This window comes from Staurois parvus, unplaced genomic scaffold (assembly GCF_062004578.1).
Source record: "Staurois parvus isolate SC_StPar_1 unplaced genomic scaffold, SC_StPar_1.0 ptg001050l, whole genome shotgun sequence".
Lineage (NCBI taxonomy): Eukaryota > Metazoa > Chordata > Amphibia > Anura > Ranidae > Staurois > Staurois parvus.
This window is the reverse complement of record NW_028318846.1, coordinates 1-144,179: the sequence shown is the minus strand read 5'-3', so window position 1 is coordinate 144,179 and position 144,179 is coordinate 1. Positions and strand designations below refer to the sequence as shown.

Below are 144,179 nucleotides of genomic sequence, written 5' to 3'. Positions count from 1 at the left end.
TAGCTTTAACGTTCGCTCTGCTGACCTTCTTGGTGCCTGAGGGACTAAGTCAAATCACCAGATATATTAATATGATATTAAAAAATTTATAGTGACATGCAGACGTCGCCTCCCTTTCTTCCCCCCTCAGGGGGCAGTGTGGAGCTAAAACACAGCTGCCCATAGTTGTACATCTTGCTGGAATTTAGATCAAATTATACCAGTAATATATTTGTGTCCAGACTTGATGTGTACTCTAGATAAGAACTAAAGGTGGTTAGCCTCTTTATTCTAAAATTAAATTATTATCCATACCACGTGTTGTTATGCTCTCAGTATCAAGTCATTATTATAGATTGAAGTAGTGATTTATTCTTTGCTGCTGCCTTGATGATCTGTCTTGCATTTAAAAGAAATATGCGCTGAAAAAAAAATTACAGCTCTAAATTGCTGCTTTCTGCTTATTATTTGTATGAGTTTTGTGTCAAAGAGACTTGCCAAAAAATATGATAAGATAATTTCCTTTGCATTTTTTTATACATTTTTTTTGGGGAAAATGCATCAGTCTTTTTTTATTTAATTGTCCACCGATCAGTCTTATTCTCTAGATTTATACTGTAAACCTTTAATAAACTACAGGTTCCCCCCCCATCCTAACCCCGACGTCCACCCCACCTGTAAGCAAGCTGTTATTTATAAGCGTTATTTATAAGCGTTATTTATGCATGTTTCTCAGATTTGGACCCTGTTCAGCTCTCTCTTTCTGCTCCAGATGGATTTACTGTCGAAGACTTTATTCCTCTAATTTCTATGTTATTAAATGTTGTCTTCCCTTTGTGCCCAGATGGTTCTGCTTACCATTCCTTGTAGAAGGAAACAGGCGGGTCCACTGGTCAAAGCCATTTGTTTTATTAATTGTTACATCTATGTATCTTATTGTTTCCAGTTACAGAATGCATTGATGAAGAAAGCGTGTGAACTCGGAGCCAATTAAAGGGCAATCCACGTGATGAAAGAAATGCAGAGAGTGGCTAATACTCAGCAGAAAGTATTTCTACATTTTTTGCATTGTTTTTCATTTTTGGTGTTAAATTGTCATAAATAAATGTTTAAAACAGGGTGCCTTTTTTCTAAGCACACCACTAGCTATGACCAAAGATTAATGGAATATAATGTATTCATCCTTAAAGCAAACCTGTGCTTAGTCTATGCAATTGGTAAACTTTAAAGAGACCCTGTCCCCAGACCAATTATTTCAACCAAAAATGTACCATAATTCAGCGGTTCAACCTAATTGAGACCAGAGCCCCGTAAATTCTTCCAAAACCTTCCATGCCCCAACAGTAAAAAAAAAATGCTGGAAGGTTCTGGATGGGTGTAACTGTGGGGAGATGGGGGTTCTAGAGGGGGACTATGCAGCAGATTTGGTGGTCCTGTAGGGATGAGGTTTCTAAAGGGAGCTGGGGGTAATTGTGGAGGATGGGGTTACTGTAGGAGGGTGTGGGTGTCTCTAGGAGGTTGGGGGTTTCCAGAGACACAGTGGTAGACTGGAGCACTATGCAGGCACTGGGGGAACTGTGGAGGATCTGTAGCAAGCTAGGGGGAACGGTGGGGACTGAGATTTCCCAGGGGACCTGGGGACAGTGTGTTAAGGGGCTTGGAGAACTGCTATGGGAGGTTGGGTGGCATTATGGTTGCTGGGAGGCACTGTGGAAATTTTTGGAATCTTCAGCTGGCTAATGCCTGGAACGAGGATGGCCCAGTATTGGGCCACAGACTGGTGTATAGACATCCAAAAACCCTGAGACTCATTTGGGTGCTGCCATCTTGAATGTAATGTCAGCAACCCTAGCAGACTCAGAGCTGTCACTCAAGTGGCACTCTATAGTAGCCATTCCCAATCAAAGTTTTTCCAGAGATTGCTAGGGGTTCCAGGAGCTGTGGATGATTGACTTCTTATCTGATGTTGCCCGCATAGTCCTGGGGCCAACACCACTTGGCAGAGCCAGTGACATGATGTCGATGATCTTTTTATCTATCTGTAAGGGTGGCATTCTAAACATGTCTGTATGAAGGCCATCTTCTTACTGACCACCACAACAGAGTCAATTTCTAAACATGGCTGTATGAAGACAACCTTCTTATTGACCGCCACAATAGAGTTGATTTCCCAATGAGCCCAGAATAAGGTTTTTTTTAGCAGGTTCCTTGAGGCTGGAAAACTATTTTAAGGGTTCCTCTGGGGTAAAAAGATTGAGAAAGGCTGCTCTATAGCATTCCTCTTCACTCTCTTTTGGTAGCTACATGAAAGGTTATGTAGTAAGGTGAGGGCTGGAGGAACTGGTCAAGCACAGGCAATAATTAAACACTTCCATAAAGTAAGGGGGCTGTGATATACAAGGAGGGAGGGGGCTGCACTACGGAATTTAAATTTCTAGCAAGAGATATTGCAAGTGAATAAAAAATAAGTTAAAAAAAAATATTACCAAAAAATAGACACAGGGTCTCTTTAATGTGCTTATCTCAATATACCTTTCCATTACTCCACCACTGCTACATTCAGTCACTGGGAGCAAGGGAAAGGAAATCCCGTGTAAGCTCTCATTTACTTTAGTAGGAGCTTACAGAGGGTTCAGCATTCTCTCTACACACCCATGTGACAGCACTGGGCCAATCACCAATGTTAAAGGACAGGCAGTGAATCATGCTCTCCTAAAAGTACTGGGTATTTCCTCACTACCTGTGCCTTTACAGAGCTGAAGGGGAGCAAAAGAAAGGTGAGTATATGCAGCTGGAAAGAGGGCTTCAAAACAAACTTGCTGCTTTCATGGCATTCAGACAGGAAGAAAGGAGTCTTAGTCACCACACATGGAAAGGACTTTCTTCTGTAAGTGCAGGTAAAATGTCAAACAAACTTGCAACCATTTTAATTAATTGCTTAAAAAATGGTTGAATGTTTTTTTCCCCATGCACAATATGTATGTAGCACTCTTCTAGTTAGCCAGGGGGAGCTAGGTAAGTTTTGAGTTAGAGGCTGAATTAGAGGCAGCCTGGGATAAGTCAGCCTGGGTATGAATCAGTCAGGTCATTTGTAGGTCAGGGCTGCAGGTTCTGCAGATCAGTTCCCTGATACCTCCCCCTGCTCTAGAAACTTGAGAAGTTTCTATAAGGCAATGGGTGGGGGTGAGGAGGGGCTGATCTGCATATTTAGGGGATCCTGGCCAATCCCCAAGCAAGAGGCTTGGCATTAGGTCAGGATAACCCTTAAATATGAGAACAGCCTGATCAGCAGGAGTGAGTAGTGTCAGGCTGGAGTGTGGAGCCTGGGAGGGGGCCCAGGAAAGGGGCCTATCTGCAGACAGGACCTGGATGGGAAGCTCTCTCAGTCTCAACCATCTCCTGAGAGAGGACAGCCTGAGAAGTAGGGAAGGAGCTAGTCCAGCGTGAGGCCAGAACTCAGAAGCTTTCAGGAGAGGACTGAGTGAGTAATTGTACACTCCCTGGGCCAGATAAGGGGAGAAGGCAGTCAGGTGGCCAACTCAACTAGCTCCTCATCTGGAACTGCTGGGCTTAAGTGGCAGTTTCTAGATCCCCTTGCTCAGAGATTCCCTCAGGCAGCTGGGTGAAGAAGATAATTCATCTGGGGTCTGAGGTGGTACACCAGGAGGGCTGGAGAGCTCTCCAAGAAGACAATCTTTGTCTGTGGACTTGTACATAGTTGCTTAGGAGTTGCCCTCAAGTTGCAGTTTCCTTGGGCATCCCATACACCCCTCAACCCTTTCCAAGTTCAATACCCCTTAATAAAACCAAAACAAAAAAAAAAACAAGCTCAAGGACTGTTCACTGTCTCAAGTGTGCAAGGTCTGAAGAAAATGCGCGGTGCTGTGCAGGACTATAGGGGGACCCAAAAACTCAGCGACTCCTAAGGGGGTAGTACTACATATAAATAACTACACATATTTATAAATATTAGAAATGTATGTTACCTGGGTCTGGAAAGAACAATTTTCCTTGCTGGAGCAATTTGGAGCAACTTTTATGAAGTATTTTTCCCCTCTACCTGATCACCTGAGACTTCTGAGAATGAAAGGTCTTCTATTGTTGACCTATTTATGTACTTGTTTATTGTCTTTTTTCAACCTAGCCAACTATGTCACTCTGCTAAAAGAAAGCCCAGCACTGCCTGCGATCTTGTTGCATGTGCACTGACTAAGGTAGGTTGCTAGGATGTAAGGCACATTTAGTTCTTTTTGGCTGCTCTGTAATCAGTGGAACAGTTGTTGATTGCTCTGGGTTGTTCTGTGTTTCACAGGCTGCAGGTTTGATTGGTTCCTCTGTATTCTAAAAGGATTCTGATGAAGCGCCACCTTGGAAGGAGCCTTTTGGTAATTTTGGGTCCTCTGTTCTACACCTTGACTTCAAGAAAAACCTCAGTCCCTCTTACACCCGGTTTAATAAAATCACTGTGAGTGCAAGTGACAACACCAGTGTAAAATACCTTTCGCCTGGCTGTAGGATATTGCCAATAAAAACATACAACCACTTGTTTAGTGGTAAACACGTTTAATTAATTAACCACTTCAAGTCCGGACACTTTCACCCCCTTCCTGTCCAGGCCAATTTTCAGCTTTCAGCGCTATCACACTTTGAATGACAATTGCGCGGTCATGCAACACTGTACCCATATGAATTTTTTAGCATTTTTTTTGAGACAGATAAAAAACTTTATTTTAGTGGTATTTATTCACCACTGAGATTTTTATTTTTTGCTATATAAATGAAAAAGTTACACGTTTTTAAACTTTTTTTTCCTATATTAATGAAAAAGTTACAAGTTTTTACAGTTTTTACACTGATTGCTTTTACACCCATAAAGGCTGTAAAAGCAATCATTTCTCTTTCTCTCTGTCTGCATTCTTGCAGCCATTGAGAACTACTGTGTGGGTTGTGATTGGTCACAGGTTGTCACATGGTACAAGGCTGTCGTGAATAGCCTTGTACCATGTGACCTTTCACAGATTTCACACGTAGTAAGAAATGGTGTCAGAAGTGACATCTTGCTTACTACTATTCATGTGATCACTGATTGGCCAATCGGTGATCACATAATCGGGACCTCACACAGAGGTCCCGTACAGCGATTGGTGTTCCGCTGTGTCAGGAGGACACAGCAGGCACCGGATTGCGGTGCCATGCACTCCCAGGGAGCATGGCACAGGCAGGGAAGCGGGGAGGATGTTTATAAATGGCCACCCGCCCCTGCACTGCTCCTGTCCGGCCGTTTATATACATGGGCCGGACGGGAAGTGGTTAAAGTTATACCAAAGGCTTACATTTTTTTTACTAAAAAAACAAACGTTATACTTACCTGCTGTGTCCAGTGATTTTGCACAGAGCAGCCCCGATCTACGGCTATTTTGTTGAAATTATTCCTCCAGGTTTGATTAGTACAATTTCTATCCCATTTTCATCCTCCTTGCAATCAAAAAGATTTTATGATTTCCATTTCTTTGCAACTTCAAAAAAAAAAAAAAATAGAATTGAAGGTTGGATCTCTCTATCAAAATGCCACTTGTGTGACTAATTTTAGATCTCTCAGCTGTGGCTACGAAACACGCCCGATTGCAGGACTTCTCCAGGACTTCCCCCATCCTCTGGAACTCCCTACCCCAATCCATCAGACTGTCACCTACCCTCCTCACCTTCAGGCGCACCCTGAAAACCCTCCTCTTCAGGGAAGCCTACCCCAACCTCACCTAACACCCGACCTCACCTAACAACTAAGCTCCTCCACTCCTCCCACCACTCCATCCCCCACAGCCATCTCTTCCTGTACCACCTTCCCCTCCCTCCTAGATTGTAAGCTCGAAAGAGCAGGGCCCTCGAACCCCTCGTGTATTGTATTGTTACTGTCTCGTCTCATGTTCTGTCCCCCTTGCTACTGTACAGCGCTGAGCATACCCTTTGGCGCTATATAAATACTGTATAATAATAATAATAATAATGTTGTCTGATCTCACCAAAAAACTACTGGAGGGTCATATGGCCACTCTCTCCTGCTGATGTGGCTGAAAAAGAAGCTAATAAAGCATGCTTGGCACTATATTAGCTTCAATAGAGAGCAGATGAGGACCTGTCAGACCAAAATAGTATCACACAAGGGACCAAAAGTTTAGTGAATAAAGTGTAAAAAAAAAAAAAAGTCACAGCCAAGCACATAACTCTCCTAAAACATTCTGAGCCACCAAATACAAATGGAAAAAACCCCCAAGGGCATCTATGTGTTAAAATTTGATTAGGTTACACCTTACACATCCCTGTGCATTCCAGATCACGAGCAATAATTCTAGATCCATTATTCATGCTTAACTCTAAACTGATGACTTTTAGGTATTGCCTATGGAAAATGTAGGGTACAGAAATATGTCCCTGTTTCATGGGCGCACACAATTTTAAGGCTTGACATGTTTGGTATGTATTTACTGGGAGCAACCTCATCTTTTCTATTTTACCAAAATGTTTGACATTTTGCACTTGATAAAGCGTTTTTATAATATCGTGAGATATATTAATATTGGAGCTACTATCGTTTCATTCTCCAGCATTTCTTCTTTCAGAAAAATATATTATATTTTGGGGGGTTAAGTCATCTTTAGGCCTAAATATATTTTTTTTAACATGTGTGCAAAAAAAACATAAAAACAGTTCTGGCAGTAAAAGGGTTTAAGGTGGGCTTGTTTTTCCTAATTCCATCTTCAGCTACAGCACACTTCCAGAATTTCTATTAACCAATAATCACCTTTGTTTTATGGATTAAATTGGGGTAGAAGTAAACTGGTATTTGTCGTCGATCTGGTATATTCTGCAGACATTATTGATAAGATCTTCACAATTAAGCTTTCTAAACACTTCCAGATCTGGTCTGGCAAAAATTCTGCCATGGAGCGAAACAGGACTGCTAACAGATTGGCACTGTGCTCCTTATTTCAAGGTGGCTTAAGGCACAACATTTAGTAGGGCACAGATGTGTCTCATCTGTAATGTTTGTAACATAACCGGTACTAGGGTGTTTACTGAACAACTGTGGGCAATAATCTAGAAATCACTTATAAATCCTTTTGAAAGCCATGAAATTGGTTTTCTATTAGGCCAGTGTGATTACTTTACATCTGTCTTTATTAAAGCCCATGTCCCGCTTGGTCGAAAAATTAAGTAAGTAAAGAACTCCCTAGCAGCTCTTAGAAATAAAATAAAATAAAATAAAATGGTATACCTGCCTGATATCTGGTGCTGTCCTTCGTCATTCAACCCACTTCCTGCGAGTCTGGGGAATTAAGGCTCCACCGCCCCTTGGCCAACAGGAAAATACTGCATCATTTAGGTCCCACCTGCTGCCAGAGGAAAAAAAGAGACTAAAGAGGACCTGTGATGACACCGAACCAAAGACACCAATGAGGCACCCTCCTTGGGGGCTAGGGGGAGCTAGATAATTATTATTTCAGTTAAAGGCTAGATAGCAGCCTGTGCAATAGTCAGAGGGTCAAATTTGGGTCGGGGCTGAGAGGCTCTGCAGATCAGCTCTCTGAAACCTCTCCGTGATCTAGAGACTTGGAGACATTTCTAGAATTCAGTGGGCGGAGGTAAGGAGGAGTTGTTCTGCACTCTTATGGGATCCTGACGAATTCCCAAGCAGGAAGCTTGGCATGGGGATAGGACAGCCTGTAAAAGTGACCTGAGTCTGCTGAGTATCAGAGAGTTTGAGTGGGAGATGGAGTGAGCAGGTTGGTGCGTGGAGCCTGGGAGAGGATCCACGAGAGGGCCCTACCTACACGTGGAGGAGCTGGAAGGAAGGATCTCTCAGTCGCATTGTCCCCTGAGATAGGGCAGACTTGGAAGCAGCCACCAACCACAAGCTTGCAGGAGAGACTGAGTGAGTAACCCTACACCCCTTGTGCCATATAAGGGGAAAGGGCATTTGGGTGGGAAACCTGAATAGCCCCCATCTGGGACTGCTTTCATCTAAAGTGGCAGCTTCTGGGAACACTTGGCCAGGGATTCCCTCAGATAACTGGGTGAAGAGATTTCATCTGGGGTTTGAAGTTGTACACAAGGAGAGGCTGAATAGCTTTCCAAGAAGAGAAAACCTTTTTTTTAAGCACTTCTACATAGTGCCAGAAAGTTGTCCTCAGTTTTCCAGTTTCTTGGGCATCCCATGTGTCCCTCATCCCCATCCAAGTTTTCATCCCATAATAAAATTTTAAAAAATACAAGTTCAAGGACTGTTTACTTTCTCTGGAGTGTGAGGCTGGAAGGAAATGCATGTTGCCTGGCTGTGCAGGACTATAGGGGGACCCGAATATTCAGCAACTCCTCAGGGGGTAGTGCTACACCTGAAAAAAGGGCAAGCAGGGCTAGGACTAAGTGGGGCAGGAGGGACAGCTGCCCTGGGCACAGTATCTTTATTTGTTGGGAAGGGGGTACTACAAGACAGCAGCCCACAGAGTATGTTCATCCAAGCTGAGAGCCTACCCTTACCACTTCCATCCCATACTGATCCACCCTGTTGCCTTTGGGCCAACCTACCTGACCAAAGGAGTCCAAGCAGAGTAGCAATGATGTTTCTGGTGTGTGGCATCGCTGGCATACTAAGGGGTGTGTGGTCTGCATAGGGAACTGGAACTCTGGGGGTAGCTGCTGGCCAGTCACCCCAACAAATTATTTTTTTGCACCTTGCAACTATCAGGCAGGCAGAAGTGTGCTGTAGTGCTACTATAATACATCCTAGCTGCAGAAGACAATCCACCCTCATAGGGGGAGGACACAGTGTGGCATCTTCTCCTTGAATGACCTTGTTTTAGGATTAGGGTAAGTAGAAAGTGTTTTTGGGGTGCAGAAGTGCTCCAGTGGGGGAATTGGCAAACGGATCCCAGCCTTTTACTTATAGGGTAAAGGCATTCGTTAAAAGGACAAGTATGCGGCATAGGTGGGGGGGGCAGTAAGGGATTGAAAGAGCACGGATAAAAAGTAGGGTAGAGGGGAAGGGAGCCTCCCCCCAGGCCCAATAAAAATAGATTTGGTTCACAGTGTCAGGTAATCTCTATGGAAAATTGATGGAAAGAAATCTATGCATAGGGACCAAACACGTTCATATTTATGTAGTGTCATTTTGTCATCACTAAGTTTTTTTTTAAAGAACAGGTGAGCGAAACTGGTAAAAAAAAAACCAAACAACTGTCAAAGGAAGAGTGTGAGAGTTCTTCAGGAACGTGTTGTCACTCTTTTCGCAGCTGGGAAGATCTGTGTAAGTAATTTAAATTGATTTGGGGTGTTTGGGGCTTTTCATTCAGCAGGACTAGAAACTGGTCCTTTCCCCAGAGGGGAGCCCATAACCAGCTTGATCTGATGATACATTTTATACAGTGCCTTGAATAAGTATTCATACCCCTTGAAATTTTCCACATTTTGTCATGTTACAACCAAACAATTAGGTATTTTATTGGGATTTTATGTGAAAGACCAACACAAAGTGGCACTTAAATTGTGAAATGATAAATTGTTTTCAAAATTTTTTACAAATAAATATCTGAAAAGTGTGGCGTGAATTTGTATTCAGCCCCCGAGTCAAAAAATACCAGGAAAATACATTTACATTTTTGGTTGTAACATGACAAAATGTGGAAAATTTCAAGGGGTATGAATACTTTTTTGAGGCACTGTAGTATCACACAAGGGACCAAAAGTTTGGTTGTAACATGACAAAATGTGGAAAGCACTGTAGCTGTAGCGCTACCCCCACAGGGGCTGCAAATATTAAGTGGTTCTTCTCTCTCAAACAGAGCATAAACTACCGGTCACCCAAGCAACAGTCCTCTCACCCTGCTCCAATAAACAGGCATTTCTTTTTGTGATATATTGCTGGTAAACATGAGAACAGGACTGGGATTAGAGCATTTGATACTCCAAAACTCTCCCCAATGGTTGGTGAACAAAGGACAGTCCTTCTAGTAGTAGGAGTAGTAGTAGGTAATAGTGAAAAGTTCAAGGCCTTATAGCTGAAGACCATGGGGCAAGTCTTTAGGCATTGTGTTACCCTGCACCAATGAGTAACTATTAGTACTCAGTGTACACAGTCTCACGGATCAATTTAGGGTCACTACTCACAGGTCCCCAGGACAGCTGCCTCCTTCCAGCTTCCTTTGTATCCCAAACCAGTGAGTGAGGTGGCTCCTCTCAGAACAGGATCCTTATGTTGTGTGGTTCTGCAATCAGGTCTGAGGAAAGTCCATTTAAGTCTTTATTCCTGGCCCTTCCAAGGCCCCCTAGAGCAGCTGTTCAGTTCATAGGCTGCTTGGCAGCATCAGCCCCTGCACCTCTGGAACCCTTCTGGGGAGAAGGAAACCTTCTGTCCAGTGGCTCAGACTATTTAACCACACTAATCAGTGATTACATGAATAGTAGTAAGCAAGATGTCGCTTCCTGACATCATTGCTTACTACTTGTGAAATCTGTGAATAATCACAGAGGTCACATGGTACAAGGCTATGTGACCAATCATAGGTTATACAGTATTTCTCAATGTATACATATAAAATGCAGCGCTGTAAAATGATCAAATCATGCAAATCAACACAATAATAGTCCTGAAAAGGTGCTCATTAATTCCCAGTGTCAATGGAAAGAATGCAAACTAACCAGAAGCGCATCATCCATTTTATATGTATATGTTTTACTGAGGATTTTTATATGCGTATATCCTGGAAGTTCAGCTGCTGTTTCTTTGAGAGCGCTCACTGTGTGTCTTTTACCTATACAGTATTTCTCAATGGCTGCAGGAATGCAGCCAGAGAGGAGAAATTATTGCTTTTACGGCCTTTATGGGTGTAAAAGCAATCAGTGTAAAAAAAAATAAAAATCTTCGTCACCTCCCCACAAGCAGTACAGTGTCACTATAGTGACACTGTACTGCTAGGGTGACAGTATGTTAAAAAAAAACCCACATAATAATATAAAAAAATTAAATTAAAATGTAAAAAATATTTTTGAAAAATTATACTTTTTGGTTATAAACTAATTTGGATTATTTATTTGTTTAACTAAAAAGATAGATGAATACATTTAGGCCAAGATTTATGAAGAAAGATTATATATTTGCAAACTTTTATAGGAAAAACACCTTTTTAAAATTTTTTTTACTTTTTCATTTATATAGCAAAAAAATAAAAATCCCAGTGGTGAATAAATACCACCAAAATAAAGTTTTATCTGTCTCAAAAAAATGCTTAAAATCCATATGGGTACAGTGTTGCATGACCGCGCAATTGTCATTCAAAGTGTGATAGCACTGAAAGCTGAAAATTGGCCTGGACTGGAAGGGGATAAAAGTGTCCGGACTTGAAGTGGTTAAGCTGATTGCAGTCACCTGTATACATGAAACAAAAAAAAAAAGGACTAATTGTCCCCGCTCTGCTAGTTTCAGTAGAATGATTAAATAATAGCATTCCTTTTTCCCGCTGATGATAGAGTTAGCACATTAGAACAGGAAATCTGCAAGAGGTTAAGGCCGCTAATCTCCATTCCAGTCTGTCGAGGCGGCCGCACACCTGTTCGCAGGTCGCTCCAGCACAGTGGTGCCGATAATGAAGAGGCGCTGGTGTGTGCACTTAGAAGAGAATTTGCCTCTTGGTTAAGCACCGAGCATAACGCGCCACGCCGCTTAGCTCCCGATCGAGCTCCATACACACACAAAGGACGCGCTGGGACTAATTTCACGAGAAAACAGATCTGCATTAATGAGCGTTAATTGGGTGAAACATGTTTGCAAATTATTTCATTAGCTTAGAAACTTCACCTCCCCAGACTGCTTTGCAGCTTGCTGAACGAGCCCGGCTAACCCTGAAAAAAACGTCCCCAATGAAGAAGAAACAGAAGAGGTGATGTCTGAATGTCCAATGATAAGCACATAGTTTTAAATGGACTTTATATAAGTGACAGAGTCCGGCTGATGCTTTTTATGCAGTTACAGCAGCTGATCTGCTTTCCTTTGGAATAAGGTTTAAGCCATCTGAATAAAAACTGACCTTTGTAAGCACAAGTAGTTTTATACGGTTTATCACAGCCCTCAGATTTCCTGGACAGCTTGGCCTGAACTGAAATATTTGGGAACATATAAATAAAAGGTATTACATTTTTTTTTTAAATTAATTTAAAAAGGAATAAAAAAAATTAATATACTGAACACTAAGGGGTCTATTTATTTTAAAAAAAAAATTGCATAGCTATTCGTCCAGTGAATTTACATGTACATGTGTGTGCTACTAGAATAGTGTAGTGTATTGTAGGTATTGAGTATGACTCATGGCACAGGCGTCCCTAGGGTTGGTGTCACCAGGTGCGATAACACTTGGTGACACCCCCTCTGACAATCCCCGCAGAATGGATCGGACTCTGATCCATTATGCTCAATCCGCAGATCCAATCCATCCTGCGGGGATCGTCGGCTTCCTTTACAACTTACCTTCCTTTACTTACTTTTCATGGAGCGGGTGTGGTGTCACCCCGTATAGGTTGCATACCGACGATCCCCGCAGGATCGTCGGCGTGCAACCTATATGGGGTGACACTGGACCCACTCCAAGAAAAGGTAAGTTGTAAAGAAAGCCGACGATCCCCGCAGGATGGATTGGATCCATCCTGCGGGGATCGTCGGCTTGCTTTACAACTTACCTTTTCTTGTAGCGGGTCTGGTGTCACCCCGTATAGGTCGCATCCCGACGATCCCTGCAGGATCGTCGGCGTGCAACCTATATGGGGTGACACTGGACCCGCTCCAAGAAAAGGTAAGTTGTAAAGAAAGCCGACGATCCCCGCAGGATGGATTGGATCCATCCTGCGGGGATCGCCGGCTTGCTTTACAACTTACCTTTTTGTGGAGCGGGTCCGGTGTTACCCTGTGAGGTCGGTGTCACCCCTGTGGACCGCACCCCCTGCACCTGCCTCGGGACGCCACTGACTCATGGTATTTGTGTGAGTCTGTGATTGAAATTAGGTTATTGCAGGTCAGCTGGATGACTCAACAGGTTGTGGCTCTATCGCCTCCTCCTGACTCTGGAGGACCATAGAACCTTCCAGAAGTCGGTAAGCAGGAAGGGGTGGAGACCTGATCTGCATGTTCATGAGAGTCTGAGCAATCCCAGGTTTGGAGGCCTTAGTAGAATGGTGGACTGGCCCATTAATATGGGAGAGTCAGCCTTACAGAAAAGTAGGGTGGAAGATGAAGTGTTGAGGAGACTGTCGGTGCCTGGGAGGGGCCTCTAGGTCTAGGGGGGGTTCTGGCGGGCTCTGGAGGATACATTGAGCATTGCGGCGTGATTGGGATCAAGACCTAGAGCAGCAGGGAGCAAAGAGGACAGCGTGAGTACAGCAGCACTCTCGGGGATCTACAAGAGAAAAGACTGCCAGACATAGCAAGCTTCTAAGGACAGCGCTAGGCTCAATCCTTGTCCCAGGAGATCTTCTGAGAAGCCAGGAGGGCCGGTAGTGTTTGCAGGCTGTGGAGCTCGGAGCAGCTCTACAGGGAGAGAGAAGGCATCTCTGCATGTAGCTAAAAGAAGTAAAGCTGATTTTTTTAAGGGACTGCTAGTCACACACACAGTAAAAAAAAAAAAAAAAAAAAAAAGTGAGCAGACTTGATGGCCCACTTGTTCTTTTTCTGCTGTTACTTTTCTCCATTTCTATGTTTGTCTATTGAAAAAGTTAATAATTTTTAGCAGAACAGTTCTTTGATTGAACTTTAAAGAATGCAAAGGATTAAACACAAAATGTCTTTTGTTACCAAAGGCTACACAGCGGCACCTATTCTATTTACACCCTAGAGCATTGGAAGCACACAATGCCAATATTCTCAAAAAAAAAAAGTATTTTCAGAATCCTAAAAAATACAGATCACTGACAGGTATCAGCAGAGAAATATCAAGGTGAGAGACAGAGAAGAGCTAATGAAACACTCCAGACTTGGCCATAAAAATAACGGATGGTTAAGGTGACAGCGTTGTCCATTGAAACTTCTAGTGCAATAGTTAAACCCCAGAGCTGTCTGCATGATTCTAAAGGTTTAAAGGGCAACTCTGCCCAGAAATATTTGTTGGCGTGAGTAGAGTAGTGCAAAGTAGACATGTGCGGAATGAAAAAGTTTGCTTAGTTTCTGATCGATTATTTAAGTTACTATTTTTTTTTTTGTTGCATTCGTAATGAAATTCATTTTGTTTCATTTATTCGTTTTCGACCGGATACAAATTTTTCCAATGGAATTCAAAGTATTCAAATACAATTAGAATCGAACTGAAAATATCAATTTGATCCAAATTCATTGTGAGTAGCTAGTTCTATTCTATTTGAAATTCGAATTTCGGGAGATAGTTCTATTCTTTCTATTTTATGTTATTCCAAACTAGTCTTTTTTTTCTATTCTTTTCTATTCCTTTATTTTCTATTCTATTTTAATCTATTCTTTTATATTCTATTTAATTCTATTTGATTCTTTTTGAAATTAGAACTTTGGAAGACGTCTATATTTCATTTTATTCTATTCTTTTTTTTTCTATTCTATTTTATTCTATTCTTTTATTTTCTATTCTAGTCTGTTCTGTTTTACTGTATTCTATTCTAGTCTTTTCAGAATTTGAATTTCAAAAGATGTCTATATTCCACTTTATTCTATTTTATTCTAGTCTATTTTTTTTCTCTTCTATTCTTTTATTTTCTATTCTAGTCTTCCATTTTACTGTATTCTTTTCTATTCGTTTTGAAATTTGAATTTCGGAAGATGTCTATGTTCCATTTTATTCTATTCAATTCTTGTCTAATCTATTAAAATTTTTTTATTCTCTTCTAATATTTTATTTTCTATTCTATTATTTTATTTTCTATTCTTTTATTTTCTGTTCTATTCTGTTTGATTCTATTCTTTTATTTTGTATTATTTTCATAGTTAGTCAGGCTGAAAAAAGACAAAAGTCCATCCAGTTGAACCAATAAAAAAAAAAAAAAGTAATAATCCTATACCCACAGTTGATCCAGAGGAAGGCAAAAATACTCAGCAAAGCACGATCCAATTTGTCCTGCAGGGGAAAAAATTCCTTCCTGATCCCCCGAGAGGCAATCGGATATTCCCTGGATCAACTTTACCTATAAATGTTAGTATCCAGTTATATTCTGTGTATCTAAGAAACAATCCAGGACTTTTTTAAAGCAATCCACTGAGCTGGCCAGAACCAACTCTTAGATTCAAATTTTGGAAAACAGCTATATTCTATTTAATTCTATTCTGTTCTATTCTCTTCTATTCTTTTCTATCCTACTTTTTCTATTCTATTCCTTTATTTTCTATTCTATTCTTTTCTATTCTGTTTAGTTCTATGCTATTCTTTTCGAAACTCAAAAGATGTCTATATTTCAAACACTATTACACATAGTCTTTGAAGGAAATCAGCAATAGTCAGCAATATGTTTATATTTCAAATTTGTTTTCAAATTCAAACTCATTTTCTAATTCGGTCTCGAATGCGGTTCTAATTCAATTCAAATTTTGGACAAAATGTAGTTTTGTTACTTTGGATTTGTCTAAATTTGTTACTAAACTTCGGATACAGCCAAATCCCTGAATAATGAAAATTTCAGCCGAATTTCAATTCAGAACTAAATGAACATCTAGTGAAAAGTAGGATTCATCTTCAGATCTTCATTGTGGTCTGGAATCTTCATTCATAGCTGTGAAAGATCATGATGGGCTTTTCAGCCAAGCTATTATTGGTGCCGGCTAGTGCAAGCTCTCCATGTATTGCTATGGAGAGTCCACGAGGAGGTACAGGGAACAGCTTTATATGTTAAGGTTCGTCAATGGAGATTCCATGGCTATGCGCTTTATTTTACCCATGGTTTTGGGATTGGATGTCCAACTCTGCCCAGAACGTATTTTGCTGGTGCTGCAGTAGTGCAAATACGGTTCATGTCCAGATCTTCATTGCTGTCTGCTATCTCCAGTTATAGCTGTGACAGTTCCAGCCTTGCTTCTTAGCCAAGCTATCATTGATGCCGGATAGTTCAGGTTCTCCATATATAGCTAGGAAGAGTCCACGAAGAGGTACAGGGAACATTGAGGGGAATTTATCAAAACTGGAGCAGCTGTGCATAGCAACCAATGAGCTTCCATCATTCATTTTCAAAGCGTAAAGTGTTACTAAACCCACAGTAAAATCAGTCTGTATAGTCAGTAAAGCATGCTTGTTATACTCACTGTGGAACCTAAGGGGTTAATACTCTGCATTGTGTAAAAAAGCAGCTTGATCCTGTCTTCTCTGATCCTACCCTTCTTTCAGTGTCCCCCTCTTATCGACTTATAAGACATATATGGAGTCACTCTGCACACACTCAGTTTGGTGTGCATTGCTAGAGAGGTTTTTTTTGTTTTGTTTTTTCTTTGGGAGAGTGCATGTGATTAGCATAGGGCCAATCAGCTCTGTCCAAACAGAGGGTCAGAGGTCTTGCATCTTCCTAGAGCAGAATGAAAACTCCCCCTACAAGCTTTAACATGTGTTTGGCTGGACACTGATAGAAGTCACAAGACTGCTATATGCTGCTGATGAGAAAAGGTATTTAGCAGTTTCTATTTACTAAAATAATTGCACTTCCATGCTCTGTGTACTGTGGGAGACTAAATATAGTGAATGTAGGGTCCTGGAGACCAGATATAGTGAATGCAGGGTCCTGGAGACCAGATATAGTGAATGCAGGGTCCTGGGAGATCAGATATAGTGAATGCAGGCTCCTGGGAGACCAGATATAGTGAATGCAGGGTCCGGGGAGATCAGATATAGTGAATGCAGGCTCCTGGGAGACCAGATATAGTGAATGCAGGGTCCTGGGAGACCAGATATAGTGAATGCGGGGTCCTGGGAGACCAGATAAAGAGAATGCAGGGTCCTAGGAGACCAGATATATTGAATGCGGGGTCCAAAGAGACCAGATATAGTGAATGCATGGTCCTGGGAGATCAGATATAGTGAATGCAGGGTCCTGGGAGATCAGATATAGTGAATGCAGGCTCCTGGGAGACCAGATATAGTGAATGCAGGGTCCTGGGAAACCAGATATAGTGAATGCGGGGTCCGGGGAGGTCAGATATAGTGAATGCGGGATCCTGGGAGACCAGATATAGTGAATGCGGGGTCCTGGGAGACCAGATATAGTGAATGCAGGGTCCTGAGAGATCAGATATAAAGAATGAAGGGTCCTGGGAGACCAGAAATAGTGAATGCAGGACCCTGGGAGATCAGATATAGAGAATTCAGGGTCCTGGGAGACCTGATATAGAGAATGCAGAATCTGGGGAGACCAGATATAGTAAATCCAGGCTCCTGGGAGACCAGATATAGTGAATGCAGGGTCCGGGGAGATCAGATATAGTGAATGCAGGCTCCTGGGAGACCAGATATAGTGAATGCAGGGTCCTGGGAGACCAGATATAGTGAATGCGGGGTCCTGGGAGACCAGATAAAGAGAATGCAGGGTCCTAGGAGACCAGATATATTGAATGCTGGATCCTGGGAGACCAGATATAGTGAATGCAGGGTCCTGGGAGATCAGATAGAGTGAATGCAGGGTCCGGGGAGACCAGATATAGTGAATGCAGGGTTCTGGGAGATCAGATATAGTGAATGCAGGGTCATGGGAGACCAGATATAGTGAATGAGGGGTCCTGGGAGATCAGATATAGTGAATGCAGGGTTCTGGGAGATCAGATATAGTGAATGCGGGGTCTGGGAAGACCAGACATAGTGAATGCAGGGTCCGGGGAGACCAGATATAGTGAATGCAGGGTCCTGGGAGACCAGATATAGTGAATGCAGGGTCCTGGGAGACCAGATATAGTGAATGCAGGGTCCGGGGAGACCAGATATAGTGAATGCAGGGTTCTGGGAGATCAGATATAGTGAATGCAGGGTCATGGGAGACCAGATATAGTGAATGAGGGGTCCTGGGAGATCAGATATAGTGAATGCAGGGTCCTGGGAGATCAGATATAGTGAATGAAGGGTCCTGGGTTTAATAACACTTTAACTTAACACACTTAAAATAGCAGAAGATTGCTTGCCATGCACAGCTGCTCCAGATCCTGGATGTTCCAATTTTGATAAATTCCCTTCAATGTTCCCTGTAACCCTGTGGATTCTTCATAGCAATATATGTAGAATGTACACTAACTAGTGTCATTGGTAGCCTGGCTGAAAAGCCAATCCTGATCTTTCACAATTTTGACAAATCCTCTCCAGTGAGTTCAGTTAAAGTAGCTGGAAATCAAACTGCTAAAATTGAATTTAAGCTTTAACACATTAATGTAAAGTCTTTTTCAATTAAAAATAAAACTAAAAAATTTGTAACTTTCTTTAAAACTCTTTAGGACCGCCCACCGCACTTATACTGCAGCAAGGCGGCTCCACTGTGCCAGATACACGGACATGATTGTGTATTTACAGGTAGGGGGTGCTCTCCTGCTACTCTGTCTGTGCTGTCATTGGCTACAAAGAAGTATGGCCAAGACCTGCTGATCAGCTGAGCCAATGACAGAAGAAAGCCCTGTGTTAGTAAACCACACAGGGCTCTCTACGGACAGCAGCGATCAGTTTTTTTTTCTCCCTGCAAAGCAGGGAGTTAAAACAGTCTTGTTGCTAAGTAAAAGCAGCACATATTACACACAGTAAACGCTGTTAGGCAGATGTTTAACCATTTGATTGCCCCTAAATGTTCACCCCTTCCCAGCCAGTTTCATTAGTACAGTGACAGTGTATATTATTAGCACTGATCACTGTCACTTCACTGGTGATGTCAGTTAGTGTCAGATTGCCTGCTGCACTATCACAGTTCCACTATAAGTTGCTGATCATCATCATTACTAGTGTAAAAAAAAAAATAATAATAAAAATTCCAGTATCTGTATCATAGTTTTTAGACACCATAGCTTTCACACAAAATCAATATAAACTTTCTGGGTTTTTTTTTTTACCAAAGGCATGTAGCAGAATACATTTTGGCCTAAATTTATGATGGAATTTGATTTTTTTTTTATTGGATAGGTTTTAAAACAGAAAGTTAAATTTTTTCCTAATTTTCTGTCTTTTTTTTGTTTATAGAATTAAAAAATAAAAAACCCAGTGGTGACCCTAGCCCTAACCCAAATACCACCATTGAGAAAGGTCTATTTGTGTAAAAAAAATTATATAAATGTCCTTTGGTTACAACGCTGCATGGCCGTGAAATTACCAATTAAAATAGCGCATTGCTAAATAGCAAAAAGAGGCCTGGTTGTGAAGGGGGTAAAACCTTCCAGAGCTGAAGTGGTTAAAATAATACCCGGTGACCCTTTTAGAAAGGACTCTGCTCATGTACTTTCTGTTATGGGGTTACAACACTCCCTCTCACGGTCTACCAATTGTTCTCCCACGTTGTTGCCTGCCCTGTAACATGGGCTTCCAGTGGAAACTGCAAACTCTAATTGCAAAGGTACATTCCACAACTGTCACCATTAGGAAGCAGGTCCTGAGCAACTGTGTGCAACCAACACTGGGGTGCAGTTTATTAGGAAATTGCTACAAAAAAAGCCACAATGCATAATAAAAAGTTCTAATTCTAAAATTAAAAAACGAGAATTGTTTATAATACACATTCATTCAATTAGGGTTGGATCTACTTTAAACCTGTTGTGAGAAAAATATACTATATGGCCAAAAGGTTGTGGACCCCTACCCATCACCTATATGAGCTATGTGCCTGTTACCTTCTCTCCTTTAAGGCTATAGCATCCTCCACTCCTCTGGGAAGGTTTTCCTCAATATTTTGGAGTGCGTCTGTGGGAATGTGTGCCCTTTCAGACAAAAGAGCATATGTGAGGTCAGATATTAATGTTGGATGAGAAGAACTGGCTCACAATCGGTATTCCAATTCATACCAAAGGGGTTCAGTAGGGTTGAGGTCAGGGCTCTGTGCAGGACTCTCAAGTTCCTCCATACCAAACTCATAAAACCATGTGTTTATGGAGTTGTTTTTTGTGCATTGGAGCATGGTCAGACTGCAACAGAAAATTACCTTCCCCAAACACTTGTCACAGAGTTGGAAGCCTACAGTTTTCCATAATGTCTTTGTATGCTGTAGTATTAACAGGACTCTTCACCGGAATCACTCAATAATTTGGAGGAGTGTCCACATGTCATTGGCCTTATCGCGGATGTAGGTGGCAATTGCTATTGTTAGCTTCCTGGCTCTCATAGAGATGCTTTCAGGCTTTATCAGTATATCCAGATGTAGCACTCTCCTAGGTTTAGGAAGGGCTGCTAGGTAAATTTAGTTGGACTTCACTGTAATTGGTGGAGTAGGGGTTGATTGGTTAGGGCTGCTCAGGTTTTCACTGGCTGCTTTGCTACTTCACCCTGTATTCTAGAGATGGGAGAGAGAGCAGAGGCTGTTGTCTGAATGTTTATGGAGCTTCAGCCATTCCCTGGAGAAGTGTTCCCAGAAGGTGGGGAGGAGTCCATAAATATTCTGAAGCCTGGAGGGGCAGGAGAGTCTGCAGCATGCTGGTGTAGACTAACATTCCATGGTGCAGCCCAATGAAGGAGACTCCTGTTGATGGGCTTTGCCCTCATGGGCAGTAGCAAGGAAGGATAGCCAAGTGAAGACATTAAGGTCCCAGCAAGGCTTAGCTGAAAGGCCTAAATGAAGAACATCCCAAGAACCCAAGGGATCAGAAGAGAGCTCACAGAAGGAGATCAGGAAAGGAAGCTATGGGAGAGAGCCCAAGTTGTCCAGAGGCTAAGTGAATCGTCATCTCTCTCACGGAAAAAGAGCCGGGCTGTTATCGGCAGGAGGCAATTGATGATCTTGTGGGTACACAATCCCCAGTGCTGCAATAATGAATGTGTTGTGCGTCATTATCTGGAAAGAGGATATGTTTCATTCTGATGAAATACATTTTTTGTGTGAATAACACCTACTTCCTATCAATGCCTACAGAGGAGACAAAGAAAGACAACTATATCCAAATCTTTCACATCTTAATACTTTTCCTCCTTCGGATCTAAAACAATTCTGCCATTCCTTCTACCAAGGAGGAAACACATACCAGCAATCACATGAGAATTTAAAGAGGCCATTAATAATATACAGTCATGGCCAAAAATATTGGCACCACTGCATTTCTGTCAGATAATGCACCACTTCACGCAGAATATTGTTGCAATTACAAATGTTTTGGCATTCTCAAGTTTATTTCTTTTGTTTGTATTGGTATAACAGAAAAAAGTGGAGAAACAAAAACCCAAATCTGACCCATTCCACGCAAAACCCCAAAAATGGACTAGACAAAATTATTGGCACCTTCTCAAAATTGTAAGAAATAATTGCATTCCAAGTTTGTAATGCTCCTGCAATTTGTAAATACACTCACCTGTATCATTTAAAGGTGCTGACAATATAGAAATCACACTGGCAACCAGTTAAAATGGTGAAAAATTTACTCAACCTTTCTGTTGTGTGTCTGTGTGCCATATGAAGCACTGCGAAGAGAAAAAGCAGCAAAGAATTGTCTGAGAATTTGGGAACAAAATTTGTGGAAAAGCATGGACAATCTCAAGGTTACAAGTCCATCTCCAGAGATCTTAATGTTTCTGTGTTCACTGTGCGCAGCATTGTCAAGAAGTTTATAGCCCATAGCGCTGTAGCTAATCTCCCTGAACATGACTGAAAGAGAAACACTGATCAAAGATTGCAACAAAGGATTGTTGGAATGGAGGATAAAGAACCTCAATCAACTTCCAGACAAATTCAAGCTGACCTTCAGTCACAGGGTACAACTGTGTCAGCTCGCACTATACATCTCCATCTGAATGCAAAGGGACCCTATGATAGGAGACCCAGGAAGACCCCACTGCTGACACAGAAACCTAAAAAAAAGCCAGATTGGAATTTGCCAAAACGTACCCGAGGAAGGCAAAATCATTTTGGTAGAATGTATTGTGGACAGACGAAACAAAAATACAGCTTTATGGTAAAGCCCATCATTCTACTGTTTTCAGAAATGCAAGAAATCCTTTAAAGAAACAAATACAGTCCCTACAGTCACACATGGTGGAGGTTCACTGATGTGTTGGGGTTGTTTGCCACTTCAGGCACTGGATGTCTTGACCGTGTGCATGGCATTATGAATTCTGAAGACTACCAAACAATTTTGGGGTGCAATGTAGGGCCTGGTGTCAGAAAGCTGGGTCTTCATCAGAGGTCATGGGTCTTACAGCAGGACAAGGACCCAAAGCACACATAAAAAAGCACCCAGAAATGGTTTCAGACAAAGCACTGGAGAGTACTGAACTGACCAGCAATGGGCCCAGATCTTACTCCCATAGAGCACCTGTGGAGAGATCTCAAAATCTCAAGATCCTTCCAATCTGAGAGACCTGGAGCAGTTGGTGAAAGAAGAGTGGTACAAAATTCCAGTAGAGAGGTGGAAGAAACTCATTGATGGTTACAGGAAGTTTCAGTTTTGCCTTCAGAACAGCCCTAATTCTTCATGACGTAGATTCAACAAGGTGTTGACATGATAGCATTACATAGTTGCAGATTTGTCTGCTGCACATTAATGATGCGAATCTCCCATTCCACCACATCCCAAAGATTGGATTGAGATCTGGTGACTCTGGAGGCCATTGGAGTACAGTGAACTCATTTTCATGTTCAAGAAACCAGTTTGAGATGATTTGAGCTTTGTGACATGGTGCATTATCCTGCTGGAAGGAGCCATCAGAAGACGGGTACTCTGTAGGTATAAAGGGATGGACATGGTCAGCAATAATACTCAGGTAGGCCATGCTGTTTAAACGATGCCCAGCTGGTACTAAGGAGCCCATAGTGTGCCAAGAAAAAAATCATCCACACCATTACACCACCACCAGCCTAAACCGTTGATACAAGGCATGATGGACCCATGCTTACATGCGGTCTATGCCAAATTCTGATCCTACCATCTGAATGTCGCAGCTGAAATCGAGACTTATTAAACCAGGCAACGTTTTTCTAATCTTCTCTTGTCCAATTTTGGTGATCCTGTGTGAATTGTAGCTTATGTTTCCTATTCTTAGCTGACAGGAGTGGCACCCGGGGTGGTATTCTGCTGGTCTAGCCCATCTGCTTCAAGGTTACATACATAATTACATACATAGTTGGTAAGGTTCTATAAAGACACCAGTCCATCCAGTTCAACCTGTGAGTGTGCATGCACATGTGTGCGTTTAAATTTATATCACTTCCCATATCCTTGCATATTGCATTCACTAGAATGCCTTTTTACTTTTTGAAACTTTTTTCTTTTGAAACTACTTCCCACAGGCACCACTGCTTGCGGAAGGGAGATCCACATGCTTACTGCTCTAACAATAAAGAATCTGCTGCACAGTTAAAGGTTAAACCGCTTCTCCTCCAATTCCATGTAGTGGCCACGTGTCTTCTTAAGCTCCCTGAAGCTGAATAGTTTTATTCCTATTTTGGGATCACCATTGAGGTACTTGTATATCGTTATCATATTTCCTCTCAAGTGTCTCTTCTCCAGGGAGAATAAGTTTAATATTTATAGTCCTTCCTCATAACTGAGGTCTTCCAGCCCCCTTATTAGCTTTGTTGCCCTTCTCTGGACACTCTCCAGCTCCAACACATCCTTCCTAAGGATTGGTGACCAGAAATGGACGGCATACTCCAGACATGGGAGAACCAGAGTTTTGTAAAGTGGTAGAATTATAGTTCAATCTCTTGAGAAAATCCCCCTTTTTATGCATGCCAATATTCTGCTGGCTTTGCTTGCTGCAGCTTGGCATTGCATGCCATTGCTGAGCCTGTGATCTACAAAGACCCCCAGATCCCTTTCCATCCTTGAATCCCCCAATGGCTCTCCTCCTAGTGAGTAATTTGCATTCACATTTTTGGCCACCAAATGTATTACTTTACATTTTTCAATATTAAACCTTATTTGCCATGTAGTTGCCCACACCGTGATTTTATTGGGGGCTGCTTGTAAGGCTTCTACATCCTGCTGTGAAGTTATTGTCCTACTTAGCTCTGTATCATCAGCAAACACTGAGAATAAGCTATTTATACTGACCTCTATATCATTTATGAATAAATTAAACAGAATAGGTCTCAGGACAGAGCCCTGGGGTACCCCACTTACCACTCTGAGTACTCACTATATATAACCACCTTTTGTATGCGCCCCTGTAACCAGTTTTCTATCCAGGTGCATGTACTCTGGTCTAAGGCAACAGACCTCAATCTGTATATTAAGCATTTATGTGGAGCTGTATCAAATGCTTTTGCAAAATCCAGATACACCACATCCACAGGCCTTCCGTTATCAAGATTACAGCTCACTTCTTCATAAAAACTTAGCAGTTCAGTTTGGCAGGAACAGTCTTTCATAAATCCAGGTTATTACTAATGCTACTATTATCATGTGCAAACTCTTGGATATAGCCTGTTATAACCCCCTTCAATAGTTTACATACTATTGATGTTAGACTGACTGGCCTGTAAATTCCAAGACTATATATTTACCCTTTTTTAAATATTGGTATCACATTTGCTTTTTTCCAGTCAGCTGGTACCATTCCAGTCCTTAAAGTGTCCTAAACAAATTAGGAATAACAGCCTGGTAATAACCTGGCTAAGTTCTCTAAGGACTCTTGGATGCAAGCCATCCAGTTCTGTTGATTTACTTATGTTAAGATTCGACGTGTTGTGCATTTAGAGATAAGATATTGCATATCTTGGTTGTAATGAGTGGTTATTTGAATTACTGTTGCCTTTCTTTCATATTGAACCAGTCTGCCCATTCTCTTCTGGCCTCCGACATCAATAAGGCATTTTCGTTTACACAACTGCTGGATATTTTCTCTGTTACCATTCTCTGTAAACCCTAGAGATGGTTGTGCGTGAAAAACCCAGTAGATCAGCCATTTTTTAAATACTCAGACCGGCCCGTCTGCCACCAATAACCATGCATGTTCATAGTCACTTAAATCCCCTTTTTTCCCCCTCCATTCCGATGCTCGGTTTGAACTTGAGCAAGTTATCTTCACCACATCTAGGATGTCTAAATGCATTGAGTTGCTGCCAAATGATTGCAATTGAACAAGTGTACCTAATAAGGAGGCTGGTGAGCATATATTACACACACACAGTCACATGCATTGCTCAGGTGTGATTTTGGCCCATTCTTCCACACAGTCTTCAAATCTTGAAGGTTCCCTGGGCCTCTATGAACTCTGATCTTTAGTTCTTTCCATAGATTTTCTATTGGATTCAAGTCGGGTGATTGGCTGGTCATTCTAGCAGCTTTATTTTCTTTCTTTGAAACCAGTTGAGAGTTTCCTTGGCTTACTGTTTGGAATCAGTCTTGCTTATAGGTCTACCCTCATTTCATCTTCATCAGCCTGGTGGATGGCAGCAGATTTTTATCAAGAATGTCTTGGTACATTTTTCAATTCATCCTTCCTTCAATAACATGAAGTTTGCCAGTACCATATTCTGAAAAACAGCCCCAAACCATGATGTTCCCACCTCCAAACTTCACAGCTGGGATGGTTTTTTTGGGGTGATGTGCATTGCCATTTGACCTCCAAATATGGTGCGTATTATGGCATCCAAAGAGTTCAAGCTTGGTCTCATCTGACCAGACTATATTCTCCCAGTATTTCACAGGCTTGTCTAAATGCTATGCAGCAAACTTTAAACAAGCTTCAACATGCTTTTTCTTCAGCAATGGAGTCTTGCGCGGTGAGAGTGCATACAGGCCATGGAGGTTGAGTGCATAACATTGCTTTCTTTGAGACAATTGTACCTGATAATTCCAGGTCTTTCTGAAGTTCTCCACAAGTGGTCCTTGGCTCTTGGACAACTCTTCTGATAATTCTTATCACTTTTCTGTCCGAAATTTTACGAGGAGCACCTGGTCATGGCCTGTTTATGGTGAAATTATGTTCTTTTCACTTCCAGATTATGGCCACAACAGTGCTCATTGGACCATTCAGAGATTTAGAAATCCCTCTTTAACCAATGCCATCGGTATGTTTTGTAACTATAAGGTTGCAAAGGTCTTGAGAGAACTCTTTGTTTTTTGTATGACACCTTTTATAGGCCATCGGTTGAGACTGAACCAGCTGATATTAATTTGCACTGACAAGGGGAAGGATTGCTTTCCAATTACTGATAGATTTTAGCTGGCGTCTTGGCTTTCCATGCCTTTTTTGCATCTTCCTTTCTTCACGTGTTCATTATTTTTTCCTGTTCCAATTTATTACACATATCTTAATTTTTGAGCTTATTTATTTTTTCGTTTCTTTGTATTTATGGATTGCATGAGTTGTTACCGACATGTGGTGAACATTTCATATCAATAGCACCTTTAGAAATATATTTACTGAGAAAAATGGTGACGTGTTCAATACTTGTTTTACTTGCTGTATATACACAGTATATCAACCAATGAGAAATACAGTTTAGCATTTCAAAATCTAAAAGGATTAAAAAAAAAAATCTAAAATGATTTTATTTCTGTTCATATAATAAACACATATACATATACTGTATAATATACTGCTCAAAACAATTAAAGGAACACTGTTTAATCAGAGTATAGCATCAAGCCAATTAAACTCCTGGAATATTGATCTGGTCAGTTAAGCAGCAGAGGGGTTATTAATCATTTTCAGCTGCTTTGGTGTTGATGACATTAACAACAAGTGCACTAGATGGGCAACAATGAGACAACCCCCAAAATAGGAACGTTTTTATAGGTGAAGGCCACTGCCATTTTTTTCCCTACTCATCTTTTATGACTCTAATTTTGCATTTGGCTAGGGTCAGTGTCATTTCTGGTAACATGAGGTAATACCTGGACTCTACAGAGGTTGCACAGGCGGTCCAACACCTCCAGGATGGCACATCACTATGTGCCATTGCCAAAAGGTTTGCTGTTCCTACCAGCAGTCTCAAGAGCATGGAGGAGATTCCAAGAGACAGGCAGTTACTCTAGGAGAGATGTACAAGGCTGTATAAGGCCCTTAACCCATCAGCAGGACCGGTATCTTCTCCTTTGTGAAAGGAGGAACAGGGTGAGCACTGCCAGAGCCCTACAAAATGACCTCCAGGAGGCCACTGGTGTGAATGTATCTGACCAAACAATCAGAAACAGACTTCATGAGGGTGGCCTGAGGGCCCAAATTCCTCTAGTGGGCCCTGTGCACACTGCCCAGTTCGATTGGCATTTGCCATTGAACACCAGAATTGGCAGGCCCACCACTGGCGCCCTGTGCTTTTCGCAGATGAGAACAAATTCACCCTGAGGACATGACAGACATGAAAGGGTCTAAAGAAGCCGTGGAGTAAATTATGCTGACTGTAACATCGTTCAGCATGACCATTTTGGTGGTGGGTCAGTGATGGTCTGGGGAGGCATATCCATGTAGGGACGCACAGACCTCTACAGGCTAGACAATGGCACCCTGACTGCCATTAGGTATCGGGATGAAATCCTTGGGCCCATTGTCAGACCCTATGCTGGTGCAGTGGGTCTTGGGTTCCTCCTGGTGCACGACAATGCCCGGCCTCATGTGGTGAGAGTATGCAGGCAGTTCCTGGAGGATGAAGAAATTCGATACAATTGAATGGCCCCCATGCTCGCCTGACCTAAATCCGATAGAACACCTCTGGGATATCATGTTTCGGTCCATCTGATGCCACCAGGTTGCACCTCAGACTGTCCAGGAGCTCAGTGATGCCCTGGTCTAGATCTGTGAGAAAATACCCCAGGACAATATCCGTCGTCTCATTAGGAGCATGCCCCGACGTTGTCACGTGGGGGTATTACAAACTACTGAGTACCATTTTGAGTTGCTGCAATGAAATTTCAGCAAAAATGGACTAGCCTGATGCATCATTTTTTCACTTTGATTTTAGGGGGGTCTTTGAATTCAGTCCAATGTAGGTTGATAATTTTAATTTCCATCAAATGTAGGGGCATCCTTACGTTCCTAACACATTACCCAGTCCATATCAGTATAGATATCCAGCATTAGATTTTTCCCCATTGAGATCTGATGTGTTTTCAAAGCGTTTCTTTAATTTTTTTTGAGCAGTGTATGTGTGTGTGTATATGTATATATATATATATATATATATATATATATATATATATATATATATATATATACAGTTGCAAGAAAAAGTATGTGAACCACTTGGGATTACGTGGTGTTTTGCATGAATTGGGCATAAAATGTGCTCTGAACGTCATCTAAGTCACAACAATAGAAGAACACAGTCTGCTGAACATAATACTACACAAACATTAGATGTTGCCATGGTTTAATTGCACATAACATGTAAACATTCACAGTGCAGGGAGGAAAAAGTATGTGAGGCCCTAGCTTTATGACTTCTCCCAGAGCTAATTGGAGCCAGGAGTGAGCCAACCTTGACTCCAATCAGTGTGATGATATTGGATGTGCTGCTGGCAGCTGTCCTGCCCTTAAAAAACACACACCTGTTTTGGGTTTACTGGTTTCAAGAAGCACTGTCTGATGTGAACCATGCCTCGCAGAAAAGAGCTCTCAGAAGACCTACGATCAAGAATTGTTGACTTGCATGAAGCTGGAAAGGGTTACAAAATTATCTCCAAAAGCCTTGATGTTCATGTGTCCACGGTAAGACAGATTGTCTACAAATGGTGAAAGTTTAGCACTGTTGCTACTCTCCCTAGGCGTGGTCGTCCTGTAAAAATGACTGCAAGAGCACAGCGCAGAATGCTGCATGAGGTAAAGAAGAATCCCAGAGTGTCAGCTAAAGACCTACAGAAATCTCTGGCACATGCTAACATTTTTGTTGACACATCTACAATAAGGAAAACATTAAACAAGAATAGTGTACATGGAAGGACACCACGGAGGAAGCTTTTGCTGTCCAAAAAGAAAATTGCAGCACGTTTGAAGTTTGCAAAAGAGCACCTGGATGTTCCACAGCACTACTGGCAAAATATACTGTGGACAGATGAAACCAAGATTGAGTTGTTTCGGAAGAACACACAACACTATGTGTGGAGAAAAAAAAGGCCCAGCACACCAACATCAAAACCTCATCCCCACTGTAAAACATGGTGGAGGGAGCATCATGGTTTAGGCCTGCTTTGCTGCCTCAGGGCCTGGACGGATTGTTGTCATTGATGGTAAAATGAATTCCAGAGTTTCTCAAGACATTTTGCAGGAAAACGTATGACCATCTGTCCGCCAACTGAAGCTCCGCAGAGGATGGGTGATGCAACAGGACAATGACCCAAAGCATACAAGTAATTCAACAAAACAATGGCTGCAACAGCACAGAATACGCCTTCTGGAGTGGCCCAGTCAGAGTCCTGACCTCAACCCGATTGAAATGCTGTGGCATGACCTTAAGAGAGCGATTCACACCAGACATCCCAAGAATATTGCTACACTGAAACAGTTTTGTGAAGAGGAGTGGTCCAAAATTACTCCAGATCGTTGTGCAGGTCTGATCTGCAACTACAGGAAACGTTTGGTTGAGGTTATTGCTGCCAAAGGAGGGTCCACCAGTTATTAAGTCCAAAGGGTCACATACTTTTTCCTCCCTGCACTGTGAATGTTTACATGTTATGTGCAATTAAACCATGGCAACATCTAATGTTTGTGTAGTATTATGTTCAGCAGACTGTGTTCTTCTATTGTTGTGACTTAGATGACGTTCAGAGCACATTTTATGTCTAATTCATGCAAAACTCCACGTAATCCCAAGGGGTTCACATACTTTTTCTTGCAACTGTATATATATATATTTTTTTTTTTCCTCTTTACATGCATATCTCATAAATATAACAACCTCCCACTATCTCCAATATGTTGCATTGTGTGGACCTTATTGGCCATGAGCAATAACCAAAGTTATTTATTACCTCCTTTCTCTTGAAGAAACAGATTTAATATCTGGGAAAAACATTGGGAAGTGGTCTCCTCCCTTTGCAAGTTATCTGCTGGAAAGTTGAATGATAATCTAATATATATTCAGTAATAAATAATCTATATAAACTGACGAGGAGGTGTTTGAGACAAGCGGAGGATATTGTATTCATGAGATATGTGCAACGTATGTAAATAAAAAGAAACAAAAAAAAAAGGAGAGAGAGAGAATTATGGACTAGTTCACAATCCTTTGTACTAGGATCTTCTTTAAAATGTTTTATATAAACAGAAAAAAAAGTTTGTATTTTTATAAATGCTAAAATGTATTTCTTGTTGGTTTATATTTGATTATCGGTACCCTTAAAGTAGAACTAGTAGAAAACTTTGCCATTTTGGACATAGTAAGGAAGGGTTATAATTCTTGTCAATTTTTTTGCCATCTGTGTCCCATTGAGAAGTTAATAGAAAATCCCACCAAAGTCAGGGGATCCCTAGTGTCCCCATTGGAAGAATTCCCTGCTATTACTATTCAGGTGTGACAACCCACAATTTGGAATTTTCTTTTACTTTAATTTCAATGATGACTGTAAACAGGAGGAATAGAAAGGGTGAACCTCCTGGGGCCACAGACAACAATAAAAACCTGACGGGGGGGGGGTTCTTATACCTCTCTACTCTATCCAAAACTAAAGAATAAAAAAAGTTTGCCTTTAGTCATATGTGACTCATGGTATGTTCTTGGTAGATTGTAATTAGGGATGCAGTACCATGAGCATTTATTTATTATAGTTACTTCTATAGCACTGTCAATATACATGGAGCTTTACACACACACATATTTTTATATGTATATATATATATATATATATATATATATATATATATATATACATACACACACACGCACACTTTATTGCCAAAAGTATTGAGACGCCTGCCTTTACACGCACATGAAATGAGCACATAGTCTGTAGAGTTCAATATTAAGTTGGACCCGCCCTTTGCCGCTATAACAGCTTCAACTCTTCTGGGAACGCCGTCCACAAGGTTTAGGAGGGTGTCTATGGGAAGGTTTGACCATCCTTCCAGAAGCACATTTGTGAGGTCAGGCACTGATGTCGGACGAGAAGGTCTCGCTCGCAGTCTCCGCTCTAATTCATCCCGAAGGTGTTCTATGGGGTTGGAGTCATGACTCTGTGCAGGCCAGTCAAGTTCCTCCATCCCAAAATCGCTCATCCATGTCTTTATGGACCTTGCTTTGTGCACTGGTGCGCAGTCATGTTGGAACAGGAAGGGGCCATCCCCAAACTCTTCCCACAAAGTTGGGAGCATGAAATTGTCCAAAATGTCTTGGTATTCTGACACCGTAAGAGTTCCCTTCACTGGAACTAAGGGGCCAAGCCCAACCCCTGAAAAACAACCCCACGCCATAATCCCCCCTCCAACAAACTTTACACTTGGCACAATGCAGTCAGGCAAGAACTGTTCTCCTGGCAACTGCCAAACCCAGACATGTCCATTGGATTGCCTGACAGAGATGCATTATTGGTCACTCCAGAGAACACGTCTCCACTGCTCTAGAGTTCAGTGGCGGCATGCTTTACACCACGGCATTCGATGCTTTGCATTGCACTTGGTGATGTAAGGCTTGCATGCAGCTGCTCGGCCATGGAAACCCATTCCATGAAACTCTCTACGCACTGTTGTTGTGCTAATCTGAAGGCCACATGAAGTTTGGAGGTCTTTAGCTATTGAATCTTTTAGGTTTAGCATGGGATATTTAGTAGCCAGGAAATGTCACGGATGGACTTATTGCACAGGTGGCAACTTATCACTGGACCACGCTTGTATTCACCAAGCTACTGAGAGTGACCCATTCTTTCACAAATGTTTGTAGAAGCCAATTTAGATAGGAGCCAATTAACCTACGAGCATGTTGTGTGGGAGGAAACCAGAGTATCCGGAGGAAACCCACGGAGCCACAGGGAGAACATGCAAACTCCAGGCAGCTAGGGCCTCACATACTTTTTCCTCCCTGCACTGTGAATGTTTACATTTTATGTGCAATTAAACCATGGCAACATCTAATGTTTGTGTAGTATTATGTTCAGCAGACTGTGTTCTTCTATTGTTGTGACTTAGATGACGTTCAGAGCACATTTTATGTCCAATTCATGCAAAACTCCACGTAATCCCAAGGGGTTCACATACTTTTTCTTGCAACTGTAAAGTGCAGTCCCAGTAAAGTCTGCATACAGTGGCAAAGACATTAGTTGGATGGCCAGTCCCTATGTGCTCATTCTCTGCTAGCAGCATCAGTTCTATGGCAGCAATGCTCTCTCACAAGTCCTAGCGCTACAGCAGCTTTGGTTCTGCTCTGGTGTTAGCCTGCTCCTGAATTTGCCAGGAGCGACCCTGGTTTTCAGCATACTGGTTATTCACCCTTCAATCTCCGCACAGTCTGAGCAATGCCTTCCTGGTCATTGTAACAAGCTCAGTCTCCTTGATGCTAAAAACAGACACTGCAGGCAACAGGTCCGCACTCTGCACATAGGAGAGAGTTTTTTCCTTCTCTAAGCCCAGGAAACTCTCACTCAGAACTCTCACACAGCAGATCTGTGGGTAAGCAGATGTAAACAGACTCTTCTGGGAGAGTTCAATTACTCTCTATGCTGGCCCAGCTCCTCCACCCCTCCCTTTACATCCCTGCATAACCTTTTATGTAGCAACTGGGGGAGGAGCAGAGGGCAATATTATAGAGTGCCACTTCAATGACATTCCACTGGGGCTTCTGACATCACATCCAAGATGGCAGCAGCCAGCAGCAGTCTCCGGGCTTTTGGATGTCTAAACAAGACAGGCTTTGACAAGCAAAGAGTGTGCCCGTATAGGGACTAAAAACTGAATGAATCATCACAGTGACTAATTCAGATTGCTCAAGGTTTCAATCAAAGACAGCCATGAGACAGGCAGGAACCTAGCATGCTCTGGCAATCCTTTGTCGAAAATGTTGCACTCAATCCTCCAGATACAAGAAGTTAGAAATATTATTTAAATACTTTATTTAAATATTATTTGCAACACAAATATAATTTGCTATTAATATAAAAAAAATTAATGTAAAAATGTATAAACAATTAAAAGAAAATCAATCTGAAACCATTATACAGTGGGGATCGAAAGTTTGGGCACCCCAGCTAAACATTTGTATTAATGTGCATAAAGAAGCCAAGGAAAGATGGAAAAATCTCCAAAAGGCATCAAATTACAGATTAGAAATTCTTATAATATGTCAACAAAAGTTAGATTTTATTTCCATCATTTACACTTTCAAAATAACAGAAAACAAAAAAATGGCGTCTGCAAACAATTGGGCACCCTGCAGAATTTATAGCATGCACTGCCCCCTTTGCAAAGCTGAGACCTGCCAGTGTCATGGATTGTTCTCAATCATCGTCTGGGAAGACCAGGTGATGTCAATCTCAAAGGTTTTAAATGCCCAGACTCATCTGACCTTGCCCCAACAATCAGCACCATGGGTTCTTCTAAGCAGTTGTCTAGAAAACTGAAACTGAAAATAGTTGACGCTCACAAAGCTGGAGAAGGCTATAAGAAGATAGCAAAGCGTTTTCAGATGTCAATATCCTCTGTTCGGAATGCAATTAAGAAATGGCAGTCATCAGGAACAGTGGAAGTTAAAGCAACATCTGGAAGACCAAGAAAAATATCAGACAGAACAGCTCGCAGGATTGTGAGAAAAACAATTCAAAACCCACGTTTGACTGCACGATCCCTCCAGAAAGATCTGGCAGACACTGGAGTTGTGGTACACTATTCCACTATAAAGAGATACTTGTACAAATATGGTCTTCATGGAAGAGTCATCAGAAGAAAACCTCTTCTACGTCCTCACCACAAAAATCATCGTTTGAACTTTGCAATTGAACATATAGACAATTCTGACGCATTTTGGAAACAAGTTCTGTGGACCGATGAGGTTAAAATTGAACTTTTTGGCCGGAATGAGCAAAGGTACGTTTGGAGAAGAAGGGGCACAGAATTTAATGAAAAGAACCTCTGTCCAACTGTTAAGCATGGGGTTGGATCAATCATGCTTTGGGGTTGTGTTGCAGCCAGTGGCACAGAGAACATCTCACGAGTAGAAGGAAAAATGGATTCAATAAAATTTCAGCAAATTTTGGATGGTAACTTGATGCCATCTGTGAAAAAGCTGAAGTTAAAGAGAGGATGGCTTCTACAAATGGATAATGATCCTAAACACACCTGGAAATCCACGGGGGATTACATCAAGAGGCGTAAACTGAAGGTTTTGCCATGGCCTTCACAATCTCCTGACCTCAACATAATTGAAAATCTATGGATAGACCTTAAAAGAGCCGTGCGTGACAGACAGCCCAGAAATCTCAAAGAACTGGAAGACTTTTGTAAGGAAGAATGGGCAAAGATACCTCAAACAAGAATTGAAAGACTCTTGGCTGGCTACAAAAAGCGTTTACAAGCTGTGATACTTGCCAAAGGGGGCAGTACAAGATATTAACTCTGCAGGGTGCCCAAACTTTTGCAGACGCCATTTTTATGTTTTCTGTTATTTTGAAAGTGTAAATGATGGAAATAAAATCTAACTTTTGTTGACATATTATAAGAATGTCTAATCTGTCATTTGATGCCTTTTGGTGATTTTTCCATCTTTCCTTGGCTTCTTTATGTACATTAATACAAATTTTTAGCTGGGGTGCCCAAACTTTTGATCCCCACTGTAGTTCGTGGTTAGTTTATACTATTGATAGATCCACTTTATGGCGTTATGTCATACATGTCAGTAGCACCCAAACATCTCTTAGCTGTCTCCGTACAATCTTCCCATAACTGTTTAGAAATCATAGAAGAGAAGTAAAGACTGTACTGGTCTGTCAGGAATGGAGTCGGTGATTTAAAGCCTTCCTCCTTCTCATTCATCGCAATGCCCTCTCATAAAAAAAGGTTCAAACAACACATGTGAGGTACAACATCGCCGATTGCGCTGCAATCTTTCTTCCATTAAAAGCACAAATTTGCCAAACGCGGCATCCCAGCCAGAGCTGGAAGGATGGCTGTCATTTCCCATCAGGCGGCACCTCTGTAATATCCCGAGTCTGACAGCTGCCTGCACCTGTAACCGCCAGCAGCAGGTTTAAATCAGCCCTAACCGCCAGCACATGTGAGACAGCGAGGACAATTTTATACCATACGTGCTCTACTGGGGTTGGTTGTAAAGAGAAATGTTTGTTCTCCAGCATGACACCCCTCCCCCTTCCAAAAAAAAAAATCTCATAAAATACGTATTGTATAATGGGAGATCTGTGACTGCAAAAAGCAGGAAAAAGAAAAAAAAGAGATTATATGGAGAGGGAGACACACACACACTCACGCAGAGGGGAAGGGAGATAAAAAGAGAGAGAGAGAAAAAAAAGACAGGGGAGAGAGACACACACAGAGAGAGAAGGAGAAATACAAAGAGAAAGAAGAGAGAGAAAGCGAGAGAGAGAGAGAGAGAGAGAGAGAGAGAGAGAGAGAAAGAGAGAGAGAGAGAAAGAGAGAGAGAGAGAGAAAGAGAGAAAGCAAGAGAGAAAGCGGGAAAGAAAGAAAGAAAAGAAAGAGAGAGAAAGAGAGAGAGAAAGAGAGAGAGAGGGAGAGAGAGGGAGAGAGAGAGAGAGAGAGAGAGAGAGAAAGAAAGAGAGAAAGAGAGAGAAAGAAAGAGAGAGAAAGAAAGAGAGAGAAAGAAAGACATAGAAAGAGAGCGAGAGAGAGAGCGAGAGCGAGAGAGAGAGCGAGAGCGAGAGCGAGAGAGAGAGCGAGAGAAAGAGAGAAAGAAAGAAAGAAAGAAAGAGAGAAAGAAAGAAAGAAAGAAAGAAAGAAAGAAGGAGAAAGACAAAGAAAGACAGAAAGAAAGAGAGAAAGAAAGAGAAAGAAAGAAAGAGAAAAAGAAAGAGAAAAAGAAAGAAAGAAAGAAAGAAAGAAAGAAAGAAAGAAAGAAAGAAAGAAAGAAAGAAAGAAAGAAAGAAAGAAAGAAAGAAAGAAAGAAAGAAAGAAAGAAAGAGAAAGAGACAGACAGAAAGAGACAGACAGAAACAGAGAGAGAGAGAGAGAGCAAAAACACTATGATAACCACCCATAATCCGGTTTTGTCCCAGGAAATTTACTCGTTTCAAGGTATAGAACTACAAAATGACATCATTCGTAATTAGTAGCTGGAACATTCAGGGTCTGAATACTTAAGCCTTCAGATCCAAAGTAACCTATCCAGATTTTAACCAAAGACTACATGAGACCGACATGAAAATCCTCCTGGAAATATGGACCTGGGCACAGGATGAACCACTAGCACCTACTGGCTATAGGGAATTCTCTGCCCCTGTACAAAAGGATAGAAACATCAAACAGGGTCAGTGTTCAGGAGGAATACTAGTCTGGTATAAGGAGGAGCTACATGAACACATCAATGCAATAAAAAAAAAGGAGGGAGCCACAAGTGGCTAAGAATAAGCAACTCCATCCTTACCTCTCAGTCTGACATTACCTGTGTGCAGCATACATTGCCCCACCAGAGTCCCCATATTTTAGACCAGACATCTGTGAGGTTCTACAAAGTGAGGTAATCCACTTCCAATCCCTAGGACAAGTGCTCATCCTTGGAGACCTCAACGCTAGGACAGATGGCAACATGTACACACTAGGCCCTGCAAGTTACTGTCACAAATTGATGCAAATACAAAGAAACAGCTATGACAGCATAATCAACAAAAATGGAAGAAAATTGCTTAATCTTTGTCGCAGTCTGGGGCTCTACATCCTCAATGGCCACACCAAGGGAGACTCTCTGGGAAGATACACAATAAATTCCCATGTAGACAGCAGTATGGAGGACTATGCCATCACAGACACAAACCCTGCACTCATCAATGCTTTTGCAGTCACTTCACAAACACACATCAGACCACATAGCATATCCAAAATGCCACTGGACTTATCTCTCAGCAAATTGCCACCATCAATTAAATGGTTCAAAGATTCTACCACTTAGGTGTCCATTTATGACACAGAGAATAGCTGCAATTCAGAGGATCTCAGCTATTCTCTGGTCATTCACAGTTTATGTCACTCAGGAGATCAGCGGAGAACTGTTCAGCTCTTCACTGGAGATCTGTGTTCTCCCTCCAGATTCTCCAGCCCAGAGCTGGAGAATTGGAGGGACCACAAACTAAGCAGAGATAATTTACCTCTGCTTAGTAAACTGATCTTTTACTGTAATCTCACGAGATTATAGTAAAATCAGCAGTTTTCCACCGTTTGTAGACCATTCTCCAGCGTTTGGAGACCGTTCTCCCTTCGTTCAGAGAACTGCTTCATAAAAGGCATTCACAGGAGAACTGAGCAGCGATCATTTATTGCTGGTTCATAAACGGACACCTAAATACAGAGAGGTAAATGACAGACCTGACATCAAAAAACAGCTTGAAACATTCTAAAACAAAGCCTATGAGGTAAGCCCACAAGGTGTGAACAAGACAGCAAAGGACTTCCACAAAATATTACACACCATTACAGAAAAAGCCCAGCTGAAAAAAGTCAAACCACAAGAAACCATTCAGCAAACAATCCACTAAATGGTTTGACAAAGAATGCAAAGCATTGAGAAACACCTTGTGGACACTCTCTAATAACAAACACAAAGACCAACAGTGACCTAAGGATAGGCCAAGGCATCATACAGAAAAAATATAAACAAACTCTCAAAAAGAAAAAACAAAACTTCATCTCCAACAACCTGCAACAGTTAGAAGAGGCACTTCAAGAAAATTCTTTCTGGGAGATATGGAAAAATATTGGCAAGAGAGAGAGAGAGAGAGAGAGAGAGAGTGAGAGAGAGAGAGAGAGAGAGAGGGCGAGAGAAAGAGTGAGAGAGAGAGAAAGAGATAAAAAGAGCGAGAGAAAGAAAGAGAGAAAGAAAGAGAAAGAGAGAAAGAAAGAGAAAGAGAGAGAGAGAGAGAGAGAGAGAGAGAGAGAGAAAGAGAGAGAGAAAGAAAGAGAGAGAGAGAAAGAAAGAGAGAGAGAAAGAGAGAAAGAGAGAGAGAGAAAGTAAGATGCTTCTTTCTGGTTGTTTTTTTTCTCCTCCCCCTTTCAACATCATCTCTTCTAACATTCTGCTAAAACTTTGTGAAATAGTACTGCCTGGACCTTGAAGAAGGGGACACTCACCGAAAGCTTGTCCTCAAAATTGTATGTTAGTGCAAATAAAAAAAAGTATCACATCAGTACTCAATTGTTTATTCCTGATGAAATTGATGTAACATAACTCTGATCCCATACATTATACATTCTCCGAGGATCAGGGGCGGACTGACAACTCATGGGGCCCCCGGGCAATAGGGGATCATGGGGCCCCTGTGTCCTTGCCCAAATTCAAAAAAGCCTAGGAAAAAGGTACCAGGGGCATCTCATGGGGCCCCCTACTGACCCCGGGCAGTGCCCAAGTTTCCAAATGGTCAGTCCACCCCTGCTGAGGATACATTCATATACATAGCACATTTGAGCTGCAGCAGATGAAACTTTGCATGGCTGCTGGCTCTCAGTCCTTACTATTCACACTGACAATTAGGAACCAGAGTGTTTCCCAATCAGGTGGTCCCTATGTCAGCTCTGATCACATGCAGGCTGGAGGTGCCATTGATAAAAATGAAAGCCTTCAGCTTGCAGATAAACACTACCACCTTCAATGTTCAGCTGTGGTGCCATATATTATTACTGTAACTGTGCAATACAGTTTCACTATTAAAAATAATAATAAAACATTTTTTTAAATGTTTTTATTTAAAGTTTTTTGCATTTGTCATCCTGTAAATATTAGCACAGTGTTCGAACGTGAAACCTTATATGTCTGTATGATATGTATAAAAACTATTGAGGCATGCAAATCAATTGTAGAGATACTGTTATATTAACCATGCTGATTCTACTAAACTTGGCTTGGGTATCTAGGCATCAAAGACCTCTGATCATGAAAGGGTTACTCACGTAATCATACGTATTGATGAGCCAAACTCACCTGGATTCAGTTTTGGGGGGACTTGGCAAAATTGACTAAAGTTCAAAAGCTGAATCAGAAGCCCATTGAAGTCAACGGGAGCCGAAAAAGAATTAAAAAAAAAAAAAAAAAAAAAAGAACAGTCCTGGTCATGTTCTAGCCCAGGGGTCTCCAAACTTTCCAAACAAAGGGACAGTTTACTGTCCTTCAGTCTTTAGGGGGGCCAGACTCTGTCCAGTAGGAGTATAAAATGCTTCAGGTTTTATGGTCAGTGGGACTAAACATACGACATAATACCTTTGGTCAGTAGGATGAGGAATTGTACCCTGTCACTGATGTCAATGGGAGGAATAGTGTCCCATCATTGGTGTCAATGGGAGGAATAGTGCCCCATCATTGGTATCAGTGGGAGGAATAGTGCCCCATCATTGGTATCAGTGGGAGGAATAGTGCCCCATCATTGGTGTCAGTGGGAGGAATAGTGCCCCATCATTGGTATTAGTGGGAGGAATAGTGCCCCATCATTGGTATCAGTGGGAGGAATAGTGCCACATCATTGGTGTCAGTGGGAGGAATAGTGCCCCATCATTGGTATCAGTGGGAGGAATAGTGTCCCATCATTGGTATCAGTGGGAGGAATAGTGCCCCATCATTGGTGTCAGTGGGAGAAATAGTGCCCCATCATTGGTATCAGTGGGAGGAATAGTGCCCCATCATTTGTATTAGTGGGAGGAATAGTGCCCCATCATTGGTATCAGTGGGAGGAATAGTGCCCCATCATTGGTATTAGTGGGAGGAATAGTGCCCCATCATTGGTGTCAGTGGGAGAAATAGTGCCCCATCACTGGGGTCATTGGGAGGAATAGTTTTCCATCATTGGTGTCAGTGGAAGGAATAGTGCCCCGTCAATGGTGTTAGTGGAATGACTACTGCCCCATCACTAGTGTCAGTGGAAGGAATAGTGCCCCATCACTGGTGTCAATGGGAGGAATAGTACCTCATCATTGGGGTCTGTGGGAGGAATAGTACCCCATCATTGGGGTCAATGGGAGGAATAGTACCTCATCATTGAGGTCAATGGAAGGAATAGTGCCCCATCATTGGGGTCTGTGGGAGGAATAGTGCCCCATTGTTTACAAGGCTGGAAACTCACTTGGGGGGAAAATGTACCAAAGCAAACAAAGATTAATTTTATTTTTTGTGAACACAGCTAAACTGAATGCATCAGAACGCAGGGATGAATGTAAACGTGTGAATAATATTTAACCACTTGCACATGCAAGGCTTTACCCCTTAATGATCAGAGCTTTGTTTGCTATTCAGCACTGTGCTACTTTAACTGGCAATTGCGTGGTAATGCAACACTGTACCCAAATTACATTTTTTATCTTATTTCACACAAATAGAGCTCTCATTTGGTCATATTTGATCACCACTGAGGTTTTTTCTGTTATATAAATGAAAAAAGATTGAACATTTTGAAAAAAAAAAACATTTTCTATTTTCTGTTTTAAAACATATCCAACTAAAAAAAAATGTATTCAGAAATTTAGGCCAAAATGTATTCTGCTACATGTGATTGGTACAACAAAAATCCTGATAAGTGTATATTAATTGGCTTGTGTGAAAGGTATAGTGCCTATAAACTAGCGCTGCGCAAACTGCTGGCACTATATAAATCCTATATAATAATAATACTGGAATTTATGCAGCTATGACACTATAGTGATAATTGTGGTGATGAGAAACTTATAGTGGGACTATGATAGTGTGGCGGGCAATCTGGTGCAAGTAGACCATTGCTGGGACGTACACGGACATTGATAGTGACACTAATACAGTGATCAGTGATAACACTGTACATTGTAGTAGTGACGTTTGCTTTGAAGGGGTTAACATGTAGGGGCAATCAAGGGGTTAAATGTGTGCCTAACAAAGTGTAATGTGTGTCATATGTGCTGCTTTTACTCACAGATCTGGCTGTGTTTTCTCCATGTTTTGCAGGGGGCCTCTGATGTAAGAGGGGACTCTGATGGATACCCTGATGTAAAGAACAACATAGTTGAGGACTTTGATGTAAGAGGGAACTCTGAGGTACCCTAATGTAAAGAAAGACACTATTGGGGACTCAGATGTAAGAGGGGATTCTGATGGGTACCCGGATGTACAGGAAGACACTGATGGGGACTCTGATGTAAAGAAAGACACTGATGGGGGCTCTGTTGTTTGAGGGGACTCTGGTGGGTACCCTGATGTACAGAAAGACACTGATGGGGACTCTGATGTAATAGGGTACTCTGATGTAAAGAAAGACACTGATGGGGGCTATGTTGTTTGAGGGGACTCTGGTGGGTACCCTGATGTACAGAAATACACTGATGGGGACTCTGATGTAATAGGGTACTCTGATGTAAAGAAAGACACTGATGGGGGCTATGTTGTTTGAGGGGACTCTGATGGGTACCCTGAGGTAAAGACACTAATGGGGGCTCTGATGTAAGAGGGGACTCTGATGGGTACCCTGATGTACAGAAAGACTCTGGTGGGTAGCCTGATGTAAAGAAAGACACTAATGGGGACTCTGATGGGTACCCTGATGTACAGAAAGACACTGATGGGTACCCTGATGTAAAGAAAGACACTGATGGGGGCTCTGTTGTTTGAGGGGACTCTGGTGGGTATCCTGATGTACATAAAGACACTGATGGGGACTCTGATGTAAGAGGGGAGTCTGATGTAAAGAAAGACACTGATGGGGACTCTGTTGTTTGAGGGGACTCTGATGGGTATCCTGATGTAAAGAAAGACACAGATGGTGGCTCTGATGTAAGAGGGGACTCAGGTGGGTACCCTGATGTAAAGAAAGACACAGATGGGGGCTCTGATGTAAGAAGGGACTCTGATGGGTACCCTGATGTAAAGAAAGACACTAATGGGGACTCTGATGTAAGAGGGGACTCTGATGGGTACCCTGATGTACAGAAAGACACAGATGGGGGCTCTGATGTGAGAACGACACAGATTGGTACCATGATGTAAAGAAAGACACTGATGGGAATGCTGTTGTAAGAGGGGACTCTGATGGGTACCCTGATGTAAATAACACTGATGGGGACTCCGATGTTAGAGGGGACTCGGATTAGCTCAAGTCTTTTCTGTTGCTCCAAATCAGATCATGCTGAATAATAAAAAAAAAAAAAAAAAAGTGTAATGTATTCATTCATTTAAATTTGATTTGTTAAATTCTAAAATTATTATTTTCTTTGTCCCACCAAAATGTGTAAAAAGTGTCCCTCACACACAGGTTGGGCGATCCCTGGCTCTGGATGATCTGTGGGTATAGGATTGGGTTTATGAAGGTTTTCTATTTATTTATTGGACTTCTTTATATCGAGTTCATCCTTCGTATGTATGCAGAGGGGCCCCGTTATACAATTTCCACCAGAGCCCTGTGGATGCTCAGCAGATAGAATCAAGTAGTCGGATGTGACACAACGTGGCAGCCGTGGTCATGCATGTATAACTGGCGCGGGAAGCCTTGGTTTCAATTACACGTCGGGTAGAACAGGCCTGACATCTGCGTGGAGAAGGGCGGGGAGGTGTTTTGTGTCAAACATAAAGTCGGATTCTAAAATTTCATGTTAAGTGCACCGACTCTGCATAATGAACGGCGCTGTCATCTATCATTCTGACATTTACAAGTCACGGCTCAAAGGCTACTTTATTAGTTTTCTCCTCTCAATTTTTGATTTATGCTCATTACAGTATCGGCAATGCACTGGATGAGGGGATTACGTCTCTAATACAGGTGGATAAATAGTTTGCGTTAGAAAGCGGCCTTGCGAAATGGACTTAGAAACAGATTACGGCTGAGAGTGTGTGCTGCTTCCTGGCTGGAGGAGAATTGATCTATCATTCTGGACAGTGCTGCTTCTGTATGTATTAAGAATTCATTTCCACGAAAGTGTCGTAATGACGTCGTATCATACACTATATTGCCAAAAGTATTGGGACCCCGCTCCAAATCATTGGATTCAGGTGTTCCAATCACCTCCATAGCCACAGGTGTATAAAATCATCACCTAGACATGCAGACTGCTTCTAAAAACATTTGTGAAAGAATGGGTCGTTCTCAGGAGCTCAGTGACTCCAAGCGTGGTCCCGTGATAGGTTGTCACCTGTGCAATAAGTCCATCCGTGACATTTCCTGGCTACTAAATATTCCAGGCTCAACTGTTAGTGGGATTATAACAAAGTGGAAGCTACTGGGAACAACAGCAACTCAGCCACCAAGTGGTAGGCCACATAAAATGACAGAGCGGGGTCAGCGCATGCTGAAGTGCACAGTGCACAGAAGTCACCAACTGTCTGCAGAGTCAATAGCTAAAGACCTCCAAACTTGGTGTGGCCTTCAGATTAGCACAACAACAGTGTGTAGAGAGCTTCATGGAATGGGTTTCCATGGCCGAGCAGCTGCATCCAAGCCTTACATCACCAAGTGCAATGCAAAGCGTCAGATGCCGTGGTGTAAAGCATGCCGCCACTGGACTCTAGAGAACACGTCTCCACTGCTCTAGAGTGATGAATCACACTTCTCTGTCTTGCAATCCGATGGATGTGTTTGGGTTTGGTGGTTGCCAGAACGGTACTTGTCTAACAGCATTGTGCCAAGTGTAAAGTTTGGTGGAGGGGGGATTATGATGTGGGGTTGTTTTTCAGGGGTTGGGCTTGGCCCCCTAGTTCCAGTGAAGGGAACTCTTAAGGAGTCAGCATACCAAGACATTTTGGACAGTTTCATGCTCCCAAATTTGTGGGATGGCCCCTTACTGTTCCAACATGAATGGGCACCAGTGCACAAAGCAAGGTCCATAAAGACATGGAGTGAGTTTAGGGTGGAGGAACTTGACTGGCCTGCACAGAGTCCTGACCTCAACCCAAGGGAGAACTCTGATGTAATGGGGGGGGGGCTTATTATATGAAAGGGGACCTCTGATATGAAAGAGGGAACTCTCATGTCATAGGGGAGCATCTGATGTGAAAGACCTCTGATGTGAAAGTGGGGACCCTGATGTAATGGGGGGAGTATGATGTGAAAGGGGGAACTCTCATATCATGGGGAAACGTCTGATGTGAAAGGGGGGACTCTGATGTAATGGGGAGCTTCTGATGTGAAAGGGGGGACCCGGATGTAATAGAGGAATTCCTATGTGAAAGAGGAACTCTGATGTAATAAGGAAGATTTATATTTGAAAGGAACTCTGCTGTAATAGGGGAACATTTGATGTGAAGGGGGGGGTGGGGAGACTCTGATGTAATGGGGGCTTATGATGTGAAAGGGGGCACCCAGATTTAATAGAGGGATTCTGATGTGAAAGAGGAACGCTGATGTAATAAGGAAGATTTGTATTTGAACGGAACTCTGCTGTAATAGGGGAGCATTTGATGTGAAAGGAGGGGGGGGGGGGAAGACTCTGATGTAATGGGGGTTTATGATGTGACAGGGGAACTTCTGTTGTTAAAGAGGGACTCTAATGTAATAGGGAAGCTTCTAATGTGAAAGGGGGGAACTCTCATATCATAGGGGAACATCTGATGTGAAAGGGGGGGGGGGGACTCTGATGTAATAGAGAAGCTTGCACTGTGAAAGAGGAACTCTGATGTAATAGGGAAGACTTTGATGTGAAAGGGGAACTCCGATGTAATAGAGGACCTTTTGATGTCAAAGAGGGACTCTGATATAATAGGTGAGCTTTTGATGTGAAAGGGCGGGGGGGAGGGAATCTGATGCAATGGGGGCTTATGATGTGAAAAAGGGAGCTTCTGATGTGAAAGAGGGAACTTTCTTGTCATAGGGAAGCATCTAATGTGAAAGGGGGGGACTCTGATGTAATGGGGGGCTTATGAAGTGAAAGGGGACTTCTGATGTGAAAGAGGAAACTCATATCATAACCTGCATTAACGCACCAGAAAAAAGTAACTAACCCCAAAATATGGGATTGCTGCCCTCGCCATAAACCCTGGATCTTTAGACCTCGTCTGATGGTTTATAGTGCCACCTGCAGGAGTAGGACCCTAGGTACAAGCAAAAAGACAACCTAGGGGCAGCCCCTGCTGATGGTCATATCATTACAGAGTAATGGATGAGGCATCACCAATGAACTTGTTCTTTCTTTAATTTATCTCTTTTATATATTTTATTTTGTGTTTCTTTGGTGTATTAAAATATGTATATAATGTATATGGTTGTTGAGTCATTGTGGCGTAGCATGGGTGGGGCCACAGGGGTGCAAATTACTTGGGGGCACTAAATCATGCCCCATCAACCACCCAGTATTATTATACAGGATTTATATAGCGCCAACAGTTTGCTCAGCACTTTACAATATAACGGGAGACGATACAGCAACAATACAGTTCAATACAAGAGCGCCTTTAACCACACACAACATCAGACCCCGACCGCTCCAGCCCTGGCAGACTGATCACACCAAAACCCTCAAACGACAAAGTCGTGCCCTGGAGCGACTATGGCGCAAAACCAAATCCCAACAATCCTTCACCCGCTACAAATCTGCCTTCCGCACCTACACCTCCTCCCTCCATGCTGCCAAACAGGCCTACTTCTTGACCCTCATCAAGACCCTCTCCTCCAATCCTGGCCGACTCTTCTCTGCCTTCAACTCTCTACTCTCTCCACCCAGCACCTCACTCACTGCCCTTGAGATTGCCAATCACTTCAAAAACAAGATTGACACAATTCGCAAGGACATCGCCGCAACTCACACACCCTCTCAACCCGTCCCCTCTCACACAGCTACCCCCTAATCCCCCCTCCCCCTTGACATAACCCGCAGGGACTTTGTCGCTGCTCAAACTCTCTCCAACCCCCTTCACCCTCACTCAGCTACCCCCTCATCACCCCTCTCCCACGGCCCCACCACTGCTCTGACCTCCTCTTCCACCCCACCCTTCATTCCTCATACTGAAGCTCCCCCCACACTCCGCACCTTTGACCTTACTACCATCAAGGAACTCTCCAAGATCCTCTCTGATGCCCACCTCACCACCTGCCCCCTCGACCCTATCCCCTCACAACTCCTACGACCTTCCTCCTCCTCCATCCTACGCTCCCTCACCCACATCTTCAATCTCTCCCTCTCCTCAGGCACTTTCCCCTCCCCTCTGAAACATGCACACATCACCCCCATACTTAAAAAGCCCTCCCTGGACCCTAATGACCCGAACAACCTCAGACCCATCTCCCTGCTCCCATTTACATCTAAACTCCTCGAGCGCCTAGTCTACACCCGCCTATGCTCTCACCTCAACGACAACAACCTCCTCGATCCCCTACAGTCCGGCTTCCATCCCCTACACTCCACCGAAACTGCCTTACTCAAACTCTCCAACGACCTGCTAACCACCAAAGGTAATGGCCACTATTCAGTGCTCCTACTCCTTGACCTCTCTGCTGCCTTCGACACAGTCGACCACCCCCTCCTCCTCAAAAAATTACACTCCCTCGGCCTCAGAGATTCTGCTCTCTCCTGGCTCTCATCCTACCTGTCACAACGCTCCTTCAGCGTTACCTATAATGCTACCACCTCCCCCTCACTCCCCCTCTCTGTTGGGGTCCCTCAAGGCTCTGTCCTCGGGCCCCTTCTCTTCTCCATCTATACCTCCTCCCTTGGCCAACTCATACACTCTCACGGCTTCAACTACCACCTCTATGCCGACGACACACAAATCTATCTCTCAACCCCCCACCTCACCCCCTTGGTCTCTGCCCGAATCACACACCTACTGAGCGACATATCAGACTGGATGTCGCTCCACTTCCTTAAATTGAACCTCTCCAAAACCGAGTTTCTTGTCTTCCCCCCCAGCCCGGACACAACCCCCCATTGATTTCTCCGTCACATCCAACAACGCTACCATCAAACCCGCCCTGCAGGCCAGAGTACTTGGTGTCATTCTGGAGTCCAAACTATCCTTTCAACCCCAAGTCCAATCTTTAACAAACTCGTGCAGACTCCACCTCTGCAACATCGCCAAAATCCGCACGTTCCTAACCCCAGAAACCACTAAACAGCTCATCCACTCTCTCATCATATCACGACTTGACTACTGCAACTCCCTCCTCACTGGCCTGCCTCGCCGCTGGCTATCCCCACTTCAGTCGATCCTGAATACGGCTGCCAGACTCATTCACCTTTCCAACCGCTTTGTCTCCGCCACCCCCCTCTGCCAATCCCTCCACTGGCTTCCGATTGCGCAACGGATCAAATTCAAAATCCTAACGCTGACGTACAAAGCTGTCCACCATACTGCCCCGAACTACATCACTGACCTAATATCCAAGTACCGCCCAGCACGCACACTCCACTCCTCACAAGACCTCCTTCTCTCTAGTTCCCTGGTCTCCTCCTCCCATGCCCGCCTCCAGGACTTCTCCAGGCTGTCACCCATCCTCTGGAACTCCCTGCCCCAACCCATCAGATTATCACCTACTCTCCTCTCCTTTAGGCGCACCCTGAAAACCCATCTCTTCAGGGAAGCCTACCCCACCCCCTGCTAACTTGCCGACCTCCTCCACTCTTCCTACCACTCCATCCCCCACAGCTATCTCCTCCTGTACCACTATCCCCTCCCTCCTAGATTGTAAGCTCGAAAGAGCAGGGCCCTCGATCCCCTCATGTTTTGCATTGTATTGGTATTGTTCTGTCACAAGTTCTGTCCCCCTTTGTAATGTACAGCGCTGAGAGAACTATTGGCGCTTTATAAATACTGTATAATAATAATAATAATAATAATAAGAGGGTTAGGAGGGCCCTGCTCCTTGGAGCTTACAATCTAGGAGGGAGGGGCTAGTGGTACAAAAGGTAGTAGTAGTGGGGGATGGACTGGTTGGAAGAGTAGAAGATTCCATTATTAGCTGAGGGCAGGATAGGCTTCCCTGAAGAGATAGGTTTTCAGAGATCGTCTAAAAGTGAGCAGAGTAGGTGATAGTCTGATAAATTGGGGTAGAGAGTTCCTGAGGATGGCGAAAGCTCTGGAGAAGTCCTGGAGATGAGCATGGGAGGAGGAGACAAGGGAGCTAGAGAGCAGGAGGTCTTGCGAGGAGCGGAGAGTACGGTTTGGGTGATATTTGGAGACAAGATTGGAGATGTAATTTGGGGCAGAGTTATAAATGGCTTTATATGTTATTGTTAATGTTTTGAATTTTATCCGTTGGGCAACGGGAAGCCAGTGGAAGGATTGGCAGAGAGGGGTGGCAGATACAGAACGGTTAGTAAGGTGAATGAGTCTGGCAGCAGCATTCATGATAGACTGAAGAGGGGATAACCTGCGATGAGGTCGGCCAATGAGGAGGAAGTGGAGTGACATCCATGCCGATATGTCACTTGTCGATATGTCACAAGACTGAAGGGGTGAGGTGAGAGGTAGAAAGATTTGTGTCATCAGCATAGAGATGGTACTTAAAGCCGTGGGAGTTTATCAAGTGACCAAGGGAGGAGGTGTAGATGGAGAAGAGAAGGGGTCCAAGTACAGAACCTTGAGGGACCCCTACAGAAAGAGGGAGTGAAGAGGAGGAGGCAGCGTTATAGGTAACGCTGAAGGAGCGCTGCGATAGGTAGGAGGAGAACCAGGAGAGAGCAGAGTCTCTGAGGCCAAGAGAGTTCAGTTTTTTGAGGAGGAGGGGATGGTCAACCATATCAAAAGCTGCAGAGAGGTCAAGTAGTAAGAGTACGGAGTAGTGGCCATTGGTTTTAGCTGTTAGTAGATCATTAGTGAGTTTTAGTCGGGCAGTTTCAGTGGAGTGTAGTGAGCGAAAGCCAGACTGTAAAGGGTCAAGAAGGTTGTTGTCAGTGAGGTGGGAGCTCAGGCAATTGCAGACTAAGCGTTCTAAGAGTTTAGAGGTAAATGAAAGCAGGGAGATGGGTCTTAAGTTGTTCATGTTGGTGGGGTCCAGGGAGGGCTTTTTAAGTATGGGAGTGATGTGCGCATGCTTTAGAGGGGTGGGGAAGGCACCAGTAGAGAGGGAGAGATTGAAGATGTAAGGGAGCGTACGATGGAAGAAGAGGGTGACCGTAGTAGTTGTGAGGGGACAGGATCCAGGGGGCAGGTGGTGAGATGAGCTTCTGAGAAAACCTTAGTGACCTCTTTGGTAGTAGCAAGGTCAAAAGTGGAAGTGTTGAGGGAGGTTTAGTATAAGGTATGCTAAGTGGGATGGATGTCTGTGCAGTGGCGATGCCCCTATGAATTGCATCAATCTTGTTTTTGAAATGATTTGCAATCTCGTGAGCAGTGAGTGAGGTACTGGGTGGAGGTGGAGAAAGTAGAGAGTGAAAAGTAGAGAAGCGACGACGAGGACTGGATGACAAGGTATTAATATGAGTGACAAAGTAGGCTTGTTTGGCAGCATGAAGGGAGGAATTGTATGTTAAGAAAGCAGATTTATATAGGGTGAATGCTTGTTGGGATTTGGTTTTACGCCACAATCGCTCCAGCGCACAACTAAGATTTCTGGTGTCGTCAGTCTGCCAAGGTTGTAATGGTCGGGGCCTGATGCTTCGTGTTGTTAGAGGAGCAAGCGAGTCTAATGTGGATGAAAGCGAACTGTTGTAGACAGCAGTGACCAGGTCACGGCAGGACAGGGGAGAGATTTTGTCATAGAGTTGGTCAGTTGTAGAGTGGAAAAGAGCAGGGTTCAAGTTGTGAAGGTTTCTACTGGTAATTGTTTACTGCTTTGAGGGATAGGTGTATGAAGACGAGGAGACAGTGAAGGTGATGAGAGTGTGATCAGAGAGAGGAAAGGGGGTGTTTGTGAGGTTGTAGGGAGTGCAAAGATGAGAAAAAACAAGGTCTAATGTATTCCCATCAGAGTGAGTGGAGGACTGTGTCCATTGTGTTAAGGCAAAAGATGAGGTTAGGTTGAAGAGTTGGGATGTAGCCGGGTTGTTGACATTAGTAGGGATGTTAGAATGATAGTGGGTAGTTCAGAGGAGAGAGTAGGGTAGCCAGGCAGAGAAATCATCAAGAAAGTGGGACACCGGTCCAGAAGGCGGAGATCGCTGCAATCCTCAGAGAAATGGGAGAAAACAGCCGGATGCAGTGAGTCTCGAAAGAAGAGAAGGATAGAGAGGGAGGGTTAGGGAGGACTTTAAAGGTGCTCAGTGGGGATAGAAGCAAACCAACCTCCTTTCAGACCGCTGGGTCTGGGTGAGTGGGTCCAGAGAAGGCCTCCATAGGAAAGTGCTGCGGGAGAAGTAGAATCTGCTGCTTGAAGCCAGGTTTCTATCATTGCTAGTAGGTTAAGGGAGCGGGAGACAAAAAGGTCATGGACAGAGGTGAGCTTATTACAGACAGAGCGGGCATTCCAGAGCGCACATGAAAAAGAGGGTGGTTTTTGGGAGCACGGGGACCAATATGAAATTGAGGGGATTACGGCTATTCCCGGAAGAAAGAGGATACCTGGTGTGGGGTTGAGATACTGGAGGACCAGGGTTTGGGGAGATATCCCCAGAGGTTAGAAGAAGGGTGAGGAAACTAACATGGGAGTGGGATTTACACGAGCGCACATGCTTTCCAGGCCTGGTGTTTGGGTCAGCAGGAGAGTAAAGTATCAGCAGGAGGTGATGGGAGCAGTAGTAGGGAAATGGTAGCAGTGAGGGTGAGATGTACAAGTTTTGGGGTGGAGCAGAGGGATAAAGAAGTGAAATTTTGGGAACACAGGATAGTAATATGAAAAGGAGTAGTGGAGGGGACATATTAAAAGGTACACAGAGTGGGTCTCAGGCATGTAAGAGCTGTTTCCCAGGGTGTTTGCTTGCAGTCTGTCCAGCGTGCAGTAGAGTTTCTTGCTGTTGTTGTGTCTTCCTGCTGCTTGAGTTATCCTGCTTTAGTTAAACTGCTGTGTTCAACTGCTCCTTAGCACTCTATCACAAACAGCACCCCATCTGTGACTATGCCCCACCTAATTCCATTGCTCCATGGTCCAGTTCTGATGCCCATGTGCCCACTGTAGGTGGACATGGGTCAGCATGGGAACCCTTTCTATCGGAACAAGCATTCACTTTATCAGCAATTTGAGCTACAGTATCTCTTCTATTGGATCAGACTACACAGGCCAGCCTTCACTCTTCACCTTCATCATTGAGTCTTGGCTGCCCACGACCCTGCTGCTGATTCTCCGGTTTTACTCCCTTGGACCATTTTTTGTTGGTTCTGACCACTGCAGACCAGGAACATCACAAAAGGGCTGCACTTTAGGCGTTGCTCTGATCTGGTCATCTAGATATTAAAATTTGGCCCAAACCCCAGTTGGTGTCATTCAGGGCTCCTATTTGAGCTCCTTGATGAAAACTGTTAATATGGTCTGGTGAATTGATAGTTTTTTTTTTAATTTTTAAATCTGTGGGTTATATTTCTGGGATGTTGTACAACTGTATATTGACACATGAGGTATGAGCTAGGCTCTCACAGACACCCAGTACAGCTGTTTGCCTTTACCTCATGTACAGGCAGACGGCTGCTGAAGTGCAGGAAGAGTCAATGAACTACGAGAAGGCACATCAGCACTCATTAAGAACTACAAGCCATCTGTCACGTTAGCAGATGGGACTTGTAGTTCATTCATTCACGCTGTGAATGAAAGATATGGCTGAATGGGCGGAGCCCAGCTGTTTTTAAAAAAAACGACAGCAGGTGGGGGGGGAGGATCCCCCACCCGCTGTCACAGGGTGAAAAAGGGGAATTGGGGGGTGTGGGGGCCTGCTCCAAAGTAACATGTTAAATCCTAAATACAGGTTCACCTTTAACAGAAGGTGATCTAATCCTTAAGGCCCCGTTCACACTTTTTTGGAACATTTTTGTAGCACGTTTTTGGAACTGCACCATTCACACCATTTCAAAGGGCCTCCCTCTGCTCCAAAAAATGCACCGAAGAAGCTCATGTACTAAATTTTGTGTGTGTTTTGTCGTGCGGAAACCATGCCACGAGACGCACGATTGTTACCCATATTTGGGGGTGCCATTAATAACAGAACAAGCACGTTGTGCGTTTCTATCCATGTTTCCGCTACCCCCGGGACCTTAACATCACATGCTTTTAAAATGAAGGCATTGAAGAATTCAAGAACAGTTTTAGATAAAAATGAAATACTAGACCTATCAGTTGAACACTGTTGACTCTTAGAAAACGGTTGTCAGATACCGTTGGGGCGCTGCCTATGCTAGGCACGTTGTGAAGGTGTAGGGAACTGTATCCGTGCATTAGACCTGCTGGGATGTGCATGGAGATAGGTGCAGACAACTGGTCATTGATTTGAACAGGCTGCCTGCAAAGCTCTGGAAGGAACACCTGGGCATCCAACAAGGGTGAGACAACCCCTTTGCATGAGTGTACGGATTGGTACGCCTGTGTGAACGAGGCCATATGGGCAGTACAATGCATGTTTCACTGCATGTTACAAAAAATGTGAAGATCTGAATGAGCCTAAAATAAAGACACTTTTAAGGTTTAGAACGGTTTGTCAGTTCTCCTTCAAAAACTGCCATAGTACTTACTGCAGTACAACACTGTCCAAAAAAATGCAAATTTAGAGGGTGTAGTAACACGGTTTGTGCCAACGCTGATCATATACAAGTAGATCTTTGTAAGTTATCAACAAATTCTGGAAATGTGTAGGAATTGTTTGCATCAACCTTTAAAGTGGTTGTAAACCCTTCCATATATCCAGTGAAGTGGCTGGTTATATGTATCAAAAAACAAAATCCTCCTACATAAGTTGTACTTATTTACTTGGTCTTCTCCACAGCCGTTCAAAGTCCAGAATGTATAAAGCTTGTCCGAGTTGTCAGAAAAAAGGGGGTGGATATCTGAAAATACACACTGCAGTGAAGAGAGCTCTGACAGCTGATTGGAGGGAATGGACACACCCACCTTTGCATAGCTCACAGGAACAGATATGAGGCTGTCAATCAGCTGCAGGTCCCTCCCCTGTCACCATTTTTCTCTTGGTGTCAGGAAAGCTTGTCAGAAGTGATTCATGCTGAGGGCAGAGGAATGAGGCAGCAGACAGAAATGACACTTAGTGCTCTTAAGTGAGAAAAGTACGCACTGTAGTGGCATATACTTTGTTCATATTTCTTGTCTGAGGTTTGTAACCACTTTAAGGCTTAACTCAAGTACAAAATGTAATATATTGCAGTTTACAGTCCTCAGATGTAGTAGCTGGATTCGTTTTCTTTTTTGAGACTATGAAAATGTTTATCAAATACAGAAAATACCTGTTGATCCTGTCAGAAATGCAGTGCCCTTGTCACTTCCTGCGAGATAATCTAAAAGCAATAACAATCTTATCTTTCTTCTGTAAACTACTAATCTCCCTATCCCCCATGTAATGGAAATAAACGAGCCGATATATTTGAAGTCCAGCCTGGGACAAAGTATATTATGTGAAAGATTACCAGCTGAAAACAAGAGGAAAAAAAGAAAAAAAAAATGCAGCCATAACATCCAAGGACTGGAAAGCTGCAATACATTACATACAGTATATACACATAACATTTACCACTGACCTTTGCACCATTTCAGGTTATTTCATGGACTTAAACTGTTTGAATTTAAATAAAAAATGGAGGTGTTTCCAAACTTTCAAACAGTATTGTGTATTACATATATATATATATATATATATATATAAAAATAAATCTTTTACAAAACCTTGCAATGCAATTTCAATTTAGCGAAAGAAAAAAACAAAAAAAAAAATAAACCAGCATTTTTTTTTTAAATTAAATTATTTTTATTTTCTCATTACTATTTTTTTTGTTCATTTTATTTTTGTTACAAAATAGCATCTCTAGATTTTTTTTTTCCAAGACACAGAATAACCAGTAAGAAATAACTGTCTCTCGCTTCTATCTACACAGACATCACTGGATGGAGATATTCGACTTTGGTTACAGGAAGCTCAGACTCCGCGTGTAACTGAATCCAGCTACTCATTCTGCAGCCACATCAGATGCTCTCTTATCTAAAATCAGCCTTTAGGAATCAAAGACCAGGAGGGCGACCTGTTAGCAGCCTCTACAGTAGTCTTCTGGCCTCGATTCAAAAAATTAATCAAAGCCGTGGGTTTTAAAAGGTAGTTAAGGAATCGGGGAAAAAAGCAAAACTAAGAACACAAGTTGGTTTAGGTAAAGGAATTCTTAATAAACTTCAAAGAAATTCAAGTTTAAAGAAGTTGAAGGCATTACCAGTAATGACGGGGAGCAGTACACTGTAACCATGGATCCCAATAAAAGGCTCCTCCAATCTACAATGGCTCCTCCAGTCTACAATGGCTCCTCCAGTCTACAATGGCTCCTCTAAGGCTCCTCCAGTCTACAATGGCTCCTCCAGTCTACAATGGCTCCTCTAAGGCGCCTCCAGTCTACAATGGCTCCTCCAGTCTACAATGGCTGCTCATACAACATGATAGTCTGAACAGGTACATTGCAATTTCAAGATAAAACATTGTAAATTGTTCATAGTTTTATCAAGAAATGCAGACACTTATAAAGCTGGGAAAATATAATAAATCATACATTTGTAAAACAGAGTATTTGTAGACAACTAATGCAGACTGGGGTTGTTGAACGCTACCATTTGCATTTGAATGCAATGCTTCCTAAACACATGAGGGGCATTTATAAAGGGTTTGCTGTGCAATTTGAATTTGCTGGACGTTCGTCTATTTTTGTTTTACAGAATTCGGCTATAATTCCAGAGTATTCGCTATGAGTAATGCCATTGGCTGATGGGCTTGATTTTTAAAATTGTAATGGGGAAATCTTGTGTGCAATTGGAATCCCTCTGTAATGATTGATGTTGATAAGTGAATCCAGCTTGAATTGAAATGTAAAGGGAAAATCTTGTTTGTCCCTTTTATGTTGTTGTACACTGATGGGTGAATCCTCCTCAATAATATTAGGCCAATAGTGTGAACACTTGTAAAAAAGTATTGCCGAATGCCGTTAAATGCAAACAGAGGACTGTCCAGCTGTTGCAAATCACACAGTGGATCTTTTATAAATAGACCCCATAGGTTCAAATCAAAAATACAAGCTGTATTTGACCTGTAATGTCTGCAGTGTAAGTGCATCTCAATAGGACCTGCTGCGTCAAAAGAAATGCAAAGCAGATCAAAACACAGCCTAAGAATGGTTATCCATACTGCTCCATTGTGTTAAGTAGGAATCTTCTGACCTGAATTTGAATTGGGCTTAAAAACGCACATAAAAAACAAGAAATGTAACGTTGATCTACTCAAGGCCTATGGGCATAAAATACTGCTTTAGGTTACCACTACTTGACTTGAGGGTAAAGTTTTTACCTGATCGTTCCAAATTAAGTGGAGAAGACACTTTAGGGAATATTTAGAAAGCAGTGAAGGTGACTTTCAACAAACATTATTAGTGAAGAATCAATCACTGTTATTTAAAAGATGTAAAGCTAGTAGTAGTTGGTCACATTCAACTGGACTTGTTCTGTAATGTTGAGGACGTTCTGTAGCTCCTCCAAATCACTTCAGTTCTAATGAATGTCAGCAACATACTTCACCATGTTAATTCATACAGGTAGCACAGACACCTTAATGCAATCACCATGGAATGTATAGATGTCGATTCCATGGTGATTGAATTCAGGTGTCCTAAGGCATGGATATACTAAATGCTGGGTTGTTTTTATGACAAGCATTAGAACCGAACAAGTGGCTTGGAGAAGCTATGGAAAGTCTTCAACATTACAGAACAAGTCCGGTTGAATGTGACTACTACTACTAGATATACCATGAGCTGGATAAATGAGAACCTTTACAGACAGAACGCATGCAAAATTACAATGGTCCTAAAGGAAACCTTCTAAAAGTATTAGTAGTCTGGCTGCCATGTTGGCCCTCTTCCTTCAATAATTTGAGCCAGAGGTAAGCAGATGAGGACTTCTAGCTGTTCTCTGAATTTCTCAATCTGCATACTCATTCCAGGTCAAGGATTTAAAGAAAAGAAGGCAGAGGGACAAGAATACAACTAGACTTTGAACTATTTCACCAGGGGTCAGCAGTAGTGATGATCTTGGGCTAGGATCCAAAACCATGTGTGCATGCCCCGCAGGACAATGTCATTAGGCCGGGATATTCCCTACCACAAAGCCACACTTATGTGTGCGATTACAGTACAGGGAATGCCTCGGTTGCATATGATTGGCCCAGTGACAGCTTCCTGGTGGGCTTACACACATGGGTTCAGAATCTGATCAGAAGAAGCATGAGCTCAGCTCTGGTCAGTAATGGCAATCCACACAAATATGTCACCTGCAATGCGACCAAAGGTGAAATTTACAGCAATACAACCTTTAAAGTGTAGTTTCATTTTTGATAAAAAGATAAAACATAACACATGCCCCTTGTTATAAAATCTTAAAAAAATGACTGTTTAAATCTGCACTTAATGCCTTGATTTTAAAAACTGGTTACAATTTTGAATTTTAAAATCATCTTCTCACCAAGACTACTAGAACATAAATGGGGGGTCTTGTACATTTGGAAAATGGAATTCCTCTACAAACATGTGCTGCTCATGTAACTGGCTTGTTGCTTTTCTCAGTAATTTGCCTCCAATGATAATGCTGATATTGATCAGGTGACTAGAGCAGGAAGACACTCCCACTCAGCACTCAGGAAATGGGAAGTGACTGGAATCCATGTGTTCCTTCTAAACAGAAGCAGCAACAGGTGGGACTATGGAATTCATTTTGTTAAAATCCTACCAGTTTATATAACGGACCAGGGGAAGATTTTTTTTTTTCAGAAAGAGCAGAGCTACACTTTAAATACACCAAATTTTTCTGGCTGGACTGCAGTCTTCCAAGTACTAGTGAGGTTGTGGGAGGCCACGTAATGTATGTAATAATGAGACGCTGCTGTCAAATGGGTTGCGGGAGCTAGGTGGCCACTTAATGTTAATACATGGTGAGACCCCAACCAAAAAAAAAGGATTTCCTTTGTAGATGAATTAGATTTTTAGGTTACATCATCGAGATTCCTTTGAATGCCTCCATAGTAGGAAACAAGTGCTAACCTCCATGGCTAGCAGGAAGATCATATCAGAAACGTTGAAGATCCATTGAATGTTTCAACCCACCAAGAACTAAACCACGTAAACCAACTCTTCAATATAAGGCATGCCACTTGTGGCCTACAAGTTCTTTTTTAGCGCATCTATTCAGTTATAGCGGAGTCTGACGCAACCAGTAACCATAACCCGTCCATCTTTGACTTCACAGCTGTTGGTAGCAACCCCAAAACCCCCCCAGCCAGCTCTATCTAACAGCTGAAAAGGACAAGCTGGACATCTGAGATGTAGAATGTACACAGGATATCATTGTCACACTTTGTCACCAGTTTCCAACTCACTTGAGAAGGCAAAAAACCTGTTTCAGCAAAATATAACACAATCTCACAAAGCGGGCACAACAGTAGTGCGGCCATTTTTTGTCTGTCCATATTCACAAGAGAACAGCCTGTCGGTTCGGCTGGGTGACATCATAGGACACGAAGATGAATCGCCAGGCTGACATTTTAAAATGGCTCCCTCCACTTATGTGTGGTGCTCTTTAACAAAAAGAGCATACTAAAAAAAAAAAAAAAGAAAAGAAAAAAACAAAAACATTAAAAAACAACAAAAAAAAAGCAAAATAAAAGGGTTCGAGTGTAGAGATAACGGGCTAATGACACCTAGTAAGAACTCATTTTGTTGGTCCCACTGCTACTGTTACACCAGGAGCCCCCAAAACACTTTTCTCCCAAATGGAGAAGATACAGCTGTAATCTAGAGGCACACAGTATTGTGATATCGGGTTGCAGCGCCTGTACTGGCATAGTCAGAAATAAAGTACACACAAAGCATAGCCATCTCAGTGTCATCCAGACCTGTTAGGGGGTGGGGTGGGGGAGAAGGGTGGAATACTATCGATTGCAATTGAAATGTTAACACAGCCAAGACAAGGGGACATAGACGCCTTCCTCCCACATACTGTATCATGAGACAAAGTAAATGATGAACCGTTTTGGTTAAAATCAAGGCAAATTTCAGGTCTTAAAGACAGAACTGAATAGTTTTTGTTTCCTTTTTTATTCTGATTTTCAGAAGTTCTTCTTTCTTTTTAAAAAAAAAAAAAAAAAAAGGCGTTGACCTCCCTCTGGTCAGGAAAAGGTTTAGATGACAACAATTTTCAAGAGAGATCTGTATTTTTCTTCCTCTCGCTCCATTATATTTTTAATTCCCTCAAAGTACCTGTTGACGTTGTATTTTAACACTCCTCACTTGGATCCGCCGGGAGGGAAAAGAGACAGCTTAGTTCACTGTGATCACACGATCAGCAAAATACCATCTGCTCATTTTGAAACGTGTGAGGCCAAATATAAAAAAAACAAAACACAAAAAAAAAAATCGCAATGTTTGGAATTCAACCGCGTGACCATTCCAGGTCCAATATGTTTTGTTCCTTAAAAAAAAAAAAAAAAAACATAAGTAAAAAAAAAAAGGGGGTAATTTCAACACAATTCGGGAAGGCGGCCACCACAGCAGCTGTCTTTGGCAAGAAGTCAATTATTTCTTTATTGTCTTTGTCACCTTCTGCCCATCTCACTCTGTCTCATAAAGTGGATGTTGTTAGCGCTGTCCGAGAGTTCGGGATACTGCTCCACGGATATGACATAATAGCCATCGTAGCCCTGCACCCGCCCAGTGCTTAATAACTGCTGCTTTTCGCCCTCAGTCCACACTCGCAGGCCTTCTTCCCCATCTCGAAGTCTTTGTTGCTCTTTGAGCCAGGCTTGTGAAATGGCCCTTTGACGGGCCACTTCCAAAACATGGACTTTCTCCTCGTCCAAGGAGGTGCTATAGCGGGTATTGATACAAAGGGTGCCATACTGTAACTGTATATCTGTGTAGCGTTTGTTGGTCCTTGCTCCAAGAAGTGTATTGATTTGTGACACGGTTACGTTGACCCCGTTTTCCAAGGTTCTCCTTCCACCGCTGAGTCCCAATATGGACAGGTCGCTGTCAGAGGGACCCTGCTTGACAAAGTAATGAGTGTCGACCCCGTCGATGGTGAAATGTAAATTCTCCAGATACTGGGCATTGTTTAAGATGGCGGCAATTCGTCTCCCATCTTCATTGGCGACGCTGATGATGTCAGTGGTGACACGGCCATCTTTCATTGCAAACTTTACGCCCTTTCCAAAGATGGAACCAAATGTGGCAAATTTCTTACTCTCCTTCTCTGGACGACAGCCAGCGATGGGTGAATTGTAGACAGGATCGAACCTCTCCAAAGTGACAAACGCCTTCAGTTGCTTCTGGACTTCACACTGCACGCCCAAGATTGACTATAAGAAAAAGAACAATTTGATTAGAAAACTAAACTGAACCATATAAAGGATACCTAAAGTGATGCCAAAGACTCATTTTTTCCCCCCTAAAATAAGAAAAGAGGGTTATACTTACCTGTGTCCCCCACCTCCTTTTTAGGAGTTTCACGTCGATACTGCCTGCTCCTCCTCTTCTCTGAGCGCTCTCATAGCAAGACGTGCCCTGGTTCCTTCTCACTGGATTTGACTGATAGCAGCAGCCAATGGCTTAGTCAGTTTTTAAATTGATTTTAGTCAAGTGGAGCTTGCAAGTCTACCTATGGCTCAAACTTCAGTTAATTTAGCAAGAGTTGGATGGCATTGGATCCATTTATGGGCAGCTTAAGGAGCATAAAATATCTATTAGTTCTCAGCAGTTTAGTGCAAAGTTCCTCTAAACTGGCCCTTGGATGTCACTGATAACGCATGTTTTTCAAACCACATTACACATTCACTTATAAAACGATCAGAAGGCATTTATCTACTGGATGAACAAGCTTCAACTTGAAAGTTGTTAAAAAAATATATACATTTTTGATGGGGATCTAAGCTGAGAAACACTGTTGACACGTTTTGACATAGAAACCTCTAGTAGCGGCCACCATGTGCAAAGGATATAGTGAACAGCTAAAAGGACATGTTAATAATATCGCCAAAGGTAATTTATCAAACGGCACAGCAAAAAATAATGGATTTAAACCTGTACTGAAGAAATAAGCATCTACTGTTGGCCTCTCCTTTTGAAAATGCTGGTCACTGGCTATCATGCTGATCCAATGGCTTCAAAACTTTGAGTCTGTATGTTTTCTGAATGATATACTAATGAAAGTACCGAGACAGCCAAGCAACTGGAATTTTCAGAAGAAAGTTAGTAATGACAGCCCCATGTATCTCTCTGAAGAGGTTTCCTTTAAGAATAGATGATCCAGTATGCATTGTCTTTATTTTGAACAATGAGGAAAGTTAGAGAGTCCTGGTCAATAGTGCTTTCCTATGATCATGGACCAGTGAAATGTATTGTCCCCTTACACTATCCGGGCCTCATTCCAGGTTACAATCTCCTAATCGTAGTTGCAAATTGTACCTGTAAAGAAAATAGTTAGGGTTTATGCTCTCTTCCACCCGTGTTTTTCACCAGCAGTGACTAGACAAGGATGACTTTGCATCCCTTCCAACTAGATCCTGGAAATACAGAGCAGCTGAAATCTGGTGAGAACACACTCTTGCAATGGACTGTGTCGGAAGATTTCACCTGCCCTGCATTCTCCTGGAATTTTCCCAGAAGAAATATATACAAGAGTATAAAATATATGTATTAAAAGAGGTATAAACTCCAGAGAGAGAGAGATATCATATTACCCCGGTACAAATCATTAGTAATACCTTATCTGGAATATGCAGTTCAGTTTTGGGCACCAATTCACAAAAAGAACATTGGGGAACTGGAGAAAGTACAGAGAAGGGCAACCAAACTGATAAGAGGCATGGAGGAGATCAGCTATGAGGAATGATTAGAGGAACTGAATTTATTCTCTCTTGAGAAGAGGAGATTAAGGGGGATATGATCTCCATGTATAATACATAAGGGGGGATATGATCACCATGTATGATACATAAGGGGGGATATGATCTCCATGTATAATACATAAGGGGGGATATGATCTCCATGTATAATACATAAGGGGGGATATGATCAACATGTATAATACATAAGGGGGGATATGATCTCCATGTATAATACATAAGGGGGGATATGATCTCCATGTATAATACATAAGGGGGGATATGATCTCCATGTATAATACATAAGGGGGGATATGATCACCATGTATAATACATAAGGGGGGATATGATCTCCATGTATAATACATAAGGGGGATATGATCTCCATGTATAATACATAAGGGGGGATATGATCACCATGTATAATACATAAGGGGGGATATGATCACCATGTATAATACATAAGGGGGGATATGATCACCACGTATAATACATAAGGGGGGATATGATCACCATGTATGATACATAAGGGGGATATGATCAACATGTATAATACATAAGGGGGGATATGATCTCCATGTATAATACATAAGGGGGGATATGATCACCATGTATAATACATAAGGGGGGATATGATCTCCATGTATAATGCATAAGGGGGATATGATCACCATGTATAATACATAAGGGGGGATATGATCTCCATGTATAATACATAAGGGGGGATATGATCACCATGTATGATACATAAAGGGGGATATGATCTCCATGTATAATACATAAGGGGGGATATTATCTCCATGTATAATACATAAGGGGGATATTATCTCCATGTATAATACATAAGGGGGGATATGATCTCCATGTATAATACATAAGGGGGGATATGATCTCCATGTATAATACATAAGGGGGGATATTATCTCCATGTATAATACATAAGGGGGGATATGATCTCCATGTATAATACATAAGGGGGGATATTATCTCCTTGTATAATACATAAGGGGGGATATGATCACCATGTATAATACATAAGGGGGGATATGATCACCATGTATAATACATAAGGGGGGATATGATCACCATGTATAATACATAAGGGGGGGTATGATCTCCATGTATAATACATATGGGGGGGGATATGATCTCCATGTATAAATACATAAGGGGGGGGGGGTATGATCTCCATGTATAAATACATCACTGGTTCATATAGTGAACTCGGTGTAGAGCTATTCACCCTGAGGTCATCACAGAGGACAAGGGGGCACTCTTTACGTCTGGAGGAAAATAAATGTAATCTCCAAACACAGAAAGGTTTCTTCACAGTGAGAGCTGTGAAAATGTGGAATAGACTCCCTCAAGAGTTGGTTCTGGCCAGCTCAGTGGATTGCTTTAAAAAAGTCCTGGATTCTTTCTTAGATACACAGAATATAACTGGATACTAACATTTATAGGTAAAGTTGATCCAGGGAATATCCGATTGCCTCTCGGGGGATCAGGAAGGAATTTTTTCCTTGCAGGAGCAAATTGGATCGTGCTTTGCTGTTTTTTTTTTTGCCTTCCTCTGGATCAACTGTGGCTATAGAATTATAACTTTTTTTTTTTTTTTTAATGGTTGAACTGGATGGACTTTTGTCTTTTTTCAGCCAGATGAACTATATAACTATGAAAGATGGAGGTATGACAAGCATAAATTGATTTTTTAAGTTACATTTTATTCCTAACAAAGCTGGAACGAGGAAATTTAGTGGATTCTGCATTTCACTGCAAGGTCCACTTTAAAAGCAAGTGGTGAGCAATAGCACGAAATTCTGCAGAGTGTAGGACTTCACCTTTGTATTCTTAATCATCAATGACCCTTTAATCAGAGCAAAGAGCATACCCACAGCACCCAGGTTTTCAGCTGCCGGGAGACAGGCGGTGTCCAGCTAGTAACTATAGGCATCTGCACACTTTTCCTTGCCTTACTATTAGTTAAACTCTCGGATCACCATGAAAGGTTTTACCCTAAGGCTATCAGAGTAACTGGAAAGCAATGCTACACTGAATATCTGCAAATTTTAGGGACAACAGAATTATCTTTGGAACTCAGCTATCTCATGCAGAATTGAGCCTTTGAGTTATGCTGGCACATGCTAGTAGTTAGCAGCTGGGAAGATGGAACACTGATCAAAAACTTCAGGCGGAGGTCAGATGTGTTCTGAGACGCCTCAAAGTCATGCCGCACCAGAACCATAATGATTTAAAATAAAAAAAAGATTCAGACTAATAGGACTAATAGCTGGAGCTGTGCAGAACCCTGTTGGATTTTGCAATTTAAAGCAATGGGGAATACAGCAGAAGGAGAGAAACCTAGGAAGGTACCTTGAGAGATACACAGAGCAGGTAGATGAGGATTCACAGCATCTACTCTGTAAAGGAAATACCAATTTTGATTGGTTTGACCTCGTTAAATGGTGAAACATTGGCCACGACTGGCTTGCTCAGAAAAAAACAAGCAAATTCTCTTCTCAGTGCATAATGGGACAGTGCCACAAAAGCTACAATATTCCAGTCTCATTGCTCCACATGACAATCTACAGAGGACATTGTTTCTCTAACTTGCTCCGATGGAGCCAACAAGCCTGGAACAGCTACACTGAAGCTGGATAAACAGTTCTATATGTTGGCTTTGTTTGTGCCAGGAGGCAGCAGCTCTTGGTGTACCATTGACCACAAGGGTACACAGTGATGGTGGTCAACTTACGATGTGCAGGGGGCCTCAAAAGCATTTTCTAAATTACAAGGGGCTGAATATAATATTCAGTATTTGATATTCTACAAAAGAATGACACTGGAATCTCATTACGGGAGATTATCAAAGACTGCGGAGATGTGGCGGGGTTAGAGACATGTTTTAGGAGACTGAAGACACTGCCATAACAACCCCATCACAAATTATGGCTCCCACTAATTACTGCTGGGGGTCATGGTCTTCACAAGGGGCACAGATTGGGCATCAAGGGTTTAGAGGATGGTTTACCCCTAAATTAAACATATTGGTGATGGGAGTGTTGATATATCTCCACCCCAGTGGTCAACGTACAATGTATAGGGGGCCTCAAAAACATTCCCTATGGACTATGGAGATGTGATTGGTGTAGTTAGAGACTGGAGATATGTTGTAGGAGACAAGTGGAGACTGGAGACACTTGACTGCCATAACAACCCCTTCACAAATCATAGCTCCCACTAATAACTTCTGGGGTTCAAGGTCTACACAAGGGACACAGGTTGGGCATTAAGAGTTTCAAAGATTATTTACATGGTTCAAATTAAAAAAACAAATTGGTGATGGGAGTGTACTGATATGTCTCCCCCCCCCCAGTGGCCACTCTAGCTCCCCTGGAGGCTTCCTGGTGTGTATGTTATGCTTTTTTTTAATTTGCTATTATACCTGAAGTCTTCAGGTCAGTAACACAATACATGGTCCTCTTTGCCTCCTCCCTCGCACTGGGCAGTCTTCAATGATGCTGATGTAATGCTGTCACTTCTGCTCTCTGCATCATTACTGTGAATGCATGGCACCATTATGACTCCTCACCCAGGGGGACGACACCATGGTGCTCTGCACTCACAGCATGTTCTCAGTCTACAGGGCTGAATAATACTGGGCATCATTCAACCCAGTAGACAGAGGACATCTAAGGGTGGAAAAGCAGCACTGCAGAGAAAAGATGAGTACTGCAGCAAGAGCTGCTTTTTATTACTATATCTAGGGGACATTTTTAGGAAAAAACGACTGGAGTTAGGTTTTAATATAGAAGAAACATAGAAGAGTGACAACAGAAAAAAAAAAGACCAAGTGGTCCATCAAGTCTGCTCAGTTTTTTTTTCATTTAGCTTTTCAAAGAATTACGTTTGTTCTAAACTGTTAACTGACTCACTGAAAGTCCATTCCAAACATCAACTACTCTTTTGGTAAAAAGAAAAAAAAAATACTTTCTAAGGTCAGTAAGGATGCTTCTTTTCAAGTAAATGTGGAGTATGTTGATAAAACACCCATGCTGCATTTTTACTGTGAATAGTGAGGCAATTTTGTAATTCTCAAGATTTCTTTGCTCAGTTTTAAAGAACTAAGGTGCTATTTGTCTATCATTTTTTACATGAAAATCAGTTGAGTTGCATTAACGTCAAAAACTTGGTGCCAGCCATTATTTTCTAAGGTGATTTTTCTTTAAATTAATTTGAAGTTTAAATACTGTAAAACACTGTAGAAATGACAACTTGTCAAAAACTATTTAACCTGAAAAATGTGCACACGCAAAAAAAAAAAACAAAAAACACTTGACTTAACAAATAACAGTCAAATAACAGAAAAAAATCCATAAATGTTGATTTTAAATGAAGAGAAAAATACATTATAAACAGCAGCATAAACAAAAATTGAAAATCATTAAAATGTTGCAGTTTACCAATAAAAATGCATTTAAAAACAGACATCTATATGTCTATTTTTCTATCCAACTATCTCAAGGTCAAATATGGTCATAAAAAATATTACAAATTTAGCCCTGTATCTAATACCCCAGATGATCCATTGGAAGGATGTAAAAAATCTATTAAAGTCCTGGTGCCAACCTTGCTGCCCAAGAGTCAAATGTGGCCCTTTGGTGTTTGCAGTGTGGTCCTTTTACCCCAGCAGTCAGTATTGGGAGCCTCCATTTGGAAAGGGGATGTAATAGTTGTAATCTCTAGCAGTCTCCTGTAACATTCCTGCAGTCTCTGACTGTCTCTAGCAGCATCACTTCAATCCCCAACTACTCCTGCCCATATGGGATGCACAGGTGTTCCATCCCCATGTAGGCAGTCCCATTAATGTTTGCTCCCAAATTGACATCCGTGTGGGTGTGTGTTCACAAACACAGACAGCATGAGTTTGGGGACGCACCAGGAGCCCACATGGGTGTCAATTTAGGAGCAGCGGCTATGGGAGGACCACACAAGGGCCAGGGAGGACCACACAAGGGCCAGGGAGGACCACACAAGGGCCAGGGAGGACCACACAAGGGCCAGGGAGGACCTCACAAGGGCCAGGGAGGACCTCACAAGGGCCAGGGAGGACCTCACAAGGGCCTGGGAGGACCTCACAAGGGCCAGGGAGGACCTCACAAGGGCCAGGGAGGACCTCACAAGGGCCAGGGAGGACCTCACAAGGGCCAGGGAGGACCTCACAAGGGCCAGGGAGGACCTCACAAGGACCAGGGAGGACCTCACAAGGACCAGGGAGGACCTCACAAGGACCAGGGAGGACCTCACAAGGACAAGGGAGGACCTCACAAGGACAAGGGAGGACCTCACAAGGACAAGGGAGGACCTCACAAGGGAGGACCTCACAAGGACAAGGGAGGACCTCATAAGGACCAGGGAGCAGCGATTTGGAAAGAGAATGTAATAGTTATAATCTCTAGCAGTCTCTTGTAACATCTAATAGCATCACTTCAATCCCCAACTACTCCTGCCCATATGGGATGCACAGGTGTTCCATCCTCATGTAGGCAGTCCCATTCATGTTTGCTTCCAAATTGAGATCCGTGTGGGTGTGTGTTCACAAACACAGACAGCATGAGTTTGGGGACGCACCAGGAGCCTACATGGGTGTCAATTTAGGAGCAGCGGCTATGGGAGGACCTCGCAAGGGCCTGGGAGGACCTCGCAAGGGCCAGGGAGGACCTCGCAAGGGCCTGGGAGGACCTCGCAAGGGCCTGGGAGGACCACGCAAGGGCCTGGGAGGACCACGCAAGGGCCTGGGAGGACCTCGCAAGGGCCAGGGAGGACCTCGCAAGGGCCTGGGAGGACCACGCAAGGGCCTGGGAGGACCACGCAAGGGCCTGGGAGGACCACGCAAGGGCCTGGGAGGACCACGCAAGGGCCTGGGAGGACCTTAAAAGTAATGATAATCAAAAACAGCAGGTTGGAGGCAAAAGATTTTGTGCCTGATATCAGCTAGTTTGCCAAAAAGGCAAAAATCCTTCTTGACCCAAAATGTTTCTGATTGACGTTTTGAGGCCAACATACTGTATGAATTCAGAAACACATCCAATCTTTATTCTTATAAACGTACAAAAATAGGGTTTTTAATCCAATAAAAATTCCTAACTCCAAAGGACATCTAAGTGAACAAACAGGGCCATGCTTGTGCCGGTCTCTGTGGGAGGACTAGTCTCCGGGGACAGTGGGGACTTCTTCTGTTCTCCATCCACTGAAACCAGAGCCTTTAAAGTGATTGATCTGTCCAGTTTTCAATGCCAAAGCTGTCAAAGTGAAGTGTCAATTTTTCAAACAGATTGGAGGAGCCACTTTCACCGGTTTGAAGGTTTTTTTTTCCTGGAGAGGTCAGGGGCCAGGAATAGCTGGCTACAGTAAAAAGGTCCTTAGAGCCACAGGCTGTTTTTTTTTTTTTCAGGCTTTTTTCAAACCGGTGAGCACATTAAAGTGTTTGGGAAAACTTGCAGCTCAGTTTCGGCAGCTAAAAAAATATTAATATTAATCTCTTTTTAAGTAGCCGGACATTCACCTTTTTTTTTTTTGAAACGTAGCGCAGAGTGGAAACGCCGGAGTAAAGTGCGGCTTTGGAAATGAACCCTCGCTAGGTTTTGTCGGGGTTTTGACGCTCCCTTTGACTAATGGATGCCTTTAGCCATACATAATTGATTGCATAACAAATTAAGAAGTCATTTAGCTGTTACCACTTAAAAGTGTAAAATCCATTAGGAGTCGATATGGGCTCAGGGTGTGAATTCTCACAGAGAAAAGTGTTTTTAACTAGAGACCTCGGAGACCAATGTACTAGTACAGGACTGAAAATATATGCAGGGAGGCCGGGTCCCCTGTGTCATAGACTTACACCATACCCAGGCTGTTAAAGTGGACCTAGCATCAGATGGTGGTAAAACCTTGTGGTTGAGCCGTGATTGTATTGCCCTCAACCGCTACCCCCTTTAGCTGCAGAGGCAGTGGCAAAAAATGATACCCACTGTTGCTTTCGCCAGGCATAGCATCCGTCAAACGCCATCCAGTCATTATAATGGGGCTGCTCTGCAAGCATCCTGCAGACACGTGCAATGCACATGGTTGTGGTGCACTTGTCTGGATGTTAGCAAAGCAACGAAGCAACCCACATTACCTTGCTGTTATCCCATTCCTGCGTCTTCATCTGAGTGTTCAGTAGTTCGTATGACGGTTCCATGGCATCGATCTCCGGCCTGGGGTAACCAGGAATGACGTTGTGGAGCTGGAAGCCGAATGTCAGGAGCCAGCTGTTCACATCTAGGGGCCAAAAGAAGACAACAATGAGCATTGTGCAGTTTGGGTTCAGGTTTACTGAATCTGAACATCAGGTTATTGCTAGAATTCAAGTTAAAAATGCAGGCACCTGAGTTCCTGGGTCTACATCAGCTGTGCCCATCATAAAGAGATTCCACCATCCCTGCACATCCCAGGTCTGGACACTGGCTGTGCCCATTATGAGGGGTCCCCACCATCCCTGTGCTGAGTTCCCAGGTCTCTCCACCTGCTGTGCCCATTATGAGCGGTTCTCACCATCCATGTGCTGAGTTCCCGGGTCTCTACACTGGCTGCGCATATTATGAGGGGTTTCCACCATTCCTGTGCTTAGTTCCTGGGTCTGTACACCTGCTGTGCCCATTATGAGGGGTTCCCACCATTCCCTTGCTGAGTTCCTGGGTCTCTCCACCTACTATGCCTATTATGAGTGGTTCTCACCATCCATGTGCCGAGTTCCTGGGTCTCTACACAAGCTTTGCTCATTATGAGGGGTCCCCACCATCCCTTTGCTGAGTTCCTGGGTCTCCCCACCTACTATGTCCATTATGAGGGGTTCCCATCATCCCTGTGCTGAGTTCCCAGGTCTGCACACCTGCTGTGCCCATTATGAGTGATTCCCTCCATACCTGTGCTGAGTTCCCAGGTCTGCACACCTGCTGCACCCATTATGAGGGATTCCCACCATCCCTGTGCTAAGTTCCTGTATCTGCACACCTGCTGCACCCATTATGAGGGATTCCCACCATCCCTGTGCTAAGTTCCCGTATCTGTACACCTGCTGTGCCCATTATGAGGGGTTCCCACCAACCCTGTGCTGAGTTCCCAGGTCTGTACACCCGCTATACCCATTATAAAGGGTTCTCACCATCCCTGTGCTAAGTTCCCGGGTCTGTACACCTGCTGTTAGAACACACAAAAGGGGACAGGAACACTCAAAATGTCCATGTAGTCAGGAGTAGAGTCAAGATATATGGGATGGAGATCTCACCACTGCGAGGTAACCAAGACCACAGACAAGAGGCTGAATCACACCTCCAGGCTGCAATTAGAACCTTTTAAAATAACATCCTTAACCTCACCTCAAGCACTATTTTAAAGCCTGCTGAAATCAAATCTGACAATACCTGCCGATCATCTGCATAGAAGGAATCCTGATATCTAAAAATACAGTAGAAAAAAAGCTGGGTGAAGGCATGAATGTCTTAGGAGATCCATGTTGTGATGGGAGTCACTTTGGGTGGGGGGCCCATGGAACACAGCCCCCTTTAGAGTGGTGGGGAGACCCCTGTCTCAGCTCCCCATATCCCTCTTATGTGTAAGTCACCCTGTGCCTGTTAGGGGTACAGGGTGGAATGTCCTGCTATTGTGTAGACATGTTTAGGTGGGGAGTTGTTCATTGTTCACTGCCATGGGGCTGCATCCCATTGTTCTATTGCTTGTCTGGCTTGGGAGCAAACTATTATGGGATGTAAGTGTTTGTGTACTGGTTTGGTGGGGGTGTTTCCGGCAGCCCTTCCCCCTGATGGGACTGCCTACTAATGTGTTTTCTGTTACTGAGTATGTATTTCCCCGCCCTGTGTATATATCTTGTATCTATGTTAAAATAAAGCAGTCTATCTCCTGGAATCCTTCAAGTCTGGTGCTGTCTCCTCTTGTGTGGTCAGCGGTGGTGTCCGTGGATCTGTGTTCGGACAGGAAAGCGGGAGTCTAACAGAAATACCCTAGTGCAGTCTGGGGTCAGTTCTGTTACACATGTCAAGCAGTGATTGGCTTGTAAAGGACTGCACAGTGTAAAAGAAAATTTTTTTCATACAACAGACGTACCACATTAGCTCTGTGCATAGATTATTGAAGGCATCCCCCTGATCCTCAAACCTACACATGCTCCACAAGCTGACAGAAAAGTGGTTGTAGGAACCAGCAAACAGCCCGCATGTCTATTTCATAGAATGCCAGAAAACACCAAAGCCTCTTTTCTCCTCAACGCATTTCCTTTTTCGCTTGCTTTCAGACACTTCACAAAGCATGTGCTGTATATAAAAATATTTACGATGGCAGCACTGAATCATTCAGATAGGCAAACAGATTTTTTTAATTTTCTCTAAAGCAAAAAAAAACGTGCTATAAAGATTTGTCACCAATGCTGATTATTTGTAAGCATATTTAAATAATGACAGCGGCATAGGATAAAGAGTAATTAATCGGCCTTGTCAGCTTGTAGGAACGGCATCTGGACCATACAAGGATGGTTAAACGCCTGCACGGTCTGCACTCGTGTCCTCGTTCTTCATCCATTATTTGAGTAATGATTCCTAGTATAATAATCAATCACACTGTACTCTGGCTTTTAATAATGTCCTTGATGAAAAAAAACAGAGGTCGTGATCAAATGCCATGTTTAATTAACTGCCAGCTTGCTACTTGTACAAGTTACTCTTTAATGATGCTGCCGCAAGACGCCTTCATTAAGGGGCCGGCTGTGCTGGCAGCCGTCGCTGAGCCAGGTCGAGGATAAGCCACGTCTTAAAAGGACCAGTAATCCTTCACATTGCGCATGTGTATATATATTATATATAAATAAATATAAATATATATATATATATATAGCCTTTTTTCAGCGGGAACACAGTTCCGGCACTTCCAGCACTGACTGTAAGTAATGGCATGGGGTGTCCTGAAGGGTCTGTTGATGCTGGCTGCTGGGGGATCTATTATTGCTGAGTGGGATCTATTTTTGCATGGGGAGGTCTATTGTTCCTTGTGGGGGGAAGGGGGCTTATGTTGCTGGGGGGTCAATTGTTGCTGGAAGGGATCTACTGTTGAGGAAGGGGTCTATTGTTGCTGGCTGCTGGAGAGTCCATTGATGCTGGCTGCTGGGAGATCAATTGTTCCTGGGGTGGTATTTTTGTGGAGGAGGGTGTCTATTGCTGCTGGAGGGGATCTTTTTTACTGCTTTTCTTGTTATCAATAACAAATTCCATACAACTTACTTAGCACCACAAAATGATACTTGGTTCTATATTCTCTAAATGGGGCGGTACTGGGAGATGGGTAGGGGGTTGAACCTAGGGATGGTCCTCGGAGGTGGGCAGGAGGTGGAGACAAGAGGTGGCTTAGAAGGAGGGGGGGGGGGGGTTCCTTCACCTATTATCTGAGAAAAAAAGCTCTGCGTATGCGTGTGTATATCTATCTATCTAGATATGGGGAAACCTCTCCTGCTGGATATCTAGACTGATATGGATGGGTAATATGTTAGGAATGTAAGGATGCCCCATCATTTGATGGAAATGAAAATGATCAACCTACAGAGGGCTGAATTGAAAGACACCCCAAAAATCAAAGTGAAAAAATGAGGCAGCAGGCTAGTTTATTTTGCTGACAAAATGTCATTGCTGCAACTCAGAATGGTCCTCAGTAGTTTGTATGGCCCCCACGTGCTTGTATGCATGCCTGACAACATCAGGGGAGGCTCCTAATGAGACGACAGATGGTGTCCTGGGGGATTTCCTCCCAGATCTGAACCATTATATCACTGAGCACCTGGACAGTCTGAGGTGCAAACTGGAGTCAGATGGTTCGAAACATGACATCCCAGAGGTGTTCTATTGGATTTAGGTCAGGTGGGCATGGGGGCCATTCAATGGTATCAATTCCTCCATCCTCCAGGAACTGCCTGCATACTCTCGCCACATGAGGCCGGGTATTGTCGTGCACCAGGAGGAACCCAGGACCCACTGCACCAGTGTATGGTCTGACAATGGGTCCAAGGATTTCATCCCAATACCTAATGGCAGTCAGGGTGCCATTGTCCAGCCTGTAGAGGTCTGTGCGTCCCTCCATGGATATGCCTCCCCAGACCATCACTGACTCACCACCAAAACAGCCATGCTGAACAATGTTACAGGCAGCATAACATTCTCCATGGCTTCTCCAGACCCTTTCACGTCTGTCACACGTGCTCAGGGGGAACCTGCTCTCAGCTGTGAAAAGCACAGGGCGCCAGTGGTGGACCTGCCAATTCTGGTGTTCAATGGCAAACATGGTTCGAAACATGACATCCCAGAGGTGTTCTATTGGATTTAGGTCAGGTGGGCATGGGGGCCATTCAATGGTATCAATACCTGACAATGGGTCCAAGGATTTCATCCCAATACCTAATGGCAGTCAGGGTGCCATTGTCCAGCCTGTAGAGGTCTGTGCGTCCCTCCATGGATATGCCTCCCCAGACCATCACTGACTCACCACCAAAACAGCCATGCTGAACAATGTTACAGGCAGCATAACATTCTCCATGGCTTCTCCAGACCCTTTCATGTCTGTCACATGTGCTCAGGGGGAACCTGCTCTCAGCTGTGAAAAGCACAGGGCGCCAGTGGTGGACCTGCCAATTCTGGTGTTCAATGGCAAATGCCAATTGAGCTCTATGGTTCCAGGCAGTGACCACAGGGCCCACTAGAGGACGTCGGGCCTTCAGGCCACCCTCATGAAGTCTATTTCTGATGGTTTAGTCAGAGACATTCACACCAGTGGCCTGCTGGAGGTCATTTTGTAGGGCTCTGGCAGTGCTCATCCTGTTCCTCCTTGCACAAAGGAGCAGATACTGGTCCTGCTGATGGGTTAAGGACCTTCTACAGCCCTGTCCAGCTCTCCTAGAGTAACTTCCTGTCTCCTGGAATCTCCTCCATGCTCTTGAGACTGTGCTGGGAGACACAGCAAACCTTCTGGCATTGGCACATATTGATGTGCCATCCTGGAGGAGTGGGACTGCCTGTGCAACCTCTGTAGGGTCGAGGTATGGCCTCATGCTACCAGTAGTGACACTGACCCTAGCCAAATGAAAAACAGTCAGAAAAGAGGAGTAGGGTAAAAAATGTCAGTGGCCTCCACCTGTAAAACCATTCTGGTTTTGTGGGTTGTCTCATTGTTGTCCATCTATTGCACCTGTTCATTTCATTAACATCAAATCAGCTGAAACTGATTAACAACCCCCTCTGCTACTTAACTGACCAGATCAATATCCCAGGAGTTTCATTGACTTGATGCTAGACTCTGATTAAAAAAGTCTTCCTTTCATTTTTTGATCAGTGTATAAAAGAGCTCCTAATCTTATAGACAAATATCTATAGAATAGAACTGAAAACTGCACGGGAAATGATTTTGCAACATTATGGTATGGTGATTTATGGCATGTGTTTTCCTGTTTTTTAAATACAGAAAATGTGAATAAAGCCTAAAACAGCCAGTATTTTTTGTGGGGGGTTTTTTGGATAGAGTGCAGAGGAATTAGAACATCTGTCAGGTTTTTATTTCTGACTGTGCCCCCATAAGGGAGATTCCCCCTATCTATTTGTTCTGTTTACTGTAATCACAGAGAGTGAAAATGAAAGAAGATCCCAAATTTTGTGTGGTCACCAGAACAGTAGTAGAGGCAGGGCTATTGTCATCGAGAACGCCGGGGAACGCAGTTCTGCCACCTCTAGCACTGAATGTATGTAGTAGCAAGGGGTTTGTGGTGTGCTTGAGGGTCTATTGTTGCTGGCTGCTGGGGGATCTTTTGTTGCTTGGGGGGGGGCTCTGTTGTTGCTGGAGAGGTCTATTGTTGCTGGTGTGGGATCTGTTGTTGCTGATGTGTGAATTGTTGTTAGGATGGATCTACTGTTGAGGGCGGAGTCTATTGCAGGTAGCTACTTGTAGATCTATTGTTGCTGAGGGGGGTCCATTGTTGCTGGCTGCTGGGGGATCTTTTGTTGCTATGGGGAGGGGGCTCTGTTGTTGCTGGAGAGGTCTATTGTTGCTGGTGTGGGATCTGTTGTTGCTGAGGTGTCAATTGTTGCTGGGATGGATCTACTGTTGATGGAGGAATCTATTGCAGGTAGCTACTGGGAGATCTATTGTTGATGAGGGGGGTCTATTGTTGCTGGCTGCAGGGGATCTACTTTAATGCCCTTCTTATCAATAACAAATGCCATACAAATTACTTAGCACCACAAATTATACTTTGTAAAACGGGTATTAATGGGAGGTAGGTAGGGGGTGGAACCAAGGGACAGTTGTTAGAGGTGGGTAGGAGGCAAAGACAAGGGGTGACCTAGAAAAGGGGGGGGGGGGGGTGGAGTACCTGCACCTATTCTCTGCGGGGAAAAAAAGCCCTGAGGAGAAATCTTCCAATGAGGAGTGAGAACCAGAGATTCCCTCACTTTGGAGGAAATTCTCTCACTTCCTGTTCTGTATATGGGACAGGAAGTGAAGGGAGATCCCCACAGTGGGACATAGATGGCAAAATCCCCCCAAAACTGACAGAGGTTATAACATTCTCTTACTCTATCCAACAGGGAAAAAATGTAGTCTTATCGGTGGTTTTTGTTTCAGGTGTTTTACATGCAAACTGACACACAAATAATAATTTAAAAGACATATCCAAACTTTTGAAAAAACGTAAAACTTTTGTTAATGGTAATGTAGAGTGTTTTTGTATTTTTATATATGTTCAGGACTAAAAAATTTAATTTTTTTAACAAAATAAAAATAGTATAATTTTTTTTTTCCAGCCACAACGTGATTCTCTAGGCTCTTTTTTAGGTTTACCTCACTGTTCTTAGCTGCTCTGTTGTTTAAAGAGTTCAACAGCTCAAGCTGAACCATATACACTGCAGTCAGAGCAGTAACTTCTCCCCCTCCAAGCCTGTTTGGCTCAGACAGAGCAATCTGGAATTTCCATTAGAAAGAGTGAGAAGGCAAGCGGCTTCTGCCATGTTCCTTTCTATAAAATACCTATAATATTCTGTGACTACAGTATCATGAATTAAACAACAAAAATTTAACAAAAATGTACATAAATTATTAAAAAAAGTTCTAAAAGTTGATTTGTAAAACATAATTTTTGCAATGCAAAAAAAAAAAAAAATAATCTGGGTGAAGTGGTGAATTATCTGACAGAAATGCAGAGATGCTGATATTTTTGGCCGTGACTGTATGAAAGCTTTTGTTCCCAGACAAACTCCTCTGCCAAACTTTTTTTTTCTTTAATATATGTCTAGGGTATACACCTTCACCTTCCAGAGATTGAAGTCTTGCTTTTCCAAAAAAACTAATAAAAAAAGCTAATAAAAAAACTAATAAAAAAAAAAAAAAAAAAAAAACAACAATCACAATGGTTCATTAAGACTCTTTTACTACCAGGTCAAACCAGTAACATCTTACATAGAAACACATCAATTAGACCTTTGTCCCAGTTTCTGAATGTTCCTTGCAAACATAAATTGCGCACGATAAAGCCTGATAATTTTGGACCATCAAAACACAACGGTGAGCAATAGTGACATAACGCATACTGTCAACACAATGATTAGCAACCTTGACATAACACATGCTAGACTGCTGATAAATAAAACGCACAATGGAAAGACTATGGAGGACAATGGCCACATAAGTTTCATATGAGACGAGGTGAGCCATCAAGGGTTTGACATCTAACCCTACTGCTTGAACCTTTAAGAAAGAACATTGGTTTGGGTTTTACATTAGCCTTACCTGTCATGTAGCACTTGGTGTCTTGTGGTCGGCTTACTGGGTTGTTGTTTTTGAACATATAGAGGTTAAAAGGCATGATGTTTGTGGTGCTCAGCTGCTTCCAGATGTCATGGTCAGGACTTGTCCATCGGCCTGCTAACACGTCGTACTCACGGCGACCCATATGGATAAGTTTAGTGAGAGGGTCAAAGAGGCCTCCGTGGTAACCTACAATGAGCTGAAAGTTTGGGTTGGAGTCATGGTAAATTTCACCATAGGCAGTATATAAAATCTGCTTGATCATAAGCCCAGAGCCAGTGAAAACTGCCATAGGTGTCCCAATATTGTCACAGGCGATATAAAACTCATCCCCACTGCTTAACTCCATGGCAAAAAGATGGCCTTGAAGGTCATAATACAGGGAAGCAATTTCAGAACTTGAATGGTTGTAGAAGTGTGTGATTCTAGTAGGATTTGCCAGGTCGGCATAAAAAAACTGTAAGTGGTGACCATTGTTGGTTTTCCGTGAAACTCTCCTTCCAAGGCCATCATATCTATACCGCACACTCCAACCACTGACTTTATTATATGCTTTAACAAGAAGGCCAGCGGAGTTAAACTCGAAGATATCATTTCCCCTTTGCTTAAGAAAGCCATCTTCATCCATCCGATACTGGACATCACCCAATCTAGTTATCCGATCCCTCAGATCGTACCTGAGCGGCATGAGGCGAATGTTGTTTCCCGGATTTAGCAAGTGTAAATTTCCATTTAAGTCATAATTATACTTCCACTGCTGTTTGTCATTGATTGAAACGGTTTGCAACTGTCCATCATTATCATACTCGTAGGTGTACCGTGTGGAGTTGGCATAGGGTCCGACTTTTAACTCCTTTTTTACCACTCGGCCCATGTTGTCATACTGTAACATCATCCAAAACATCATGGACCGAAAGATCTCATACTGTAGTTCCCGCACTCGCCCATAGGTGTCAAACTGTTTAGTGTGCGTCATGACCGCTGTAGTTATGATCTGGTTGATGTTGTAGTAAATGACTCCAAATTTCCCAAATTGCTCAGTCTTGCCAGAGACATCATCATACCTGTACAAGTCAATTGGCAACGGTGTTTCATTGATAACAGCCTGCATGCTGGTGACTCGAAAGCTATTGTCATAATTGTAGTCGAACCTAGCATTCACCATGCCTTCTTCGGTAAAACGGAAAATCTGTCTGTCGATCAGAGGTCCGATCTGTCGGTAACGGATGGTGCATGTGAAACCATCGTTCTGCAAGTTGACAGTTTTTAGCATGCCAGCGGTTTCATCATATGTAAAAGCTATTTTGGTGGTGTCGTATAGAATCTCTGCAAGTTTTGATAGTTTGCCATATTTATATATTACGCGTCTTCCAGTACCCATGTACAATGTTTGTAGAAGATGTCCTTCTTCAGAAAAGTCTTGCAGTACAGAGGCGTTGCCCTCTGGAGGTCGATAGATGTTTCTGTAGTATCCAATAGAACGGACGGTCTCTAAGGTTTGTCTGGCCACGTTGGGCATCGTAACGGAAGAAAGGCGGTTGTTTTTATCAAACTCAAAGATGTACTGTCTCTGGCTGTGAAGAAGTAGCACCATCGACTATAGAAGAAAATAAAAAGTTTGATGAGTAATTCCGTACACTCAACACTACAGCAAACATACCATATTATTTGTAGCCTTCATAAGTAAATGGAGAGCTCAAACAGTTATCAGCAGATGTGTACTTGAATTTCCCAGGCCAATGTTTTTTCTACACCTCAGACTTGAGGCTTTTGTAGATACATTACAAAATTCTGCAAACACACGAATAATGTCTAAAGCCTTCCCCCTACCTGTTGTCTATCCTGAATAAAAGCATAAGAGCCTCTCCCCCCCATCATTGCAAAACAAAAGTGGCTACAACATGTTAGTCCGGTGTAGTACCATAATGGTCCTAAGTTACATCAAGCTTTGATGTGTTATGTGTATAACCTGCCTCGGAGATGTAGTTAAATATGCTATATGTAACTATGTTGAAAAGGCATGTACAATGATAATTTTAATATGTTGAGCCTAGTTTGGATGGCTGAAGCTTGCATAGATGAGCTCTGACCTTTGCTTGCCTACCTACAGATTCAATCATATTCATAAAGATTGAAAAATAAAAAAAGATGGAAGTTCAGTGTGCGTGAAATTTGACCATTGGAAAACTTCAGATAATATATAAATATGCATGCTTGGATTTCCTAGGTTTCAGTGCAGACGAGAGCCCATACAGACACCTCTTGCGCCTGTTTATCTCAAGGGAAACAGTGATTGGTCTAAAAAAAAGCAAAAACAAAAAAAAACAAAAAAAAAACCAATTTGTTGACCCATCTACTTCTACCCACACACACATACAGTGGGGCAAAAAAGTATTTAGTCAGCCACCAATTTTGCAAGTTCTCCCACTTAAAAAGATGAGAGAGGCCTGTAATTGGCATCATAGGTAGACCTCAACTATGAGAGACAAAATGAGAAAAAAAATCCAGACAATCACATTGGCCGATTTGGAAAGAATTTATTTGCAAATTATGGTGGAAAATAAGTATTTGGTCACCTACAAACAAGCAAGATTTCTGGCTCTCACAGACCTGTACCTTCTTCTTTAGGAGGCTCCTCTGTCCTGCACTCATTACCTGTATCAATGGCACCTGTTTGAACTTGTTATCAGTATAAAAGACACCTGTCCACAACCTCAAACAGTCACACTCCAAACTCCACTATGGTGAAGACCAAAGAGCTGTCGAAGGACACCAGAAACAAAATTGTAGACCTGCACCAGGCTGGGAAGACTGAATCTGCAATAGGCAAGCAGCTTGGTGTGAAGAAATCAATGTGGGAGCAATAATTAGAAAATGGAAGACATACAAGACCACTGATAATCTCCCTTGATCTGGGGCTCCACGCAAGATCTCACCCAGTGGGTAAAAATGATCACAAGAACGGTGAGCAAAAATCCCAGGACCACACGGGGGGACCTAGTGAATGACCTGCAGAGAGCTGGGACCAACGTAACTAAGGCTACCATCAGTAACACACTACGCCGCCAGGGACTCAGATCCTGCAGTGCCAGACGTGTCCCCCTGCTTAAGCCAGTACATGTCCGGGCCCATCTGAAGTTTTCTAGAGAGCATTTGGATGATCCAGAAGAGGATTGGGAGAATGTCATATGGTCAGATGAAACCAAAATAGAACTGTTTAGTAGAAACACAAGTCGTCGTGTTTGGAGGAGAGGGAATGCTGAGTTGCATCCAAAGAACACCATACCTACTGTGAAGCATGGGGGTAGCAACATCATGCTTTGGGGCTGTTTCTCCGCAAAGGGACCAGGACAACTGATCCATGTACAGGACAGAATGAATGGGGCCATGTATCGTGAGATTTTGAGTGCAAACCTCCTTCCATCAGCAAGGGCATTGAAGATGAAACGTGGCTGAGTCTTCCAACATGACAATGATCCCAAACATACCGCCCGGGCAATGAAGGAGTGGCTTCGTAAGAAGCATTTCAAGGTCCTGGAGTGGCCTAGCCAGTCTCCAGATCTCAACCCCATAGAAAACCTTTGGAGGGAGTTGAAAGTCCGTGTTGCCCAGCGACAGCCCCAAAACATCACTGCTCTAGAGGAGATCTGCATGGAGGAATGGGCCAACATACCAGCAACAGTGTGTGCCAACCTTGTGAAGACTTACAGGAAACGTTTGACCTCTGTCATTGCCAACAAAGGATATATAACAAAGTATTGAGATGAACTTTTGATATTGACCAAATACTTATTTTCCACCATAATTTGCAAATAAATTCTTTCCAAATCAGCCAATGTGATTGTCTGGATTTTTTTTTTTCATTTTGTCTCTCATAGTTGAGGTTAACCTATGATGCCAATTACAGTCCTCTCTCATCTTTTTAGGTGGGAGAACTTGCACAATTGGTGGCTGACTAAATACCCCACTGTAGATCCTCAGTTTGCTCAAGCAATGATCAACTCAAAAGGAGTTCCTTTTTGGTATTTCCAGGCCAATGGGAGATATATTTACTCTGTTTTGGGTCTTTACTAGTGCCTCCTCCCAGTTGAAGGAATGTGATTCGGCTAACACGAAGCCTTCCAAGAGACGTCACTATAAGATGCTTAAACAACCTCAACTGTTTGCTCTCAGTTCACAAGTTTCTAAGTATACATGAGTCCATGATTTTCCATCAGTGAATGTCTGAGATGTAATTCTCCCAGTCTGGTCATACTCCATCCTATCAGACATGGTTCCTCTCTGAATCCCTGATGAGATTTTTCTACAAGTTACCACAACACATCATCTAAAATGACCACCTTTGTGATAAACATGATTACTTCTGAACACTATGTAAATGTATTTTACATTAAACATTAATGAGAATATCAGAAGTGATCCAAACCTTTTCCAAGTATGTATAAGTCCATGATTTTCCATCAGCGAATGTCCGAGATGTAATTCTCCCAGTCTGGTCATACTCCATCCTTTCAGACATGGTTCCTCTCTGAATCCCTGCCACGTGTCCCCCAGGGGAGTAGGTCACATTTACTCCACTCAGCCCATTCGATGGAGACCAGAGGCTTGGCCTTCCTGCCTGATCATAAAGGATCCTCAGGGTGAACTTCCTGTGATCATCGTTAATTTTTTCTGTTCTTGTAACCCGGTCAAAATCCAGGGAAAGCAAATTCCTGTTGTGCACCTGTTGGAAATGAGAGCTGTAATTAGTTATGAGCACAAGACCGCTATTAGACAAGTGAATTACAGTGCTATCTCCACCAGAATTTCTTTTAGTTTTGGATTGAGCAAGGACAGGAAAAAAACTAAATCTCAGATGTTTTTGATTACTTTATTTAGCCACATTGGGAAAGCATCCTGTTCAGATGCGACACCAAGACAGGAAGTGAGGGGAAATCAGCAACAGAAGCGCACACGGGAATTAAAAACAAAACAAAAAAAAGACCAAAATGCATGTCGGTTTTTAACTGCATAGGAGGTTCTTCCCCCAACTCTTGTCCTGATAGCAACATTGTCATTCGGGCAGGGAGCAAAAGAAAAACTCTATTGGACTTCAGAATGCAAGAAAAACCTTAAAGTGCTACTAAACCCGGGACCCTGCGTTCACTATATCTGCTCTCCCAGGACCCGGCGTTCACTATATCTGCTCTCCCAGGACCCGGCGTTCACTATATCTGCTCTCCCAGGACCCGGCGTTCACTATATCTGCTCTCCCAGGACCCGGCGTTCACTATATCTGCTCTCCCAGGACCCGGCGTTCACTATATCTGCTCTCCCAGGACCCGGCGTTCACTATATCTGCTCTCCCAGGACCCGGCGTTCACTATATCTGCTCTCCCAGGACCCGGCGTTCACTATATCTGCTCTCCCAGGACCCGGCGTTCACTATATCTGCTCTCCCAGGACCCGGCGTTCACTATATCTGCTCTCCCAGGACCCGGCGTTCACTATATCTGCTCTCCCAGGACCCGGCGTTCACTATATCTGCTCTCCCAGGACCCGGCGTTCACTATATCTGCTCTCCCAGGACCCGGCGTTCACTATATCTGCTCTCCCAGGACCCGGCGTTCACTATATCTGCTCTCCCAGGACCCGGCGTTCACTATATCTGCTCTCCCAGGACCCGGCGTTCACTATATCTGCTCTCCCAGGACCCGGCGTTCACTATATCTGCTCTCCCAGGACCCGGCGTTCACTATATCTGCTCTCCCAGGACCCGGCGTTCACTATATCTGCTCTCCCAGGACCCGGCGTTCACTATATCTGCTCTCCCAGGACCCGGCGTTCACTATATCTGCTCTCCCAGGACCCGGCGTTCACTATATCTGCTCTCCCAGGACCCGGCGTTCACTATATCTGCTCTCCCAGGACCCTGCGTTCACTATATCTGCTCTCCCAGGACCCTGCGTTCACTATATCTGGTCTCCCACAGTGCACAGAACATGGAAGTACAATTATTCTAGTAAATATAAACTGCTAAATACCTTTTTTATCAGCAGTTTGAGCAGTCTTGTGACTTCTATCAGTGTCCAGCTGACTACGTTCAGGCTAGTAGTAGGAGTTTTCATTTCGCTCTAGGAGGATGCAGAACTCCTGACCTCTGGACAGCGCTGATTGGCCATGTGCTGATCACATGCACCCTCCCAAGAAAAAAAAAAAACCTCTCCAGCAATACACACCAAACTGAGCATGTGCAGAGTGACTCCACACGATATGTCTTATCAAGAGATAAGAGGGGGACACTGGAAAAAAGTGAGGATCAGAGAAGTCAGGATCAAACAGCCTTTTACACAATGCAGAGGATTAACCCCTTAGGTTCCATAGTTTGTATATGCAGTAAAGCATGCTTGTTATACTGACTGATTTTACTGTTGTGGGTTTAGTAACACTTTAAAGAGGTTCTAACCCTTCAACACATTGTCCAAATTAAAAAACAAAAAGGCTACTTTGACATTTCACGGGTGTGTTTTTTTATGCAGTTGTCGCTTTTCTGCAGTATGCATTTTTCATGCCGCACAATTATTTTATTTTTGAAGGTAAATAAGCAAATTGGATATTTTGAGCAATGAATTTGCTCAGTTTACAGCTTGCATAAATCTTAATATTCTCCCCCTGGAGTGCCAATAGCAAGGCTGTGTTTTTCACTGCTGTTCATTTACTGTTCACATTATTCCCTGCCCCTGAGGATCTTGCAATCTAATCTTCCTACCTCATTCATGAGCATCCTCTGGGAACACCAATCAACTTGTGTTTATTTATGTGCTTAGCCCATGCAAAGTAACTCAATTTTGCCTTTTAAAGCACCCTTCGCCTCCGCTCTCAATGCTCTACTGCAGGTAGCAAGGTCCTTAACTCACATTTGAGTTTCACATTTTTACAAATATAATGGCCAATTTAGACAGAATCCAACTAACCTACATGTTTTTGGAGTGTGGGAGGAAATCTGAGTACCCAGAGGAAACCCACACAGGCACATTTAGTGCCGTAGTTGGGATTCAAACCAATGACCCTAGTCCTGCTAGGCGGAAGTGCTAACCACTTAGCCACTGTGCTGCCCATAAAGACCATGTTTTTTGTACTGTAGGAGGAAACTGGAAAATCCAGAATGAACTCATGCAGGCACCGAGAATATACAAACCTCATGCAGATCACCCTGAAACCGTGATCCAAACCCTTGAATTAGGGCTAGAGAGCTAATTATATACATGTCATGCTGCTTGAGTACCCACTGAGATGGCCCAAGTAGATCAAAACAGCTCAATAAATAGCCAACTCTTTGGCCAGCTTGGAGGTGTCAATGGCTATTTACCAAACATATACAGTGCATTCTCATTGCAGCTCACAAAATGGCGGCCTTCTTTAACCACCCTTGCCCTGTTTATGGCTTTCTAATGTACCAATAACCGGCATTCCCATGAAGACTTCTTCAGCCTTCACAAGCGGCACCTCTGCTGCATGTAGATAATAGACTATCTATCATTTTGACATTTTGTTTTAAGATTTGTTTTAGTAATGAAGCATAAAAAAAAACACACACTTGATCTGCGAGTTTAGAAAGCAACAAAGAGGCTTCAGAAATTCAACATCACTGGCAGCTCGTTCCTAGGAGTGGAGCCATAATAGCATTACCTCACCTCGTTATTCACACCGCGGGGCGTGAGGAGGCGGGCCGGTTGCCAGAAGTGTCGATGAGATTAAACAGGCCCTCTGAATGGTTTTATGATCAATTATCATGTGTGCTATCACTCCTGGGACCAGCATTCACCTCATTATACGCTGAAGCCAAGCCGTTGCTGAATCAGCATATACAGAGAGAAAAGCTTTAAACATGCTCTCCTAGGTGTTTCTACCGATATGTTCTGACACACAATATTAAACACGGTAAAACCATTCACTTCATGCGTCTGCAATGGGATGGGTGCAAAGAAGATGTTCAAAAATTGTAGGTGGGCACCAAGGCTGGGCTGGAAGGTAATGTGCTTTTTATTTTTTTAATCATTGTTTTATACGATCAACACACGCTACTAAAGAAGCTTCCAAGGTCATAGAACTTTGGTGAAAATCTTCTATCCCATTTGACCACCTCAGATTCACATAAAGAGGTCTCAGTCATCTTTGTACTGAAATGTTCCACACAATCTTCTTTACAGCTGCTGCAAAGCCTAAGCGTTGTTACATGTACAGGGATGGTTATGGGTCTCCATGCACATGGGTACCTAGGGCTGTACAACATAAAATTTGGGTGTACTTCCCGGCCTGGGAGTCACATGTTGGGTAGGTGCAGAGTAGTGTGGTGGGCAGTAAGCAAACGTGAAATTCTGCGTCAAACTGGGCAAATCTGCCACAGAGGCCTTTCGGCAGTTTACACTGATGCGGCAATGGAGTCGTTCGAGTTGTTTTGAGTGGTACGCGAACTTCAAGAGTTGAAGAACATCACTGGAAGATGACGAGAGATCAGGAAGACCTTCAACAAGCTCAACTCCTGAAAATGCCCTCTTCCCGAAGATGAAGATCCAACTCAAAGGTGACAACATTGCAGAGATCCAGCGATTTGCCCAGTTTCACACAGAATTTCACGTTTGCTCTTTGTTCATGATGAAATAGCAGACATGGTAAGGCACGTTGTCAGAATAGCACCAGTTGCACAGCTCCCGATGTACCCAGAACAATGCCTTTTGGCACACTGACTTATGAAGGTCGGTGCTCCCTGTGACTGTGCATGCAGCCTTGTGCTGCCATCTGTTGGCGTGTTACAAAACAAAACTTTTTGATACTACCTCGTACACCGGAAACCCCTCCTTATGGCTAGTCTTGTCCCTCATAGACAAGTAACCTGTCCCTACACTAGCCACTTGCATAAAGCACACCAAAACCCAGGGGCAGAGACTTAAATAGACTCTGCTTGACCCAAGATGGCCATCAGGGTCACATGGGTCAAGGGTGTCCAACCTGATTACTGGTTCATGTGACTGAGGAAGTCACAGAGAAACCCAGTTTCTCTCAACTCCCTCTACCAGAGGCATTACAGCTATGGTCAAGTGCCACCTGCAGTGGAGAATATAGACTGCACTTGCATATACACAGGTGAGGCAAACAGCCACCCATAGCAGTCAATATCTGTATGTAGCGATACACCGGTATTTGTGTAAACAAAAGCTTGTAGACAGACTGTCTGTATCCAGGGATGTACGCCCATATCCATGCACAAGTTTATGCGAGAACATGTGATGTCCCCCATGTGACAGTGCATGAGCCTGAGTGGCCAGTCGCCAGGTCCAAACAGTGGCACATGAGGGGCAGTGAAGCCATTCACCCAGAAAACCTCTGACACCAAAGCTTACCCAAGGTGGACTCCTGCAGCAGGTCGGTAATGACGAAGCATGAATGGCCGAATATATATTGTTGGGGTAGGGGTGGAAGGCTATGGGCAGACATTATGGTTTTGCCTGAACAGGCAGATGACAGCTCCTCTTAAAATATGATGATCATTTTATTAGAGATTTCCAAATATTAAAGGAAATACAGTATGGAAACATATGAAGGCTTCCACTGCTGACTTCTCCTTCTGAAATTATTAGTTGACTAGCTGCCACACTGATCCAGTAGTTTTGATGCTTTCTGGATGACTCTCTCAGAACAATGCAGATCACAAGTTCTGATGTCATTTGCTGCCTGCTCAGAGAGAACCGAAGACAGAGACAGCAGGGCAACTAGGATTTAATAGAGAAACTCCAGGCAATAATTGAAACCAGCCATCAATCTTCTAATGTTATCTAGAAAACAAGCACGTTACACAAACAAAAAAAACCCCTCAAGAATCGTTAGCAGCAGAGAAGTGGAAACCATTCTGTATGAATCAACTTTCCCCAGCGAAAAGCCAACAACTTCCTAGAAGCCAACACCAAGGAGAAACATATGGGCATTTTTTCAAAAAAATGTACACACAGGAAAACATAATGGCTTACCCTCAGCCGACGTCCAAAAACAGTGACCTGTCCCCGTGCTTGTTCTTTCCTCTGGCGCCATTCTACCAAGTTAAGTCCATTGTCTATTGGCAAGGTGACATTACGTTTGCCAACAGTGGGGTTCACCGTGCCCGCCAGCAAGTGGGGCTCAGTCTGAAGGGCAACTTCCATTCCATTAGCCAAAATAAGCCGGAGAGATCCATCAGCACCAATGTAATAGCTGTTGCGCACTTGATCTAAAGGTGATAAAACCCATACAGAATTATCCTATTACCTCCAGCCTATGCAAAGAAAGTATCACAGAAATCATTAATTAAAAAACAAAACAAAACATAAAACAAATGAAGCACAATCCACCTTGCAGAAGGGTGTAGAAGGCTCCAGAAGCAGACAGGTTGGTTGTTATAGTTACATCTTCTTTGTTAGATGTCTCCACTTGAACGTGGACTGAGCTGTCTGTGTCACTGCGGAAGGTGCTCACTTGCCCCGTGGGAAACGTAACATTGGTCAGCCGCCCAAAGCTATCATACCTGAAAAACAACAGACATGAGTGAAGACTCAAGGTTGGTGCATATGTTTCTAAAGATGAACATCATAGAAAGACTGGGATGCTTGTGTTGACCATTTTGTGTCCTAGACTTCAGTCATGGGACTATATCTATGCACTAGCTCTCATTATGAGATGTAAAGCAATTTGTAATGACAGATTCTGACCATTATTGATCCACTTTGTCAGAGAAACCCTCAAAATTTGGGAATTTCAAAACTTTAATAGAAATGTCCATAAAGTGGGCTTGGAAGGAGAATGTCCATAAAGTTGTCTTGGAAGAAGATTTTTGGGTACGTAGAGAGTAATTTTGAAACAAGAAAAAATACTATGCTTAGAGAATGGAGAGTAAAGGGGTTCAATATTTAAACCCAATGTAAAAAGTCTTCATCTAAACCAGTGGTTCTCAACCTCCCTAATGCTGCGGCCCTTTAATACAGTTCCTCATGTTGTGGTGACCCCCAACCATAAAATTATTTTCGTTGCTACTTCATAACTGTAATTTTGCTACTATTATGAATCGTAATTAAAGCATAGTGATTATTCACAAAAAAATTATAATTATAATTCATGAAGTGTCGTTTTACCTCCAATACTGCTGCTTTCAACACAGTAGCTGCTTTTAACAGAGTAGCTGCTTTCAACACAGCAGCTGCTTTCTACACAGTAGCTGCTCTTTACACATGTGTGACTGGTCCACATAAGTACATTATGGCGCCAACCCTGTCACATACACCTGTATTTGTACGGGGTGTATGTGATGGGGTTAGCGCGATGATGTCACCACGCCGGGTACTCGTATCTGGGCGTATCTGCATGTGGATGGACCCGCCTGGAGACGGATAGAGGAGCGGTGTCTCGGTTTCTAAGACCATCCGAAATATGTGTTTTCCGATGGTCTTAGGCGACCCCTGTGAAAGGGTCGTTCGACCCCCCAAAGGGGTCGCGACCCACAGGTTGAGAACCGCTGATCTAAACCATGTTGTATAACCTGTACTCAACACAACGGTAAGTTGAAGCAGCATAATTCCCAAGGTACAGCCCTTACTGAGCTTTGCTCCCTTGCTGGCCAAATCTCTGCAGAAGGGGAATAGGAAAGGATCTCAAGTGTTCAGGTTCCTATTATAACAAGGCCCTTATTCTGCTTACCATGTGTGCTGGGTATGAAGGACTCTGTAGGACAAGCGCTGGCCGTTTCACTCAAATCAGACTGAGATTTGCAAGATGGTTTTTGCCCACAAAATACACCTTTGTATGGCTGAAGGCTGGCCAAAGTTTGAACGGTAACTTTAAAGCAGCAATAGAACAGTAGTAGGAATACGAGATGGAAAAATACACGGTGAAATGTAGGATCTAAACGTTACTCGATTTAGCTGCTGCAGACTAATGCCAATATGATTACATTTGTCCCCATTTGTTGATTTGCATGGCCATGTAATGTTCACCATGGGTCTCCTGACACTGTGTGCCCATTAAACGTTGCCAGGCTTAATTTGCAATGCTATTAAGCAGATCATAAATTATGGAGAGACAGACTGCAAGGAATGTTATGGCTGGATGCTCCGGTATTGCAGCAGTGCACACAGGCTTCTAAGTGTCTATCTATAAACCATCGCTGAAAGATGGATTAACCTACAAAATTCTGAGTGCAGGCTTCAGCCTGGCTGAAAATGGTTATAAATTCAATAAGCTTCCTCTAAGAAAGGTCTGATAAAAGAACTAACAACCAAGTTGAGGCTATGCCCTGTCACCTTCTAAACAAGGGCTTATATCTGGTCATTCAACAGTATGCCAGAGCTTCAGGAGACAGTAGAGCCTCTCATTTCTTTCACTTGAATGGCTGAGGGTGCAGCTTAGTAATAAGAAAGCGCGGGGTATAATCTGTACCAGAGAAAAGTTGGTTACATAGTTAGTCTGGCTGAAAAAAGACAAAAGTCCATTCAGTTTAACCATAAAAAACCCCCCCAAAAAAACAAAGTTATAATCCTATACCCACAGTTGATCCAGAGGAAGGCAAAAAAACCCAGCAAAGCATGAACCAATTTGTTCCTGCAGGGAAAAAATTCCTTTCTGATCCCCCCCCCAGAGGAAATCGGATATTCCCTGGATCAACTTTCCCTATAAATGTTATATCCAGTTATATTCTGTGTCTCTAAGAAAGAATCCAGGACTTTTTTGAAGCAATCCACTGAGCTGGCCAGAACCAACTCTTGAGGGAGTCTATTCCACATTTTCACAGCTCTTACTGTGAAGAAACCTTTCCGTATTTGCAGATTAAATTTCTTTTCCTCCAGACGTAAAGAGTGCCCCCTTGTCCTCTGTGATGACCTCAGGGTGAATAGCTCTACACCGAGTTCACTATATGAACCACTGATGTATTTATACATGGAGATCATATCCCCCTTATGTATTATACATGGAGATCATATCCCCCCCTTATGTATTATACATGGAGATCATATCCCCCCCTTATGTATTATACATGGAGATCATATCCCCCTTATATATTATACATGGTGATCATATCCCCCTTATGTATTATACATGGTGATCATATCCCCCCCTTATGTATTATACATGGAGATCATATCCCCCTTATGTATTATACATGGTGATCATATCCCCCCCTTATGTATTATACATGGAGATCATATCCCCCCCTTATGTATTATACATGGAGATCATATCCCCCCCTTATGTATTATACATGGAGATCATATCCCCCCTTATGTATTATACATGGTGATCATATCCCCCCTTATGTATTATACATGGTGATCATATCCCCCCTTATGTATTATACATGGAGATCATATCCCCCTTGTGTATTATACATGGAGATCATATCCCCCTTGTGTATTATACATGGAGATCATATCCCCCTTGTGTATTATACATGGTGATCATATCCCCCCTTATGTATTATACATGGTGATCATATTCCCCCTTATGTATTATACATGGTGATCATATCCCCCTTATGTATTATACATGGTGATCATATCCCCCTTATGTATTATACATGGAGATCATATCCCCCCTTATGTATTATACATGGAGATCATAACCCCCCTTATGTATTTATACATGGAGATCATATCCCCCCCAGCCCCTTATGTATTATACATGGATATCATATCCCCCCCAGCCCCTTATGTATTATACATGGTGATCATACCCCCCCTTATGTATTATACATGGAGATCATATCCCCCCTTATGTATTATACATGGTGATCATATCCCCCCTTATGTATTATACATGGAGATCATACCCCCCTTATGTATTATACATGGAGATCATATCCCCCCTTATGTATTATACATGGTGATCATATCCCCCCTTATGTATTCTACATGGTGATCATACCCCCCCCCCCCCCCCTTATGTATTATACATGGAGATCATATCCCCCCTTATGTATTATACATGGAGATCATACCCCCCTTATGTATTATACATGGTGATCATATCCCCCCCTTATGTATTATACATGGAGATGATATCCCCCCCTTATGTATTATACATGGTGATCATATCCCCCCTTATGTATTATACATGGTGATCATATCCCCCCTTATGTATTATACATGGTGATCATATCCCCCTTATGTATTTATACATGGAGATCATATCCCCCCCAGCCCCTTATGTATTATACATGGAGATCATATCCCCCCCAGCCCCTTATGTATTATACATGGTGATCATATCCCCCTTATGTATTATACATGGTGATCATATCCCGTCTTATGTATTATACATGGTGATCATATCCCCCTTATGTATTTATACATGGAGATCATATCCCCCTCAGCCCCTTATGTATTATACATGGTGATCATATCCCCCCTTATGTATTATACATGGAGATCATATCCCCCCTTATGTATTATACATGGAGATCATATCCCCCCTTATGTATTATACATGGAGATCATATCCCCCCTTATGTATTTATACATGGAGATCATATCCCCCTCAGCCCCTTATGTATTATACATGGTGATCATATCCCCCCTTATGTATTTATACATGGAGATCATATCCCCCCCAGCCCCTTATGTATTATACATGGAGATCATATCCCCCCCCCAGCCCCTTATGTATTATACATGGTGATCATATCCCCCCTTATGTATTATACATGGAGATCATATCCCCCCTTATGTATTATACATGGTGATCATATCCCCCCTTATGTATTATACACGGTGATCATATCCCCCCTTATGTATTATACACGGTGATCATATCCCCCCTTATGTATTATACATGGAGATCATATCCCCCCTTATGTATTATACATGGTGATCATATCCCCCCTTATGTATTATACATGGAGATCATATCCCCCCTTATGTATTATACATGGAGATCATATCCCCCCTTATGTATTATACATGGTGATCATATCCCCCCTTATGTATTATACATGGAGATCATATCCCCCTTATGTATTATACATGGTGATCATATCCCCCCTTATGTATTATACATGGAGATCATATCCCCCCTTATGTATTATACATGGTGATCATATCCCCCCTTATGTATTATACATGGAGATCATATCCCCCTTATGTATTATACATGGGGATCATATCCCCCTTATGTATTATACATGGAGATCATATCCCCCCTTGGGTCCCTGGGGATTGATTTGAAGGCCAACAGATACTGCCTGTCTTTCAGCACCATTATTGACTCCATCAATTTTAGCCACATTTGGTTAACTGTAAAGTGGAACTAGACTCAAAAAGTGAAGACTGATCAAGATCAAGTGCACACTATAGAGGGATATGCTTTTTTCATATTTCATGTCTGAGGTTTCAACCACTTTAACGCATACAGTGGTGTTCTCTCTCCACCCCTAGCCTTTTAACAGGACAGTGAAAGGGTTGCAGCAGACTGATGAGGTTATTCCCCTGCTCTCTCCTCCTATCAGCACATTTGCATGCAACACACCAGTTTCTCTTCCCAGCATTCACTCTCCTTGTCGCTCAGCAGGGGACAGCAAGAGGTTGATACTGGCTCAACTTCACTTTCACTAGTTGCACTAAAAATACATTGATTGATTCAATTAATGAATATATCTGTATTAAGGACCCTTTTACACTGAACGGTTTTTGATAAGATAAGCGGAAGAAAAAACGTATCCTTTTAAATCCTATTGAACTCTTCAAACTGCTCAGTTGCCTTTTTTAAAGTCCTGCTGGCTGCATTTTTGGTGTACGTAAAAAAAAAGCGCTAAAAATGTACCTCCTCATTGAAATGATCAGAAAATGCACAGTGTTTGTATTTTTGGTGCCTTTTTTACGTTGCATGTCCATTTTTCACTGTAGCAGACAACCAGAAAACGCATTGTTACTGAGTTTTCGCAACAGAGCAGTGTGAAAGCAGTCTAATTTGTGTGAAGTTCAGATTTAATAGTGTAGCGGGTCCAGGGTGGGCAGTTGTCTCATTGCCGATGTTGGCACTGCAATATCTTACAGTCTTCTGAAGAGAGCACAGCCAACATCTATAAAATTACAGACAGGAGGTGGATGTGATATATTTACAAATGCCTTGTATATATGAGTATAAAATCTGCATGGCTATCTATGAAAAAGCATTATCGGCATCATAAAATCTGTTTTTCGTTTTCCTTTAACTGGCTTTTACAGCCGTGTCCACAATAGGATCCCTTCCTCTTCATTTGGCAAAATTTTATTTTTATGTATAAGAGAAAATAAAATCTCTCTGCTTTTATGTGAGCTGTAAAAAGCTGTATAAGTAATACCCCCCTTTACCCCGCCCCCCCACCAATCTAATTTCTTCCTTTTAAGGCCGTCCGTCAGTTGTCCTAACAGTAGAAATAAACTCAGATGGAAAAATCTGACCCTTTCGTGTTCATAGCCAATTTAGTACTGGCGGAATTACACGCACAATCGGCAGCGTCTTTCCTGAGCCGGTCAATAATTTACAATGACACACTTTTAGCATTTACTTAAACCGAGGGGAAAATGTTTTCTCCCACCACTGAAGTCCAATAATCTTCCACAGTACGAAATTCATCCTGATGTACTGTGGGGTGAAGCAGACTTTGCATGTGTTTGGAAAGATCCCTACATTATTTATTGGAGATTGGAAACTATTAGTATCAGATGTTAACAAAGGGAAAATACTACTCTTTTCAAGCACTTTGATGGTCGTTGCCCGCTGGGGACATTGATCTGTATTTTTGTAGCTGGTGCTGTCATTGCCTATCATACTTTATAGAGGGAAACGGACATTTATGGTGCTCTGACCGCCTCTCTGAACTCTCGACATGTGTATGAACTGGACCGGACACTGTGTGTGCTATCTAAGCACCTTCCTTACACAACATTAGTAAATATGACAACCCCATGCAGGTAGAAAAAAAAAATGCATATATCATACCAGTGGTCTAGTGTAATAGGGAAAAAAGGAAAGAATAAGGGAAATAGTCAACAAAAAGTGGAAAAAGAAAAAAAAAAATGAAAGAAAGGAATAAAAAGTGAAGAAAAAGTGAAAGAAAGAGAATGAACAAGAAAACAAAAATGAAAGAAGAAAAAAGAAAATGAGAAAAAGAGAAAAATAAAGAGAACAGTAAAAAGAAAGAAAGCGTAAAAAAAAAAAACGAGAAGAGAGGGAAAAGAAAGAGAAAGTGAAAAACAAGGAAAGGAAAGATCTAGAAATGAAAGAGGGATAAAATAACCAGAACACACAGAAAAAAAAACAGAAAAGAAAACAGAAAAGAAAAATAAGGAAGAGAAGCAGAGAAAAGAAAGAGAATGTACAAAAAAAACAGAAAAGACAGAGAAAGCAAAAGTAAAAAAACAGAAATGGCAGAGAGAGAGTAAAAAAAACAGAGAAAAGGCAGAGAAAGAGAAAGTGAAATAACAGAGAAAAGACAGAGAAAGATAAGACAGACAAAAAATAAAAAAGACAGAGAAAGAGGAAGTGAGAAGCAGAAAAGGGAAACTGAAGTTAAAAAAAATAAGAAAAAGAGCAATAAAAAGACAAAATAGAACACAAATAAGGAAAAGGAAAAGACAGAGAAAGTGGAAAAAAAATACAGAGAAAAGACAGGAAAAGAGAAAGTGAAAAAACACAGAAAAGACAGAGGAAGAGAAATTGAAAAGAGATGAAAAGACAGAGAAAAAGTAAAAAAGATAGAGAAAGTGAAAAGACAGAAAAAGGAAAGGAAAAGGGAAAGGAAAAATAAAGATATGAAAAAGAAATAAAATGAAAAGACAAACAGAACACAAAAAAAGAGAAAAGAAACAGGAAAAGAAAACAAATAGGGAAGAGAAAACAAATAAGAGGAAGAAAGGAAAGAAAGAACGGAAGAAAGAAAGAGAGAAGGAGAGAGAGAACGAGGGAAAGAAAGAGAACGAAAGAGAAAGAGAAAGAGAACGAAAGAGAAAGAGAAAGAAAGAACGAGAGAAAGAACAAAAGAAAGAAAGAAAGAACGAGAGAACGAAAGAGAGAAAGAAAGAAAGAAAGAAAATAAAAAACTAGAGAAAGTAAAAGAGAACGAGAGAACGAAAGTAAAAGAGAACGAGAGAACGAAAGTAAAAGAGAACGAGAGAACGAAAGTAAGAGAGAACGAAAGAACGAAAGTAAGAGAGAACGAAAGTAAGAGAGAACGAAAGTAAGTAAGAGAGAACGAGAGAACGAAAGAAAGTAAGAGAGAACGAAAGTAAGTAAGAGAGAACGAGAGAACGAAAGAAAGTAAGAGAACGAGAGAACGAAAGAAAGAGAGAACGAGAGAACGAAAAAAAGTAAGAGAGAACGAAAGAAAGAAAGAGAACGAAAGTAAGAGAGGACAAGAGAACGAAAGAAAGAAAGAGAACGAGAGAACAAAAGTAAGAGAGAACGAAAGAAAGTAAGAGAACGAAAGTAAGAGAGAACGAGAGAACGAAAGAAAGTAAGAGAGAACGAGAGAACGAAAAAAAGTAAGAGAGAACGAAAGTAAGAGAACAAGAGAACGAAAGAAAGAAAGAAAAAGAACGAAAAAGAAAGAAAAAACGAAAGTAAGAGAACGAGAGAACGAAAGTAAGAGAGAACGAGAGAACGAAAGAAAGAACGAACGAAAGAAAGAAAAAACGAAAGTAAGAGAACGAGAGAAAAAAAGAACGAAAGAAAGAAAGAGAGAAAGAAAGAAAGAACAAGAGAAAGAAAGAACGAACGTGAGAAAGAAAGAGTGAACGAGAGAAAGAAAGAATGAACAAGAGAAAGAAAGAACGAACGAGAGCAAGAATGAAGGAGAGCAAGAAAAAAACAAACGAGAGCAAGAAAAAAAACAAACGAGAGCAAGAAAAAAACAAACGAGAGCAAGAATGAATGAACGAGAGCAAGAATGAATGGACAGAAAGAATGAAAAAAAAACGAGAGGAAAAAGACAGAACGAAAGAAAGAAAAAGATAGAAAGTAAAAAGAAAAACTCTAAACCGATGAGCAGAAAATAAAGGATTTTGACTACTTACTCATAGAACGTTGTCCATCCATTCTCATTGCTCTTGGTAGCGAGGAGACCAGAGTTTCCATGGTAGGTCATTGAGGCCAACTCGTTACCCTGTTCTGAGATACTTTTGAGAGCGCTGTTGGTGCCCATTGTCAACCAGAAAACTTGACCATCGGGAACAACCAGCCAGAGGGGCATCCCAGTGGAATCCCGTCGTACGTTTAGGGTATTTCCATTGTTGTCTGTAATCAGAGTCAGGTCACCATCAGCAGTGTAGGTGAAGTTGTAGAGAAAGTCTCCAGTGGTAAGGCTTTGGGTGTAAAGATGCCGTCCTGTTGTGTCAAAAAGATACAGCTCCTGGTCAATAGGAGACGATACCTCGTACATGTTCTGGCTGTTGAGGAATGGCTTGTTGGTTCGAATAAACCGGATCCTGATATTACCAAGGTCAGCCACATACAAGTCACCATCAGCACATACAGCTAGAGATGATGGAGAGTTCAGCTTGGCATCCTTAGCGTAACCGTCATCTCCTGAAAAGCATTCACAGCTGGCATCGTTTTTGCAATCACAGCCGCTCGGTGCACCAGCCACTAATGAGATTTCACCACTGGTGCTGACCTGCCTAATTCTATTGATTTTCTTTTCATCAGTTTCCGAAATGTACAAGATGCCATTATGAGATACAGCTAGGGCAGTTGCTGCCTCCAAGGTGGCATGGACTGCTACTTTGCTAAGGAGGAAGTGGTCGATGCCAGGAACCTGGCAGTGCATAGGTCTTCCAGCTACAATACGGACCTGGTGATTCTCAGAGATCTGCAACACAACGTTGTTGTCGAGAACATAGAGGGAGTTATCCATTGGGTTTACAGCCAAGTCCGTAGGCCATTCAAGTCGAACCTGCAAATAAAATCCATGGTTGTAAAGAAACGTTTCAGGTAATAAACAATTATTCTAGAACAACCATTTTGTGCGTTGTTCCAATGACCATCAATGTCATGAAGAAAATAAGAATGTTGCAGTAGCTTACAAATGGCCGCTGCCACTTTATGTGAAGTATCCAGTCCCTTTAAATACATCGGATTACAAATTTTAGTGTAGCATTCGTAAATTTGAAGTTTCATCTATAAATAGATGCACACCAATTTCTTTTCAAGCCAATAGTGATTACTCAGATGCAATACTTTCCTTTTAGATAATTGCCGTGTTTCTGCAACATTAATGTTTAGATTGCACAACTCAAACATTTACAGACCGCATTAAATAAAATTAGCTCCACTCCAGTCTAATTTCATCTTGTTCATTTTTTTTAATCTACTTGTTTATTTTCTTTAATCAAACCAAAAACAAAAATTGCTGCCTAAATTAGAATGTCAGTCTCTGCCAAGCGAGTGATTATACAACCTGGCATACTACAAGTGCCAGCACACCTTGTTAGGTAGGCATAAGCAATTTCCAGTTGTCATTTTGTGGAACTATAAGTCCCAGAATGCTTACACCTTGGCTTGTCCGTCATATGTAAGCAGCCTGGGGCTCTGCAGGGGTGGGGCTTACTAGGACTTGCAGTTGCTTAGCTGATCAAATGCACTGTGATTTGTACAGTGTCACGAACTAGACTGCCTTTGTGTAATGGTCATCCTTGACCTTTAGTTATGCTGCTGTTCACATCTCTTTAGTTCAAACCTGCCCTCTTTAGTGGACTTAAAGCTTACAGCTTGGCTTGCCCATCATATGTAAGCAGCCTGGGGCTCTGCAGGGGTGGGGTTTATTAGGACTTGCAGTTGCTTAGCAGATCAAATGCCCTGTGATTTGTACAGTGCCACTAGCTAGACTTCCTTTGTATAATGGTCATCCTTGACCTTTAGTTATGCTGCTGCTCAGCTCTCTGTAGTGCACACTTGCTCTCTGTAGTGGACTTAAAGCTTACAGCTTGGCTTGCCAATCATATGTAAGCAGCCTGGGGCTCTGCAGAGGTGGGGCTTACAAGGATTTGCAGTTGCTTAGCAAATCAAAAGCCCTGTGATTTGTACAGTGTCAGGAACTGGACTGCCTTTGTTTAAAGATCTTCCCTGACCTTTAGTTACGCTGCCGCTCAGATCCTTGTAGTGCACACCTGCCCTCATTAGTGGACTTAAAGCGAGGCCACAGGTCAAAGCTGTGTCTCTTTACCAATTTTGTCAGTTTGCTTACAGCCAGGAAACTATGTCTGTCTGACTGTTCATGTCTTAGATTTTCCTGTTTTTCGCTTGGACTGCATTTGCACTTACTGTAGCTTGTCAATTCCTATTTTGATCATGGCTCTGTTACCTCTGGTATTGGCAGTCTGTGCTCTGTCTTCCTGTATGAAACCTGGGCTGTGCCCATGAGTGGTCTGGCTATTATAGCCTAGTATCTCTGTTACTATCCTCTGCCACCTCTGGCCATCTGTCTGAGGACTGGTACTGCTCTAGCACCTATTGTCAGTTAACGGCCCTGACAACAGAGGGGGAGATTTACTAAAACTGGTGCACACTGAATCTGCAGTAACAAATCAGCTTCTAGCTTCGGCTTGTTCAGTTAAGCTTTGACAATAAAACCTAGAAGTTGATTGGTTACTGTGCAGAGCTGCACCAGATTCTCTGTGCACCAGTTTTAGTAAACCTCCCCCAGGGGTCTACCAAGCAATTACTCTCTGCTGCCAGAAAAAAAAAAAAACTTGGTCGCATTTACCGATTTTATAAGGTCCTTTTTTTCGAAGCAATATTTTACTAATTTTGTGTTTCCAGTTTAAAGGAGACAGGTTCTCTTTTGTAAGAAAAGGGGTATTTTTTTCCTTACTATCATATGTCACCTCTAAATGTGACATTGCCTAACATAACTAGCTACCCCCTTCCCTCGGTGGCGGTCTACCTGCGGGGCCCAAATATCGTCTGGATCATCTAGTTGTGTCTTTGCTCCTTCCTGGCTGCCAGCCCACCGCGCCCTCCAGTATCAGAACATTACATTGTGCGGTTTGCTCATCAATAATGCATAGCCCCATAGCCAGCAATAATCTTCAGAGCAACGCTTACACTGCAGCTTTGTGCAAGGCTCGCTCTGAACCGGCGGGGGGATGTTCAATTTTTAAACTCTGTTTCTTGTCATTGCTGCCAGTTAAATATTTCATAACCTTCACACCCCTCTCAGCACCTCTGAGACCTGACCGCACAACCTCCCTAGTCATAAGTGATAAGATGGAGGATCTCTGGTGTTTCTGGCTGTCATGGAATATTACAAGGTCACCTGTAATGCAAAATGTTTTCGATAAAAACAAAAAAATAGAAAAAAAAAGGCAGATAGAGGTTACCCTGGTTTAAAGCTGGATTCCGGGAAGACAGATTAAATACATATAAAGAGGCTGTTTTAACGGTCAAAGGATATGCATTTCTGTCCATCTAGTTCTGTGATTTACACAGCTCAGTCCCGTCAGGCAAATCAGGGAATCTGATTTTTTTTGGCTGCAGTTAGGTAACAGTTAAGTCTTATCCCTCCTCCAGCCTGTGACTGGACAGTGAAAGGAGAAGCAGCAGACTAAAGAGCTCATCCCTCTTGTCACTCTGCTCTCTATTGCTATTCCTATGATCCTTGTTATCCCAATAGCACTGTAAGTACACCTGAACGGCTCCATTGTGCTGCTTCTCTCCAGTCTGCTGTACAGGGATGGAACAGGAACTTATACTGCTTGCATTAAAAAAGATTTTGTAATTATTTATTAAAATATAATTTATTTTTAAATATTATTTAATATTTAAATATTATTTATTAATGAAAAAATAATATTTAATTACAATGCTAACCAATTGATTAACTTTTTTTTTTTTTACATGCCATCGCTGCTGTGATCATTGCGTTCTGTTGGTCAGGAAGGCCCCTCGCTAGCAGAAAACAAAAGCTCCGCGGGAGGCATTCCCCCACCAACACAGGCAGTGTTGATGGGGGAATAGAGTGATTTTCTCTCCTTCCATCATCTATGGTCTACTTGGGCTTAGTGCTAAACCCGCTACTTGACTCCCCCCCGGCTGGATCCCCCGCCCTCTCTTTAACTCTCCTCCTTTTCTATAGTTTTTACTCCTTTTCTCTCTGTTTGCTGGTTCAAACTCATTGCGTATGCTGCATATCTGACCTCTCTTCTACGATGCATCATCGGAATAATATATCTAATGTTAGCTCTTCAGCAACACTATGCAGTCAACGGGCCGTCACGTTTCACCATGCACTGTTGCTGATTGTTATATTTTTACTTGCAAATGGTCTTCTGCTAATGATACATATGGAGAATGCCCAAAAATAGTCCTAACATGGTTCAGTCCAACAGTTAAAAATGTGGTGATTTTTTAAAAGCATAATAAAAAAAAGTGTAATAACACTGGTCATGTCATCGGTTAATAACCGCCATTCGATTACACAGACTCATAGGTAACTCAAAGAAAACCAGCTTAATCTCACCTAAATTATGGTAGCGTCTCCTGATGGAATATGGAGGTAGATGGTACGGCTACACATATACCAGGCTGGATTACCATGGATATGTGACGTCCACGGTGCCCTGGTCATGGGGATGGTGGCTGCAGGGAACCAAGAGGATACTAGATAACACGTTTCAAAACAAATGCTTCTTTATCAAGGGATTACCATGGATGTCACATCCGACTCAGTGGTGACATCACTTCCGGCTTGAAGTATCGGTGTCTGTGGCCATCTTCGTGGTTCTCCTCCCACAAGCATCCAAGTAGAACAGCAGCACCGGTACAGGAGCTCTACGTCTGGAGGGTCCAGCTTCTAAACACCCGGTGCACATATCCACGGAAATCCAGCCTGGTATATGTGTGGCCATGCCATCTACCTCCACATTCCATCAGGAGACACTACCATCATTTTGGTGAGATTAGGTCGGTTTCCTTTATAAGCTACCTATGAGTCTATGTAATAGAATGGCAGCTAATAAGCGATGACATGACCAGTGTCCAGCCATAACCCTGGTAATCTACTTCCAACCCGAGGACGTCTTTTGACTATGGCCTGGTTGGGAAGTGGTGGAATACATTTTTAACTGTTGGACTGAACCATGTTAGGACTATCTTTGGGCATTATCCACACGTATCATTTCCCCATCTTCTAGTGCTCTGTTTTCCTGCTTTTATACTTTTGTACTTCCACTCCCAAAAGGGACTATACAGCAGCACTAGAATGGTTTGTTTCCATTGTGCAATTTAGCACCCAGCCCAATTGCTGTTTATTATATTTTTACTTGAATATTTTTGTTTTTTGGATTTGTTAATTTTCTGTATCTTTGTAATTATTTTTCAAATACAATAAAAATTATTGAAAAAAAAAAAAAACCTACGAGCAGGAGGGCCCTTTAATGCAGAAGCGTCATGCAATGTCTTTTTCTGCAATAAAATATACCTACCTGCTCTCAGTCTTCTTTAGCATGTGCAGTTCAAATTATATCCCGACCCAGATCCCGTGTGCCGGGGGTAACCGAACTCCTGCACGTGCACAGGAGTGACGTCATATAGCACGGCCAATTAAGGTTGCCATCTCATCCCTTTAAAACCGAACATATATTAATTACACTATTATTAATAGTGCATTATTAATGCAGAAAAGGCACTAGGTGAATTTAATTACCACCTTAATCACCCACAGAACCTATGTAATTAATATATGTTCGGTTTTAAAGGGATGAAATGGCAAGCCTACGGCCAATGGAGACATCCGCATCCCAACACCCAGAAGAAGATGGATAGAAGGTGCTGGTAAAGGACCTCAGACCATTGATGGGAGATAAGTATAGCAGATTTTAGATTCGCTTTATTGGGGCTGGGTTCTGAGTATGGAGATGATTCCTTAGGAGTCTATGGAGCAGGCGCGGCCACGGCACTGAAGACTTGGACCACTGGATGTAGCCAAACCGCATCAGACTGAGGACAGTATTCACATGAGGAGGGGAAAATTATTCAGTATTCACATGAGGAGGGGAAAATTATTTTAAGGCTGAAGAAGGGGGTCAAATAAGTATAAATGCATTTTGTTTTAAAGTGCACTTGTCCATTAACCACTTCCCGTCCGGCCCATGTATATAAATGGCCGCACGGGAGCATTGCAGAAGCGGGTGGCCGCTTATAAACGTCCTCCCTGCCTGGGTGCGCTCCCTGGGAGCATGCAGCACCTTGATCCGGTGCCCGCTGTGTCCTCCAGACATAGCGGAACACCGATCGCTGTACGGGACCTCTGTGTGAGGTCCTGATCATGTGATCACTGACTGGCCAATCAGGGATCACATAAATAGTAGTAAGCAAGATGTCACTTCTGACATCATTGCTTACTACTAGTGAAATCTGTGAATGATCACAGAGATCACATGGTACAAGGCTATACACAACAGCCTTGTACCATGTGACAAGATGTGACTCACACAGTATTTCTCAATGGCTGCAAGAATGCAGCCAAAGAGAAAGAAATTATTGCTTTAACAGCCTTTATGGGTGTAAAACAAATCAATTTAAGAAAAAAAAAAAATCATCACCCCCCCAAGTAGTACAGTGTCACTATGGTGACACTGTACTGCTAGGGTGACAGTATGTAAAAAAAAAAAAGCAACAAATAGTATAAAAAAAATTAAATTGTCAAATTTTTTTGAAAAATTATAATTTTTGGTTATAAACTAATTTGGGTTATATATATTTTTTTTACTAAAAAGATAGATGAATACATTTTGGGCAAGATTTATAAAGAAAGATTATTTATTTGCTAAATTTTATAATAAAAACACTTTTTTTTTTCATAATGTTTGGACTTTTTCATTTATATAGCAAAAAAATAAAAATCTCACTGGTGAATAAATACCACCAAAATAAAGTTTTATCTGTCTCAAAAAAATGCTAAAAAAAATCATATGGGTAGTGTTGCATGACCGCGCAATTGTCATTCAAAGTGTGATAGCGCTGAAAGCTGAAAAATTGGCCTGGAAAGGCAGGGGGTGAAAGCGTCTGGACTTGAAGTGGTTAAGCAGACTTCAATCATATGTACAAGTTCCCCCAAACAAAAGAAAAAAAGGTTCCTTCTAAAATCTTTGCTACAGATCAACTAGCAATTTATCTTCCCTGGCCTTTTAAATTGCCAGTGTGCGTCGCTCAGCAGCAGGATCTGAAGGAGGAGCGGACTTTTCAGCACTAGATGAAACAGCTTGCCTTAAACTATATCCTTCGTGGTCCAGACTTATCTGTAGTCTAATAAGCAAAAACAAACGCCAACTTGTTTTTTTTTTATCCTGAGCTCTTTAAAGCACAGCGTGACTCCGACTGCAACTAATTTGCAATCTGATACGACCCAAATCCTCTTACATTTTGGCTGCTGCAAATTTTGGGATGGGAGGGGGGAACGTTGCAGAGCCAGAGTGAGTTCATCTGGTTCGCTTGTGAAACCCAAAGATCAAACCGACCATTGTGGCATACCTGGGAAATGTCCATGACGGAGTCGCAGCTCAGCGGTCTGGCCGAAGTCAGGTCATTGGAGCCGAGCAAAGTGGAGATGATGCCATTTTGGTCGATTCTGCGTATCATGGTGCCATCAACGAAGTAGATCAGGCCGAACTTGTCAACGGTGATGCCTGGGGAGGGAGGGATTGAGGTTAGATTGTGAGCTCTGCAGGCAACTTAACGTTTTGGCAAGTTTTAAAATGGGAAATACCTGTCAAAATATAAAATAAAAAAGTGTCACTTCAAGAAGTTATAATATGCATTTCCTAGGTGTACAATGTCAGCAGGGTTACAATGTTTTCCAAGCAGGCAGTCGTCTCTGTACAACCAGGGGCGGACTGACCATTTGGAAACTCGGGTACTGCCCGAGGGCCCAGGGTCAGTAGGGGGCCCCATGAGATGCCCCTGGTACCTTTTTCATAGGCTTTTTTGAGTTTGGGCAAGGACACAGGGGCCCCATGATCCCCTATTGCCCAGGGGCCCCATGAGTTGTCAGTCCGCCCCTGTGTACAACCATACGTATTTAAGGAGGGATGCCAAAAAAGGATGCTTACATAAACTTTACTGAACACGACACATTCTGTGCAGAATGCTCATTGGATGCATTTTCCCTGAAGAGCTTAAAGTGGTTGTAAACCCTTACATATACCCAGTGAAGTGACTGGCCTCAGGTGATGGACAGAGAAGAGGTTCTACCTGGTTATATGCAGCCTTCCCTCCTCTTCAGCCATTCAAAGTCCAGAAATTATACAGCTTGTCTGAGCTTTCAAAAAGCAGATAGTGGAGCGCTGAAGCCATCCTGCAGATATCAGTGCGAGAGAGCTGATTGGAAGGGACACATCCCCCTTCGCACACTAGACACATGCAGCTCGTTTCGTTCTGAATTGAAATTTGGTTGGAATTTTCATTATTCTAAGATTCAGATGTATCCAAAATGTCCAAACTGCAATAGTAATTTATTTAAACGAATCCGAAATAACGAAACAAAATTTCATCCAAAATTTGAAAACAAATTTATAATATAAACCTATTCCTGATTTCCTTCAAAGACTATGTATTATTGTTACAATATAGCGGTCTCCCGAAATTAGAATTTTTAAAACACAATAGGATAGAATATAAAAGAATGCAATATAAAAGAATAGAATAGAAAATAAAGGAATAGATTGGAAAAAAATGTAAACGAAATAAAAAAAATAAAATAAAAAAGAAACAATATATCTGTCTTCCAAAGTTCAAATTTTGAAAAGAATAGGATAAAGCAGAAGAGAATAGAATATAAAAGAATAGAATAAAATAGAAAAGAAAGGAACAGAATAGAAAAAGTAGAATATGAAAGAACAGAATAGAAAAGAAAGGAACAGAATAGTAAAAGTAGAATATGAAAGAATAGAACAGAAAAGAGAAGAAAGGAATAGAACAGAAAAAAGTAAAATATGAAAGAACAGAACAGAAAAGAAAGGAAAAGAACAGAAAAAAGTAGAACATGAAAGAATAGAATAGAAAAGAAAGGAACGGAATAGAAAAAAGTAGAATATGAAAGAATAGAAAAACTAGATTAGATTAGAATAGAATAAAAAATAGAATAAAATATAACATTTTTCCTGAAATTTGAATAGACTACAACACTCGCTATTCTTCGCAATGAATTCGGACTGATTAAATATTTTCGATTTGAATTCTGAATACAAATGAATTTTGTTACGAATGCAACTAAATTAAATTAGCAACTTAAACTGACCCAAAATTAAACAAATTTTTCCTTCTGCACATGTCTATCACACAGCACCCAGGAACAGGGCTGAGGCTGTCAATCACAATTTGTGTTCTGGAGCTCGCTTCTCTGTCAACTTTTTTCTCTTGGTGTCAGGAAACTTCAGTCAGAGGTGACTCATGCAAACAGCAGAGGAATGAGGAAGCGGACAGAAATGACACTTTGTGCCCTGGATTGAGACACGCAAACACTACAGAAGGATATACTTTGTTCATATTTCAAGGCAGAGGTTTACACCCACTTTAACAGCAGATCTGGAACTGGGAGCAGAGGAGCCGGATATCCAAGAGTCTCCAGCAGGGTCATTTTGCACACGGTCACTTCTCTATGCCTCATCTTAACAAGACTATCAGTGATTGGTTCTATGTAGTTTTTTAAATGATTCAACGCTCTCTCGAAGCATCCAATAAATGAAGAGGGAACAATAAGACCGTAACAGCAGCCGATTTCACTTATATCCGTGACCACGTTCGAATTAATGATAATTCTATATTTATTTCTCCGCTCCCCTCGATAATTACTTGTGTTACTCTTCCTAAATAAAGAATCTTATAAAAGACAGTTTAAATAGAAGTTGTTCTCTATCCCTTTGACATAAAGCAATGTCATTTAGTTGCTGTGTTGTGTTAATTGCCTTTGTGTGATTTCCAAAGTCAGTTTTTAGCACATAATGATTAGAATGTCTTAAGTGCAAATGGAGCCGACAACAAGAAACAAGTCCTTCCTGAGGTTGTGCTGATGATAATGCAGACACGTCGCCTGAACAGAGGATCTGGTCCAACATATAGGACTATGGACTGGTAAGTGCTGGTGATGGCCGCGGGTCCAAATAAATCTTAGGATGCAGCTATGCTGATGGCTGCAGGTCCAAATAAATCTTAGGATGCAGCACTGCTGATGGCTGCAGGTCCAAATAAATCTTAGGATGCAGCTCTGGTGATGGCTGCGGGTCCAAATAAATCTTAGGATGCAGCTATGCTGATGGCTGCAGGTCCAAATAAATCTTAGGATGCAGCACTGCTGATGGCTGCAGGTCCAAATAAATCTTAGGATGCAGCTCTGGTGATGGCTGCGGGTCCAAATAAATCTTAGGATGCAGCACTGGTGATGGCCGCGGGTCCAAATAAATCTTAGTATGCAGCACTGGTGATGGCCGCGGGTCCAAATAAATCTTAGTATGCAGCACTGGTGATGACCACGGTTCCAAATAAATCTTAGGATGCAGCACTGGTGATGGCTGCAGGTCCAAATAAATCTTAGGATGCAGCATTGGTGATGGTCACGGGTCCAAATAAATCTTAGGATGCAGCACTGCTGATGGCTGCGGGTCCAAATAAATCTTAGGATGCAGCACTGCTGATGGCTGCGAGTCCAAATAAATCTTAGGATGCAGCACTGCTGATGGCTGCAGGTCCAAATAAATATTAGTATGCAGCACTGGTGTTGGCTGCGGGTCCAAATAATTCTTAGGATGCAGCATTGGTGATGGCCACGGGTCCAAATAAATCTTAGGATGCAGCACTGCTGATGGCTGCGGGTCCAAATAAATCTTAGGATGCAGCAATGGTGATGGCTGCGGGTCCAAATAAATTTTAGGATGCAGCATTGGTGATGGCCGCGGGTCCAAATAAATCTTAGGATGCAGCAATGGTGATGGCTGCGGGTCCAAATAAATTTTAGGATGCAGCATTGGTGATGGCCGCGGGTCCAAATAAATCTTAGGATGCAGTTGGGAAGAGAGGGGAGACTCTAAGCCTCAAAGAAGCAGGAGGTCATGAGACTGTGTGTGTTTTTTTTTTCCCCCAGCGTTCCTAACATGATAAATAATTCCTTCACATCTAAGACATGCTAGAGGCTCAAAGATTAATGTAAGATCAACTCTCTGTTCATATAATTAATCTACTGGAAGACAAAAGAGGGAAGTGTCTACATAGGGATGAAATAAATTATCCATCGGGAAAAAAAAATAAAATAAATGGATCTCTAGCTTAGCCTTGTGTGTGTTGATCAGGCTACATGTGTTTAGCTGTTTTGTTGGAGTTCTCATTTAACTATGAATGTCAATGATGGGAACTCGAAAAGAGACCCTGCTGCCAGACTATTCATTTCAACAAAAATCTTCCTTGCTTACTTCCTCTTTGCACAGAGCAGGCCCAATCCTCCTCTTTTCAAATCCCCCACTGGCGCTCCTGCCCCCACCCTGCTAAGTTCCCCCAAAGCAACCTGCCTGCTTGGGGGCACTCGACTGGGCTCACTCCTGAACTGGCTCTGTGTCCACACAGAGCATGGCTCAGCTCCACCCCCCCTCCTTATTGGCTGTGATTGACACCAACGGGACACAATGGCTCCCACTGCTGTCTCTGAGCCATGAGGAGGGAGAAAGCAGAGAGCTGCTGCTCTCGTGCATAGCACTGGATTGAGATTGGGCTCTGGTAAGTATAAGGTGGGACTGGGGACTGCATGAAAGTAAAAAAATCTTCAGCTTTTGGAACAGCTTTAAGAAGACACTGTCATCAACCATCCATTTCAAACAAAGATCATCCCATAAGATTTGATGTACATTTAAGATATTTTATTCTTATTTACCTGTAAAATCCTCGCTTGTGTACACATCCAAAAGCTCTGAGACAGCTTCTGGGTGCCACCATCTTGGATGTGAAGTCAGCAGCCCCAGGAGAGTCAGAACTGTCACTTAAGTGACACTCTACAGCAGCCTTTCAACCAGGGTTCTATAGAAGCCCAGGGTTCCTCCTAGGAGATGATTAACCTACCATTTGATGGTGCATGCCTAATTCCCAGGCCAACGCCACTTGACAAAGCCAGCAGCATGAAACAAATTATCTTTTTAGTTGTCTTTAAGGGTGGCATTCTGTTCACCACTTTAAGAGGGGCATTCTTCCCACTGGCCACCAATGTAAGGGCAATTCTTCCTACTGGCCACCAATGTAAGGGCAATTCTTCCTACTGGCCACCAATGTAAGGGCAATTCTTCCTACTGGCCACCAATGTAAGGGCAATTCTTCCTACTGGCCACCAATGTAAAGGGCAATTCTTCCTACTGGCCACCAATGTAAAGGGCAATTCTTCCTACTGGCCACCAATGTAAAGGGCAATTCTTCCTACTGGCCACCAATGTAAATGGCAATTCTTCCTACTGGCCACCAATGTAAAGAGGCATTCTTCCTACTGGACACCAATGTAAGGGGAATTCTTCCTACTGGCCACCAATGTAAAGGGCACTCTTTCTTCTGGCCACCAATGTAAGGGGAATTCTTCCTACTGGCTACCATTGTAAGCTGCATTCTTCCTACTGGCCACCAATGTAAGGGGCATTCTTCCTACTGGCCACCAATGTAAAGGGGCATTCTTCCTACTGGCCACAAATGTAAGGCCATTCTTCCTACTGGCCACCAATGTAAAGGGGATTCTTCCTACTGGCCACCAATGTAAAGGGGATTCTTCCTACTGGCCACCAATGTAAAGGGGATTCTTCCTACTGGCCACCAATGTAAAGGGGATTCTTCCTACTGGCCACCAATGTAAAGGGGCATTCTTCCTACTGACCACCAATGTAAGGCCATTCCTCCTACTGGCCACCAATGTAAAGGGCATTCTTCCTACTGGCCACCAATGTAAAGGGGATTCTTCCTACTGGCCACCAACGTAAGGGGCATTTTCCCCACTGACTACCAATGAATTGGTTTTAGTAGGGGTCTAGGAGACTGGAAGATTATTTTGGGGGTTCCTGTGGGGTAAAAGGGTTGAGAAAGGCTGCTCTATAGTATTCCCCTTCTCTCCTTCCTCAGCAATTACAAAAAAAAGTATGTAGAGAGGTAAGGGGAGGAGCAGAGGATCTGGGCCAACACAGGCAGTAACACCCAGAAGAATAAAAGGCTATGACAAGCAAGGAAGGAGGGGGCTGTACTAAGTATTTGACTCTCTTTTGGAATAGTTACATTTTCTAGGAAAGTGAATAAAAATTATTTATGGAAGGGAAAAAGCTGCAAGTAAGCATTTAAAATACTTGGTTTTCAGTGCTTTTACTTGCAATTTTTGTACGCTGTTGTCACGTTCTCTTTCAAGTGGTCGGAATGCTGATTAATTCAAAGTACGCATAAGAAGACAATGAAAAAAATAAGAAGGTTGCATGTACTGTATGTGGAATCGGACACAAAATAAACCCCCAAATTGCTAGCAGGAAGGCCGTGTATCATAGAAGAGATACAATACATCTCTTTTGCATTAAATGCTTCTTACCTGGCAACGAGCGAACCTCTCTGAGCTGCCCATGCATAAATCATGCGATTATCTGTACATAGAACCTTTAATATGATCCTTATAAAACACAATAACTGTATCTATAAAAGGAAAAAAAAAAAAAAAAAAAGGTCTGCAATCTATTAATCTAAAAATGTGGATAAAGAATGACACGGGACAGGGCGCTGTAATATCGAGTTCCTTAATCCTGAGACTTTCTGCTCTGGACCCGAGTCACGGTTCGCTGCCATGACAAAGTCTTGCGGAGAACTTCTTTCCTGAAAACGATCCCTTTGGAAATAGAAATTCAGAACGTGCAATTTTGCATATGGAGGAGACATTAGCTGTGGACAAGGAGTACAATTAAATTATGAAAATGTAGTCGAGGCTTCATATGGCTTGATTTAAAAGGCACTTGTGGTTTGGGAATGATTGAAGACAGCTACATCGAGAGATTTTCTTTTTTTTTTGGCGGGGAAGGAGCAGTTTATGGTGCATTAAGTACATCTTTTTTGTATGTGAATGTGAGCCCTCCTGGCACTTTGTGAAGAGACTGAATGGAAACCTGAGAAATAAACCTTACTGGATCTACACCTTATGACCCATAAAAAGGTAAACAGGCACAAAATAGGATTTTTGTACTCACCGTAAAATCCTTTTCTTGGGAGTCCATTGAGGGACAAAGGAAATCATTAACTGTTGGGTTATACTGCCAACAACAGGATGATTAGACACTGGTAAATGAAAAATCTTTAGGATGGCCCAGGATAACCCATTCTTCAACCAGCATGACCTGTGTTCCTCAATGCCCCTTTGCATTCAAGAGTAGCACTGATTGAACACCTGCTTTCAAGGCAGCACAAGGCTGAATTTTATCTACTAAGTCTGCAATGAAAATGCATCTCAATAGGACCTGCTGTAGCCAAAGAAACACAAAAGCATGCTAAACGCAATTTCAAAGTGGTCTTCCATACTACCCATAAAAGCCTATATTTTGTTATTTGTGTATTTATAAATCAGCACAGGGGATAGTACTTACTGTGAATGAGAAGTGTCCCTTGTGCTGGTGGCTGTTGTCTTAATTGAAATCTTCCACCCTTTGCTCCACCCCCCCATGCCATAATCTTCTGCTGCTGCAGGGATTAATATGTGCCAATGGACCAGTTAGGCCTTCTCAGGAGTGTCAACTTTGCCTGTCCTTTCGACTCCCCTCTTCCCTTCATAGAAGCTGTACTATAACTTCCAGCAATGAAAAGCTTTCTAGTAATGGAAGAGGTGGACCTTTCGTTCATCCTCCCACCTCCTTTAATAGAGCACTTTTTATTGTTGGAAGCTATAATACAGTTTCTATGAATGGAGGAATGGAGCAGAAAGGGTGGGCATAGTTGACAAGTGCCGATGACAGGTTCAGTGGCTGCATAAACCCAATAAAACTGAAATATTTTTGCATTGGGGGTTGGAAGGAAGAGGATGGACTATTTCAGCTAAGACAGCAGGCACCAACACAAGGAACACCTCTCATTCAAGGTAAATACTGTCCCTTGTGCCGATTAAAAACAAAACAACTACATTTAGGCTTTAAATGTGAATACCCTAAGGTAGGATTGATGGGAGCTTTAAATGCAAGAAGAAAATACCCATCTACCCAAGCCCATGAGAAGCCACCAGGTACCCACATTAGAAATGTAAGTCTTGGCTGGAGATACTAGGCTTTCCAGAATCAGGTATAATGAGCAGTTATATTTCTGGAACTTTGTGAACACATTACCTCTAGGATTGTTGAGCGAAGCTTCCGTGGCTTTCCCGCCATCACCGCAACGCGTGTCATCAAACGGAAGGCACTGATCTCCTGTGCCAGCCACCACTTCCGAATTCTTCACAACATCCTTCACCACAGTGGTAGACTTGACTCTGTAGACCCGGCGACTGTTGGTGTCAGAGAGAAGGATGGCGCCCGTGACTGGGTCTGTGGCCAGGTAATATTTATGTGCCGGGCTGTGGCTGCAATAAGTGGAAGGCATATGTCAAGGTGGAAATCTGGAGACACAACGATATTACTAAACTTTGACCTCATTATTTTCTCTCTGCCTTCATAGAGAAGGACTCCAAGCAAATATAGAAAACTTGTTTTTGTTTTTATAAACCATAAAATTTTTATTCAAAGCTAGACTGTAACAATGTCTTCATACTGGATTAAAACATGCATGCTGAAAGGCGAGGTGGAACCTTCAGCTAACAAAGAGGGAATCCAAACTGGTGGGAAAAGGAGGCAAGGGGAATTGCATTTCGGACACCTCTTCCAGTGACAACGGTCAAAGGTGGGTTTTTACCTTCGTTTGTGGAGAGATTTCCACCAATTTCCTATTGTGTATCTGTGGACAGAAAATGTAAAAAAAATCTCCTTGGTACTCTATCCAAAACTAAAACCAAAAATATTGGCTGGATTTTTAATTCAATGGCAACTCAAAAGTAAAAACTATTGCAACCATTTCATTGGAAGAAGCTCAATGGCCTCCTAACAACTAGCATATAATGAAAGAACAGTGTTACGTCTGAACGCAAATAATTTTAAGGATAAACAAGCCGTTACAACATGAAATAACAAGACAGCTGGAATGGAGTAATTAAACTGATATACAAGACCACAACAGAACCTCCCTGTGACTAAACAGGATCACGCAGAGTTTTATTGTACATGAACTAGACTTTCGGAGTGTACAAGAGATTTGACTTCTGAAACTAGGTGAACTTGATAAATCCCACAACAGTATTTAAACCACTTCCTGAGCACACCAACACAAATGGAGTTCAGCGAGGGTTGAAACCACACAGGCTGCGTGCTGGGGACACTTAAATACTCTTGTTCCAAAGCAAGGCTTTTCATACCGCTGGGTCCTAACCTTCTAAAGACCTCCGGATGGGTAATGGGAAATTATTAGGCAAAGGCAATGGCAATGTTATTTGCTCTGTACTACGGCCGATTTTAGTGTGACGGTGAGGCTTTTAGGCTCAGCAATTATCTATCCTTGGTATGTTATTCATCTAATGCAAGTTATGAATGTTCTAATACCTTTTATTAACGTAACGCTCAACTCCAGGATAAGTATTGTCAACAAGCGGTATGTGTATTCTTATGTGAAGACTTTATTTTCAGCAGGATTGTGGGGGAAAGCAGAACCAGCAACTCCAGCACTGAATTTATGTAATGGAAAGGGTGGCAGGGGTGTACTGGAGGGTCTATTTTTGATAGCTCTATTGTCACTGGGGGATCTATTGTTGTGGGGGGTCTATTGTAGCTGGTGGGGGACGTATTGGCACTGGAGGTCTTATGTTGCTGGAAGGGTTCTGCTGTTAAGCAAAGGGTCCATTGTTGCTGGCTGCTGAAGGGTCTACTGATGCTGGCCGCTGGAGGGTCTACGGATGCTGGCCGCTGGAGGGTCTACGGATGCTGGCCGCTGGAGGGTCTACTGATGCTGGCCGCCGGAGGGTCTACGGATGCTGGCCGCCGCAGGGTCTACGGATGCTGGCCGCCGGAGGGTCTACGGATGCTGGCCGCCGGAGGGTCTACGGATGCTGGCCGCTGCAGGGTCTACGGATGCTGGCCGCTGCAGGGTCTACTGATGCTGGCCGCTGCAGGGTCTACTGATGCTGGCCGCTGCAGGGTCTACTGATGCTGGCCGCTGCAGGGTCTACTGATGCTGGCCGCTGCAGGGTCTACTGATGCTGGCCGCTGCAGGGTCTACTGATGCTGGCCGCTGCAGGGTCTACTGATGCTGGCCGCTGCAGGGTCTACTGATGCTGGCCGCTGCAGGGTCTACTGATGCTGGCCGCTGGAGGGTCTACTGATGCTGGCCGCTGGAGGGTCTACTGATGCTGGCCGCTGGAGGGTCTACTGATGCTGGCCGCTGGAGGGTCTACTGATGCTGGCTGCTGGGAGATATATTGTGGCTGTCAGGGGTCTATTATTACTGGTGTGGACCTTTTATTGCTGGGGTAGATCTATTGTTGCTGGGGATCTATTGTTGTGGGGGTAAATTGTTACTGGGACGGTCTATTGTTGCTGGCTGCAAGGGATCTCTTTTATTGCTTTTCTTGTTATTATCAGCAGATTCCATACAAATTACAAAATGATACTTGGTTCTGTATTCTGTAAAAAGGGGCAGTACTAGGAGGTATGTAGGGGGTGGAACCAAGAAACTGTGCTCGGAGGTGAGTAGGGCGTGGAGTTGAGGGGTGGCTTGGAGGGGAGGAGTACCTGCACCTATTCTATAAGAAAAAAAGCCCAATGTATGAATATTGGTGTACACGTCTTACAGATCTATGCAGCAACATAGCATGTTACTCTATGTAGGAGCTTCCTGTAATAAAGACTTGTCACTGCTGCTCTATTTTTTGTGTGGGATGTCTGGTCTTGTACTCGCCCACTCCTGTAGCTGCTGGGTTCCACCTAAAGCTCTGCTCTCTGCCCAGGCTGTTTACAGCACAGTGATGATGCTCCTTTGATACTACAGTCGCTGCTACTTTTATATGGTAATATCTAGGTTTAAAAAGTCATTTTGGGCCCACAAAGTGAATTGAATATACTTTAATTTTTTTTTTCCTTAAAGCAACACAATTCCAAAGAAACATTTTAGAGTCTTCCCCTTGAGGTTTGCCTTAATGCACCCTACCTTTATACCCTGGGACTTCCTCCTAATTGCCCTCATTCCCCCGAGCAAAGTCATCTCCATCATCCTAGAAATGATGGTCTCAGACTTCCCTGTATGTCATCATTTAAAAGGAACACACGGGTGTGGGCATTCAGAGCAAAGTGACAGGCTCTCTTGATTGGCCACCCCACCACCACCTACTAATACTTACCTTTCCAGTACTCCCCTGGTGCCCTGATCTCCTACTGAAGTGCTGAATCTAATACCTATCATTTATTTCACCAAAGCTCACCCAAAAATAAATTAATAGTTTTGGATAAAAATAAGCTTCTTATTAGAGGATGATGTCTTGAGATCTTTAGCCTCTAATCTTTCTAGGGAATCTGGCACTAAACATGATTTTATAAAACGTAGCTACAGCCAAAACTTTATTATTTGGCTTGAGGCCCTTAACCCCTTTCCCACTCACCACTGTCTCATCTGACCCACCACTTATGAAACAGATGGGCTTCCAGATATTATGGGGAGAGTGGACAATCCCATCCACTACTCCCTTCGGACTCAAGAAGCGGTAATCAGAACTTTGGGACTACAATTTGCAAGAATTAGAGAGGTATCCAAGATTTGGGGCATGATATTACCTTCTGATGGCCACTGTTGAGAAGTTGCACACTTCAGATAACATAGAGACATTGAGCCTTTAGTTGTACTTTCAAGTCTTATGTTGGAGGTTTTTTTTTTTTTCTTTAAATTATGTTACACTGAAGATTAGGATTCCACACAAAAAGTTAGAAAATTATGGAAATTGTTGTGGGAGATCTAGCAGCTAGAGACACTGAAAAAGAAGTCAGGCTAAAGCTGCCCGTACACTATATAAATTTCTTTGGTTTCTGAGGAATCGGCCTAAGGTTGCTCAGTGGGTGGCCCAAATGGCTTCCTCCCATCCAACATCCCTTCACTGAAAAATCATTGGAGCCAAGTGGAAAATAAGATGTAGGTACTATTTGAGTATGAATAGGCAAAGAGAGAGATTGGCCCATTTATATTTGTACATATAGCAAGTATGGATGAATCTGTTAGGTATCTTTGTTCAACCCACAGACTGGATGACAATCTAAATGTGTATGGACAGTTTAAACCTTTAAATTGGCTTCAAGTAATATGAGATTCTCCAACTTTTGACTAAAAACTAATCTGTTCTAGTCCTTGCCTTTGGATTTGTTTTTGTACCATAAGAATTTAGCTGCCTTGACACCTCCTCTCTCAAGGGTCAAAACAAGGGTCAGAATCGTGAGGGACCCATGAAATGTTAAACTCATCCTTGGCAATGAGTAGAATTTCCAAAACACTGTGTGACCAATGCTGAATAGGAGCATCCATCGGTATACTTGCCTAATACACTGCTAGTCAAGACTGGTGGATTTCATAGTAGTGACTTTCTAATGACAAGGAAATATTACACCCATCCATCAATATTTCTTAAATAAAATGGCGAAGGAGCTAAGTACCCATGAAAGACACATTGTAATCGAGGGTTTAATATTTCAGCTCATTGCCATTTCACAGAGGTAGGAGAAATGAGAAGCAGCACCCTCATCAATCATGTCCTACAGAAGATATCGCAGTGAGCTGGGCAATTAAGCAGCCATCCTCCATCTTAAATGAGGGGATTCCAACTATAAGGGGTCTGGGTGACGTAACCATCCCATCCTTCCTTCTATCCACAACGACATGCAGGATGCTAATCTGGTGACAAAGTGGGTTACGCCAAGACCTATACAGGGGTATCACAATCTCTACTGATGATTAATTACAATAGGGCACATCTCACCAGTTCAGCCAGCATAATCCCCTATCTACAATTAAAGGAACATATTTTTAGTGAGCACACGCTTTGAATTATTACACACGTAAAAGAAAAAAAATTGCATAATTCATAGAAGTTCACATTCCCCTGGTACATCACTGGACTTCAAGTAGTTGTACTGGAATGATGCTAGCAGCATCATCCTGGTACCATTTTTTTTTTTTTTTTTTAGAGCTGGTGGTCCTCTCTTGTAAAAGCAAGTGCAGCAGCTAACTAGCTGCTTGATTGCTATTACAAGCAGTGGGAGGGAACGTCCCGCACACCACCTTTACCGGGATCTCCAGTCCCACCAGGAGTTCCGATGGACCTTCCGCCGGCTGATCACAGAACCGAACAAAGAACAGATCAGCTTTGTTTGGCTCTATGATATATTAACCTGGGAGCGATGACCTGACATCACTTCCAGTTTACACGGAAATAAACACGGCCATTTTTAAAAAGCGAAAATCATTTAATCACACCAATCTTAAATGCTTTTAAGGGCAGAGGAAGGATTTGGGGTTTTATTGACCTAAGAACTCTAACAAAGAGTACCTGTCACATGCCTATTGCTGTCACAAGGGATGTTTGCATTCTTTCTGGCAGCAATAAAAGTGATCAAGGTTTTTTTTAAAGAGACAGTGTAAAAATAAAAAAAATTAAAAAATAGAAATATTAACCCCTTCATGCCTAAGGGTAAAACAAATCTAAATACCTAGGCAGAATTTTGCAACTGTGACATGTGTTAGTAAAACCGTACATATCACAACTACTTTGTACATCCAGGTTAATTATACTGTGTTTTTTTCAGGACAAATTGGGCTTTCATTTGGTGGTAAATGGTAACGGATATCTCCTGATTTTTTTTTATCATCAAAAGAAAACTGGCCCAAAATAGTAAAAAAAAAAAAAATTTTTTTTATTTAGCTGTGTGTTTGTTGTTACTACTATAACCTACCACCAAAGAACAATCCAAAATAAATTCTCCAGCTCTTGACGATTGCAGTGATACCATACATGTGTGTGTTATTTGTTGTTTGTACCCGTAGTACAGCCCAGAAAAAATAGTGCACATTTTGTTTTTATTTTTTTATTTGACCTAAAACACACTGACACTAACTAACACCAATTTTATTTAAATCCTGACCTTTGACCCTGACCTTGACCCAAACAATAACCCTGGCACTGAACTAGATCAAACCTTGATCTAGGTATTTTTTCTTTATTTGTTTTTTAAATAATTATTTAAATAATAATTTTTTTTTTTTTTACAAACGTTTTTTTTCTCTCTATGCCAGGAGTTCTAGAGATACAATGTATCTCTCTTCTCCATTCATAGAGAGAAAAAAACAAGAGTGCTGGGCTGCAATGACATATCACTGACAGCCAATCAGAGGCTATCACAGCGATCATGTGACCCGGAATCAGGAGTCCCGGGTCCCGATCGTTAGAAAGGGACCCGGGGCTCTCAGTGACACCGCAGTCTTTGTGCTGGGAGCACAAAGACAGGTACGCAAATATGCGGCCCCACGGAAAAAAGCCCAGTTCCGTGAGGCCGCATATTTGTGTGATGGCGTCAAGGGGTTAAAGTGCCCCCGTGCTTGCACGCAAAGGCGAATCCATGCGTTGGTCCCACATGCACACAAACAGCAATTGTCCCACACATGTGAGGTATTACCATCACATGTCAGATCATGGCCAGTAATTCTAGCACCAGACGACCTCTCTAAATCTAAAGTGGTAACCTATAAAGGCTTTTAAAATGTCGCCTATGGATAGTAAAATGTATGTGGCTTGTCACTGTTGCACACCCATTTTAAAGTGTGACATGTTTGGTATCTATTTACTCAGCATAAAATCATCTTTTTATACTTGACCAAAAATTGGGTTATATATTGTGTTGTGTTTTTTGGCATTAAAACTCAAAGTGTATTTTTTCCCAAAAAACTGAGTTTTTACACTACATAGACAGTAATATATCGAAACGTGCGGATTGTTCCCCATTGGTGTGCTATTACTTTGTGGAACGTTTCGCCGAATGGTTTACGAAATATCGCCGTTTTTGTGGTGAAATTGGTTCCATAGGAATGAATGGCGGAATGTTCAAAACTAGAGTGTGAGCTGACAAAAGCTAGAGTGTGAGCAGAAAAATCAGGACATGATTTGTAAACTGCCATCACTCCCTCATTTTCAAGCCCACCTACACAAATCTGATATCAAAATGTTCAGCTATCCCTGCTGCCACTAACAATGTCCATGGCTAAGCCATAGACCTGATAGTTTGCACAATATGACCATTTGTTTGCAACTCACCCCGCCCATTGACATTCATTGAAACTCCACTCTAGCCACCTCAAATTTGAAGGGAAATTTCTAAACTGCGACTGTGCCTTCATTTTTAATATTTCAGAGACATACTATGCATCTACATGTAGGTCTGGGTCTTGTGATTCTCACAATATAAAGCTCTTCGGTGTAGGCTTTATCATTTTTAAACTACAACCGTTTGAAGATGGCAACCGCCAGTGAAATGAGCAAGTTGGAGCAGTTTGTTTTTAACCGCTCTTCTCTGCCCTTGCTGTAGAGTGAGTTGCCATAGGAACCCAGGTGTGTGAGCAGGCAGCAGAGTGACAAAAGCTAAAGTGTGAGTTGTAGACTACTGGTGGAGGAAAGACCACTTCAGACAATTTCCCCAGAAATTGTAGCTTTTCTAGTTATTTTTGTTATTCTATTAAAAGATAGAGATTTGCAAAGTGACCACTAGAGGGTGCTCAGTAATTGACTCATTCAACTTCATTGCTTCACAGCAGCTGAGATACCAACCGCACAGGGAGTGTGTTGTTTTCAATAAGCCAGCTGACTCAATGGGGTTGAATTGCTACAGTATTAAAGAAGCTGCAAACTTTCAAAAGTGTTCGTTCACCTTGCAAAGCATCGGCCAATGGGATGAAGATGTGCTCTCTTTTAATATTTAGGGGTGTATTTTAAAAAGATTCCACCACCACTAATCTAAAAATTGGTAAGCTGCAACATAATAACTGTTTGCTTTTGGGTTTAGCACCACTTTAATCATGTACTAGCATATTTTTTGTTTCCCTTGAACATTATTGGGTGTTCAAATCCACAGCCTATTCAAAACGTGTGTTCTAAAAAGGAGCAGCAAAGCACTACCACTGTGGACGACTACAAAGCAAAAATCAGCATCTGAGCACATATGTCTGCTTCCATGCACATATATTACAATCATCAAAACAAAGCTTTATTTAAACATTAAAATTCACCTTGTCACAAATATAAAATTGCAAATTAAAGCCCAGGAAAAAAAAAAAAATACCCCATGCAGTGGTGTCCTCCCACACTTCAAGGGTTAAAGGTTTGGAGGCCCCACTGCAAGGAACATTTTCTATGCTGCCCGCACCATAACATTGATAAAGAAATATTTCAGGGAACTGACACTTGCGGAAGTGTCGATTTCAGGTGTCACTGCCCCAACACTACAGGACACAGGAGAGATGAAAGAGTTGGTGAGAGGAACCAGTGAGTGCTTTGGGGGACATGGGAGATCAACACAGCCAGAAGTGTGTTTTCCAGCAGATTTCGGGGATGAATGTTCATCGCAAAGAGGTGTTTGCCAGCTTGGGCATTAGGAGAGGTACTTTTTTCCATTCTTTTTCGAAGGCCAAGCATTAATCTGGTATTTTAAATTTAGACATAATGAGCCATGACAGCGCTGCAAATACAGGATGAAGCAGTAGAGCAACCCTGCCAGTCTGCCACAAACAGCATTGCATTGCCAACATAAAAACAGCACATGAAATGCAAGAAAAGGCCAACATAAAAGCATTACTTCAGTATAAAAACATCCAAAACAAAGGGAAAGATTTGAAATGGATTTCTCATTTACCATTATCTATAGAGGAATTATGGCCTTTTTTTAAAATATAAGAACAAGAGCAACTAAATACAAATAATCTTATAAAAGCATATTAGCCTAATAATTACATAAGCAGGCCCTGCTTCCTACTGCTCGTCTTGCTGACGAGGCCTCTATCTGATTAATAAGAAACACACTCTGCATTCTCCAACGCAGGCAAACCCCCACAATTACAGTGATAGTAGGAGACCATGTCATGTTTGCCTAGGCTGTGAGTAAGGTGATGGAGCTCAGATTAAGAGGTTTTTCTTGGTCAAAATACAATTACAATATATACAATATATTTGGTAATGTTGCTAAGTACCACACTGATCCACGTGAAGTGAGATTTTTGCAATTACAGGTCCACTTTAATGTTGACCATCAGTTGAAAATTGTTTCAGCTTGCTTAATTTCCTTTTAGCACAAACTTTTTCTTTGAAGTTGAACTATGGGATTAAAAGTATAAATAAATAAAATACTTTCCTTATCCCCCCCACTCTTGCAAGCTTCCACCATGCTAAGCAACCAGTCTCCCAAAGCCTCTTCTCTAAGGCAATCCAGCTGGTGGTCACACTGAAGTCATCACATACAATGCAGGACCAATAGCCCTGCACTGTATATGAGGATGGTGAAGGCCCATCCCCTACCCAAAGCGTCGGAGAGAAGAGGAGAGCACCAGAACAAGGAATAAAGTAAGTATTACAATAATTCCTCTACTTCAGTGGTCCCAAAATGTGGCCTGAGGGCAAGATGCAGCCCGTTGTTTGCCTTTATCTGGCCCCTGAGAAACAGTGACACCAACAATGGGGCACTATTCCTCCCACAGACACCAACAATGGGAGACTATTCCTCCTACTGACACCAGCGATGGAGCACTATTCCTCCCACTGATACCAATGATGGGGCACTATTCCTCCCACACACACACCAATGATGGGGCACTATTCCTCCCACACACACACCAATGATGGGGCACTATTCCTCCCACACACACCAATGATGGTGCACTATTCCTTCCACAGACACCAATGATGGGTCACTATTCCTCCCACTGACACCAATGATGGGGCACTAATCCTTCTACTGACCCCAATGAGGGGGCACCATTTCTCCCACTGACCCCAATGAGTGGGCACCATTTCTCCCACTGACCCCAATGAGGGGGCACTATTCCTCCCACACACACCAATGATGGTGCACTATTCCTCCTACACACACCAATGATGGTGCACTATTCCTCCCACACACACCAATGATGGTGCACTATTCCTCCCACACACACCAATGATGGGGCACTATTCCTCCCACTGATACCAATGACGGGGTACTATTCCTTCCACAGACACCAATGATGGGGCACTATTCCTCCCACTGATACCAATGATGGAGCACTATTCCTCCCACACACACCAATGATGGGGCACTATTCCTTCCACAGACACCAATGATGGGTCACTATTCCTCCCACTGACACCAATGATGGGGCACTATCCCTTCTACTGACCCCAATGAGGGGGCACCATTTCTCCCACTGACCCCAATAAGGGGGCACTATTCCTCCCCGATACAAATAATGGAGCACTGTTCCTCCCACTGACCCCAATGAAGAGGCACTATTCCTCCCAATGATCGAGCACTATTCCTCCCACTGATACCAATGATGGGACATTGTTTACTCCCAATGACGCCAGGGCATTTTCTACTCACACTGGCCACAGTCTGGTCTCCTTACAGTCTGAAAGACAGTAAACTGGCTCTTTGCTTGGAAACCCCTGCTCTGCTTTTATACTTAGCAAGCATGTAACCCTTGCAGTTCGGTGGGGGCCCTGCTGCAAGGGTACTATTTAAAAAAAAAATCCCAGAGTTCAGCTTTAAAGAACACTCCAGGAAAACAATGCATCCTTTAATTTATGTATGTATTCCTTCAGATTTATGAAATTGTTCACAATTTTAAAGAATGCTATTACTTGAAGTTTAGATACTATGCTGCCACACACCAGCTGATAGCTCAGCTCATGCTTGCAATTGAGTTCAATACGTTCAAGAAGAAGGAAGTACTGAAGTAGGTTAGCTTTCGGAATATAAAATATGTCCTCCAGCGAAGTACTTGGAGTTAGAGCCTTTTTGTTGGTGAGCTTTTGTTTGCGACAAACAGATTTTGTATAAACATGCAAGTTTATTGGAATACAAAAGCTGTTTGAAGCAGGAAAAATACAGGTTAGAAAGAGGTCAGATGCACCTTTCAATGAATTCTGAAGGATCTCAGAAGCTTCTCCAACCGATGTCATTGACACAAGCCCACAGTCTATTGACATAGGCTCTTACTCTTTAAAAGCTTACATACATTACATAACGATTAGACAGTATAAGCGTTACTTAGCGCCACAAACACAGGAAGCTGCAGGACAATACAGAGAGGACAGGTTCTCTTACCTATGTCTGAAATCTTTATTTCTGAGAGGTAGCAAGAGAAATAAGGAAAAACAATGTTACTAACAGACAGGAGGAAGAGACAAAAGTTATTGACCTAAAGAAGACAGAAAGAAAATCCTAGAGAATCAACCTTATGTCCGCTCATAGCAACAAACCAGCTTCTTTGTTTTCTTATGTTGCCAAAGCCAGTTAGAGAACTACATGCAGAATTTGCTATAGGCAATCTAAACCATTCATGGGCTCCATTGTACTAAACTCTAAGATGGAATATAATTATGAGGTAGAAGTCCTGGGATGTCATAAAAAATTCTGAAACCATGGAGTTGCCAGTGTGTGAGGTTGAAGGAAAGCTTTGATAATATGAAGAACACACGCAATGGTGAATGCCAAGACAAAATAACTCCATTGCATATGTAAAAAAGCCATGATGGAGCTTCAAATACTCAGACAACACAAAAAACCCCCTGAAAATGTGATAATAATAGGGTAGTGCCAAAGTGGAGTGCAATGGCGGTATCACAAATGTAGAGGTCCCATGACAGTGCCATTACAGTACAGCCAATGGAGGGGCACCACTTCTAGGAAGACTAACAACCAGAGGATACCATGCGGGTACTGCTACAATTGGGTGCCATTAATGACCTTCCAAAAAGGAGCATGCATTCTGGCATTAAAGTGTTACTAAACCCAGGACCCTGCATTCACTATATCTGGTCTCCCACAGTACACAGAGCATGGAAATGCAATTATTTTAGAAAATATAAACTGCTAAATACCTTTTCTCATCAGCAGTTAGAGCAGTCTTGTGACTTCTATCAGTGTCCAGCTGAGAACTGGGTAAAGCTTGTAGGAGGAGTTTTAATTCTCCCCTTATTTTTCTATAAGGCTGCAGGACCTCTGACCTCTGTGTGGACAGTGCTGACTGGCCCTGTGCTGATCACATGCACCCTCCCAAGAAAAAAAAACAACTCTCTAGCGATACACACCAAACTGAGCATGTGCAGCTTGCCCCCAGGGCACTGTTCTATCAGCAGATGGACAAGTATGCTTCATTGCATATACAGACTGATTTTACTGTTGTGGGTTTAGTAACACTTTAAGGATAACAAGAGGGCTCCATTACAGTATTTCTAATGTAGGGAGCCATGATAGTACTGGCAATATGGAGGAGCCATGACAGTACAGACAAGGTGAAAGTACCATGACAGTGTTGCAAATGAGAAGAAGCCATAATGGTGATGACAAGTTGACTGTACCACAGCAGTACTGTCAGTGTGGATGCTTTATGATAGCACGGGCAAGGCCAGAGTCCTATGACAGTGCTTGCAAAGGCGGAGGGACTCATGCCAATGTGCCATAACCGTACAGACATTGTGGAGGCCTCATGACAGTACAGCCAAGGTCAGAGGTCTATGACAGTGCTTGCAATGGTGAAGGGTACTAATGCAAATGTGCCATAACAGTACTGAGATTGTGGAGGCCTCATGACAGTACGCCCAAGGTCAGAGGTCTATGATAGTGCTTGCAATGGTAAAGGGGACTAATGCCAATGTGCCATAACATTACTGACATTGTGGAGGCCTCATGACAGTATACAGCCAAGGTCAGAGGTCTATGACAGTGCTTGCAATGGCAGAGGGACTAACGCCAATGTGCCATAACAGTACTAAGATTGTCGAGGCCTCATGACAGTTCAGCCCAGGTCAGAGGTCTACAACAGTGCTTGCAATGGTGAAGGGTAGTAATGCAAATGTGCCATGACAGTGCTGACATTGTGGAGGCCTCATGACAGTACGATCAAGGTCAATGGTCTATGATAGTGCTTCCAATGGTGAAGGGTACTAATGCTAATGTGCCATGACAGTACTGACATTGTGGAGGCCTCATGACAGTATACAACCAAGGTCAGAGGTGTATGATAGTGCTTGCAATGGTGAAGGGGACTAATGCAAATGTGCCATAACAGTACTGACATTGTGGAGGCCTCATGACAGTACGGCTAAGGTCAGAGGTCTATGACAGTGCTTGCAATAGCATAGGGACTAATGCCAATGTGCCATAACAGTATTGTTAAGATGATTGTTTCATGACCGTACTGTCAATGTGGAGGCACCATGGAAATTTGGCCAAGAGAAAGGTCCCATGACAGTTGGCAGCTAAGCAAGTATGGGCTTTCCATAAAAGTTCCAAGAATGCAGCATTTCCAAGAAAGTCGTACAAATTGCAGATACCACGCAATTGCAAGTGTAAGATAACAGATCAGGAAATGTAGTAACATCAAAAATAAGCAAGCAATGTAAGGGTAATGGGAGCTTTAAAATTTATGCGACAGAAAGGTTGTCTTTGGCAGCCATAAAAGCCAATAACTGCTCATATTTCTTCCACATGGAATCATGAATCTGATTTTCTTACATAGTTTCTCTGTAAACTTTTTTTTTACTCCCTAAAAAGATGGCTGATTTTGGAGAGCTCTTCCTATAGAAACACTTGTTCCATCTCTCTACCAAGGGCTGGAGATACAGTGTCCATCTTTGGACATCTGCCTTCCATACCTAAATTAGATTTCCATTAATTAAGGGCCCATTCACTCGACTGCATTGCAGTAACACATGGATAAGCGTGTTACCACAATGTACAGCAACATATATTATATGTGCTGGTGTGATGTGGTGCAAATGATTCGGAAGGCCTGCCCAACACGGCTTGCTGATGGATGTGCGTACCAAAGCACAGCCAGAAACAGAACACGTACATTTTTCAGTGCATTAGGAACCTAAATTGAATGAATGGGCTGCTCTAACCCAATGCACATAACACCTGACATGACGCACCTTAACGCCTGTGTGCAAACACCCATTAATAGTGTGAATGGGCCCTAAACGTATAGTGTACCTCCAGCCAAGAATATTTATTTTCAATTTTAGTTCCATCCTTTGACTTTTTTTTTTTTCTTTGCTGTCTGGGGATTAATTTGGAAGATTCCTGTTATTTCCTGTCTCGGAGACATTGTATTACAAGGAAGGGAAGTGATCAGAAATTTTAAGAGGAACACTGTCAGTAATAAAAACCCTCGGGACGTAATTGGAGTATCCTTGATGGAGCCACAGACAGCAGTAAAACCTGACAGATGTTCTACCCCTTCTCTGCTCTATTCAGACAATAAAAACAAAAAATTGGCTGGTGACACACTTTAAGTAGCACACACTTTCTCTATTTATTCTAAATTAAAGTGCATCTAAGCTCAAGAACACAAATGCAATACATTGTGGCTCATCAATCTTTGAGGTAGCTGCATTTGTTTTCTTTCCCAGGCTTTTTTTTTTCTTCACCTGGTGGTCCTGTCAGTAACACACTTCCTATCCTAAAGTGACAACTCTTACTCGTAGGCAGATGCAGGTAGCTAGTCTGCCGTTAGGTGGTTCTGTTCCAGAATAGTGTCAGGTTACAAAAAGGTAGTGTCATCAGGAGCTAGATCCCTTTTATTTAGAGCCCTCCTGTAGTCAGGACCCATATATAAGCCAGGTTGGGAGGAGCCATAGTACACTGGGGCCTAGGAGGCAAACATCCTACACCTATGCAGATGTAGCCAGCAAGTGGAGGCCCTAGCTTGTGGGCCAGAGAGAGAGGCAGACCAACACCCAAGAGAGCTGGCTGAGGACTTCCCGTTATGGAGGTTGAAGCTAAAAGGCATTTTAGGCCTGGCCAAGAGTTTCCAGAGTGAGGCTATCCCCTTGGAGGATCCCGGGAGAGGTGAATCCATGGAGGAGGACTTCCTGATCCTTATGGAGGTGGGGGTTAGTGTGGATGCAAAAGGGTTTTTAGGCCTGGCCAGTTCCCTGAGTGAGGCTATCCCCCTGGAGGATGTGACTACAGAGATCTCATTCCAGTGAGTACTAATGATCCCAGGTTGAGGGAGAGACTGTCAGAGGTAAGATGGCTGCTTTAAAGTGCTGCATGATGCTTTCACATGTGACCAACAATCAAGCGACCCCGGATAGTATGTCAATGTGATATGGCCATGCCATTTCCCAAGTACCACCAGTTAGGGGAGATTAAGGGGGATATGATCAACATGTATAAATACATCAATGGTTCATATAGTGAACTCGGCGTAGAGCTATTCACCCTGAGGTCATCACAGAGGACAAGGGGGCACTCTTTGTCTGGAGGAAAGAAATTAAATCTCCAAACACAGAAAGGTTTCTTCACAGTGAGAGCTGTGAAAATGTGGAATAGACTCCCTCAAGAGTTGGTTCTGGCCAGCTCAGTGGATTGCTTTAAAAAAGGCCTGGATTCTTTCTTAGATACACAGAATATAACTGGATATAACATTTATAGGTAAAGTTGATCCAGGGAATATCCGATTACCTCTCGAGATCAGGAAGACATTTGTTTCCCAGCAGGAGCAAATTGGATCATGCTTTGCTGGGTTTTTTTTGCCTTCCTCTGGATCAACTGTGGGTATAGGATTATAACTTTTTTTTTTCTATGGTTGAACTGGAAGGACTTTTGTCTTTTTTTTCAGCCAGACTAACTATGTAACTATAAAAAGTGCAGCAACCCTATTTTTGTGTGGACATTCCTTCCTGGGGGATATAAAGGTCAACATCCAGAAATGTTGTGCGGAGGCCTTTGGGATGGAGTGGGGCACAATATGGTAGATGGCACAGCCTCATCATGTGGGTCACTGTTCTATCGAGGGAGGATCGAGGCAGGGACTTGTGCTTTTGCCACCGACATCTAGTTAAAATCCGCAAAACCCGTGTTACATACTCCTTTTTACAGAACATGACGGAGCAGCGTTACCACCCTAGAACAGGACATGTGTTAGGACAAAAAAACAGGGAGAATTGCATAGGAGACTAAAAATAAAGGTAAGCTCAAAGAAAGTCCAAAACTAGGCATTGAAGGCCAGGCTCGTGGCTAGTAAAGCTCTCAGCAAGTAAAGCTCAACAGTTTCAGAAAAGCAAATACAAATTCTGTTACACAATATACATAAATGAAGAAATTAAGTAAAATGACAAAATTACAAAGCGACTACGTTTTTAAAAACTACAAATCTAAATCTCTTAAATGAAAAAGCAATCTCTACAGCGACAGAATGAATCTGCTGATCAGCGTAACTTTAAATAGTAGAACCGTAAACATTTTTTTAAATGAACATGCAAGATTTCCAAACGACATAACTTGCAATTGCGATAAAGCGACAAATGTTTGCTCTGCGGTTACCTTAACTCCAGGATGTTTGTGACATTGCCGGAAGGAAAGATTCTACGTATATAGTTGAAATCGCCGACATACAGACTGCCATCTGCACCACACGTCAAGGCAACCGGTGCCAGGAGTTTGTTACCATCTGCGAGGCCATTGCAGCTCGGACAGGAGATGCTCCTGCGTCGCCCATTACCCATTATACTGCCGATCACAGCTGGCTGCTGGGAAATGAACTGGTTTTCTCCATTGCCTTTGTGCAGGATGCCTGTACAAGAAAGTGAAAGGTATCTCAGATTTTTCCAGACCCTTAGAGGGAAACCATTATTTTTTAAGGAGTGTGTATACTGTTTTTTAATCTTTTTCTTTTTTTTTTTCGTTAACACATTTGTAAGATATTTGACTTTGTTACAGCGAATATAAAAAAAAAACCTTTACTAATACTGTAGTAATATTAAAAATACTACACTAATTATGTAACATTAAACATAGTAATAAATATAAATCTATGCTAATAAATCTGTGCTAATATGTTTTGGTAATAATAAATGTTAGTGTACTAATATTAGGAATACTATACTTACACTGAATATAATACTGTCCTAATATTAGGAATACTATACTTACACTGGATATAATACTGTCCTAATACTAGGAATACTATACTTACACTGAATATAATACTGTCCTAATATCAGGAATACTATACTTACACTGAATATAATACTGTCCTAATATTAGGAATACTATACTTACACTGAATATAATACTGTCCTAATATTAGGAATACTATACTTACACTGAATATAATACTGTCCTAATATTAGGAATACTATACTTACACTGGATATAATACTGTCCTAATATTAGGAATACTATACTTACACTGAATATAATACTGTCCTAATATTAGGAATACTATACTTACACTGAATATAATACTGTCCTAATATTAGGAATACTATACTTACACTGAATATAATACTGTCCTAATATTAGGAATACTATACTTACACTGAATATAATACTGTCCTAATATTAGGAATACTATACTTACACTGAATATAATACTGTCCTAATATTAGGAATATTATACTTACATTGAATATAATACTGTACTTAAAAATACTGCACTCATTTTAATCAAATATTAAATACTACCAATAAATACTGCATAGAATTTTGTATTCTTTTATACAGCCAGCAGGTGGAGCTTTATGTTCCTTTTTTATATTTTTGGTTACTTACCACCTGTTTTACCACCCTCAATAGAGCAAGCTGAAATTTACAGCAACGAATGCTCCCTTTTTAAAAAACTCAGACCAGTCTGACTTAGTTGGAGTCACAATATAGACATCCACTGCTGTCCATTTCCTGTATCTTTGAATCCTTTGTCATGTATAAAATGTTTAATTTGTAAAACAAAGATGTATACATACAGTAAAAAATGTGTATATATATATATATATATATAAAATTTTATGGAGCACTAATATGCGGACCTCATCTCGTCAAGCCTGCACTAATCTATGAACACTTCTGTTGATAAAAGACTGTTCACATGATCACATTTATGTTTGGCGCCTGAATCAGTGCTTTGTTACTTATATATCACGATATAATCTGGATGATCTGATTATTATTGATTATATTACATCATTTATTTTATATATAATATTTTAGCGCTGCACTGTTTCTTTATCTTAATATTGTTCACAAGGCTTTAGGGTTCCTTTACTGGTGCATATGCAGCTTGCGGTCTTTTTATCCTGAGCGCTCGCTGATTTTTTGTTGCATTTGATTTATTTATATATATATATATATATATATATATATATATATATATTTATATATATATATATATATATATATATATATATATATATATATATATATATACACATACATACACACACACGGTTTCTTTTTACTATATGTACACAACCAATCAGTCGTAGCATTATGACCACCCACCAGAACCCATTGAGGCATTGACGCCTCTAGACTTCTGATGGTATTTTGTGGTATCTGGCACCAAGCTGTCAGTAGCAGATCCTTAGATTAGATTAGAGGCCCTGTTAAATATTTTTTAGAGAGGTTCACCCGATTTGTCCTGGTGGCCACTGTCACTGGAACTGACAGTGCTGAGAAATCCAAAATTGTAGGTTGAAGCCAGAATAGAAATAGAAAGGAAGTCCTCCAATGGGAACACTTGTTCCACTGACCGCTGTCTAAAAAAGGATTTCCCTCATTTCCGGTTGTGTCTATGGAATGGGAAGTGAAGGTAAATCTCCCCAACAGGTGAAAAAATAAATCTGATGTGTGTTAAACATTCCCTACTGCTTTCAAAACTTAAAATGGTTGTAAGCCTCAGACATGAAATATGAACAAAACATATCCCTCTACAGTGTCTCTCAATCCAGAGCTCGAAGTGTCATTTCTGTCTGCTGCTGCCTCCCTGTGCTATCAGCATGAGTTACATTTGACATGTTTTCCGGACACCAAGAGAAAAATGGTGACAGGGGAGGGACCTACAGCAGATTGACAGCCTGAACTCTGTTCCTGTGTGAAAGGGGGGGGGGTGTCTCAGAGCTCTCCTCACTGATGTAACCTCCGCTCCCCACCCCCTGCTTTTCAGAGCTGAGAGATCCTGTGTAAATTCTGCACTTTGAACGGATTTAGGGGACATACGGCTGCAGATAAAACAGGTACAGCTCAGGTAGAAGGATTTGTTTTCTCTCTGTGTATCCCGAGGCCCGTCACTTCACTGGGCATACGTAATGGTTTACAATCACTTTGAAAAAAAAATGGCCTTTAGATACTCTCTAAGGACTTCTACAAATGAACGTATACATCAAAACTCACAAATGTGTCTCTTGTTCTCAAACTAGAAATTGCTGGGATCATTAATGTTCTCCTAGTTCAAATTTCTATTTGTATGCGGACACAGGGTGCTCTGCATACAGAGTTTTAAATAGGAATCCATTTATTTACGTGCGTGCCCTCCAGGTTGATTCACAAATGCAGAAATAAGTACGAGGTCTGCGAATTTAAGGGAAGCAAGTTTGCACCCCCCATTCCCCTGGTCTCTTAGTGAAGACACTGGATTATCCAATTATGACAGGCAACATACCCTACAATGTTATCGCATCTTTAAGCACCTGTCAATCTAAGAACAATAATCTGGCCTTGTGGAGACCTCTGAAAAGCCATAATCCAACTCACCGGTCTGTATATTGAGTGCGTGATGTTTATCCAGAGACCAGCCGCCGAGCTTGGATGCTTCAATTTCATAGCCCTGCAGAATGGCCGTTCTTTTCTCCCACAAAATGAGATCCGGACATGATTCATATTCATAACCTACAGAGACTGAAATTCAAAGAGAGAGAGAGATCTGACCTAAATATCCAGATAAAAACGTGGTTGAAGGCCACTAAACACAAGAAGCGGCATTTTCACTGGCAGGTGCCAATCACGGCTAAAATATCATTATGCAAACACAGCTCATAAACACCCTCAATTCCCTTCACAGAGGGTGTTCTGAATGCCGGAGCTCAGCTAATCAGTCACTGCTAACATGATTACTGGCATAATGGCTTTCAGAAGGAGGAATGCCATAGACATCAATCGCATCAACTACCACAGGGTGAAAATGCATTGTTTTTTTATGGGTAATAAAGATCAAAGGCCAGCTAAAAATAAGACCAAATACTTCCGCTACAGAAGAAAGCCCTTCCTGTGCAGCAGATTCTGTGAACCCAGCTTGCAGTGCATCCTGGATCTCATTACAGTTTAACTGGGGCCAGTCGATAAACATTCAAATATTTACATATTCTTAAGAAGTAAATCAACTGTAAAACAAGCCCTCTGTAGCTACTGGCACTGTGGAGCAAATAATCCTTAAAAGTTTACAGCAGAAGCGCTAATTTTTTTCAGCAACTCTGCTCACCGTGCATCCACCTCTCAGTAAGAATTCTGCAGCTCAGCTACCCCTCCCAGCAGTGATTCTGCAGCTCAGCTACCCCTCCCAGCAGTGATTCTGCAGCTCAGCTACCCCTCCCAGCAGTGATTCTGTAGCTCAGCTCTCCCCCTCCAGCAGTGATTCTGCAACTCAGCTACCCCTGGTCCAACCTAAGATTCTGCAACTCAACTACCAATGCTACTACTCGCAGCAGTCATTCTTCAGCTCAGTTCCCAATGCTCCTACCTAGGATTTTGTAGCTCTGCTCATCGTGTATCCACCTCTCAGTAAGGATTCAGCAATTCCACTACCCCTCAGCAGTGATTCTACAGCTCAGCTACTCCTCTCAGCAGTGATTCTGCAGCTCAGATACCCCTCCCAGCAGTGATTCTGCAGCTCAGATACCCCTCCCAGCAGTGATTCTGCAGCTCAGATACCCCTCCCAGCAGTGATTCTGCACCTCTGCTACTCCTATTCCCACCTAAGATTCTGCAACTCAGCTCCCAATGCTCCTACCTAGGATTTTGTGACTCAGCTATCACTGCTACCATTCTGTGCAGAAATCTTGCTGTATAGCTCCTTCTGCTCCCCTAACAAGCAGTGATTCTGCAGCTCAGCTCTCCCCCCTCCAGCAGTGGTTCTGCAGCTCAGCTCTCCTCCTCCAGCAGTGGTTCTGCAGCTCAGCTCTCCCCCTCCAGCAGTGGTTCTGCAGCCCAGCTCTCCCCTTCCAGCAGTGGTTCTGCAGCTCAGCTCTCCCCCTCCAGCAGTGGTTCTGCAGCCCAGCTCTCTTCTTCCAGCAGTGGTTCTGCAGCTCAGCTCTCCCCCTCCAGCAGTGGTTCTGCAATTCAGCTCTCCCTCTCCAGCAGTGGTTCTGCAGCCCAGCTCTCTCTCTCTCCAGCAGTGGTTCTGCAGCTCAGCTCTCCCCCTCCAGCAGTGGTTCTGCAGCTCAGCTCTCCCCCTCCAGCAGTGGTTCTGCAGCTCAGCTCTCCCTCTCCAGCAGTGGTTCTGCAGCTCAGCTTTCCCTCTCCAGCAGTGGTTCTGCAGCTCAGCTCTCCCCCCTCCAGCAGTGGTTCTGCAGCTCAGCTCTCCCCCTCCAGCAGTGGTTCTGCAACTCAGCTCTCCCTCTCCAGCAGTGGTTCTGCAGCCCAGCTCTCCCCTTCCAGCAGTGGTTCTGCAGCTCAGCTCTCCCCCTCCAGCAGTGGTTCTGCAACTCAGCTCTCCCTCTCCAGCAGTGGTTCTGCAGCCCAGCTCTCCCTCTCCAGCAGTGGTTCTGCAGCCCAGCTCTCCCCCTCCAGCAGTGGTTCTGCAGCTCAGCTCTCCCCCTCCAGCAGTGATTCTGCAGCTCAGCTCTCCCCCTAGCAAGCAGTGATTCTGCAGCTCAGCTCTCCCCCCTCCAGCAGTGGTTCTGCAGCTCAGCTCTCCCTCTCCAGCAGTGGTTCTACAGCCCAGCTCTGCCCCTCCAGCAGTGGTTCTGCAACTCAGCTCTCCCCCTCCAGCAGTGGTTCTGCAACTCAGCTCTCCCCCTCCAGCAGTGGTTCTGCAGCCCAGCTCTCCCTCTCCAGCAGTGGTTCTGCAGCCCAGCTCTCCCTCTCCAGCAGTGGTTCTGCAACTCAGCTCTCCCCCTCCAGCAGTGGTTCTGAAGCCCAGCTCTCCCTCTCCAGCAGTGGTTCTGCAGCCCAGCTCTCTCATCTCTCAGCAGTATTTCTGCAGCTTACATCTCCCTGCCCACCCCTCCCGTCAGTCATTCTGCAGCTCAGCTCCCCCTGTGCCTTCCTTCCTGCCTTGACTCTGCAGCTCAGCTCCCCCTCCCAGCAGGTACTCCACAGCGTTCCAATCTCTAATGTAAACACAGAGCAGGAGATCTAGTAGTGAGTTGAACTGCCAAGAGAGCTGACTCGTTTAATGTCATTGCTTTGAACTTTTGGGACACTGTATACATTTGTGCGGCTCCAAAGTCGCACGTTTTCCAGTGTGACTTTGGAGCGCAACTTTACACCCTCTGGATCAAAGCTGCATTAAAGTAGTGCAAGCCACTGCAACTTTAAGTCACACCAATTTGAACAAGTGCCATTGAAAAGAATGGAATGCGACTTGTCATGTGACTTTGATGTCCAAAGTCGCATGTCAAGTCTCACAAGTGTGAATGGAGCCCAAGACAATACTTTTATAGAAAAAGTAAACATCTGAATGTCCAAGTTGACTAAGGTCTTCGCTTTTGGGTTTAATACTGCTTTAAGAAAGCTTTTCTGCTCTTCTCAGGCTAACATTTATTATGCACATGACGCTAGTTATGATTTTTCTTGGCCGGGAGCCTATTTAGCAAATAGAAATTCGCTCATTCCCATTAAGTTCTGAAGCCTTGCCCTTTGATTTTTCTGTTCACTCTGCTCAAAAGTGATTGTGGAACCGGCCCCTATAACTCTTAACAGAATCAAAGAGAATCTACCCTTTTAACTTTTAGATAACTGAATGAACGTTCCGAAAACTGGAGTTTTTGAACAAAACTCTACAGGTATAAAAAGAGCTTAAGGCAACTTAGAAAAGATAATTATTCTTTTCCTCCCCAAGAGTCTGTCTCACGTACAATTGCCTCGTTTGGCTTGTAATAAGCAGGCTACAAAACAAGACCTGATTTACATCTTGGGAGCCTGTAGACATACAACCATTGGTGCCCCAAGTACACCCCTTTTTACTAGGATCATCCTTTTAAAATAGGACATTTCTGGGTCCAAAACTGGTTTAGAAAATTGTGATAATGCGTAGGATGATTATCCCTATGGAAAGGAAAAAACAGAAAAAAAAGCATGCCCAATATTTATACAAGGAAGAGATGTCTGTGTTGCCTATAGGCAAGTGCCTAGTGTACCTCGTGGTAAATCTGGCTTTGCTACAGAATAGAAAATGTTGCAAGCAGTTAGAAAACAGCAAGGCCTCATGCACACAGGACATTTTTTTTTCCTACCCTGGACATGCCTTTGTCCCAGTGCAGGAAAACATAGCTTAAAAAAAAACATACCTAAAGCTGCATTTTGAATGTGCGTTTAGGTGCGTCCGTGTGTTTGGCGTTAATGCATTTTATTGGCCAACATTTTTGACATCTGTGTGTATTAAGCAAGTAAAATCAGCCTGTATATGCAGTAAAGCATGCTTGTTATACTCACTGTGGAACCTAAGGGGTTAATCCTCTGCATTGTGTAAAAAGGCTGTTTCATCCTTTCTTCTCTGTTCCTCCCCTTTTTTAAGCGACCACCCATTATCTCCAGGCTGAACCGTAGGCATGCACATTGCTCAGTTTGGTGTGTATTGCTAGAGAGGTTTTTTTTTTTTTTTTGGGACAGTGCATGTGATTAGCACAGGGCCAATTAGCACTGTCCAGACAGAGGTCAGGGGATCTGCATCCTCCTAGAGCAGAAAGAAAACGTCTCCTACAAGCTTTAGCTAGTGGTGGACTGGACACTGATAGAAGTCACAAGACTGCTCTAACTTCTGATGAGAAAAGGTATTTTACAGTTTATATTTACTAAAATAATTGCATGTCCATGTTCTATGTACTGTGGGAGACCAGATATAGTGAATGCAGGGTCCTGGGAGACCAGATATAGTGAATGCAGGGTCCTGGGAGACCAGATATAGTGAATGCAGGGTCCTGGGAGACCAGATATAGTGAATGCAGGGTCCTGGGAGACCAGATATAGTGAATGCAGGGTCCGGGGAGACCAGATATAGTGAGTGCAGGGTCCTGGGAGACCAGATATAGTGAATAGTGAATGCAGGGTCCTGGGTTTAGTAACACTATAAAGCCCATCTCCAGGCAAAAAAAAAAAGCCTTCCCATGCAGTGGGGCTATGCCTGCACTGTACAGGTCAACTTCTTGTTTTGTTTAGGGGTAAGAAGAAAGCCTCACCCAATCCTTCGTTCTACTGGAAAATGGCACACCCCCATGGTCTATCGGTGGACTGCTGCTGGTCTATGGAGCCTGAATGGGCTTGATGACATCAGGAACAGTCCAAAACTCAAGACCACTGGAGCATAGGGGTGCCGGATTGGTCTTGTGCTGGGAGGACTGGATGATCAGGTTAGTATATCTTCTTTCTCCTCTCCCCTAGACAAAACCAAGCATTTAACCTGTGCAGAGCAGGCACAGCCCCACTGCATAGCAACAATTTTTTTTTGCCTAGGGATGGGCTTTACAGTCGGAATGTAATCCTGAACATCCCTTCTGGTCATCTTTTAGATGTCACTGAATGAATTTCTAATGTCAGGTCAAGATCTCCTGAAGACTACCAACTACACACATTCTCTTAAGCAGCTGAATTCATCATTGGGCGGCTTCAACTGGCTGGCTGAAGCTTTAAAAGAGTAAACGAGCTCAGCACTGCATAGTGTCCCTGCTATTAGCAGACAAATTTGCTCTGGTTTATAAATAGTGCAACCATTAAAGCTTACCAAAGGCTTCAGAAAGTCCATAGACCTTCTGGCTGTAGACGTCTGTCTTGTCCCAGATGAAGGAATAAGAGAGGTCGGGGGCGGAAGCAAACCACTTTCTAAACAGGCGACCTTCCACAGCGACCATCAGGTGGACTTTCATGAGGTTGAAAGGAATAATGTGATGAGTCAAGCTGATCCTCAGAACCGACTTGTAGCCAGCGTTTCGGGTGCTCAAGTAGTTTAGCTTAATTTTGCTTCCGGGGATTGGGATCTCTTCCTGCAAAGCCTGGAAAGTAGAAACAATTTGCTAAAATGAATAACTAGTATTTAACTCCATTGGCCACATGAATGAACTTTTAGGATGAGGCTTCCTCCAAGGTATGCCTGTTCTCAGTTTATATATTGCTATATATTATATGTCTTAGGTTGGAAAGCTCAGTTTAGAGTTGAGGACCAAATTCTGTAGCGATGCCTTGGACACTGTCACTTTGCCCTGCATGAGAAAGGTGATAATGTCTTTTTTATTATTATTATACTGGATTTATTTAGCGCCAAAAGTTCGCACAGATCTTTACAAGATGGGGGGCTACAAAACAATTCAATACAAGAAGAATGAGAGGGTCTTGCTCAGCAGAGCTTACAATACAAGGACACCTGCAATAATTTGTTTTTCTTGTAAGAAGAGCAAGTCTTTTGTTATAAACCTTTCATTTTTCTGTAAAATGAGTTACAATTTTTTTTTATTTTTCATTTCCATGTGTGAGGCACTTCCTGTAGACACTGTACAAGTACGCTCCAAGGGCCTCATTCACACTTGAGAAGAGGGCTATCAGCAGATCCCTGCAATTGGAATCCCAGCTTGTAGCGAGCAGCTGTGGTCAGAAATCCTGTACAAAGCAACGACAGACTGACAGCATCCGCACGCCCAGAGCTTACCTGTGGTTAGGGAGAGATGATCAACCCTGGAGGCAGACCATTGTCACTCGGTTAGAAAACACAAATCCAAACTTTTATGGTTGTCTCCTACCAACATGTTATAGTACGGGGGTCTCCAAACTTTCTAAGCAAAGGGCCAACTTACTGTCCTTCAGGCTTTAGTGGGGCTTGACTGTGGCCAGTGGGAGTAGAAAGTGTCCCGGCATCAGTGATTCCTCATTGGTCCTAATAGGAGGAATGGTGCCCCTTTGTTGATATCAATGAGAAGAATAGTGCCCCATTGATGGTGTCAGTAGGGGGGAATGGTGTTCCACCATTGGTGTCCTTTGGTGGAGTAGTGCCTCAAGGGCCAGATAAAGGCAAGCAAAGGGCCACATCTGGCCCCTGAGCTGCAGTTTGGAGACCATTGCTGTAGAAAATGACCCTTGCATTCTGTGTGGAAGCAGTGGTCTCTCTGCAAAGATCCCCCCTGCCCCTGCTGAGTCCTATCCTTCTTTAACCAAAGCTCTCACTCTTTGATAAGTTGAAAGCTGAAGACCGGATGCAACAGGCGGCATTCCAGACCTCTACAGAGAGACCACTGCTTCCACATAGAGAGCAAGGGTTTGTCTCTGCAGCCTTCTGGCAGGGGACAGGTTTTTCTTCTCAGGCTGTGACTACTTTCTAAAGAACTGGAAAACTTTTCACACTTTTTTTTAAAAGCATCCGGAATGTAATTAGCCAATTTAAACTGAAAATGCAGTTGGGCTTTAAACTAGACATGCATTTAAAAAAGCATAAAAATAAATATTATTAATGTTCTTTTTTTTTGTCCTTTTCCATTTAAATCACAAATCCCAATAAACAAGCATTGTTACAAACATCTAGTACAGTCAGAAAGCCTTTATTTATATTTACCAGGTCCTTCTGGAACCTTTTGTGCATTAAAAATTTCTTTGGTGTATTTATTTTTTTAACAACCGCTCTCTTATCTTGCGTACCAACATGTGAGCGCCGTTGTTATTAACAGCGCTTTACAAAGTTCAATTTTCCACTCTGCTTTGATTAGCGGCATTAGACTTTGCTGTGCTGAAGTGGATTGCGAGAGCCCGGCAAACAGATGACACAAGCGTAAGTGCGACCGCAAAACAAAAAACCCACCAGGAAGGCAGAAGCGTATAATTTGCCCCTCAAAGATCTCGTCTGTAAATGTATTCTTTCCGCGAGTGAACAATGACTGCAAACATCAAACATAATGTCAACGTGTTTGAGTTTGCGGAGACTGTTCTGATGGAACCTCTGGGAATGGGAGGGGGGAGGGCATGTTTTTTTGAACTCCGTACTTAATATGCATTTATTTTTCTGAAGGCTGTAAGTTTTCTATTCACAAGCAGATTTAGAGAGTGGAAGATGTTAAGCGTGGATTTATTTGGTTTTGTGGGCAGGCCAAACAAGATGAATAAAATAGTTTGAGAAGGTTAAAATGTCATGTGCGTAACAGCTTCGTGTTTGAGTCGCACAAAGCGGCACTTAAAGGTAACCTGTGCTTTGTTAATGCAAGTTCATTATTATCACTGCACACTCAACCACCCTCTCGCCTGCCCAAAACATATACTCAATACATAATCAATACTCAATGCTTTCTGACATGGGTGAACATGTGACACCCTTCCGCATGACAATGTTGGTGCTGGAAGACTACACTCAGGATTGTTCCTTGGGGGCAGGGAAAGAGTCTTTGGCCTAGTGTAAGCTCCAAGTTGTGACACAGAGCTTACACTGAGGTTCCGGTCATTTCTCCTGGCTGCTGAAGGGAATGACAGTTAGCTGAAGGAAGATGGCTAGGTATGAGCACCTATGGAGGACAGTTAAAGTGGAACTAAATCTACAACTGAAAAACTTACAGGCATGCATCTCTGTATTGAAGAAGAGATATGTTGACACCCACCACTGGCCCCAATGCTGACGTCTTCTGCTAGCTCCAACATTTCTGCCCACTGCCGGCTCCAACGCTGAGGCCCACCGCTGGCCCCAACGCTGACGCCTTCTGCTAGCTCCAACATTGCTGCCCTCTCCTGGTTCCAGCGCCCAGGCCCACCGCTGACTCCAGCGCCCAGGCCCACCGCTGACTCCAGCGCCCAGGCCCACCGCTGGCTCCAGCGCCCAGGCCCACCGCTGACTCCAGCGTCCAGGCCCACCGCTGGCTCCAGCGTCCAGGCCCACCGCTGGCTCCAATGCTGATGCCCACCGCTGGGTCCAAAGCTGATGCCCACCGCTGGCTCCAATGCTGATGCCCACCGCTGGGTCCAAAGCTGATGCCCACCGCTGGCTCCAATGCTGATGCCCACTGCTGGCTCCAAAGCCGATACCCACTGCTGGCTCCAAAGCCGATGCCCACCGCTGGCTCCAAAGCCGATGCCCACCGCTGGCTCCAAAGCCGATGCCCACCGCTGGCTCCAAAGCCGATGCCCACCGCTGGCTCCAAAGCCGATGCCCACCGCTGGCTCCAAAGCCGATGCCCACCGCTGGCTCCAAAGCCGATACCCACCGCTGGCTCCAAAGCCGATACCCACCGCTGGCTCCAAAGCCGATACCCACCGCTGGCTCCAAAGCCGATACCCACTGCTGGCTCCAAAGCTGATACCCACTGCTGGCTCCAGTGCTGCTGACCACTGCAGACTCTCATCAGTGTAAAATTCACAGAGAATATGTATTCACTGATAGGCTAAAGAGTGCTGCAGCTCACAAATGGCTGCTTTTGTTCCATGCAGGTGACAAACTTCACATTGAAGGAAGGCAAATCTGAGAATGAGGCAAGCTGGTTGTTTTCCTGAGGCTGTAAATAACACCAAGCATGTAAAGCACTCTTTAATTTACTCCTCATTGAAGTCTTCCATCACCTTGACAGTCTCATTTATCCACCGTTAAATGTAAACATTGTGCAAAAGGTTGGAAGTCCTCGATTTGATCATTAAAGCTACTCTGCTCCACTTCACAGTCTTCCTGAGCTAATTAAACAAATGACTTCCATTAAGCAGGTGGCCCCACCTAGAACCATTTGCTGCATCCATCCAGGCAAAAGCAGCTTGGATAATAAAAAGGATTTTTTTTTACTCTTTGTAGCCTGCTGTCATTTTGTCTGAGGCTATATATACCGATATATACGCCAACCTCACAATTTTCATTGCTTAAATGAATCTAGTGTTGGGGAAACCATATGCAATATTTCACTGATTTTCACGGTCATATACCAGTTTTAGTCATTAAATCCACTAACTTCGCTCTGCTCTTTTAATTTCACATGTTCTCTCCATAACGGTCTACATCTTGCCTCTAATGTCAAGATCAAGAACCCAAGCTATTGTTATGTGGTGGTTTTATCGCGTCATAAATAGAGTCATTGGAGTTGATAAAAAACCCACTACCTATAACCTAGGAAATAATTGAGTTCCTCTGTCTCTAAAGCCAGCCCTACATGGATCGATATTGGGCTGGTTCAGCAAGGGACTGGCCAAATTTTGATCTATGTATGGGCTAGCAAGTTGTACAAAAGCCAAACTATCATTGTCACACTAGCTATAGCCGAGAGCACTAATCACTGTATTCGGCTGGTGGGTAAGGCTCCCTACTAGCAGAATACAATAGCCCAGCTGGAATGTTTCCCCCATCCAGATTGAATGTGTGGATGAGGGAATCAGTTCATTGAATGACAAATGAATCATGTATGGTCTGCTTTAGTAAAGTCTTTGTTTATTAAAAGAAATAAACACATCTAGTAAAAAGTCAAACCCCCCCAGCCCTCCTATTATAAACTAGTATGTATTTTATTTTTTTTTCTTTTTGTGAATCCACTAGCCTCTTGACAACGTCCCTTGTGACGAAACGTGTCAGGTGCAGCAAAGTGGGGGCATCATCATGCCTGCTCTGTGGGAGCGGCTTTACCTTCTGTCTTTAGTATATGGTTTGCAAGTACCTTACTTTACAATAACATTTCAGATTTTTAACTACTACACTATGGAGCTTCTTTGTGTTTCCTCTATACCGGTTATTGCTTGACCTGACTGAGAAACCCCATATGGCAAGAGACTGATTCATTTGGATTACTCTGATGCATTTATGTTCTTGTCAGACCTTCTACTGCTAGGGGTGGTGGAGCACTAAAGTCACACTGGAGAGAAACACTGCATTTTTATTTTTAGTTGGACTTTCTTTGTGTACACCTTTGTTGTATTTATCACAGATTGGTTTTACACATTATAACTTGCAAATTGTTGATGTATCACTTTTCATTTTTTTCACTTACATTATTACTTTTTTTATGCACAATTATTTCATTAAGTGATATGTCTTAAAGGGGACAGCACAACAGTTTTTGTTTAAAAGCTCCTACTTCTAAATTCGCCTAACCCGCCAAACCCAGATGCTTACGTTCGTTCTCCAGTATGATAACTGCGGCCTCCACTATTGTTTCTCTCCTATTCAGTGCTGGATGCTTCTGTGTAGTAGGCCACCAGAGACTTGACCTGGGCTGTTCTCCAGTGTCTGCAATGTCAGAGCATTGCCCCATTCAAGTCTATGAAGTTTTATGACACAGACGTGGCCTGTGCCATAGATTTCGGCATGGAGGATACAAGTGGTGAAGGCCATAGCTGTTTTGAGTTAAGTAAGCAGCTAGGTATACGATTCCTAAGTTAGTATAGGTTAGGAGGGCTTGGACTGGTGGACTTGATGTGTCACTAAAAAGAGGACATGTCTGTTGACTGTCAGAGAATTGAATGTTCAGAATAAGCATGTAGCATGTGACAAAGGACGGTGATTTAAAGACCCTGGATAAGCAAGGCATCCAACCAACAACAATTTTTAGGAAAGATGAGCAATAGCAGGCAACATATGGCAATCACTTTTGTGTCTCAAAGAAGTCAACTGTCATTAAAAATGAGCTCTAGGTGTATGAAAAATGTCATCATCCATTCTATTGTGAAAACATGCATACCAGCCCAAGCCAGAATATCCAGTTGCAAGTTTTCAAGTGCTATTAGTCTGCTGTAATCAAACACATCACTGAGGATTTGGACTTTGTAGCTCATGTGTTTTTTTTCAGAAGCATGGAGGTCCAAGAGTGCAGAAGTCCCTGAGATCTGTACGCCTAAAGGCAGCACCCCTCATTGGCAGGAGGTATATATTATACTGGCACTATATTCAGTGTACATACCTGGAAGTTGAAAGGGCAATTTTGTGAGAATTGCTCACTGATTTGCCCAAAAGCTTGCACAGAGGTTTAAGTCACATTAAAAGGCACCCCCTGTAATAGGACTTTCATATTTACTTACATTGGTTTATTTAAAAAATGCATAAAGAGATGCTGCATTTCTGAATGCAGCACCATGAGGTTACCTTATAAGTAGACCCTCCCACTTAGCAGCCAATCTAAAAACAAAGGCTTAGATCAGTATGTGCAGAAGAGAAGAATATAAAGATCTGCAGAAGATAAAGTGATTCTAAAGGGAATTTTTTTTTTCCTGCTCTGTGCAATGATTTTGCACAGAGCAGCCCTGATCCTCTTCTTATTGGGTCCTGGTTCATCCCCCCTACAGAGTGCCCTCAATAGCAAGTCTCTTGCTATGGGGGCAGTCGAGCAGGCTCGCTCCCGAGCCAAGCTGTGTGTGTCCATACACACACACAGTAGCTCAGCCCCGCCCTCCGCTCTCTCATTGGCTCACTGCAAATGATATCAGCAGGAGCCAATGGCTCCTGCTTCTGTGTAAGCCAACGAGAGAGAGACTTAGGAGAGGTGCTGCTGTCGTGCACATCACTAGATTGAGATGGGGTTCAGAGGACCTGCATCCAGAAGGTTTTTTACCTTTATGCATGGAATGCATTAAGGTAAAAAACTAAGCCTTTAGAGCCACTTTAAACCATCCAGCACAATCAGTCTATAAGTGGTTTTATTTCTCAATAAAACTGGGAGGTCCACTTTAGTTTGACTGCCATATTTTGTATGTGTAGGGTTTGTGTACCTACCTGTATTTCTGGTACAATAGGCCCTTTCTCAGAACACGAGCTGGCAAATGCAGTCAGCGGGGCCGGAGACAGCACAGGATTGGGACGGGCGAAACTGCTTAGATCACAACTGGATATCTCATTCTCCTCATGACGCATGGTGATGGTCTCCATAACGAAGAAGCGGTCCCATGGTAACCAGAGGGTGTGTTCCTGCGTGATGAAGGGCGCTCGCTCAAAGCGCAGAGTCGCGGAGATGCCACCTTGGGTGACGAGATCAAAGCTGTTTACACAAAAAAAGAGAGACAGAAAACATACATTAAAGTGGTTGTAGACCTCAGACATAGAATATGAACAAAGCATATCCTTCTATAGTGTGTACATGTCTTAATCCAGAGCACTAAGTGTCATTTCTGTCTGCAGCCTCATTCCACTGCTATCAGCATGAGTCTCTTCTGACACATTTTCCTGACAGCAAGGGAAAAAAGGTGACATGGGAGGGACCTTGAGCACACAGTCTGATTGACAGCCTCAGTTCTTTTCCTGTGCAAAGGGGGAGGGCGTCCCTTCCCTACAAACAGCTCTGCAGTGTCTAACTTTAGTTCACTGCCCCCCTGCTTTCAAGAAAGGGAGGCAAGCTGTATAAATTCTGGACTTTGAACAGCTGCAGAGAACAGAAGACTGCAGATAAACAGGTACAACGTATGTAGGAGGATTTGTTCCATCTCTGTATCACCCGAGGCCAGGGGGAGGGGGGGAGAGAAGGGGAGGAGGGAGAGAGAGAGGGGGGGGAGAAGGGGAGGGGGGAGAAGGGAGGAGGGAGAGAGAGAGGGGGAGAGAGAGGGGGGAGAGAGGGGGAGAGAGAGGGGGGAGAGAGGGGGGTAGAGAGAGGGGGAGAGAGAGGGGAGAGAGAGGGGGGGAGAGAGGGGGAGAGAGAGGGGGAGAGAGAGGGGGAGAGAGAGGGGGAGAGAGAGGGGGAGAGAGAGGGGAGAGGGGGGGGAGAGGGAGAGGGGAGAGAGGGGGGGAGAGAGGGGGGAGAGGGAGAGGGGAGAGAGGGGGGGAGAGAGGGGGGGGGAGAGGGGGGAGAGAGGAGGGAGAGAGGGGGGGAGAGAGGGAGAGGGGGGGTTGGGGGAGAGAGGGAGAGGGGGGGTTGGGGGAGAGAGGGAGAGGGGGGGTTGGGGGAGACAGAGGGAGGGCAGAAAGAGAGGGAGGGAGGGAGAGAGGGAGGGAGAGGGGGGAGGGAGGGAGAGAGGGGGAGGGAGAGATAGAAAGAGAGAGGGGAGGGAGAGATAGAAAGAGAGAGGGGAGGGAGAGATAGAAAGGGGGGGTAGAAAGAGAGAGGGGGGGATAGAAAGAGAGAGGGGGGAGAGATAGAAAGAGAGAGGGGGGAGATATAGAAAGAGAGGGGGGGGGAATAGAAAGAGAGAGGGGAGGGAGGGAGAGATAGAAAGAGAGAGGGGAGGGAGGGAGAGATAGAAAGAGAGAGGGGAGGGAGGGAGAGATAGAAAGAGAGAGGGGAGGGAGGAAGAGATAGAAAGAGAGAGGGGAGGGAGGGAGAGATAGAACGAGAGAGAGGGGAGGGAGGGATAGAAAGAGAGAGGGGAGGGAGGGATAGAAAGAGAGAGGGGAGGGAGAGATAGAAAGAGAGAGGAGGGAGAGAAAGAAAGAGAGAGGATGGAGGGAGAGATAGAGAGAGGGGAGGGAGAGATAGAAAGAGAGAGGGGAGGGAGAGATAGAAAGAGAGAGGGGAGGGAGAGATAGAAAGAGAGGGGAGGGAGAGATAGAACGAGAGAGGGGAGGGAGAGATAGAACGAGAGAGGGGAGGGAGGGATAGAAAGAGAGAGGGGAGGGGGGATAGAAAGAGAGAGGGGAGGGAGAGATAGAAAGAGAGAGGGGAGGGAGAGATAGAAAGAGAGAGGGGAGGGAGAGAGAGGAATGTAGGGAGAGGGGGGAAGGGAGAGAGAGGGGGGAAGGGAGAGAGAGGGGGGAAGGGAGGGAGAGGGGGGAGGGGAGGGAGGAGGGGAGGGAGAGGGGGAGGGGAGGGAGAGGGGGAGGGGGAGGGAGAGGGGGAGGGGGGGGAGAGAGAGGGGGGGGGAAGAGGGGAGAGAGATGGGGGGAGAGGGGGAGGAGAGAGGGAGAGAGAGAGGGGGAGAGGGGGGGAGAGAGGGGGGGGGAGAGGGGGGGAGAGAGGGGGAGAGGGGGGAGAGGGGGGAGAGGGGGGGGAGAGGGGGGAGAGGGGGGGAGAGGGGGGGAGAGAGGGGGGGAAGAGGATAGAAAGGGCATTTACTATTTTTTGTAGGAGCC

The 144,179-nt window shown here is 42.9% G+C and overlaps 1 protein-coding gene across 1 annotated transcript; it reads right to left on the bottom strand.

Annotated features, from left to right (window-relative positions):
• Positions 1-53,906: 53,906 nt before the first annotated feature.
• LOC149440883 (teneurin-4) lies at positions 53,907-142,158 on the bottom strand (the record flags this gene model as incomplete). Its single annotated transcript, XM_089658017.1, has 14 exons — positions 53,907-59,558; positions 68,254-68,396; positions 75,945-77,559; positions 80,389-80,685; positions 85,967-86,202; positions 86,324-86,496; positions 95,009-95,886; positions 102,462-102,616; positions 110,285-110,517; positions 121,361-121,381; positions 126,590-126,839; positions 129,797-129,940; positions 134,979-135,246; positions 141,897-142,158. Coding segments are annotated over 14 exons (5,437 nt in total), but the record flags the coding sequence as incomplete, so codon positions are not given.
• Positions 142,159-144,179: the final 2,021 nt, after the last annotated feature.